This window comes from Equus asinus, chromosome 12, assembly GCF_041296235.1.
Source record: "Equus asinus isolate D_3611 breed Donkey chromosome 12, EquAss-T2T_v2, whole genome shotgun sequence".
Lineage (NCBI taxonomy): Eukaryota > Metazoa > Chordata > Mammalia > Perissodactyla > Equidae > Equus > Equus asinus.
In genome coordinates, this window is record NC_091801.1 from 30,816,157 (window position 1) to 30,949,174 (window position 133,018).

The 133,018-nt window shown below is 36.2% G+C and overlaps 1 protein-coding gene across 9 annotated transcripts; it reads left to right on the forward strand.

Moving 5' to 3' along the window:
• Window positions 1-15,103: 15,103 nt before the first annotated feature.
• RB1CC1 (RB1 inducible coiled-coil 1) lies at window positions 15,104-106,280 on the forward strand. 9 transcript variants are annotated; one of them, XM_070481291.1, is made up of 27 exons: window positions 15,131-15,496; window positions 33,978-34,022; window positions 35,437-35,504; window positions 36,072-36,277; window positions 39,725-39,839; window positions 40,794-40,915; window positions 42,176-42,302; window positions 42,472-42,642; window positions 48,052-48,254; window positions 49,641-50,067; window positions 54,991-55,161; window positions 62,360-62,544; window positions 62,711-62,897; window positions 62,981-63,062; window positions 63,594-63,655; window positions 65,044-65,147; window positions 65,585-65,711; window positions 65,799-67,699; window positions 80,854-81,019; window positions 83,878-83,986; window positions 84,092-84,332; window positions 93,525-93,579; window positions 94,841-94,888; window positions 97,679-97,737; window positions 99,943-100,079; window positions 103,238-103,308; window positions 104,096-106,280. In XM_070481291.1, the coding sequence occupies exons 6-27, from the start codon at window positions 40,845-40,847 to the stop codon at window positions 104,171-104,173; spliced, it is 4,782 nt and encodes a 1,593-aa protein (XP_070337392.1). In that variant the 5' UTR covers window positions 15,131-15,496; window positions 33,978-34,022; window positions 35,437-35,504; window positions 36,072-36,277; window positions 39,725-39,839; window positions 40,794-40,844; the 3' UTR covers window positions 104,174-106,280. The 9 variants fall into 9 exon arrangements, with proteins under 9 accessions (XP_014699189.3, XP_070337397.1, XP_014699203.3 ...); XM_070481292.1 differs by having other exon boundaries at window positions 36,076-36,277; XM_070481293.1 differs by lacking the exon at window positions 33,978-34,022 and having other exon boundaries at window positions 15,121-15,496.
• The last annotated feature ends 26,738 nt before the right edge of the window (window positions 106,281-133,018 follow it).

A 133,018-nucleotide genomic window follows, 5' to 3' on the forward strand; every position in this document is an offset into this window, starting at 1 on the left:
AATTAAATAAATGCACAGAACAAGGCTATGCATCTACTAGAGAAGCAAGTACTTTTGTCTAAAAAGGGTCCTTTTAAAATATATGTATATACTAATTGTTCCATAATTTGAGGCAGTAGTCTTGCCATGAAGTATACTATTGTCCTGGAAAGGAATTCTTATTAAATTAAGAACTAACAAGAGTGCACAAGTTTAAGTTACTAATTGTATTATACGATAGTATGTCATTATGTTGTTTGGTTTTGAGAGAGCAATAATCAGCCCAAGACTAAGATACCAAAAAATCTGCCAGTACAAATTATTCATGCTATTTAGACTTTTAAATAGAATTCAAGGAAAAACACCCATTGATTAAGCTTAAGCTTTAGTTTCCTCATATGTAAAAACGGTAGTTTGTTGTGTTAGATTAAATAAGGCATATAAAGCACCTACTATGATACCTTGCACACGCTCATTCAATTTTGTTAGCGCCTTCTCTTTCTCTGAAATCAGTGGTGTACCTAGCACATTTGACACCTGGTATAGATCATTCTTAATACCTTCCTTTAAACGAGAAAATTACTTTTACTGATAATCATGAAATGAAAAACAACATAAACCAGACAGAAATGTAGACATTGAAAAATATTTTATTGGGTCTTCAAATATGTGATTATGTCATTAAAATTTTTTAAATAAAAGTTTAAATAAAATAATCACATTTCAAAAAAGGAAAAATAACAGATTAATACTTTTTCATTACATGATTTTAAAAAAAGTGGAAAATATGAAGAAATGCTTGAAAAAAGAGAACTATGTAAGGTGCAGAGAATGATTTGCACATGGAATGATAGAACTGTACATACCACTGAAACTATTCGGCTTCTGTTTAGGCATCTTTACAATCATGGTACTATCGTTGTATATATATACACATATATATATACACATTGTACAAAGATAGCATATATATATATATATATACACACACAAGGTACATACTATATATATAAATGTTTGTGAAGATAGCATATATATATATATATACACACAAGGTACATACTATATACATAAATGTTTGTAAGGAGCATATATATATATACACACACAAGGTACATACTATATACATAAATGTTTGTGAAGATAGCATATATATATATATACACACACAAGGTACATACTATATACATAAATGTTTGTGAAGATAGCATATATATATATATACACACACAAGGTACATACTATATATATAAATGTTTGTGAAGATAGCATATATATATATATACACACACAAGGTACATACTATATACATAAATGTTTGTGAAGATAGCATATATATATATATACACACACAAGGTACATACTATATATATAAATGTTTGTGAAGATAGCATATATATATATATATACACACACAAGGTACATACTATATACATAAATGTTTGTGAAGATAGCATATATATATATATATACACACACAAGGTACATACTATATATATAAATGTTTGTGGTTTTTTTGGTGAGGAAGATTCACTCTGAGCTATCATCTGTTGCTAATCTTCTTTTTTTGCTTAAGGAAGATCAGCCCTGAGCTAACAATTATGCCAGTACATGGATCACCGCCATGGCATGGTTTGACAGTAATGTAGGTCCACACCCAGGAACCGAAACCACGAACCTGAAGCGGAGCATGCAGGACTTAACTGCTACGCCCAAGGGCTGGCCCTATCATTGTATATTTTGAGTCTACAGTTTAAAGGTAGGATTTATATAGTACCACTGGAGTTGGAGACATGAATCAATTTCCTCATAGAATATAATGTTGATTAAAAGATAAATAATAAAAATGTACTTATTTTTACTCTGAGGCTTACACATATGTTATTAAAATTTAATAGAAACCACCGAACTTATTCAAAATTTACATCAGTGGTTCTCTGCCTTGGTGATTTTGCCTCTCAGGACATTTGGCAGTGTCTGGAGACATTTTTGTTTGTTATAACTGGGGGAGCGGTGGGGAGGGTGGACAGAATGCTAATGAAATCAAGTGGGTAGAGGCCAGGGATGGAGCTAAACATCCTAAGATGCACAGAACAGCTTCCCACAACAGAGAGTTATCTGGCTTGAAATGACAACAGATTGAGAAACCGACTTGGACTAACAAGTGTTTTTCCATTGGTATTGTTTAAAATTGATGGCAGACTATAGTTATATTTGTTATTGTTAAATAATACTTAACACTATCTTATTGCCTGCACCCAGGGCTAATCATTTGATTTCCATTAGATTTCTCCTTCTAATGGACTGCCACTTTAAGTGAGGGTTAAATCAGATTTCTACTTTTAAAGTACTTTTAAATCACTTTAGTGATGGTTAAACAAACCAGAGCTTAGTAAAAGGTGATTTACGTGGCTATTTTCTGTTTACTACTTATCTCATTTGATTTTTTAAAATATAATTTAAAAATATTAAGAGTTTTATTGAAATGTAATTCACATACCAAAAACTCACCACTTTAAAGTGTACAATTCAGTAGTTTTTAACATAGTCATAAGGTTGTGTAATCAATACCAGTATCTAAGTTCAGAACGTGTTCATCATTCCCAAAAGAAATCTCAAGCCTACTAGCGGTCATATCCCATTCTTCCCTTTCCCCAACCCCTGATAACCACTAATCTACTTTCTGTCTAGGAATTTGCCTATTCTGGATATTTCATATAAGCAGAATCAGAGTACTTGGCTTTTTAAGACTAGCTTCTTTCACTTGGTATGTTTTCATGGTTCATCCATGTTGTAGCATGTATTAGTATTTCTTTCCTTTTTATTGCCATATAATATTTCATTGTATGGACAGGTCATATTTGGTTTGTCCATTCATCAGTCGATATTTACTTCCATTTTTTTAGCTCCTAAGAATGCTGCTATGAACAATTGTGACCTCATTTTTGTGTGGACACAGGTTTTTAATTCTCTTGGGTATATACCTAGGAGTGGAATTGCTGGATCATATAGTAATTCTGTGTTCTATGTGAAGAATTGAAATTCTTGCATCACGTATAATATTCTATTTTATGGGTAGGTCACATTTTGGTTATCCAATGATCAGTTGATGGGCATTAGGATGTTTTAATTTTTCAGCTATTATGAATAATGCAATATAAACATTTGTGTACAAGTTTTTGTGGCGACATGTTTTTATTTCTCTAGGACTGGAATTGTAACCACAAGTCCAGTAGAGCCAGCTGGAACAGATCCCCATCTCTTATCAACAGAGTGAGTAAGAATTGTCTTTCAGAAAATGTGCAAAGTCAGCTAGCTGGAGCATGTGCGGAAGAAATCTTGACCTGCAATGACGGTGGAACCAAAGATTCTCCTCCTCATAGAACCAAAGGACCAGGACATGACTAGAACTTAAAAATTGGACTTTTATCGGAAGGAAGGGATCTGTTACCCAGGAAGATGTGGTGTTAAAATTCCTTCCCCACCTCACCATGTTTAGAACCTTACTATAAATGCTTAAAGCCCACCAATCAAACCTTGTGCTGCAAGCATTTCCATGTGCCAGCCTGTTTTCCCTAACCTCTTAAATTTCGTCCCAAATCCTGAATCAGGGAGACAGATCTGAGGATACATGCCCCGTCTCCTTGCAGAATGATATTGCAAAATAAAGCTACATTTCTTTTCCCAAAAGTTGATGCTGTAATAATAGGCTTTTGTTATGTGCAGCAGGCAAGAGAACCCCAATCTGATGTGGTAAGAGAATTGCTGGGGTATGTGATAAATCTATGTTTAACATTTTGAGGAACTGCCAATCTGTGTTCCAAAGTGGCCGTACCATTTTAAAATCCCACCAGCAATATACTAGAGTTCCAGTTTTCCTTGTTGTTGTGTGTCTTTGGTTTTAGCTATCCTAGTGGATGCGAAGTGGTATCTCATTGTGATTTTGATGTACATTTCCCTAACGACTAATGAGATTGAGCATCTTTTTATGTGCTTCTTGGCTATTTGTGTATCTTCTTAGAAATGTCTATTCAAATCTTCAGCCATTTTAAAAATTGGGTTGTCTTTTTAAAATTTGTTATATATTCTGGATACTTGTTCTTTATGTGACATGTAATTTACAAATATTTCCTCATTCTGCGAATTGTCTTTTTACTTTCTTGATGGTGTCCTTCGAAGCAGTAAAGTTTTTAATTTTGATGAGGTCCAATTTATCTAATTTGTGTGCGTGCGTGTGTGTATTGCTTGTGTTTTGGGTGTCATATCTAAGACACCATTGCCTAATCCAAGGTCACAAAGATTTACTCCTATGCTTTCTGCTAAGGGTTTTATAGTTTTAGCTACTACACTTAAGCCTTTGATCAGTTTGAGTTAATTTTTGTATATGGTATGAAGTAGGAGTCTCACTTCATTCTTTTGCATGTGATTATCCAATTGTCCCAACACCATTTGTTGAGAAGGCTATCCTACTCTACTGAAAAGTCTTGGTACCCTTTTTGAAAATCAATTTACTTTAAATTTAACAGTTCATTTCTGGACTCTAAATTCTTTTCCTTTAATCTGTTTAATCTTAGTCTGTCCCACACTGTCTTGATTAATATAGCTTTGTAGTAAGCTTTAAAATTGGGAAGTGTGAATTCTCTACATTTGTTCTTTTTCAAGATTGTTTTGGCTATTCTTGTCTCTTGATTTCCATATGAATTTTATGATGAGCTCACTAGTTTCTGCAAAAAGTCTACTTGAGACTTTAGTAGGACCTGTGTTGAATTTGGAAAGTATTGCCATCTAATAAGTCTTCTGATTCATGCAGATGGAACATCTTTTTTAATTTCTTTCAAGAATGTTTTGTAATTTTCAGTGTAATAGTCTTGTATTCTTTTGGTTAAATTTATTCCTATTAGGTTCTTTTTCTTTTTCTTTTTCATTTGTGTGTGTGTGTGAGGCAGATTGGCCCTGAGCTAACCTCTGTTGCTAATCTTCCTCTTTTTGCTTGAGGAAGATTGTCCCTGAGCTAACATCTATGCCAATCTTCCTCTATTTTGTATGTGGGATGCCTTCACAGCATGGCTTAATGAGCAGTGCATAGGTTCACACTGGGGATCCGAACCTGTGAACCGTGGGTCACTGAAGCTGAATGTGAGAACTTAACCACTATGCCATCGGGTCAACCCCTCATTACACTATTTTTAAATGGATGCTATTTAAATGAAATTATTGGGCTGGCCCGGTGGCACAGCGGTTAAGTGCCCACATTCTGTTTCGGTAGCCCCTGGTTCACTGGTTCAGATCCCGGGTGCAGACATGGCACCACTTGGCAAGCCATGCTGTGGTAGGCATCCCACATGTAAAGTAGAGGAAGCTGCGCATGGATCTTAGCTCAGGGCCAGTCTTCCTCAGCAAAAAGAGGAGGATTGGCAGCAGTTAGCTCAGGGCTAATCTTCCTCAAAAAAAAAAAAGAAAAAAAGAAGAAATGAAATTATTTTCTCAATTTCATTTATTGAAATGTTTATTGCTAGTGTTCAGAAACATACTAAAAGTGTTTTTAAGTAAAATCTTAATACTACTGAAACAGTTTCATGAAATAGGAAAAGGATATTTTCTTTAATCACTTAATGTGGACTTCTGCTTCTTTGGAATCTGCACTATCCACTGTATTGAAGACATACATACTGTAATCTCTTTACAAAGGCTGGATGAACTTCCTTTCAGGAAACCTATGATTTTCAGCTTATTTCTTGGTGATGTTGGATATTTTCAGAGATAATCTTCATGAAGTGGGAGTGTGTAAAATTGTCCTTGGGTGCCTTAAAAATGGAAAGGAAAAGACAAGCATTTCACACAAGCATCTCTCTTTGGTCAGTTTCCAGAACTTCAGGGGTATAAAGAAATGGAGGGAAAAAGGGGGAGAGGCAAAAAGCCTATTGTATAAATATAAATGACAAGAAAGATGTAAAATTGAGAAATATTTTGAAGGAATTCTTTTGTTTTAAATGTAACTAGATGTTTGTACTAAAATACAACCAAATACTTCATTAATTTCAAAAACTGATGGAGTTGCATTTTTCCAGAAGTATTGAGTTGCCACTGTATAATTATTCTGGGACCATACAAAATGTTTGAGCTGTAGTATCATTTACACACAATTTTTCATTCTAATCTATAGAGTATGTGAAGTAGCTAAAACAGGTATTGCCAACACCATTTTAAAAGGAGGAAATTGAAATCATAGATATTAAGTGATTTTCCAAATCCGAATGAGATCTCAGGTTTTCCACCTCCTAAATGCAAACAACCTTATGATCTACTTGTGTAGAAACAATATAGACATACGGAAAAAAATTAAGGCACATCTGAGAATGACAAATGAGTTCATATTAATTCCTTGATAACACTAAAAAGATACAGAAGAAAGTGTTAGTAGATTAGAGTTTATCTGCTGAATTCATTTTGAGAGAGAGGGTGGTACCTATGGATTAAAAGAAGGAAGACTTAGTAGGACTGTAAGGATCTTCAGAGATTTAGTCCTTTGTTTCTCAAGGCCATTTTCTGCATTAGAATTCCCCCTAAAGCTTGTTAAAAAAGTGAAGAGTCCCAGGCCCTGTCACTGGTATATACCTAGTGTATTTGACAATCCATGGATAACTTTTTAACACTGCATTCTTCTACACAACAAAATTAGTTTTAATAACAATCAAAAGCAGTAACAATAATGGCCAGAAAAGAGACAGTGAAAATTTTTATTGAAACTTCATATAATCAAGGTAGTTAAAACATATTACAGAAACAAGAAAACAATTTTTCAAGTTTTACCTGTCTTTTGCCAATAGATCAATATATTTTATGTAAATAATTGTCTAGCAGCTAAGTGAATTTTAATAAAACAAACATCAAAAGTTATCTTAGATAACTACTAAATCATGCTGCTGATGTAATGTTTTATTTCTTTATTTTCAATTTTCAATTGAACAATAAGCAATTAAGGATAAATTCCAAAGATATTACTTAAATTCTGTAAAATATTTCACATACAAACTAAATTTTGCACGTACTCAGTGGTCCCACAAAATGACTGAATGAGATTATGGGATGGAGTCAAAAGCCCACAACTACCTTCAATAAAAGGGACAGGACAGTGACTGGAGGGGAGACAAGAAACAGGGGCAGATAGGTTTGCAGAATTTATGGCAGAAGGGTGACGAAGTTCTTTCTCATAGCTTCTGTGTCCTCAGTGATGTAGGAGGTGAGATTTACCAAGAATAAGAGAATTGGAAAGGGGTAGGGATTAGGGATTGAAGATCAGCGTGGACAATTTGATGGAGAGTAGAAACAACTGACTACTAGCGAAACACAACACAGAAGGCTGAGGCAGGATTGGAGACCAGGTTGCCAGACATCTAGTTCAGCGCTCCTTTTAATAAACCACACTGAAAAAGAATGCATTTCGGGAAAAGTGTTTTTGCATGCATGGACAGCAGGCAGGGTTAACTAAAACAGAGGGATGATTTGATAAAGTAACAGCAAAAAACAAATGATGTTTTTAAAATAAATGGACTTGAGCAAATTGGAAAAAATTATGAATTTCATGTGAAACGATATAGAAACCATTTTAAGTTGCAAATGACTAATGATATATCTTAAAAGATGTGCAGTTTGGAAAGTGCAGAAAAATGTACATAAAGGAAAGATCACCTGTAATGTATACTTTATACTTAGTTAAAAAGCTTTGTCAGTCTTCACTAGATACCCTTTTTTTTCTTTTAGGAAGATTAGCCCTGAGGGAACATCTGCTGCCAATCCTCCTCTCTTTGCTGAGGAAGTCTGGCCCTGAGCTAAGATCCGTGCCTATCCTCCTCTACTTTATATGTGGGACGCCTACCACAGCATGGCTTGCCAAGCGGTGCCATGTCTGCACCCGGGATCCGAACTGGCGAACCCTGGGCTGCCAAAGCAGAATGTGTGCACATAACCGGTGCGCCACTGGGCCAGCCCCCAGATACCTTTTTATCATTGCTTTTGTGCACACATAAAAAATATATAAGCAAAATACATTGGTAAAGGTATTTCTAAAATTGCATCACTTTCAAAATCTAACTCTTCTAACTACATTTTGAGTCAGAAGTTGTCTGGGTTTTTCCAAACAATTTAACCTTTCACCACTGAAAGTATTGGCAGGAATTCCTGAGAATCCATAACAGAATAAAAGCCATGGTGCTAGTCTTCTAACCCAGCTTTCCAATTCTTTAGATAGCATGATTGGATTGTCTTTGGTTATGTTGCCCAACATCTCTGATACATCATCTCTCCCAAACTTTTGGTAACTTGGCTTTAAAAGAATGCTTCACCATTGTTTTTAGGATATTTTTCCAAGCTGATATTTGAAGTCTTGCATGAACAGGGAATGAATGGCAATTGATTGACAAGATTGTAGGACTGTATCCACTGTTAAATGCACTCAGATTTCAGATATTAAAATATGAAAAAAATGCATCTTAAAAAACAGTTCAATTCTGTACTATAATTTAGAATATTTTCCTTTGTCATTAAATATTTTTCTGAAATATAGTTTTAGTGGCTGCATAGTATTTCATTAACTAGATGTACCATAGTTTAGCCTGTAGTTCTGGGAAGGGGGGTGATTTTGTCCCTCTGGGAACATTACAAAATGTCCAGATATCTTTGATTGTCAAAACTGGAGGTGCCATTGGTATTTAGTGGGTAAAGGCCAGGGATGCTGTTAAACATCCTAAAATGCAGAGGACAGCTTACAACAAAGAACTACCTGGCCCAAAATGCTAATAGTGCTGAGATTCAGAAACTGTAGCCTACTGCTAGACTTTAAAGTTTTCTCCTCTCCCACATTCAGGAGTCCACTAAATTAAGGGGCAGCATACTGGGCAGCATACTGTAGCATTTAAGGATACAGCCTCTAGAATTGGATTATCTGGGTTCAAATCTTCTCCCTAACTATCAGCTGAAGAACATTAACTAGAAGGAGTTAGTAATTTAACCTCTCGTTTTCCCACCTGTATGGAGAAAATTAATAGAATCCTGATAGAGCTATTAAGACAACCAGATAGGTTTATAAATGTAAAGCCCACATTTGTCATCTAAGACACACTCACAAATGTTTTGTGGTTTCAGTTAGGTTATACATTTTTTTGTAAAGATTGGCACTTGAGCTAACAACTGTTGCCAACCTTTTTTTTTTTTTTTTAATTCTTCTCCCCAAAGCCCCCTAGTACACAGCTGTAGATTATAGTTGTGAATCTGGTTGTGGCATGGGGGACGCTGCCTCAGCATGGCCTGAGGCGTGGTGCCATGTCCCCGCCCAGGATCCGAACTGGTAAAACCCTGGGCCGCCTAAGCAGAGTGCGCAAACACAACCATTCGGCCATGGGGCTGGCCCAGGTTATGCATTTCTTAAATACAATCACAAACTTCATAATTGAGGGATGCAATCAAAATAGGAAGCCACTGATGGAAAAATCAGGAGCAAAGAATCTCAAGGCTTAGGGCCTACATCATTGAGTCTAATGTCTTTCAAGTCATTAGAGGGTGGTAAAATCAATTTAGTCGGTCAACACTAGTATTGGAAAAAATATAGTAAATATGACAGCACATCACAAGCAGTATTTTTTCATGAAACATGGTTTCATTGGTACAGAGGCCTGTATGTGTTACCAGGTCACAACGTTAAAACGTATTTCTTAATGTGGGTCACAGTCAAAGAAGTTTGAAAGGCACCACCTGAAGTCCAACTAACACTTGATGTTTGAGTCCAATCTACATCTGTATCTGTAGGACTGGTAGGTTTCTGCTTTAAGACATTCTAGCTCTACTTTTAGACATTTTGCTAAGAAGCTCTTTTTCAAAATAACGAAAGGCAAGAATTTAATGTGAAAATGACAAGAACGGTTTTGTCTCAATCTATTGGTTTAAATCTGCTGGAAAATTAAGAATGCTAGAATTATTTTCCTGTATGTGTTGCAGCATTAGAAACAGTATGGCTCACTAGCTCATTACTAGCTTTGAAGACAGTCACTCCTAAGTTAACTATCATCATCATTAATAATATGTTTGAGTACCAAGAGACCAACTGAGTAGGGCAGCTTTAAGGTCTGTAAATAGTACTGAAAACATTAACTTAATAGTCATACAGCCAGAAGCCTCTAAGTAGTGCATGACCATATTTTACACACCAAATTAGCTATCATCTTAAAAACAAAGTCCAAAACTTTTAAAAAGGGGTTAACCTTTAAAAATGGAAAATTGTGATTGATACTTTGAATCAAGTCAAATTATGTCATTGTGGTTACTGGCTACTTGAACATAACCTAAAAGAAAACTAGGATAATGACACTAAGATGTTTGAGAAATATCTCATGTATATGTAGAATGAAATCTTAAATCAGGTAGCGTTAACAAAATTAAGCTGCGTATCGTGATCTTCCCAACATCCTGATGTATTTTGGTTAAAGGATTAATGTCATATAACCTTGTCACTAAAATGATTTTTTCTTTTTTTGAGGAAGATTAGCCCTGAGCTAACTGCTGCCAATCCTCCTCTTTTTGCTGAGGAAGACTGGCCCTGAGCTAAGATCCATGCCCAGCTTCCTCTACTTTACATGTGGGAAGCCTACCACAGCATGGCTTGCCGAGCGGTGCCACATCTGTACCCGGGATCTGAACCCAGGCTGCCAAAGCAGAATGTGTGCACTTAACCGCTACGCTACCACCAGGCCAGCCCCACTACAAAGATTTTTGAATGGTCCCCTGTACAGGCTTTTAAGATATTTGAGGGTGGGAATTCCCACAGTAACTTACCTAGTCAACCTTCAATATAAATATTTGCAGAGTTTATTATATCCAACAAATATTTTATTAATTGCTAACTATGTGCCAAGCTCTCTATAAAGTTCCAGAAACTTAAAAATGAATAATCCATAGTTCCTAATCTCAAGAGTTTCACAGACTTAAACAGAAGACAAAATTTATAGTTGTGTAATATAAAGCAGAAGTAGTAGAAGGGTGAGTGGTCACTATATTGTCTACAAGTTAGAAGCTGGCTGACATCCAAGCTCTGTTTTTTTTTAGTTTTATTTATTTTTTTTGAGGAAGATTAACCCTGAGCTAACATCTGCTGCCAATCCTTTTTCTTGAGGAAGACTGGCCCTGAGCTAACATCCGTGCCCATCTTCCTCTATATGTGGGATGCTGCCACAGCATGGCTTGACAAGCAGTGCGTAGGTCCACACCTGGGATCCAAACTTGTGAACCCCAGGCTGCCCAAGCAGAACATGCTAACTTCACAGCTGCGCCACCAGGCTGGCCCCAAACTCTGTTTTAAAAGATGACGATGAAAGGTGAATATGAGAGGGAGAACACTCCTGGATGAAGAAACTCATATAAGGCAGGTGTAAAGGAGAAAAATCCCAGGAGATATGACTAGAGAGATGGGTTTGTAACTGATGAAGAGATTCCTATGCTATGCTAAGAAGTTTAAATTGTAGCCAACATACAAAACAAAACCAGTGAAGGTTATTAGGCAGGGAAGAGACAGGATCAGATTGGCTTTGGATGGAGTAAATACTGGAGACTGGCTGTAGTTGGGAGGTGACTGGAGATATATATTGAGGGCGTGAAAAAGGTGTAGAGCACTGTCAAAAAATGTCTGAAAGCACACCATTGTACACTAGGTATTGGGGAAACAGTTCTGCTATTTAACAAAGACCTACCTTTCAGCAGGTTAGAAAGATAGTGAAAGATACAACATAAGAATCCAGGGGAACTATGGGCATGTTAGGGAAGAACTCCCTCAGAAAGTAACGATGGGGGCCGGCCCCACGGCTGAGTGGTTAAGTTCACATGCTCTGCTTCAATGGCCCAGGGTTTCGCAGGTTCGGATACTGGGCACAGACATGGCGCCTCTCATCAGGCCATGTTGAGGCAGCTTCCCACATGCCACAACTAGGAGGACCCACAACTAAAAATACACAACTATGTGCTGGGAGGATTTGGGGAGAAAAAAAGCAGGGGAAAAAAAAAAAGAAAGTAACACTGAAGTTGAGACCAGAAGGAAAAACAGGATTTTAAAGATTGGAACTGATTTGAAGTACCTATGATGTTTAGCAGTAGACCCCATACAATCCCCACGTACTCAATCTAAAAAGAATAACTTCTTTTGCCCTCACTGTAAATCAAATGACCTAAATGTTTATTAAATTAAAAAAATCATCATGTGATGAGGACAAGAGTAAGCCTCTTTCATCTCTTCTCCCATAGCAATATATATTTGCCTCATTTACATTGTCTTATAATTACTCAAGAATTTGGAAGAGGACCAAATGAAAGGATAGATTTAAGAGCTAAGAGGGAGACATTACAAAAGGGAAGGGGGAGATAAAAAGAATAAATAATGTAAAATGGCAAAAGCTTTAGAAAATTCAAATAAAGTCTCAGCATTGTCCATTTAACACAATAATTTGGAGGTCTCTATTAATCTGTTTGTAATTTCATGAGAAAAGCACAGCAGACCAGTAGACGGCAATGAGACTGTGGATTGAGGACTTCCTGTCAAGAAGCTTGGTTGAGAAGTAATGATGCATGAGGATTTTTTTTTGTTCTTGTTTGAATTTATTAAGGAAGGGAGAGAACAGAGGGTTTTCAACATCCTTGGTTTGAAGGAAAATGTAACTTATTGAGACTTATAATAGATACATGTAGTCTTAGTAATTTGCAAGTATATCCCCTGGATACCTGCATATTTAATAGAACTAATGTTAATACATTTTCACTTATCACTAGGAAAGAACATTAGATGCATATAAACTCCTAACAGTTACACTGTGGAGAAGGTGTATAACTTTAAGTTATGAACCAATCACTTCTGATCATTTCTTCCAGTCTATGACTAAGAGAGAAGATGAAGATTGAATTAATTATTTTTCCCAAGAAAGAAGTCTGAGAGATAAGTAACATTTAAGACATTTTATTATTTAATAGATTATCACTGACATATTCCAGTGATGTTTTTACATGCTAAGTTGTATTGTATTTGTAATCATGAATATCATTGATAACTAAGAGGAAGTTCAAGCACCAATATATTCTTTACAGGCCTGATACTGTTGTGTTTTGCATACGTATTTTCTGGCCAAATCCCTTCTCACCACTTATTTTCTGTGTACTGATTACTATGCTGTGTCTAATAAAATCAGCTCCTTTCTTCAGTCTTGCCAGTTCACAACTTCCCCCAAGGGATAATAACAATTTAGTCTCTTAATTTTCACTTCTCTGCTTTACTTGCTGGGTTAGTGTAATAAAACCCCAGCTTGAAAAAAACTAAGTAAAATGACTTGCCAAAGACAAGATCTCTCTGGGATATGCAGGAGCGTAGTAAAATTAAAGACAAAGTGGTAAAGAGGCCAGCCTATAGGCATAGTGGTGAAGTGCCTACACTCTACTTCCTGCTCCTGGGTTTGCAGGTTCCGATCCTGGGTCAGACCTACACACAGCTCATGGAGCCATGCTTGGGCAGTGACCCGCATACAAAATAGGGGCAGACTGCCACAGATGTTAGCTCAGGGCCAATCTTCCTCAAGGAAAAAGAGGACGACTGGCAACAGAGGTTAGCTCAGGGTAATCTTCCTCACCAAAAAAACCCGCCAAAAAACAAAAAAGAAAAAAAAAACCCCAAAGTGGTAAAGACAAGAAGTCCTTCTCAAACATAAGTTTCTGATACCAGAACTGTATGGTGCAAACTGAAAATCCCTAATGCTAACCGTTCAATGTTTTCCTTTTTTAAAAAAAAAATCAGTTTCCACCATGACAAACGAAGGACTGCAAACTTTGCTTCCTAATAGTCTTTGCTCTGTTTTAGTGCCACTGAAAAGGGTGATAAATGCTTATTTTTATGCAAACACAGTTCAAAAGCCCTCTGATGACTTAGCCATAGCCCCTCTAAGCTTTCACTCATATCAGATATTCCTGCACATAACAAAAAATTTAAAATAAAATGTCTGGGGCCAGCCCCATGGCCAAGTGGTTAAGCGCCTGCACTCCGCCTTTGGCGGCCCAGGGTTCGATTCTGGGCGCGGACATGGCACCGCTGATCAGGCCACTTGAGGCCCATCCCACATGCCACAACTAGAAGGACCCACAACTAAAATATGCAACTATGTATTGGTGGGACTGGGGGAGAAAAAGCAGGAAAAAAAAAAAAAGAAGAGTGGCAACAGTTGTTAGCTCAGGTGCCAATCTTTAAAAAAAAATTTTAAAAATAAAATAAAATTTGTAATTTTCTTTTAAAAAAAGGAAAATAACAGAAAGCTTAAAAATATTATGTAATTATTCTACGTGTAACTTCTGCTCATCAGATTTTAACACTCAAGCCTTGCGGCTACAAGTCATTGCCTGTGAGGACTATCTTCACAAAATCAGGATTCCCCTGATTGTTTCCCATCCATTAGAGTACTCGTGCTAACCCATGAGACAACTCAGTACCTATTTATAAAGCTGAAAACTGGTGGTCGTGGCGCTCACAGCTTCATTTCAATCGATCTGGCCTTGGCTCTCTTCTCTCTCGGCGTTTTCTTTGCCTTACCTGGTCTGAGTAACAGTGCCGCCCCACACCTGCAGTTACCAGAGACACTCGCCAGCGGCAGGCAACTCCGGCGGTGGGGGGACGGCGAGGGGGTGGCGGTGGCCGGCCACGGCCCTTCCGCTACCCCACCCTCTCACAGATCTGAGCCCGGTCTGCGGGCTGGCCCGGGGGCAGGCTACGGCGGCCCCGGACACTCGGCTGGCCCGCTCCTCCACGACAGGCTGAGGCAAACCAGCTCTTTCACCTGGAGTTAATCCAAAATTCGGCGGGGTCGGCCCAGCTCAGGTCAACTCGACGTAGCAAAGAAGGTCAAGCTCCCCTTGGGGCAGCCCGCGCCCGCACGGAGGCTAGCACCACAACGGGCCGCGCCGGCGTTCTCCCGGGGTCAGGAGAGGACAGCCAAGTCACTGACCAGCCGGCAGCCACCGGAGGCGGAGCCACCCCCTTCCCGGCAGCCAGCCGACTTCCGGACCTGCGCGACGCCTCTCTGCGCAGCCGGGCGGCCCGGCACTCCCCTCCCCCGCCCGTCGTTTCCCGGCATGCCCTGCGGAGGAAGGGACAGAGTCGACAATAACAAACCCAGTTGTGGCCGTGTCCGCGGCCCTGCCGAGCCCTCGGCGCTGCCTCGGGGTCCCTCTGCCGCCCGGCCCCTCGGCTCTGACAGGCCGCGGCCCCCTGTCCCCCGGCCCTTGACCCAGAGCCGAGGGGCCTGACCGCGTCCCCTCTCCGCCCCGACCGCTCCCTCCCTCCCGGAGTTCGGGGCCGCGGCAGGCACCGGGACGCCGGCGGTTGTGTCGGTTGGCGGTGCCTGATGGGCGGTTGGTAGCCGCCGCCGACGACGAGGCGGCGGCGGAAGATGGTGCCAGGGGCTGCCGGCTCTGCTGTTGCTGCCGGCGGAGGAAGAGGTGCTGTCAGGTAAGTGCCGTCGCCTCCCGTGTCCCTTCCCCCACCTGGCTTGGCGGCGGCGCGGCCAGCCCGCACAGTGGGCCAGGGGCGTGGGGTCCCGGCTGGCCCCGAGACCGCCCGCGCGCAGGTGTGTGCGCCCGGGGGCCCCTGGCATCCGGCCCCGCCAACACCTGCCGTGGCCGCCTCCCTGGCGCAACAGCCCTGTGGAGACACGCGTTTCGAGTCGAAGCCCCGCCGAGCTGTGAGAGGTGTAAAAGTGGGCTTGCTGGTGCGGGCCTACCTGCGGCTTCCTGGGCCCGGCCCCGGCCCCCAGGGCCCCTCCCTGTACGCGCCCCCGGCCGAGATGCGGGAGTGGCCGAGGGTGAGAGACGCCCGAACCTACCGGGATGCATCCTCACCTGTCGTCGCCACTACTGGGCGCAGCCCTAATCGTGTCTTTGACTCGAGAAACCTGAGAGTGGAATTGGGCCGTGGCCGAACGAAGCGCACAGTGGGAGGAACGGAGAGCTGTCTTTGTCCCGACCCCGGAGTGCGAGGATCGGTATAAAGTTACTCCTAGGAATGACTCAGCCGCCTCCCGCCCCACTGATGGATTTGGGATGGGGTGTGTATGCGGATTTCACAACTTTCTTGGTAGAAATAGGAGCAAAGCAGGAGAAACGGCAGCTTCTGGGGGGAATATCTCTGTGGTTTCTTCCACCGCCTGGTGGATGTGCTATGTTTATTGTTTATGGTTTCGTAATCTAGTCTTTTCCATCATGACTCTTTAAAGTGTGGTCATACCACGAAGTCGTGTTGGCCTGGGTGCCAAGGAAGGCTAACGTGTTCTATGTTGATAAAGAGTCACGTTACTGTACAAGACGTTAAGCTAGGTAGGAATGCTCCCTTCAAGTCTACTATAGAGCGATGATTTGGGTCATATGAAAATGTGCTTATCTTGCTAACCATTTCATTGTATGGTTCCTAGGTTTTTCTCCGTTTATGGTGCTTGTACGGTTTATCTGAAGGATGGGAAAGTTAGCAACTTAGGAGACTTCTTTTAATCTAAATAGATATGTGTTTCATCAAGCGTCTCATTGTATTTCGTATTTGATAGAGAGAGGATCCTTCCAATTCTCTTATTACTATGAGAAGCAAGGGACCACTAAGGAAGGTGGCTGATTCGATCTTTTGGATTATTTGATTTATAAACACACCATTGCTAGAGGTGTGAAGATATTTTTGCTTTCTTTATGTAATGTTGTAACAGAATATGGCCTGGATGAACATATTTTCTCAGTAACATTTTTGTCATGTTTTTATTTTAGTGTTTACATTGCATTTAAAACCTAGACAGAGTTTTATAAAAGAGAATCTTTATGTTGGTGAATATCTGTTGATGAAAATTGGATATGGACTCAGATCACTTTTTAAAAGTAATTTTGTTGTCTATTTTGAATCTTTTATGTTAGTTAAAGTTAAGATTTATTATTGGCCTAATTCTTATTTGGTCTTACTGAATGACAGGGAAGACAATGAAGCAGTACTTGTGTCTCTGAGAACATTTTTCTGGCCCTTGCTAACAGACACAAGGTCAGAATGCATGGCAGATTGACTTTTAGCAAATCACATTCATTGGAAAGGGCAGAAGACACAAGACGTTTGTTTTTGAAAAGCAACACTTTAGAACCTAAATTTTTATTATATAAGCTTGAGAGGAGCTCTTATTTGGCTTCTAATTTTGAGATTGCCTTTAAATTTTCACGCATTCAGCAAATGTTTGAGCACCTGCTATGTGCTTTACTTTGCAAGTGTATATAATTTATGGTTGTTTTTTGAAAAAGGAATGGCTAGTAAAATTTTCTCATTTGGGTAATGCTATTCTCTAACCCCAATTGAGCTTTTCTTTCATAGTACAAAAAATACTGACTCAAGAAACTCAAGTGAAAATCCAGCAGTCACTTTCTCCACAGATTCATTCATACAGTTATTAGTTATTTATTTACCACAGACAGGCCACTGAACCAGTTACTACAAGCAATATAAGAAATTGTTCTTGCATTATAAAAGAAAGAAAATTGGAGTCGTGTGTAAAAATAATTATAATATGAGCGTTATTGGAAATTTGAAGGAAATTTATTGAAGGGATCTGGGCTTTTAAATATAGGAGGATATTTCTGGGAGAAGAAAAAGCATGATACCACATACAAATCACTTCACTTCTCTTTAATAAAAAGTCCTAGCCAACTCAACAAGTTTTGACAATTAATACAATAAATATTGTATACCTACCATGTACCAGGCATTGCTCTAGAAATGCTGGGGATTTGGCAGTGAACAAACGAAACCAAAATCCCTATACTCATTCAAGAAAAATATAGAGTAAGAGATACATGCTGGGGAGAAAAAATAAAGCAAAGAAGCGAGGAGATGAAGTATCCAGATTGGAGGGTTGAAACTTTAGATAAAGTGGCCGGGAAAGGCCTCACCGATGGGTAACTTGAGTAAAGACCTAAGAGAAGTGAGGAAGCTAGCTGTGTGACTATCTGGGGAAGGAACATTCTTGGCAGAAGGAGTAGTAAGTGCAAAGACTCTGAGATACTTGGCATATAAAAGTGAAAAGGTTCCTGAGAGTGGACTGGCATGAATGAGGAGGAGAATAGTAGGAGAGTGTGGTGATAGTGACACCTCTACAGATATTCAGGCTTTTTGGGTCATAGTAAAGAAACTGTAATGTACTTTACCCTACATGTGCAAAGGCACAGAGGTTTGTTCCAGTAAACCCAGCAAAGCTGGAAATCAGCTTGGAGCTAGATTCATTTGTTTTTTTGTGAAATGTTAATTAAACACCTGCAACATGCAGTTTTAGCTCTGGCAACATGAACAATGAACAAGAGGAACTTTATATGTAAGATTTGTATATAAAGTTGTAGGAAATGGTGAACTGGTAGAAATTTTAAAGAAGATAAATTGCAAATGCAGACTGCTTTGAGATGCTGCAATAGATATAATGCTGGAGAAGCAGATTGTGGAGTGCTAGGCTGAAGATTTTGTACTTGCTGTCATAGATAAAAGTATGTAAATCTTAATTATCACATTTCTATGATTTTTTTTCCTTATTATGGACATAATAAACCTAGTTTCCCTGTAAACTGGACCTCTTGTCCAGGGTCCTGAGAGGATGGCATTTCTTTCCATCCCTCAGTGAAGTTGAGGTCCTGTTAAATTACTATTTGTAAGTATAGTATTTGAGTGCGTCTGGCACCCTTTCTTTCCCTGGTTAGTTTCTGCTTTCATACCTGCTTAGTGAGTGCCCTGAGGATTATGGAATGAAACTGCTCTCCCCCCCATGATTTTACTCTCTTTTGATTTCTTGTATTTTATTGGTTTGTAATTATGCTAAGAGAGGAAAATAATTGTGACCTTTTATTTTGTTGTTGGTTCAGCGCTATCCACGTCATTTTTCCTTCATATTTCACACATAATAATTGGTTAGTAACTATCCAGAATATATGTTCAACTAATAGTCAAGTCAGTACCATACTGTTAATGTTTTCCTTTTTTTTTTTTTTTGAGGAAGATTAGCTGTGAGCTAACATCTGCCGCCAATCTTCCTTTTTTTGCTGAGGAAGACCGGCCCTGAGCTAACATCCGTGCCCATCTTCCTTTACTTTGTATGTGGGATGCCTGCTGCAGCATGGCTTGCCAAGCAGTGCCATGTCCGCACCCGGGATCCGAGCTGGCAAACCCCGGGCTGCCGAAGCGGAACGTGTGAGCTTATCCGCTGTGCCACTGGGCCAGCCCCTGTTAATGTTTTCATGGCTTTTTTAGCCATTACTCTGCAGTTTCCAGATATGCGCATCCTTTTTTGATATTGCTGTATGTTTATATATGGTCTTGTTTTAATAGATGAAGCTAATTCAACATTTGCTATGTAGATAAATTTGGTTTCATTTTTTTAACTCTTAATATGTATTATAAAATGAAATGTAGAAATAGAAAATTTTTGTTGTAATTGTGTGAGTTTTAAGAATTAGAAAAAACAATTCGCATTTAGAGGAAGTGTCACAACTTGATATTGCTATCCCTTAAAAATTATACCATGCACACCCCTGGGTGTTGTATCTCGACTGGTGATAATACAGGAAAAATGGATGTGGCTTCCGTATTTGGTGTACTTTGGAGGCAGGAGAGTTATTTTTTAGTAGACTTGATTAAAATTCATTTTAATGGTTCTTTTGAGTTTCTGTTCAGCAGGAGCTCTCAAATGACATATATGAAAAAAAAATTTAAATGCTGTTATACTTATGAAGTGAATTTTGTTTTAATGAATGAGACTAATTAGAAATGATAAAGTCTAATGATATACTCAATTGGAACAACTTTTTTTTAGACTGTTTATTTACTAATATTTCCAAATCCAAGTTATCTTTAAGTCATGCATTCTACATAAATTTTATGAATGGCAGGACACCAAAATAAGTAGTACATTTATATATACTGATATGGAAGGATTGCCATGTTATATTATTCAGCTCAAACAAGTTGCATAGCAGTATGAATGATATCTCGTTTTTATAAAACCAAACCATCTGTATATACACATGTACTTCCTGTATACATGGGGAAAAACCTGAAAGACATAGTCTAAACTTAAAAGTATTCCTGTTATCCCCATTCTTTTGGTGCTGTGCTTACATGAAGTTGCTTGTCTGGTTGTAGACAAGACATTCATTTAGGAGACCCAGAACCTTTATGGAAAGGTTCTCTTTGGCGGCAAATGAGGAAGATGGCTGACCTATTCTTCTTTCCTTCTTTTTTCTTTTGGCAGAGAAGGGTAGGATCAGATGCGAATAAATCTAATATGGAGATATTGAAGCCCAGCTTTTGGTCCCCAGGTAATCTAGACAGTCCATTTGTGGTGAACGTTATTTTCATTGATGCAGCACTCAGTGATCCCTCAATGAGGTTGAATTGCTATGAACTGCAATTTGCAGAATTACAAATAAGACAAAATTATTCCCAGTCCTTGTTATTTCTCTGCAAAGCTGTTGGTCCACCTTATCTAGTGTCTTCCAGATTTCATGTATTCTGCTAGATTTGAAAGCAACTTGAGGATATTTGTATTCCCAGCACCTAACACAGTGTCTGGCTTATTTTGGGTGTTCAACAAATGTAACATGAGTAATGACTGAATGTGTTCAGTTTTGGAGATCAGAAATTGTCATTGGGGTTTTCCCCTTTGTTCTTTCTGTATAAGGACACTAATTCTAAGTTTTGTGTAGATGAGACTAGGTGACAGTGAGCTGGAATGACTGACCTAATCATTAGGGTGGTAATCTCTCAAACAGGAAATTATAAATTAATCTCCAGTTGATAAATTGGATAGACAGTGTTTTCTGTGAGTATAGGAGATTGTTTCTCGTTCTTAGGAGCATGAAAGTTCAGTTGTAACACCCATCATGTCTGGGAATAAATGCAGTGGAATCAGTATTTAAAAAAAAAACTCTCTCCCTTTCCCCCTCATTTGTAGCTGACTATATCCCAGAAGGATCCTGGAGGAACAAGTGTCCTTTCATGATGTGAGATTTTTCCCCCCATGTAATTCATACTATCTTATATAGCTAGTTAAGAGTTCTATAAGTTCAGAGGTGAGGGAAAGAATACCGTGGGCCACCTGTGGTTAGGGAAGACGTCCCAGAGTGCTAATAGAACCATACTTTTGGACCATACTTGGATGAGTAAAATTCAGATATGCAGAAATAGGAGGCGATTTTATCTGGCAAGACTATGTAAAGTGATAATGTAGGTTTCATGTAGGGCAGTAGTTGGAGATACTTTTAGAAAGATAAACTGGGGTTAATTATAAAGTTCTTGAATATTGCAGTTTAAAGTTATACTTGCCATCATTTTTAAAGCTTTTGTTATGTTCCTTGCACTGTAAAGGAATCTGAACACATTATTGCTATCCCTCTCATCCACTCTGCGAAGGTATCATTTCAGTTTATAGATGGTAAACCGATGTGTAGAGGTTGTTTGAGTCCCAGTGGGAGAGATGGGATTCAAATGCAGGTAAATTCTTGCCCCAGAGTCTGCCATCTTAATGCTATTCTAGCTTTATGCCACAGTTGGCAAATTCACATGCTTAAAGGGGCAGGCACATAATGAAATTAAGTGAAACCATATGAGTACTGAACCAGATACTGCACTGAGGTCATAGGAGAGGTAGCTGCGAAGAAACAAACAACAAAGCATAGTGGGCCATTGGTTTGTGAACTGCTATAGGCAACAGTGAGGCTCTAGGGAAGATACTTCAGGAGGGAAGCAGCCTAACTACAGTGGTTGTAACTGGTAGGAGTGTTCAGGAAGAGTTGGAACAGGATGGAGACTTAAAGGCAGCGAGAAGAGTTTCCAGGCTCTAAAATAAGGGTTATGTCATTGGAAAATGAGGGGTTGGATTATACAGGAAAAAATGGTTAGAATTTAGCTAGAAATAACTGAAGTCTTGAGTAACAAGAGAATGATAGTTTTGTTTACAGAAGAAGTTAGGGAATAGTTTTAACGGAAAAGCACTGAATTGAAATTTAGGCATGTTGAGTTTGAGGTAACTGATTTCTGATTGGAGATATTTAGCATCAAAGTGCTAGTCCTGAGTTGAGGACAGATAGGGATTAGTTAATAACAGTAACTGATGTTGGTATTGCACTTTAGTTTGCATAACTCTTCTGTGTGTGTGTAGATTCCTCTTTACATCCTCACAACAACCCTGTGAGATAGGTAGTTTCTTTCCTTTTTGTGATCTAAATAATTTAAGTTATATGAGGTCAATCAGGGTCACACAGTCAGTAGTGGAGACAGGAATTGAATATAGGTCTTCGATTCCAAATCTCATGTTCTATTCAGAGTTCTATTCTCCCCCTTGTGTGTACATAAAGAGCACAATTGGAGAACTAAATATGAATGACCATTTAGGGAAGAATGTAGAGTGGGGAGGCAGATCTTCATTGGGACCTCATATTGGAGGCTAGAATACGGACAGTAGATGGAGATCATTGTTTTGCTTTTTTAGTTGAACCAGCTCTTCTAGGGCAGCATATTCAGGGTCTTTTTCTGCAATGCATACAATGTTGTCTTTTTTCTTTTTCAAAATGGAAACAAGTATTTTTTTCCCCCTGATTCTACATGTGATTTTAAGGAGACCAGAGAAAGTAAAAGTCTCGCATGCAGAGATAGCCATTGTTAAAAAGATTGATGTTAAATTTTCACTTGTTAATGCTTGTATATACATCCCTCTGCATTAGTTAATAAAATCCACAAACAGAATCATATGATACATTCTGTAACTTGCTTTTCTTAGTGAATAATAAATATATCATTAATCAATATGTATAGATCTGGCAAATATTTGTAAAAGTCTGTCACATTGTATAGTTGTACCATAATTTATTTGACCAACACCTATTGACAGTCAGTTTTCTAATTTTTCATTTTTAAAAATAATGGTGTAATGGAAATCATTGGATATATACTTTTGTGCGCTTGTCTGTTATTTGTTTTGAGTACATTTCCAGAGGTAGAATTGCTAGTTTGCACATTTTAAATTTTGGCACATATAGCCAGAATAAATCTCCTTAAAAGTTGTACCAATTTATATTCTTGTTAAAATGGTGCCAGTGTGCTCAGTTATCTTGTCAACATTTTGTATTCATTTTAATCATTAGTAATAATAATCTGAAAGGTAAAAATGGTATTTCAGGTAGACTTTATTTTTCTGCATGCTATGGATAGCCATTTGTCATAATACTATTGCTTGAACAATTATCTTTTCCTCCGATTTGAAATTCTGCTATTATTGTGTATCTGTGTATATACATATAAAGATATGTGTGGATTTGTTCTGTTCCATATGTTAACTGTCTATTAATGGGCCAGAATCCCGGTTTCAATTACTTTTATAGTATGCTTGACATGTTCTGATAAATGTTCTTTTCCTACAGTGTCTCCCTGTATGTATAATAGGCATTTCATAATTATTATCTCAATGGACAGAAACTAAAGAGTGTTTAAGCAAAGGGCCAGGTAATAGTTTTAAGTAAATCTTGTGTCACTTGTTGTAAATCATTGGTTTCTAGCTGGAACTCAATTTCACATATCCTTTTTTGTGTTTTTTTGGAATGACATCTTATTTATGTGAATTCTTGTTCATTCCTTCCCAATATGACTTTGCACATTATGCATACCTCTTTATAATATATTACATTATATTGTCGTATTCATTTTATGTGATTAAGCTCTTTGATGGCAGATAGCATGTACTTTTTATTGTTTTAATCTTTGGTGACTGGCACATGAAATAAAGTAGAACTGGGCTTAATGTATAATTTGACTATATAGCATTTTATAGAAGTTTGGAGGAATCAGCCAGTGTACCCCTTTCAATTTTTAGATGAAGAAACTGAGAGTTGGAGAGATTAGGTAACTTGCTCTCAAGGTCACAGAAGTAAAAATGTGAAGCTAGAACTGAAGACCGCATCTCTTTTACTTCTGTTCAGTTATTTTTTTTCTTCTTAAAGACTGGCACCTGAGCTAACATCGCATCTGGAAACATCTGTTTTCAATCTTTTTTTTTTTCCTTCTTCTTCTCCCCAAAGCCCTCCAGTACATAGTTGTATATTCTAGTTGTGAGTGCCTCTGGTTGTTGTTCAAGTATTTTTTATTTCAGGGTGACCAAATAGGTGCTTGGTTACTAATGTCCCTTTTTGCTGAATTTTTTTTTTTTTAAAGATTTTTTATTTTTTTCCTTTTTCTCCCCAAAGCCCCCCAGTACCTAGTTGTATATTCTTCGCTGTGGGTCCTTCTAGTTGTGGCATGTGGGACGCTGCCTCAGCTTGGTTTGATGAGCAGTGCCATGTCCGCGCCCAGGATTCGAAACAACGAACCACTGGGCTGCCTGCAGCGGAGCGCGCGAACTTAACCACTCGGCCACGGGGCCAGCCCCTTACTGAATGTTTTTAACAGTTGCCTACAAAGGAGAGAATTCAGCTTTGTTGAATCATCTTTTGATAGCGAGCTTATAGGAATATGTAAATAAATTATACATTCTTATAAATAGAGACAATATTCCTGTGGATTCTCTTTGAGCCTTTTTTTCCCCCCTGATTTCAGTTTTGGTTCTTGTTCTAGTCCTTATCTACGGCCTTGACCTCAATTATTGACTGTCCAATGTTTACATGGTATGTCAGGTACTGTGGTGTTTGGAAGAAAGGTGTAAGATGCGACCAAATTTTCTCTAGCCGTTTACAATACAGTTTGAGCAATGTAAGGCATTTAGCACATGGGGAAAAAAGTATGGCAGGATATTTATTTAGTGTTCTGGATAGAAACACTATTATTTAATTAGTTAAAGTTTAATGTATGGGTTTTAAATGCTTAAGGAAGATCCTTGACAGACAGTAGATTGGTGAATACTTTTTTTTTTTGAGGAAGAGTGGCCCTGAGCTAACTACCGCCAATCCACCTCTTTTTGCTGAGGAAGACTGGCCCTGAGCTAACACCCATGCCCATCTTCCTCTACTTTTTATACGTGGGATGCCTACCACAACGTGGCTTTTGCCAAGCAGTGTCATGTTCGCACCTGGGATCCGAACCGGTGAACCCCAGCGGGAGAAGCGGAACGTGCGAACTTAACTGCTGCGCCACGGAGCCGGCCCCATGTGAATACTTTTTGACGGATATTTGTGACTTCTTGGTTACAAAATGGAAGCAATGAAATGACATAAGTAAAGCCTTGGTCTTTAGGCTTATTCGTCTCTCATCATGAGATCAGTTTAAATGGTGTAGAGCCTCATGTAATGAAGTGTAGAAGGGCACTGCTGGAGTGTTAGTCTGAGGAATTTAAATGATTGAGTAAATGTTATGAAGCATTTTTAGTTTTGGGAGAAGTAAAGTGACATTAAAATAAGACCTAGGATTATTTAGTTGGTGGTGTCCTCCAAGATGATTTGAGATGAAATCTGTAGGTAGGACCAGCTCAGTTAGGTTATTGTCAGAATTCAGGTATGCAGTAGTAAACACTGAATTAGATAGCTTAATGGGAATAAAGTGGAAGAGAGGGGTACTTAGTGACTGGGTAGATCTGGGACCAGGGAGTACTTACTTACGTATGATGTGTGAAACCAAGTTGATTACATTGGTGAAACCAAAGAGGCCAGCAAGAGAAATAGTTTGGGAAGGAAGAAATGTTTAAGGTACAGAGGATTATTACTATTTGTTTGTTTTAATTAAAAAGCTTTGGAATACGTTGCTAATAAAGAAACTACCAAAAATTAGCTCCTTGGATGTGATCTCTCTCTCAGTTACCGTTTTGAACTCTGGTTTGTCATTTTCTTACTGCTAGTAGTATCCTAAGAGTACTTCTCCTTGTGAAAGGCTATTATTCACTCAGTAGATGCTGTTGAGTACTTTGTGTTATATCACAGAGTTACTTCCCGTCCCTAGGTAACATTTTGGAGTTATTTACTGTTAAGTTGGCATTGTGCTGAATAAGTTCTTGTGCATGGATTATTTTACTTGTTTTCCACGAAGCCATATGAGGCAAGTATTATTAACATCCTAATTTTACAGATTAGGAAATAGAAATTTAGGCAGATGTGCACTAATGAAGAAGGTTTTTTGTGTGTGTGTTTTTGTGAGGAAGATTTGCCCTGAGCTAACATCTGTGCCAATCTTCCCCTACTTTGTATGTGGGATGCCTCCACAGCCTGGCTGATGAGTAGAGTAGGTCTGCACCCGGGATCTGAACCTGCAAACCCTGGGCTGCCAAAGTGGAGCACATGGAACTTTAACCACTCGGCCACAGGCCTGGCCCCAAGAAGTTTTTTTTTAACTCTACTTTTTTTTTTTTTAACTTGATAATAAAGCCATGTGGCTCATGCATTGGCTGCAGAAGATGTAATTCAATAAAATTTTATAACTGAGACTACACAAAATTGCTCTTAATGTAGGCCTTATGACATTTTTTTTAAATAAGAGAATTTAAAATAGTAGCATGAATAAATATATTTTGTTCTTTCTGTTACCCACTTAGAGCATTTAATTAATTTAATAAACCATACTTTTCAGTTAGAATCTGCCCAGAACTCTTACTTTGCTTACACAAAAATTTCTAATTTCCATTCCTTATTGTGTCCAATGTGCAAAATATTAAAAAAAAAAATGTTAAAGGTAGCAATAAAATCTTTCTGGTACCAAACAAACCTATCTTTCTGTGAGAGTAAAGGAACTCCTTTCTCAGTTACTGTTTATTTCACATCTGGCTCTTTGAATTGTTATTTACATTTTGTTACTCCCTTAAGACTGTACAGCTCTTCAAGACAGAGACTCAGTTTTGTCTCTTTCCCTAAATAGATGGCTTGAGTGCCTTATACATAAAATTTATCTTATAGAATCTTGAATGGGTGGATACTTTGGGTGTCCTCCAGATCAGCTTTCCTCTCAGTGCAATTACAAGTCCAGGGGAACTCTTAACTCAGAAGTAAATTTCATTTTTCATGTCTATGGTGATTTTTGCTGAAAAATTAAGCCTGTAGTTTGAGAAGAAGAAAGCCTTGAATATCCTTTACACTTTATATTGATTAGGTATTGGTGCAAAATGGAAGTTTGATTTGTATGTTTCTATGTATACACTCTTACTTGTAGGAAGTTGTGATTTTCATTGTATTTACAAGTTATTAATTACTGTTCCTTTATTTAGTAAAGCATAATGTTTATGCCTTGCCATGGATACAAGGTGGTCATAGAGTCTGTATGTATTAGACATTATTTGTATATTCTGCTCATTTTCATGGATTGGCTGCAAGTATGGTAGGCTGAGAGCTGATATGATATGCTGGATCCAGACTTATTTAACAACACTTTGATGATTGGCTTTGACAAACTAAGGAGAAAAATATTCTTAGCTCTTTCTTACCGCAATGAAAGACTGCTTTCAGAAACTGTTTCAATAACTTCTTTCCATCAACATGAGAAAAGATGACCAATATGTGAGAAGAAAAATTAAACTTTTGTCCACCGTGACTGGCAGGAGGTGAGGCACCTAATTTCTAATATGCATGTGGCTCTTGTATAGGCATTACCAGTAGTTAGGTTTCAGAGTAGACATGTTCTTTACAGCAGCTCTTTAAAGAAAATAGCTCCTAACATTGATCAAAAAAATAAGATAAAAAACTCCAAAATCAGGTTATTGACAGAACTTCTAGCTATATCATTATATGGTTTTGAGCAGAGAAATGCCATGCTGTGACTTATGTTTTAAAATTATGCAGTCCAAATATAGCCTGGTGTTGTAATAGGAAGTAGTTGAACATGAGTGGATGAATTCGTAAATAAAATGCCTAGGGAAAATTGCCTTCTGATAATTTTTCTCCTGGTTGTATGTGCTCAGTTAGTTCATAGCTTAGCTAAATCACAGGGAGAAGCACTTTTAGAGACTGTCTGGAAAAAAAATACATACACACATACAGAGTACATACACAAAAACTAGGCATAGAATAATGAGCCTCTGTAACAGTTCTTTTGTTTCACTAGTTATCATCTCATGGCCAGTCTTGTTTCAATAATACCTCCCTCCGCTTCCCCTTTTCTCACTACTTTGGTCCTGTAAATTTTGAAGAACAGATATGCCCACAATAACGCTGCAAGGAAGATGTTATCTCTGCTTTTGAAATGAGAAAATTGAATCTTACAGAGTGTAAGTTACTTCTCTCAAATCACCCAGGTTGTAAATGGCATAATAGGAATTTAAACAAGATCTGTTAAACTCTTCGTTTATAAAAGTCAATTATTTTTCCTTTACTTTAGATGAGATTATAGCCGGGAAAGTGGTGTATTCTGGCAGCAGCTAGTTGTTTTACTAGATTGTTACTAATTCTAGTACCCAGAGGTACTTATTTTTGCTGTTTTGGCATATTTTTTCCTCTAATCTTTTTTTCCTCTGCTTTCTTTTTACATATATTTGATCATATTGCATGTACATACTGTTTTTACTCAACATTGTAAGCCTTATTAAAAATTATTCCCTATCCTACCTTACCATGTGAATAGATGAATGAGTAGCCAGGTATTATTATAAGTAGTGAAATATCCTGTATCTACTTCAACTATATTTCAAATTACTTCCTTAAGATGATTTTTATGGTAGAATTACTGGGTTAAGAGAGATGTGTGTTTATAAAACTTTTGCTTACCTACCCCGTGAACACCAATTCCTTTCCAGAAAGGTCATAATTATTTACAGTATATTCCCACCCATAATATATGAATGTTGAATATGATTATTAAAATGTCTTATAGAAATTTGCAAACATATACAAAAGTAGAAAATTGTAGTGAACCTAGTCTTTCTATCCCATGTGCTATAATAGTTACCAGTTTTTGCTGAGCTTATCTATCTCCCTGCCCAACTAACCTTTTCCTCCCTCTCCTTCGTTTGTTTTTGCTGTACTATTTTAAAACATCTCAAATATGATTTTCCACATTAATTTTTCAGAATTCATTATTTCATAACTAAATGCCATTATCTTCCCACCCCCAAAAGGAATAGTAATTCTCCAGTATAATCTAATACCCAGTTCATATTTAGGTTTCCACCTTTATTTCAAAAATGTCTTTGTACAGTAGTTTGATTCAGGATCCAAACAGGTTCACACATTACATTTGGTTATTATGCCTCTTACATCTCCTTTAATAGAATTCTTCCTCCCTTTTCTTTTTAAAGCTTTTTGTTAAAGAAACTAGGTCAGTGTTCTATAGAATGCTCATTTCTGAATTTAGCTGATTGTTTTCTTATAATATTGTTTGTTTTTTCTTTATACCCTATATTACCTATAAACTGGGGACTGCAGGTAGATGTAGACACTTGATTAAATTTAGATACGGGGTTTTTTTGGTGGGAATAGGAGCAAGAGTACTTTATAGATGGGCTGTGTACTTCCTCTTGAAATGTATAAAGAGACACATACCAGTAGCAGAGTGACAAGTGATCAGTGTGTTCATGTTTGTAAGCCTAATGTATCTGTCAGATTTCTCGTAATTATTTTAATGTCTATTGATGTCTAGATCTGCTATTTCATTGCAAAATGGTCATCTTCTATATTCCGTTTGTAGTGTTAGCTGGAGTTTTTCTATAAAAAAGGACATTTCTTCATCAAATATCAGTTATCTGGAAGTGTCGTTCATTTAGGTGAGAGACAATAAGTGCTTAATTTTTTTCCTTTTTGTTGATGCTCAAACTGTCCTATCTTAGTCAGTGCAAGCCCCTTCAAATTGATTTCTTTGCCCTTTTTGATGTACTCTCATTAGTCTTTGACAGCTTCTGAGCTTTATGGCACATTAACATGTTCCAGGCTTATGTGATTGGTACATTTTGTACTTTAGACCTTTGGAATCAACCACTTCTCTAAAAATTCCTTTTAGAAACCACAATGTGGGTGTGCAGTGATTTTAGTCAACTTTATAGTTAGATAAGTCCCCACAAGACTACTCTCACTTCTGATACCAGCCACAAGTTTGGTGATGCCCAGTACCACACTTACTTCAGACTTGCTGCTTACAAATTCCCCAAACCACCTTCAGGTTCAAGAATTCACTAGAAAAGCTCACAGAACTCAGGAAAGTGCTATACTTTACTATTATAATTTTATTATAGCAAATGGATACAAATTAAAATTAAAAGGAGGCAAAGGAAGATATGCATAGAGCAGGGTCTGGAAGGGTTCTAAATGCAGCGCTCCTGGTCATACTCTCCCATGGAGTCACAGACAGCATTACCTCCTCTTCACCAGCATGTGTGGTGATTCAGAGTATTGCTAAGGGGAGCTTGCTTGAGTCTTTGGTGTCCAGAGTCTTTAATTGGGGCTCCATCAGCTAATGTCCCTGTAGCTGACCTGTAGTCTCTAGCTCTTCCTGGAGGTCAAACTAATGTCTTTAGTCTCCATTTCCTCTGGAGATCGGAATTGATCCTGGGTGTCCCAAATCCCCCAACATAGATCACATTGTTAGACTGTCCTAAAGCCCCCAAACAAGCAAAGACGCCTGTCAGGCAGGACATTCCAGGACCCTAAAGTTCACCTCCCAGTAGTCAAAAGCAAAGGCCAGACCTCTCTTTGGATAAGGTTAATTCTTTACTGCACAGGGTGCTGTGGGTGCTTACTGCTGTAGGATTGTGACTGCAGTTTTTCCAATGGGGCTATGGAATATGTATTTTATGGAAAGACAAAAATTCCTCATTTACAATAACATCTCTAAAGTAGTTTTTTACTTTAGATATTGTATCTCTTTTTCTCTTAGGCTGAAAAGGTTGGAATCTCAGATTGGAAATCTTGCTTGTTTGATAGGTAAAAAATAATGTCTTTTGGGGCCAGCCTGGTGGTGCAGCGGTTCATCACACATTCTGCTTTGGCGGCCCAGGGTTCACCAGTTCGGATCCTGGGTGGAGACTCACACACCACTTATCAAGCTATGCTTTGGCAGGCGTTCCACATATAAAGTAGAGGAAGATGGGCATGGATGCTAGCTCAGGGCCAGTCTTCCTCAGCAAAAGAGGAGATTGATGGCAGATGTTAGCTCAGGGCTGATCTTCCTTAAAAAAAAAAATAAGTAAATAAAAACATCTTTTTTAGATTTGTATTTCTTTGATTACTGAAGAGGTTTCATATGTTTTCCATGTTTAACTGTTTGAATTACTTCTCATGCACTTTGCCTGTTTATCTATTGTGGATCTTTGTGATTTTCTTACTAATTCATAGGAACTCTTATTTAAAGACTATTAACCCTTAATCATTTGTTGTAGCACTGTCCCATTTAACAGTTTTGAGGAGAAAGTAAAGTCACAACTTTTGATCCTCAAATTAAGTGATGGGGCAGGTAATGGAAAGATTCATCTTTTTTTTTTTTTTTTTCGTTTTCTGCCCTTTCCCCTCTTCTGTAAGTCAGAAAACCAGTCATTTCTGTGATCCATCCTGAGTCCTATCGTCTGTTAGAAAGGAAGGTCAGAAATTGGGCCTGTCTCTTGCAGGGCTTCCTGTCTGCTGCTGTTGCTCTCATTTCCATGCATGTTACTGTTGCAAACAACATGTGTTCACCATGGGACTTCAGTCCTTGAGTGTAAGATGCATGGTAGTAACTGAGGTATGTGCAGCTCTTACTGAATTGGCTACAGTTGCTCAAACATGAGAGCAGAAGCTGGCAGACATTCTCTGTGAAGGACCAGATAGTTAAGTATTTAGACTTTGCTGGTTAAGAGGCAAAATTGAGGCTATGTAGGTGCTTATGGAACAAGAGAAAAGAACTCCTGCCCTGCCCTGTGCCATTTTTTCAGAATGGGCCACCCAGGGTGGTGAGCGTGAGACTTTCTTTGGATCCGTCAGGACCACCTGAGGGGTATGGACCCAGCAAGCTGAGGGTGGAGGCCAAGGCAGTAAGTTTTACTTTCCTCCCAGAAACTCCCAGATCCTGAGTTGCCTTCTCTTCTCTGAAAGACTGGCAGGAAGTCAAGTGACCTGCTGGGTCTCACACTCCAGGTTTGTGATTCTACTCCTTGCTGCCAACAGTAGGAGCAGAGTCCCCAGTGTGTAGCTGTCCTCCATTGTGTACCCTGGGTAGCAAAAGGCAGCACTGGGAGGGAAGTGGGTCTCTTTGACTCCAACACCTGTCCCTTGGAACAGTGCCCACACAGCCTGCAGGCTGCAGAACAAAGGAGGCCCCTGTCATTGTTTCACACTCAGCCATGTTCTTCTTGGCTACCATAGGTAAATTCTCCTCTATACATTTCTTTAGCTACGAAGTTTTCAGAGAATTCCACAGTGCAAACATGACCAGGGTATGGAGGAATTTTCAGTCTTTGCTACATGCCAAGAATCATCTTATCTATGGACCCAAGGAAATCTTGTTCTCCCAGAACCTAGGTCCATGCCAATTCTTGGATGGTGACTTTCTTCTCCTTTGAAAACCTTACCATATCACATTTCCAAGTGTTCTGCCATGCCACACCCCCCTTACTTAATCTTGAAAGTTTTTCTGTATTGTATTTAGAAAAATGGTAAAATTGGTGGGGGGAAAGTAGTATTGGGATTTCTAAAGGAACAGTAAAATGAGCAAGTCATAGAATGTATTTACTACATGTGTTTTAGTAGTACATTCATGTTCTTCTTTCCTCTTTATCCAGCCGTGGACTTTAACTCTGGTTGTACTACTTTCTTGCTACATGGCTTTGGGGAATAATTGAACTTTTCTGAGCCACAGTTTTGTCATTTGATTGATAGGGATAATACTAACTTTTCTCACAGTAGGAATTGTGGGGTTATCATGTACCTGGTACAGTCTAGTTTATGTTTCCAATTAATGGTAGCTGTTATTAAGCTAACAATATCCATATTTCTAAAAATAAAACATAGAAAAATGCAAGCATATATTTTGGAATTGTTTTTAAAAATAAATGCATTTTTGTAGCTATTTCTGGAAGTAGATATGGAGTTTGTGTATAATATAAAATTTTCACGTTGCTCACTAGGGTGTAAGCTCCATGAGAGAAGGCAATTTTATCATATTGTTTTCTCTTATTCCCGAAGCTGAGAAAATGCCTAGGACGTACTAGAATCTCAGGTGATATTTTTATTGAATGGGTGTTGTAAACTGACCTGGGTTCAAACCCCTGGATCTTTTATTTACTAGGTTTTTGCCTTTAGGCAAGTCGAGTAGCCTCTGCATCTTTTTCCTCATCTGCAAAGGGTAACATAATAATATGGGTATCTTACATGGTATGAAAAATAAGTGGAGTAATGCATATAAACCTACTGAGCATAATGACTGTCATGTAATGAATCATCAATAAGTGTTAGCAATGATTATTTTATGTGCCATATACTTAGGACACGTGGAATAAATAAAAGCATTTTATGGTCATGGAAGCCATAACCTGACGTTTACTCACAGACCACCAACACTAATAGACCCATGGGGAAATCCTGACTGATCCTACTGGTTAGATTTTCCTCTGTGCTATTCTAGGGTAGGCCCTTGGTGGTAGCCAACAGTAAATGAGGATGTAGAGAGTGAAGATTCAGAAGGAGGCTTCTGGTTAAGGCTGCCAGTTTGATGGCTGTAAACAATTGATAATGGATAAAAACGTGGGATGTCATATCAGGGTAGGTCAGGAGTTGCTTCTCAAAGTGATATCATTAACATCACTTAGGCACTGTTAAAAATGAACTTAATGACAAATGGTAGTATCAGGTCTGCCTATACAGTGGAGTCAAATTTAACCTTCGTTCTAGAGCCACTGCAATCAAAACTATCCTTGCAATTGTTTTCACTGTTCATGAAGTATACAGACTAATTCTCAAGTAAATTTTATTCAGTCACCTTTTTTTCTCGACCTTGTTAATGATTGTGGTTTCTTAGGTTGAGTTGTTTCTTAGGGTGAAGACCAGATTAAGAGATTGGTGTTTGTTTACAGGCACATGGTAGCTGCTACAGCTTGTCAGAGTTTCCCTCATTCACTGTAAGTATTATGGAAGAGGAGAATGGCACTGAGGTCATCTTTACTCTTTAATAATTTCTAATGCCTCTGATAGAGTGAGAGTGATATTGCCCCCAGATCATGAAAAGAAAAAGACTGATGAAGTGTTCCACAGTGAAGGAAATTGATTCAGTTTTAACAACAAAATGCAATATATGATCCTGAATTGGATCCTGGGTTGGGAAAAAACTTTAAAGGATATTATTGAGGCAATAATTTGAGTATGGACTATGGATTAGATAATATTTTATCAGTTAATTTTCAAGATTTGATAAATGTACTTTGGTTATGTATGAGGAAATCCTTGCTGTTGGGAAATACACGTTCTGAAGTATTTATGGATAAGGAGACATTCTGTCTGCAAATTACTCCCAAATAGTTCAGAAAAAATTGTATCTAATATCTGTATCTATACCTATCTATTATTAAAAAACAAAATTCAGCTGAGTATATTGGAAGATCTAATAAGCCTTATTAAACAATTCATGAATTGGGCAGCATCTTATCTGGCAGGCAGAGAGACACTCAGGGGTTATACAAAATGGAATGCTTTTATAGAAAGGAGAGTGGGACAAGGAAGTCATCAGCAGGAGAAAAATGAAAGTTCATTGAAGGAAAGTTAGTTCAGATGACGATGCCTTTGCTTGGCTGAGCTGCGGCATTTCTATTTGCGGCATTTCTATTGACTGGGCTTGTTGCTGTGAAGGAAGAAAATCTTCCTCCTGCTGGGGTAGTAAAGTAGTTGCTTTTCCTGATTGGGAGTGCAAGTTATGTCTCTTCCTGTTGGGTCTGTAATTGACACTTCTTCCTGTTTGGGGTAATTGACTGATGAGTGGTAGAGTGTGAGAGCTCCCTCTACAGGCCTTCCCAATTCCAATTTTACTTCAGGTTTCCTTTATTAATTTTCATGCTACCTATATATTTATCTAAAGAGAGTGAGAGAAGAGCATGCATGGAGCATGAACTGGCCCAAGTGATAAAGCAAATGGAGTAGAATGTACACAGTTGGTGAATCTGGGTAAAAGGTATGAGGGAGTTCTTTGTACGATTTTTGTAACTTTTCTCTAAGTGTGAAATTATATCAAAACAGAAAGTAAACAATATTTAAAAGGAAACAAAAGAAAAAACTTAGAATAATATAGTGATGATTATTATAAAGTTTTTATGTTTAGTCTCACAAAAATGTTGTCTCCCTATACTGCTTTAGCCTACCTTGGCAGGACAGACCTTTTCTCATGCCTATGACCCCATTTATATGTAACCCACATAGAGGCCTACTTTGATCATGCACATCTAAAGTACGTCCTTCGTCCTACTCACTCTTCTTTCGTTGCCATTTATCCCAACTTATATCATGTTTGCTTTCTTTTTGTTTAATATCTTTTTTTCCTTCAAGACTGTAAATTCCATCAGGGCAAAGATCTGTTTTGTTCACAGAAGACCCAGTCCTGGCACATACACTCAGTAAGTTTTTCTTGGGTTTGGCTGAATGAATGAATTAACGAATCATCTCTACCACAAATATTCTTTCCATTTTAGTCACCATACTTTAGCTACCTAAACTTTCAGAAAACAAGATGGCTCCTTTTAATCTGTAAGATAAAGTCTGTACTTTTGGATTTGGCATTCAGTGACTTTTATGAATTCACTCCTTCATTCATCAAACCTTTATTGAACACAGCCATATGATTCCCTGGTTGTTGCTCTAGCTTTCTCTCTTGCCAACATCTTTCATATCTGCATACCTTTCCTAGGGCTGCACCCTTTGGCTACTCTTCTCTTGTCAGTCTAAGTGTGCCTTTCATAATTTGCCTCTCATTCTCTGTGCACTTCTTAGAAAGTATCACATTTATGATAATTCTGCCTACTTTTTCTGGCCATAGATATTACCTTTTTTCCATCACTTTCGTATCTTCAATACCTAGCACCTGAGTGTACAAAGTCTATGTTTATTGAGTGCTTGTCTTAGGCATTATATTGGGGGTGTTATATGTATATTGTCTTGCTTAATCTTTTTTTTTTTTTTTTGAGGAAGATTAGCCCTGAGCTAACTACTGCCAGTCCTCCTTTTTTTTGCTGAGGAAGCCTGGTCCTGAGCTAACGTCCGTGCCCATCTTCCTCTACTTTATATGTGGGACGCCTACGACAGCATGGTATGCCAAGTGGTGCCATGTCTGCACCCGGGATCTGAACCAGCGAACCGTGGGCCGCCAAAGCGGAACGTGCAAACTTAACCGGTGCGCCACCGGGCCAGCCCATCTTGCTTAATCTTTAAGCTTACCTTATAAGTTAAGGGTTTCATTTTTTCTGCTAATTAAGTTTCATAGTAGTCCTGGAACTATGTTGATCTTGTTTACTGTTACATTCCATGTCTAACATAGTGTATGGTACATAGTAGGCAATCAATGAATGAAGTTCAAATTCACTAATAATCAAAGACAATATTTAAATATAAAATAATGAAATAATATTACCATTTAAAAATATGATATTGGCAAGGATATAGTGACCTTGTTGACTGTGTGCATTGCCTAAGAAGTTTAAATTGGTAAAAGAATCAACTCTGATAGCTGTAAAATATTTGAGTGCTTTGGTCCAGCAATTTACTTCTAGGAATCTACTTTATGGAAATAATCCTAAATGTAAGAGAAAAATGTGTGCCTGTGAGGTTAAAAAACAAAAACCTGAGAGATAGTAAGTAAATAAATTATAATGAATTCACAAGTTGGAGTGCTTTTTGCCCATCAATATTGATATTTATGAAGCATTTGTAATAATGTGGAAAGATGATTATTAAGTGAAGGATAAGTAAATATGTAAGTTAAGGTATGCTGGATACTGCCCTAGTATGAAATTCTCAAACTTTTAGTGACTTTTTACGTGGGTTTTTCTGTGTTACACTATAAGCCCTACAGAGGTTGGCAGGGGACTTTGCTTATTGTACCCCCCCAGGAACCCAGCTTTGTCACTTGGAGGCTCTGATAATCAGCTCTTTATTTATCACCTTAATCTGTTGACTTTTTAGACACTTTCCCTCACCTATGAAAAGATTTGGTACTAATCTGTACTGTAACAGGAACATATATCTTAGTATATGGTAATTAGATGGGACTTCAGTATCTGTTTAGTTGGTCCAAGCCATTGGGGCTGCATTTGTAGAGTGTCTCCATCACCCGTAAATGGTAGTGATGGGGTAGATGTGTTGGTGATGGTTGAAATAGAACCTTGCTTATTGTTGCGGAGATAATGACCTTCTAAAATCTAGGGATTTTCCTTTGAGAACAAGCTGAAGAAATCCTGTGGTAAACGTCAATCATGTGACTTCTTAGCAGTCTTCACAAGGGTATAGGATAATCCTTTACTGGTGTAGGATTATTCATTCATATTATTTAGAAAATATTTTAGAGGTATTTCCCAAGAACGCGTAGTTCTTGCTTTAAAGAAGCTTGCTATTCAATAGAGGTGAGATATATGAAAAGAAATATCACAATATACGCAAGCATAGAAACACACGTAGAGTACACAGCTAATGATGTGATTGTGTGATTAAATCTGTGGAAGAAAATTTGTGTGGGGGGAGTAGGGCAGGGGGAAGGAGTGATAATAGCAGGCAGAGGAAGGAGCAGTCTAAGCAGGGAGAACAGCCCTGATGAAGGCTGAGAGACTTTTAAATGGTTTGTTTGGGTCAGTTTAAGCAATGTGGTATTTGGGAGTGGAAACTCGGAGAGAGGTGGGGAGGATGAGGGTGGGAAGTTGTGGTGGAGAGGAAGAAGCCATATAATGTTTGCTGTCTTATTGGATGTTATCGTAGTGGTAAAAGGCATGAGAAGATGAAATGGGACTGCCTGGGTTTGAATCCACACTCATTAACCTATGACATTACTTAAGTCCATAATTCTTAGTTGCCTTATCTATAAAATGAAGATGATAATATTATCTATCTTAAAGGATTCTTGTGAGGATCAAATGAAAGCATTTCATTTAATAAAGCATTTACAACAGTTGCCTGGAATATAGTAATACTCATAAATGGTAGCTGCTGCTGTAAAAATCATCATGATCATGATTAGTTTTAAGCAGCAGAAAAACTTGATCAGCCTGACGTTTAGAATGGGCTCTTTGAAGGCAGTGTGGATGGTGGTAGACTAGAGATAGAGGAGTTATGGAGCAGGTTGGGAAGCTTTCGTAAAAATCTAGAGAGAATGAGGGCCTGATTTAAGATAGTAGCAATAAGAATAGGGGTAGCTAGTCAATAGGTATTTGTTAGAATTGACCGGACATAAATAATTACTCATGTTTATGTATGTGAAGAAGACAAAAGAGCCAGGATTGCACTTGAGAGACTGGGTGAATGTAGAGTCCATCAGCAAAGAGAAACAAAAATGAAAAGGGAATAGGTTTAGCAGGGCAGAGAAGATAAGGAGCTCAGCTTTAGAAACAGTAATAATGAAATGCATAAAGGAAATCAGTTTGGGTTTGTTAGTTTGAGAGGGATTGGATAGATAACTCAGATCTACAGAGAGATTTAGGCTAGGTTTGGGAGTCAGCAGTCAACAGTGGTGGTAGCTGCAGCCATGCGAGTAGGTGAGCTACTATACAAGGGTGAATTGGGAAGGTTGAGCTCCCACCCAAACACTGGAGAGTTGGCAGAGGAGGAAGAGCCCAAGAAGGGGGGTGCTGGGGTTGTTTATTGAATGCTTATTATCTGCTGTGCACCATGTTAGTACATTAACATTTTTTCTCACTTAATTCTCATAATACCCCTGTGATGTGGAGTACTATATTATCTATTGCTGAGTAAGAAATTACCACAATCTTAGCTGTTTAAAATAGCATGAATGTGTTATTTCACAGTTTCTGGGCATGGTTTGGCTGGGGCCTCTGCTTCAACGTCTGTCACAAGACTGTAGTGAAGGTGTAGGCCAGGGCTGGGGTCTTGTCTGAGGCTCAACAAGAATGATCTTCCAAGCTTACCGGTGGTTGTCAAGATTCACTTCCTTGCAGGTTGTCATACTGAGGTCCTCAGATTCTTGCCACCTGTTGCCCAGAGGCCAACTTCAGTTTCTTGCCATGTGAGCCTCTCCATATGTCAGCTTCATCAAAGCTGGCAAGGGAGGGAGTCAGCTGGCAAGATGAAAGTTGTAATCTTGAGTAGCAGTCTTGTAAGTGACATTCCATCACCTTTGCTGTATTTCATTGGTTAAAAACATATCACAGGCCTTATCCACACCCAAGAGAGGTTGGGATTTCACTAGAATGTGGGTACCTGGAGGTAGAGGGGCTGTCTGCTTTGGTGCCATTTTTATTCCTGTTTTACAAGAGAAGAAACTGAAATACTTAAGTAACTTGCCCAAGATCATATATAAGTAATGGGGCCAGAATTAAACCCAGGCAGTCTGACTCCACAGCCTGGGCTCTTTTGTACCATTACATTTTAAGGACTGAAAATGTCTAAGGGGTTTGGCAGTGTTAGAGTTCTTTGGGGACTTTTGTTTGATGTCTTTTTAATGGAGCGGTGTAGGTCGAAGTCATATGCTTGTGGTTTCAGTGAATGTGCAGGTAGGAAAAGACACTGGGTAGAGATTATTCTTTCAGAAGATAATTTTAAAAGGAAGAGAACATTGACCATATCTTCTCACATATTGAATTATTTCTCTCTATAATCACAAATTTTTCTTTTCTAGCTCACTGAGTTTAACCAGTAATGCCATTCAGTTGCCAATGTCAAGCAAAGAAAACATAAGCCAGTTTTAGTCTACTTTTTAAGAAAAGTGGTAGTCCTTTTCACAGTGCCTGACGGTAAGTCCCAGTTCCTACCGTGATAAGAGTTTTTGATCTAACGCATTTAAAATAATGCTTTTGGAAACATTAATTTTAACACTTTATTTACTTTTTTCTTCTTAAGCTGATGCTTAAGAGCATGAAGAGCTTAAAGAAAGGTGTCTACTAGTTTCTGGGAATTTATTTATTATGTCTTTCGTCACTTTCATTAATCTTTGAGATTTTACCTCCAGTTGTTAAAAGTAAAATGCTAGATCTTGAAATCTGTCCCTTTCTTTTATAGATGGGAAAGCTTTATTTTATGTGTTAGATTTTGACTTGGACAACTAGTTAATGGCAGAGCTGTTTTAAGTTTTCTGATTTCCAGACCTCTGCGCTTTCTACTGTTGCATAAGGTGATATAGCTATTAGGGCCAGGGTTTCTGATATGGAGCATTTCTAACTCAGTATGGAGGAAGAACTCAGATTAAGAGACAGCTGGTGGAAGGAATTGGGACTCTTTTCCCCTGACTTGGAAGTAGTGGCTACTCTTAGTCACTGTTAGTAAATTAAACCTTAAGACTTTACTGTTTTGTTTTGTTTTTTTTTTTTACTGTTTTAAGGAAGAGGTTGGGGAAGAACTTTTGGCGTTAGGAAGCTGTTTGAACAAATTTTTTATTTTTCTTTTTCTTCTTAATGTTGAGGGTTACATTGGACAGTGTGAAATGTAGACATAACTTTTGTTCTAACTCCTGGCCTCTTTCTTCCTTAAATCAAATTATTTTTTCATAGTAGAATAGTTACACTTTTTACTAATCTCATTACTATTTATTTTTTTAAGCCCAAATTTACCGGTTTGTCCAGTTAACCATCAAAACCTATTTTGATTTTTTGTTCTTTGTATAGTCTAACATTGCTGTGTCTTATATGAGGGTATTTGTATTTGTAGTTGTATTTGTAAAATTGACCACTTTTCTTGTCTGTTTCTTTTAGTAACTGTATCAGAGTGTGAGGTATAAGCTCACAGAATCCAGAGAAATCATCATGAAGTTATATGTATTTCTGGTTAACACGGGAACTACCCTGACATTTGACACTGAACTTACAGTGCAAACGTGAGCAGTATTTCATTTATTCTCATCAGTTTTGCATTTTGTACATGCATAAAGTTAACAAACTACTTGATTTTGAGAAAGTGATTCCTTTGTTAAATAGGAGTAGCAATATGGCAAGTCTTTTTTCCTAGCATATTATATATACAATTGTCATCTTTCTCTAAAATGCTAAAGTTAAATTCATTAAGTTGTGCTTTGTTCTGTTTGCTTGAATATATTGTTCACAATCAACAAACTTACCCACAAATAGATAAACTTATTTCAAACTAAAGCTATCAAATAACAGTAAGTTTTTGTAGCTGATTCCTATTCCAAGTTTCATAGGACATTGCTAAGGAAATTATTGCTAGCTAGATAAAGCAGCGTGTTTATCAGTCTCATGTTTTTTGGTCATTTGTTTTTATCCTCTTGTATGAATAAAGTTAATAGCGTTTGTTTTGTTTGTTAAGGAAAGAATAAAATCAGTTTAATATTTATAGTCAAATCAGTGAGATTCATGTCTGATAATTCTCCAGCTTTGCACGGGTTTCAAATATTTGACCAGTGAATACCCTCTTATATTTGTGAAAAGTGTGGAGAGGTCTCAGGGGAAAGAGGATATATTTTGAGAACAAACAGAAAGGAACAAGAAGTAGCACATATTTCCAAACCTGCTTATATTTTTATAATGACCATAATAGCAAAGACTTGATAACAATACAGAACAAATGAATCTGACGCTGAAGAGGTTATAAACAATTTGTAGAATATATAATCTAAGTTTTAAAAATAGAATTATGAAATTGTTTTCTTTTTTAAAGTTCTAGCTTTTATAAAATACAATTTATCTGTTAAAGGAATAATGTTTTAGGAAAAGAAAGCAATTTTCATATAGTTTAGACTGAACGTATTTTGTGTAATGTGATGTGGAGATTTTAACACACATCCCATGTTCTGAGGATTTTAACAGACCTGATGCTAATTTCAGCATATTCCTTTGCTGTGTTATATAAAGAGGACAAAAATAAATGTGTCTACTGCCTGTATTTCATAGACTCACTTTTAGCTGTGGCACATGGGTGATTTATTCACCTAAGATCCACCAGTTGATTATGGAATCGAATTCCAAAAACAGGAAGCTTACGTTTTTTACTGCTTTTGGGGGGAATATTTTAGAATGAAATTCATTTATCTATCATATTTTTATATAGTGCTACTTTGATAATAAAGTTTGTCATTGGGCAAATGTAAATAACTGATGTTTTTGCCTTTTTAAAAAAGTGTGGCAGACCTGAAGCATGCCATTCATACCAAATACAAGATTGCTATTCAGCACCAGGTGCTGGTGGTCAATGGAGGAGAATGTATGGCGGCAGATCGGAGAGTGTGCACCTACAGTGCTGGGACGGTAGGTGTCCAAGGGCCCTTTCATGTAAATGTGCTCCAACCTCACATCAGAGAGGGAATTGGGAACTCAACATTTGAAAGTAATATTTATCTGTTTTATATATTGAGGGCAGTGTACATGTTCAGTATTTGTAACATTTTCAGTTTTTTTTGCATTTTTGCTTCTGTAGGACACAAATCCAATTTTTCTTTTTAACAAAGAAATGATCTTATGTGATCGTCCACCTGCTATTCCTAAAACTACCTTTTCAACAGAAAATGAAATGGAAATAAAAGTCGAAGAGTCTCTTATGATGCCTGCAGTTTTTCACACTGTTGCTTCAAGGACACAACTTGCAGTGGTAAGATATAAACAATTATTTTTTGAGATTATAACACTTACATCTAGTACAATTTAAAATTAAAAATTGGTGTATTTAACAAAATGATGTCTTATTCATACACTCGTTAATATTTTCATGAAGCTTTAGCCTATTAGGTGTCAGTGAACAATCCAAAAAATAGATTACTCCTAAAAACATTCAGATCTAAATAGCAAAATAGTATAAATTACAGAGGAAGCACACCAAAAACATGAAAAATAACAAACTTTTTTGAAAATTTATTTTACAGTTATGTCTAGTTTTTACATTTCAGGCCCATATATTTTTAGTCATTCTACAATTGCTAACAATTACAAGATCCTACAGTGGTGGAACAGCTGTCTTAACCATGATTCGTTCAACTTTTCTACATGATGGTATGCAGATAATGACTTTTGAACATTTCTTTTATCGATAAAGTACCTGTGTTAGAATAGACATAGACAAAGAGAGCTTAAATAACTCTAAAAGTTTGATTCTTTTTCACATATCCATATTTAGATCCTGGAGGAGAACCAAGTTTCTTTCCAATACATACCTCTTGTATTGCTCTTGCAATCCCTATGGATTGTTTCCTAGTCATTTGGTTTTACTTTTTGACTTGCTAATACTTTACTGTAATACCGGCTCTAAGATACCAGTAGTAGGACGCATTTTGCTTTTAGACATGAGAAAATGTTACCCTGTAGAATCAACCAAATAACAGTATTTACCTTTTATAAAAATAAACAAATTAATAAAAATAAATTATTTAGTGTTAACATTTACTTTTCTTAGTAAATCTCTTAGCAGTTTGTTTTAATGTAGTATATACATTTGTGAATCTACCCCATTTTCCACATATGATACAACAAAGAAAGAGAATAACCTTGTCTTTCTGGAACATATTTAATAAGCATTAAAGAGTCCAGAAATGTTTTGAGAAACAAAATTATTTTTTAAAAAAACACAAATTCTGTAAACTGAATTTGTATAGTAGAGCTCTTTAAGATTTGTTTTCTGGTTATTAACAAAACAAGAATATTAGTGTACAAATAAACTAATAAAAGTTTAGGTTACACAATTGCATGCCATGCAGAACACATGAACTTTTGATTTGGTTGAAAAATATGGATACTACATGCTAATCGAAAAATATAATATTAGGTGCAAAATTAAAGGAGAACCAAGTAGGATATATATAGTTTTTAAGTGATTAGAGAAAAATCAAAAAAACAAATAAAACTTAATTGAACAAAGACCTCATATTAAAATGCATTATATTAAAGAGATTAAAAAATTAGATGAGGGGGCTGGCCCCGTGGCCGAGTGGTTAAGTTCGCGTGCTCCGCTGCAGGCAGCCCAGTGTTTCGTTGGTTCGAATCCTGGGCGCGGACATGGCACTGCTCATCAGACCACGCTGAGGCAGCGTCCCACATGCCACAACTAGAAGGACCCACAACGAAGAATATACAACTATGTACTGGGGGGCTTTGGGAAGAAAAAGGAAAAAAATAAAAAATCTTAAAAAAAAAAAAAAAATTAGATGAGGGGCCGGCTCCGTGGCCGAGTGGTTAAGTTCACGCACTCCGCTGCTGCGGCCCAGGGTTTGGATCCTGGGCGCCGACATGGCACCGCTCGTCAGGCCACGTTGAGGCAGCGTCCCACATCCCACAACTAGAAGGACCTGCAACTAAGATATACAGCTGTGTACAGGGGGAGTTTGGGGAGATAAAGCAGAAAAAAAAAAAGATTGGTATCAGTTGTTAGCCCAGGTGCCAATCCTTAAAAAAAAAAGATTGGCAACAGTTGTTAGCCCAGGTGCCAATCTTAAAAGAAAAAAAAAAAATTAGATGAGAAGGAGGTTTAATCTAGAAATAAACACTTCTGGCAATATTAGTGATCCAAGGTGAGAAGTTTTAACCATTCTAAAGGTTTCGTCCAGGCAAGGATCAAGACAGAAGTAAGAAAGAGAGGGCATAAAGAGTCGCAGGAAAAACTAGGAATGAATAATAACTTCGTTAATCTAGCAAAACCCTAGAAAGGATATAATAGAAACAGCAAGTTAAAGTAAATACTAAACATACAATAATGAGATGAATACAGTCCAATATATCTGTTTTTAATTAATTTAGCCAGCTTTTTCCTTACTAAAAGATAAATTTTATGATATAATTAAAAATACACAACTATGTTATCATAAGAAATAGTCAAGGGGCCGGCACTGTGGCCAAGTGGTTAAGTTTGCATGCTCCGGTTTCAGCGGCCCAGGATTTCACTGGTTTGGATCCTGGGTGCGGACGTGGCACTGCTCATCAGGCCATGCTGAGGTGGCGTCCTACATGCCACAACTAGAAGGACCCACAACTAAAATATACAACTGTGTATTGGGGGGATTTGGGGAGAAAAAGCAGAAAAAAAAAGAAGATGGACAACAGTTGTTAGCTCAGGAGCTAATCTTTAAAAAAAAAAAAAATAGTTAAAACAGGTTGCTAAAGTATGAATAGAAAGTTATGCAGAAAACTAGTAAATAAATGTAGAAAAAAATAAAAATGGCAATATTAATATTTTACAGAGTAGACAGGGCATTAAACAGAACAAAGTGAAATTAATAATAAAAGATTTAATTTGTGAAAAAGATAAGTCAAATATGTATTTGTCTATCAACACAGAGTAAATGATAATAATTTAATAAAACATAATGATGTACACCAGTGTTCATAGCAGCATTATTTTACTATAGCCAAATGGTGGAAACAACCTAAATGTCCAACAGCAGATGAATGGATAGAGAAAATATAGTATATACACACAATGGAATATTATTCACCCTTAAACAGGAGGGAAATTCTGATGTGAGCTACAACATGGCTGAACCTTGAGGGGGTAGTATGCTAAATGAAATAAGCCAAATACAAAAAGACAAATATTGTATGATCCTAATTATGTGAGTTACTAGAATAGTCAAATTCATAGAGACAGTAGAGTTTTGTTTACCAGGGGCTACTGGTTGAAGGGAATGTTGAGTTAATTGTTTAATGGATAAAAAAATTTAGTTTGGGATGATGAAAAAGTTCTGGAGGTGGATCATGGTAATGGTTGCACAGCAATGTGAATGACTTAATACTATTGAACTGTACGCTTAAAAATGGGTTAAAATGGTAAGTTTTATGTGTTTTACCACAATTTTTAAAAAGGAAAATTTTATTATATCTTTCATAGTCAGAAAACTCTTGTGAACAAGATTTAATACTCTGTATCCTGAAAATACAGAATATTCTCTTTTTTTCTTATAGATAAAACCCAGAAGAGTATCAAAAGAATAATATATTAATAGCAAAGAGTATATATTATGAGAATGCAAAGATGGTTCAATATTGAGAAATGTGTTAATATAATTAGTTACCCCAATCATTAATACTTTACAGGAGAAAACATATAGGGTTTATGTCCCTATATGACCAAGTATTGTCCAGGAGAGGCATTTGTTAAAATTGAGCACCTAGGTGTTCCTAATAAATAAAATAGCCCTAGAAGAAAATAAAATAAATATACTATAGACTTAATCAAATATAAAAAGATAATCAACTTTCAAATCAGTGAATTACTAGAGCCATTTTGCATAAATCAGGAACAATCTATTTAGTATTTTGGAGCTTCTGGGAAATGTACTAAAATAAGAAAATGAAATAAGTGATGAAATTAATGGAAAAGAAGTGAAAAACATCCATTTTGAGTGATGATATGATTGCCTATTTGTTGAGATATATACATATTGGAAAGTGCACAAATCATAATTGTACATTAATTTTTAGTGCATTTTCACAAAATGAACACAAATTTTAAAATATGGTGTCACCCCAGAAGCCCTGCTTCATGCTTTCTCCCTTTCAATAACTATCATCTGTCTTCCTTGAAGTTAATGAATATGCTGACTTCTAAACTATAGATTACTTTGCTTCTTTTAGAACTCTACATAAGTGGAATCATATGGTTTATTTACTTTTGTGTCCAGCCTCTTTTACTCAACATTATGTTCTGAGATTCATTCATGTAATTGCATGTATTACTGCTTTGTGTTCATTGCCCATAGTATTCTACTGTAGAAGTATGCCACAGTTGTTTCCACTATTGATGGATACTGAGAGTTATTTCAGTTTTAGACTATTATGACCAAAACTACTGTGAATATTCTTATACATTGTTTGGTGCACCTTTTGCATTTCTCTTGGGTATGCCTCTTTTCAACTTTACATACTACTATTATTATTTGAAGTGGGTGTATCCATTTATACTCCCACCAGCAGTGTGTGATTGTTCTACTTGCTCAGCAAACTCACTGAGACGTGTTTTTCTTCGTACTTCTAATTTTGGTCATTCTGATGGGTGTGTAGTGGTAGGCCATTATGATTTAATTTGTATTTCTTTGATAATTAACAAGAATGAGCAGGTTTCCATGTGTTTATGAGACATTTGTATATCCTTTTTGTGAAGTTACTCTTCTAGTTTCTTGATTATTCTGTATTGGGTTGTTAATACATTTCTAATTGATTTATAAGTGCTTTTATATAGTCTTCATATAATCTTTTGCAAACTTTATATGCTTAAAGTATCTTGTGTCATTCTATGGCTTGCCTTTTCATTCAACTAATGGTGTCTTGTGATGAATAGAAATTCTTAGTTTGATATCCAATTTATCAATAGACTTGCTGTTGGATCTTATTTAAGAAACATTTACTTATCCCAAAGACATGAAGGGAACAACCAATGTAGAGAGGCCCTGGAATATATATGGTATGCTATATTCCAGAAGCATCCCCTCCCACCTTTTTTTAAAATCTCTCACCTTTAGATCCGTAGGTCACCTGTAGTTGATTTTTTTATATTTATGAATTCAGCACCCTGCCTTTTAAATTTAATACTGGATATTGATCTTTCCATATCCTTGTATATAAAGGTATTTCATCTTATGTAATGCTATGTACATTGTTATATAGATAAAAATAATTTCTTGATAGACATTGAGGTTGTTTCTATTTCATTTAATATTATTGAAATAAATAACCTTTTAGTATTCTTTATTTATTTAAGCTTCTATAGGATAAATTCCTAAAAGAGGAATCACTGTGCCAAATGATAAATACTATTTTACTTTTGGTAGTTATTGCTGTATTGCCCTCTGTGGATCTTCTGCCAATATATGCTCCCAGCAGCAATGAGTTAGGAATTTCTCTTTCTCCTCATTATCACAACAAACAGGAACAATAAGATAAACTAAAACATTCCTTTAATGGTGCTTTCTTTGAAATGTATTTAGAATGCACTCATGCATACATGTAAGTACACATATGCAAATATGCACATAAACATTACCTTCTTTTATCATTTGTTTCTTCTTTTTCAATATAGGAAATGTATGAAGTTGCCAAGAAACTTTGCTCTTTCTGTGAAGGTCTGGTCCATGATGAACATCTTCAACACCAAGGCTGGGCTGCAATCATGGCCAATCTGGAGGACTGTTCAAATTCCTACCAAAAGCTACTTTTCAAGTTTGAAAGTATTTATTCAAATTATCTGCAATCCATAGAAGACATCAAGTTAAAACTTACTCAGTATGTTTGCCATTAAAATGGGTAATAAGATGTTTGTTTAAAATGCCTTTAATAGGCTGTATATTTATTATAATTTAGGTTCATTTTTTGAGACTTTTTTGGACTCTAAAATTTAAAAATTATGGTCAGTTTTATCCGCCACATATTTTACAGATCTCCCACATTTCTTTTTCTTGTGTTGTTTATGTTAAAGGCTCAAAATACTTTTGAAATCACGTATAAACACAAGAATCTTTGCCTCCTTCTTGCCCTGCTACCACCTTTCTAATAAAATAAAGGCAAATGTAAAAATAATATATCTAATGGAAATGGAAGTGGTTTCAAACATTAGGCAATCAAGGAAAATTTTATTTTTAAATATTACCACATGATAGAAGCTTACTATGATAGAAAAAAGCCATTGTGTTCTAGCTCTTGTTTAGATGTTTTTCTGGTTCTTTGCATGTAAGCGCATCTGATACCCACTGGTTATTTTTACAAAGGACTATAATGAATGTAAAAATATACCAGTAATTCAGCATGAATGTAGCTTTTTGTGTGTATGCTTTCAATTTTTTGTCTTCATTTTTTTAGTTTGTTTTTGTATATTTTTTTTATTAACTTGAATTGGAGGGAAGTAGCATATTCTTTCTTTTTTCTTTCTTTCTCTTTTTTAAATTCAAGTGAACCTTACTAATGCAAGTTTCTCTATTTTGTGGTATGAGTAGTTATAAGATTTTAACCTTAAGTTGACAATGGGACTAATCTTGGGTAGGAAAGGAATGATTAATTAAAATTAGAAAAAGCTTTTAAAAGTTTTTATAATAACCTCTTCAAGAAACTGGTTTTTTTGGGGAGTTCTCTCAGATATGTTAATTTAATGTAGGAGCCTAAACCATTTTACATATGTTTTTACAGAAGTGAAATTATCACAATTTCATCTTGCCTTTTGACAACATACATCTATCTGTCTGTTTATTTCAGGGTGTAATGAATGCAAGTTATATTAATCTTTAATAGCATTGTTAATTTTATCCTGTGCTTTCAGTATATCAAAAATACTTGATTGACTTAAAGAGAAAAAGTTGAACTTTAAGGGACTGCTATAGTAAATCTTTTTTTTAAATTTGAATTTTTATACCTTAAGGTTTGATAAAAACAAGTGTTCACTTGTTTGGTATAAACTTGCTACCTTTACTTTAGAGTGGTGTTTTAATGTGTTTATGATATCCATCTCTGTCCATCTGTGTTTCTTTTAAAGAACACTTCATAGACTACTTTATACATATATAATGTAATAGGTGGTAAGATTTGTGTGTGTAATAAAATGTTATTTCTTTCAAAATGCTAATCTGTAATTAGAGCAGAACCATTATTTTTTTACTGACAGATCTTTTGTTTTTTAAGTTTAGGAACTGCGGTTTCAGTAATGGCCAAGATTCCACTGTTGGAGTGCCTAACCAGACATAGTTACAGAGAATGTTTGGGAAGACTGGATTCTTTACCTGAACATGAAGGCTCAGAAAAGGCCGAGATAAAAACCTCCTCTGAACTGGTGCTCTCTCCTGATATGCCTAGAACAACTAGCAAATCCTTGTTAACCTCATTTCACAAGTCAGTGGAACATGTAGCCCCAGATACCACAGATGCTGAAAGTGGAAAAGAAATTAGAGAATCTTGTCAAAGTACTGTCCAGCAGGATGAAACTTCAGTAGATGCTAAAGACGGTGATCTGCCTTTTTTTAATGTTTCTTTGTTAGACTGGATAAATGTTCAAGATAGACCAAATGATGTGGAATCGTTGGTCAGGAAGTGCTTTGATTCCATGAGCAGGGTAAGTAATAATAATTTGATATTTCTTATGTCATTTTAACTACTTGAAATTATGTTATTTATACTAAATATTTTATTAATGGGCATTATGTTGTAGTAGAAATAATGAGCTGTGGAGTGAAACTTCGTAACCAAGTTTATAACCTTGGGCAAATCAAATCATTTAACTTATAACCTTATTTGTGAAGATTTAAAATATAGGTAAAATTTCTACTTCAATGCTAAACCTTAAAGTGTCCATTCAAATGGCAATGGTTTGGGTGGTGGTAATACTTTGAAATTTTTTTTTTTCCTGACCCTGTAATATTACTTGGAAGTTGGAATATCTCCTGTTCTTTAATTTGTTCCTACAGTTAGGCTCTTTTTTCTGCTAGGTAAAACTTGAACAGTCTTATTATTTATCATTCCTGTGCCTTGCATTGTGAGTGCTCTCTCTATATAAGTAAATAGGCAAAATGATAATATTTGGCCACTTCTGGCCTGCCCTAATTCTTACATCAGTTTAATAATGGGTCAGATGTTCACATTTAAAATGCTATAGAATTTTCAAGGTTTTTTTGAAAAATATTAAAGATAAAATTTGTTTTTACTTACACTGAGATGATGTACATTCAGTGAAATATATAAGTCTTGAGTGGTTAGTTCCTGGAGTAACTACCATCCAAAAGAAGATATTGAACATTTTCATCTCCCAGAAAATTCCCATGTACCTCTTTCTAATCACCATTCCCCTAGAGGGAACTTCTTTTTGACATTTAAAAGAAGAAATTTTAAATACTGCATCTGCCTGAGATATTTTAAAATTCAAAACTAAGACATGTTTTTAGTTGTATTTTGTAATTATAGTGAACTCGTGTTTTGGATTAAGTTCTCCCCCAAATACACTTAGGAAAACTTCTAAACCTGGGGAATAAATTCCTCTGCAAATCTGATCTATAATATGATAGAAAATCTTTGAAGCCAGGAAGGAAGTTGGTGGGGCACATATGTCAGTGATGTCAGCAGAGAGATGAAACAATATTTTGAAGGCTGCTCTTGTCTAAAGATAATGGGCAGAATAGTTATTAAACTTTTCTAAAAGAGCACATGATTGGAAAAGAGACTTGATCTTTAATTGATTATTGAAAGAAAGGCAGCACATTGTCTGGGATGCGTGGAAAATAACACATACTTTTCTTAAGTAGTACGATAATAAAATGGAAAACTTTTAAGAATAAATTCTGGGTTTCTTTGTAATTCTTTCAATATCCATTTTCTTGATGACATCCTTTAGAGAAGGCATTTCATTTTGCCTGTTCATTATTTGTTGTCAGAGAAAGACATTTGCCAGGGCAGGGAAGTATGTAGTATATTATGCAATGATTACTGCCAAAAATAAATGAAAAGTAATGTTCCTGTTTAAACTGTTGACATTTTAGTAGCCTAAAAATTCCCTCTATGATTGTGGAAAATCAGCCGCATGATTGTGATTAGGGTGATTGTCATTTTTTATAATTTCTCATGAGCCAGAATGGGGCTATTGACTATAAGAACCACTTTTTTAAAGGACTGGAAATTGGCTTTGTGTTTGCATGTTTAAATGAAATCTCACAGAACCATAAGTTTTATTCACTTTATATGGCAAATGGGAAGAAACAATGACCCTTCTCTAGCTTAATGAAATTCACAAGAATTTACACCTAGAGAAAATAGAAATTAGCTATAGTATTATTATCACGGGATCACATTATTGACTTCTCAGAGGTTGATGGTTATTTTCATAGGACATATCTGAAGTGTTTGTGATATTTTACATGGCCATTATATTGTGAAAGCAAAATCCAAACTCTTATTTTTATACAATTAGTTAACATGACTTAAAATACTGCCTATAATACAGCACTCTCATCAGTTGCACATGCCCATTAGGTTAAAAAAATATTATTAAAAGCAGTGCAAACTCATTTTAAAGAATTTGTTTATGTATTTCTGCTTGTATTTTACACAATAACAGGATGTTCTCTTAATGGGATGTACCACATAATAAATAGCACTTTGCTGTGATGTTTTTATTAATTTAGTATTTTTCTATTTTTGGTAGTTTTGATGTTCTATAAAAGCAAATTCTGTTTAAAGCCATCATTTTTACAGACTAATCCCAATTTTATCAGTATTTGTTTAACATGTAGTTCCAACTGCCAAAATCGAGTATCTTTTTTAAGAAATTAGTCAAGACAGGTATCATGGAACTTACATAAGATTTGGAATCATAAGCGCTCAAATCCTAGCACTGCCATTCATTTATTACCTCTGTCATCCATGATAAGTCATTCAAATCCCTTGTTTTATAATATTTGTGTGGATTGATAGATGCTAATTTCATGAACTATGTAGTTCCTCCCTTCATATATGAAGAAAAGTTTGGGCTTGATGCTGCATTTTTGTGTACTTACATATTTTCTTAGATTGCAGTATGTTCATGTTAGAACAACTCTTGGATATTCTATTTCAAATTATACTACAGATGGCAAACTGCTTTGTATATCTGATGATTAATAATTGGAAATGTGCATTTAGCTCATTTCTAAGCTGTCCAGAATAATGCTGGCATAATTTATTGAATCTCTTCCTTGTATTTCATCCAGGAGACTTGTGATGTTATTGGAATATTATTGTTTGTGTTCTATGCCTTGTGGGTGGGTTTAGAGGTGGAACGGGAAGAATAGAGAGGGTAAGAAAGTTTTTATAGTTTCTTATCCTCTAAGACAACAATAATGTTTATTTGTAGATGTCAAGGAAAGAGCCCAAGAGTAAAAAATAAGTGTAGCACTGTGTTTAATTATTGAAAATTTGCTAAATAATTATTATTATAATTCTGTGGTTTAAAATACATAATTTAAAAAATTTCTTCAAAGACTTTATTTGGAAATTTTTATTTTCATTACCTGTGGACAAATGGAATAAAATATTAAAGTAGAATAAGATTTTAGAAAGTCAAGTTATGTAACCTGTATTCAGTGAGTCACAAAATGTTCTTCCATGCTGAGAGTAGTTGTATTATTCCTTCAGTGAATTATGAAGTACAGTAACATGATAATAAGGAGCCCTGGTTTGGGGTTTGTTTTATCTTCTTTAAATTATGGCTATGTTAAGTTTATGTATAGTTACAATTTTGCTCAAGTTGAAAATTGGAATATATTTTAGTCATCTTGTTTAGCCTTTTATCACCTTAATGATTTGTAGCTAGTCTTTGGTTTGTATAATACTTTGGATTGGAAATGTGTGCACACACTGGACTCAGTCACCACAAAATTGAGCAAAGCGAGGAAATAGTCACATATGCACAAGTTATAGTTAATATTGTGCAAAGCAAGTGTTTCCTATATTTAAGTAATGGCACCGTTAACTCTTTTCATGGTGTTAGAAATGCAGCTTCTTATTCACTGTACTGGATTCTTGATAATAACAATAGAATAGTTCAGTTTTAACTGCTTTTGTATGTTCTCTGTGCACCAGAAACTGTACATAAATAATTTACGATTTGTAGAGATTGTAGAGATCAGGGAAGGCATCATGAAAGAGGTAGTTTTTGACTAGAACCATTACATGGAGACAAATGAGCTTAAATAGCTAGCCAGAGCAATCAGTGTGAATGAAGATCAGAGCTAGAAAAACACAGTGTTTGCTTGGATGTCATAGGGAATTCATTCAGTTTGAAAAGAAGATAGGACTGGAAGGATTTATTGGTCAGATCACTGAAGCCATTACTGTGTTTTTTGGATGATGATGTGGGCAGAAGGAAGCCATTTAGAGGTTTCACAAGGAAATAACTATTTGTTGTTAGTGCCGTCAAGTCGATTCTGACTCCTAGCAGTCCAGTGTACAGCAGAGTGGAATTTTTCTCAGTCTTTTTCACTCACTTAGTCACTGCTATTCAAAGGATTTTCAACTATATTGAGTTAGTAATGGAAGATATCATGGTTGATGTCCTCATACAGATATTAGCAAGCAGTCAGAAACACAGACTGAAAATTTGTGAGAAGGATCAGGAATTGAAAAGGGTTGGGAGTTACCTCCGTAGAAGTTATGCTTAATGCTGAAATTATATAAGGAATAGCAAAAATGGGCTAAGCACAAAGTCCTTCTGAATCATCTATATTTATTGATTAGACAGGAAAAGGACCCAGAGAAGATACTATGAAGAAACAGCAGAGGTAGTGCCCCAAAGCTTATAGAGTTTGGAAAAGGTTGTCTTTAATGCTAAACATATAAGAACCTCAAGTGAAACGAGGTCATCAGTGGTCTTTCGCCAAATGGTGTTTCTGGAGAGTGCATATAAAAAGACTGCCAGTATAAAGTATTCTTTCAAGGAAAAAGGGAGCAATGTTGAGAGAATTTTTTAGTTTCCATGAATTCCAGAAAATTTGGAGAATTAAAGCCAGGAACAGGAGAGATTGAACAGTAAGAAAGTGTAGTTGATCAAACAAATTCTTTGAGGAGCTACAGACAGAATAAATATATTTCCAGAAGGGAGGTAAGTTTGAAGATGTTGATACACTTTAGAGGGAAGTTAGATTCATAAGACAATTACTGACCAAAGAATCTGTTTTAGTTATTAACTCTGTTTCATTTCATAAGATCTTGAAAATAATATTTTCTGTGGGATATTGAGAATTGGATAAATTGTGGCATTGATTAAAAGGTGTAATTCCCGGCACTATATTCTTAATTATGTATTCTAATGTAATCAATAATAATTGTGTTTTATTAACATAATAATTATCCTATTATTGACCTTCTTATGGAAATATAACTTAGATTTCCCATGCTTTTCTGTGTTTTTCTCTGTTACTTTTTTCTCTGAAGCACTATGTCCAAATAGTGTGAAATATATTTTAAACTACTTAATGAAAATTTTATTTGTATGTATTTCCTTGTCATTTAGCTTGATCCAAGGATTATTCGACCATTTATAGCAGAATGCCGTCAGACTATTGCCAAACTTGATAATCAGAATATGAAAGCCATTAAAGGGCTTGAAGATAGGCTCTATGCCCTGGACCAGATGATCGCTAGCTGTGGCCGACTGGTGAATGAACAGAAAGAACTTGCTCAGGTGCTTATTTCAAATTTCTCTCAGGGAAAGGAATTTGTAGTTTTTCTGTACAAGTACTTTATGTGCATGTTTTCACTTGATCATTGAATATTCTTAAGGCAGTATTATTGTTTTCATGTGATAAAGAAGGCATGTTCTTAGTGTTCAGGTTTGTTAAGATAAAGTGAACTGAGGCTACTTTAGATGCCAACTGGAAGGATAAACCAGGAAACTGCTATGAGCAACGGGGAAAAACATGTTGAAAGAATATGGTATAACAGTCTTTGTATTAAACACTTGAGTACCTCCTACTCCCCCCTCAAAAAACTACAAAGAATTAAAAAAAAATAAATGAAATTTATGAAAGAAGGAAAATATGAAATCTTAAAGACTTTACTAATACGTATTTTTTAGGTCTAATTTAATACATTGTGCAAAGAACTCTGTTATCAAATTACATTTATAACCAAAAGAAGGTGATGGAATTGATAAGAGTGGTTAACCTAGATGTTTTCCTCCACACTAGTGATTCTCTTTAATTCAGGACTGCTTGTCCTCCACCCACCCTAGTAAGTACTCTGGTAAAACATCTTGTAGCAAAAGAGTTGACTTATCTTGACTGACACACGGTTTTCTAGTTTAACTTTCTATTGCCAGCATTTTCCCTCTAAATGTTTTCTTTCTTTAGAACACATGAGTAATCATTTTAATAGGTACAAATGTTTTTATTTCACTTGCATGGTAGAATATATATAGTATAGTGTAGGCAGACAAAATGTGTATAGCCTTGCTTTATCCTTTATAAAAAAGTTTAAAATATTTAGTGCGTTTTTATAGTTTCCTAATTGTATTCATCTTTTAATTCCCAGACTCACTCCTTTTCTGTCTTGATTTTGGATCCAGTTACCTTACTGTGAACTGAATTTTTTTATCTTGTGTTTTTGCACTGAATGGAACCCCAGTACAATGCTGAATAGATCTGGTAGTGGATGTCCTTGTTTAATTCCTGATCTATAGAAAGTGGTTAACATTCCAACATTATATTGTTTGTAGTACTATTTTTATTCTCTTTGTTTTAATAGAAACCCTTTCTCACATTAAGAAAGTTATATTCTACTTCTAATCTTGAACCATCCTTGGATTCTTGGGATAAACTCAACATTGTCATACTGTGTGTATTTTTTTTTAATGTATTTCTGGATTTAGTTTAACATATTAGCAAACTGAATTATGTTGACTTGTGCATCTGTATATTTCATTTGTTACATATTTGTCAAGTTTTGGCATCAAGGATATGATGGCCTCAAAATAAGTGGAGAAATCTTTTAATTGGAACATTTAGTCCACTTATTTAATGTAATTACTGAATATTTGTCTTTAAATCTATGAATTCTGATTTTCCTTCTATTTTTTTTTCAATTCTGTGTCCTTTTTTTCCCTCTGCTTTTGCCTTTTGGATTATTTTTATTTTAAAAATTATGTTATTTTTATTTATTGTTCTGTCCTTGATGTTGGCTTTTTTCCTTTTAAGTAATATGTGCATCCTTGATGTCTTAAAGTCTAATAAACATTAAAATCTCCTTTAGTATTTTCTTTTAGTGGCAAATTCAGTTTTTGTCATTTGGAAATCTCTTTAAATCACCTTTATTTCTGAAGGATGTTTTCTCTTGATGTAGAATTCTAGGCTCTGCAGTTTACTTTTAGCAATTTGACTTTGGTTTAGTTTTTAGTAGTTTTACTATGATATGACAAGGTGTGGCTTTCTTTGTGTTTGTCCTGTATTAGGCTTGTAGTACTGCTTGAACCTGTGATTTAATGACTTAATATCATTTGGGAAAATTCCCAATCAACTTCTCTTCAGATCTTGTCTTTGTCTTACTCTCCAACTTCTCCTTCTTTGATTCCAGTTACACATATATTAGACCTTTTACTTTGTCTTTTCCTTTTACCCTTGTTTCCTATATTTTCTGTCATTATATCTTTCTGTGCTTCATTCTAGATGTTTTCTTTTGATCCAACAGTTCAGGCTAATTCCTTTTTCAGCTGTGAATAGCTTTTGTTGAACCGATTTATTGATGTGTTATTTTTGTTCTTTATTTTTTAGCTCTACAATTTCAATTTCGTTCTTTTGTTTATATAGTTTCAAGTTATCTACCGAGATATTCATCTTATTCATCATCTCTTTAATCACATTAAGCATATAGTAATAAGTCTATGTCTGTTAACTCCATTATCTATGTCTGTGTGTCTGTGTATATTTTGTTTCTTATAGTTTTAATTCACATGATCTTGCCTTTTCATGTGTCTGATTATTTTTGATAAGAAAAATCAGAGAAATATGAATCCTAGGATACATTTTCTTCTAGAGAAAATTTGTTTGCTTTTGTTATATGGTAGGGGCATTTACAATCTTAGATCACCTTAGTCGAGTTTCAGGGGCTTAGGTGATTGGAAGTTGGTCATCCAGTCCCTGTGACAGCCAGTCTACTTTTGTAGATTCTTATATCCTAGGCTGTAGCTTTTTGGCACACTAGTGCGAAGTGTGTTCCATTGTTATTTACCTTGCCTGGCACTCATCTCCAATTTTTTATTTCCTGGCTTCATGGGAATATCAGAAGGATTGCTCATCTTATTCTTAGTTTTGGGATCCTCTTCAGAAATCAGCAGTTGTCTCTAGGTCAAAGCATTGCCAGTCATCTCAGTTCCCTTTCTAGGTTTCCTCCTATATCCTGGCTCCTTCCCTGCTTCCTTAGATCTCCAATAACTAATGCCACAGGAAGCTTGGTCTGTGTTACCATTACATTACAGTCTACTGTTACTAGGGGCAGAACTCTGAATTCCTGATCTTTTGCTTCTTCTTCTATGTCATTCTTTCTTAACCCTCCATAGAATGAATCAAACATAATTTATTTAACCATACTTCTTTTGATGGTCATTTAGGTTGTTTCCATTTTTCGTTATTACAAACCTTATTTTAATATCCCAATACATCTATCGTTACATGCATTATTCTACTATTTTCTTTAGGTACAATCTCCAATAATGGAATTGCTGGACTAGCTGTTTGTGCATTTTAAATATTAATTAATAGTGTTATACTACCCTCCATAAAGGAAAAATCAATCAACACTCCCAGTAATTAATGAGAAGAGCAATTTTCTTTTTATCATTGTTTGCCACGTATTTCCTCTGAATTGTCATTTGCCAAATTTTCTTTCTCCTAATGTTTTTGTAGGAATTTATTATATATAATCTGGATAATCCTTTATTATAAATAACACATATGCTGTCTCTTTGTTGACAGTTTATATATATTGTTGTACAGAAACTTTTAATTTTGATTTAGTCAAATATATTAGTTATTTTTTCATATTTAATTTTGTGAACCCATTATTTCCTTTAAAATCTCCAGATTTCTTTATAACTGTTTTTCAGATTGAATAAACCAGGACTTCCCATTCTCTTATCTTAGAAAAATCTATTTTCTCTCTTTGCTACTGCAAGTCCCTTGGTTTTTAAAACATATTGCTTATATTTCTACTACACTCAGGCTACATCGAATGGCTTTACATTTGATTGTAGTTTTTAAAAAGTCTCTTGCGGATGTTATCCTCAAAATCCACATTGGATTCAGCGCGTGGAGTTTTGTCATACAAGGAGAAGTCATTTTTCTGGGAGTGTAGTTGCTGTGATGAAGGGGGTAATAGTATTATTTTTTTATTTTATCAGAATAATAGAAGAATGATTTCTTTCCAAGTTGAGCCTTCCTTGTTTGCTTTCCAGAACTGACCCTTAAACCTTCTTGAACCCAAACTGAAGTAAAATTCAATGGAAATCTCCTATACTATTCCTGTGGAAATTAAAAAACTAATTTTTGATGTCTTGTGATCATAAAAGTACTCTGTCTAAACATGTTCTTTCTCCCTAATATATTTGTAGCTTTTGCTAATGTTTTAAACTGTAGTAGTAGCTCATAAAATTTAGCTTTTAGAACACGTCATCCTAACCAGAGATAATATTCTTACTTATTAGAAATATTTTTCTTTCTTTGATTTTGATACCTGAAGTAGTATAGTCCTTTTAGACCTTGAAAGGCAGTTAAATACTCATTTAATTATTCTTCAGTGAATATTTCTTGATACACCTGTGTACTTCTTAATATGAGTGTATGTAGAAATCATCTTAATTACCTCATTACATATTGGGAGTTGGCCCTAAGGTAAATGGATTTCAGCTGGGCTTGCCCGAATGGCTCTGGCTGTGAGAGAAATTGGATATAATAAGATAGTTCTCCATGTGTTCATGAGAGATGGGGGGGGTGGGGGGAGGGATAACCTGTTGAAGTTAGGTAGTAGCTAGTGAAAACTTAGTACCTTTTCACTCCTATATCTTTGTGTTTGGCTGCCAGGAGATTTTAAGAAACACCATTTCTGCAGACCAGCTTTTTCTGATCTTGCAGTCTTGATCAAAGCAGGTTTATTTTCTCTTAGTGTACTGTACTTAACCCTGTGTCATAATTATACTTGAACAATTACATGTTTTTTATACAGTTTCCTCTCTTAGAATATAAGCTCCAGGAAGGCAGGCCTCTAGTCTGTCTTCCTCACTGCTCTGTCCAAAATGCCTTACTACAGTTCCTGACACTTCGTAAGTATAAAATCAATCCTTATGGAACGAGAGTTTGGGTTCCTGTTGCCTTGAGTTTGAGAAATGTTGGACTTCTCTTTGGTCTGCGTCTGTCACATTTTATTATTTACAGATGTCTAATCTGTTAGGTTTGTTACTGCTAAGTTTTTTTCTCCATTGCAGATATTTTCTTTGCTTATCAATATTTCCTTCAGAATGTGCTTAGTGAAAGTAGATAAATTCAGATAATCAGTTTTGGGAGTTGATTTTAAATCTTGCATAAACACTTAAAATTTTATGTAGTTCATTCTAGCTACATAGTGATGAAATCTTCTAAGTAGTCCTAATTAAAGAGCAGGGAAAAGAAATAATGGTAAGAGATTTATTACCTGAACATCTTATATGATAAAGACCAGTTGAGACAGCTTTAGAAAATTAATTTTTTTAAACCACAACATTTGTGAGGATGTTTGTAGATGGGTCTACCTGGTCTGGCAGAGAAACTTCACCAAACCTATGAAGGTTTGTAACATTGGAGCCCTGAAAATTTATTCAGTGTGTTGTTTCTCTAGTCATCTTCTTATCCTTAAGGATTATCAGCAAAGTAAAATAATGGGGAATCTTCTTCCTAAACCAGAAGTTTATGGAATGCATCTTGAGGGGAGTTTTGAGTACTGTAGTAACTAGCAAGTAGTTAAACATTTCCTTAGAATATTGCCATGATTATTTAATTCTTATTAGATAATATAGCAAAATTTAGAATTAGGATATGGTATAGTTTACGCTTTGCTCTCAATCTCTTTGCTCATTCTGCTATGTAATTTTTCTTTTAAACTTGTAAATCATGTAGCTATCAAACCTTATTTACATGTTAGAAATATTAGTACTTGGGCTGGACCTGTGGCCTAGTGGTTAAGTTCAGCACGCTCTGCTTCAGCGGCCTGGGTTTGGTTCCTGGGAGTGGACCTACACCACTTGTCGGCGGCCATGCTGAGGCAGCAACCCACATACAAAATAAGGGAAGATTGGCATAGATGTTAGCTCAGGGTGAATCTTCCTCAGCAAAAGAAAAAAAAATAGTGTTAAATGACATTTATATATTATATATATTTTCATGATATTTAGAAAAGCATGAAACATGAAATAGAAAAGAGAGCAAGCTACCACAAAGTAGGAAGATGGACTTGTTGTCCTTTGCTTGTCATATGCTAGCCAGAGTCCCAGAAGGATAATTATTCACACTAGCAAGTATGGCAGTCAGATGGATGTGCAAATCTTAAAACTTCTATAACATATTAACTAATTTAGTAAATAGAGTAGGAAAAAAAGCCTATAAATAAAAACTTAGTAATAATCTCATCAAGATGTCTTTGGACTTTTAAGTTTTTGCTGTTGAGTTCTTGTTTGGCTGGTTGTGTGAACTAAAGACGACTATTTTGAATATGGTACATATGTCTAAATTAATTTATAGACTAAACACAATCCCTATTTAACAAAAAGATGCGAAGTTCACCTATGAAAATAAATGAGTAAAGATAGCTAAGGAAAAAGTCTAACAATAAGAACAATCACATAGAGACAGAGATTGGAGTGGTGGTTACCAGAGGGCAAGTGGGGAGGGAAGAGGGCGAAAAGAGGGGTGATTAAGCACATGTGTGTGGTGATAGATTATAATTAGTCTTTGAGTGGTGAACATGATGTAATCTACACAGAAATTGAAATATATATCAATGTACACCTGAAATTTATAGAATATTATAAATCAGTGTTACCACAATAAAAAAAGTAGAAAAAATTTTAAAAGGAAACCAAAACAATAAACAAAGAAAAACAAAATTTCAAAAATTCTGACATACTACGCAGTCTTAGAAGTTAATGAAATGTAAATGAAGCAACTACCTTCTGTCTGCTTTTTCTATTAATAAGTTCCTATTAAAAAGAATCCTTTATTCCCTCATTAAATTGATTTTCTTCTTTCAAAAAAAAGTCTAATAATTTTTTCTATGAAATAATAAAATGTACTGTAAAGTTACACAATTCAGTCATTGTGCTAAAGATAAAGCCCAGATCAGTGGAAAAAATATAGTCCAGAAATGCTAGAGAGAAGAATGACTTTTCAAAACATAGTGCAAAGTCAGTTGATTGTTTTTTTGACAGGGAGGACATATACAATATACTATTGAATATCATCGGTTAGATTGAATCACTTATTAATTTTCAAGGCTTAAAATCGTTGACCATGTTTAATTTAATGTCATGCTCTGACTAACCCATCATATAGTAAGAAGGTAGATACATAGGTTCTAGTTCTAGTTTGGCCATGAAATGTGTTCTTTGATAAGTTACTTTATCTTCCTAGCTTTCATTTTTTTTCTAGCCTGAAAATGGAACAGAATTAGATGAGCACAGATTTCTTAAAAACTCTGAATCTTTTGTTATGAACACATCTACTACATTCAGAAAAGTGGGAAATTTTAAAATTTAGTTTCAGAGTAGAACGGTTCATGTTTAACATGAAGATTTTCCTCTTAAATGAATGTTCATGTCTTTCATGAAACAAAGTTAATATCCTTTAAAATGTTTTCTCTCAAAGGGATTTTTAGCTAATCAGATGAGAGCTGAAAACTTGAAGGATGCATCTGTGTTACCTGATTTGTGCCTGAGTCATGCAAATCAGTTGATGATTATGTTGCAAAATCATAGAAAGCTGTTGGATATTAAACAGAAGTGTACCACTGCCAAACAAGAACTAGCAAATAACCTACATGTCAGACTAAAGTAAGTGATTCTATTATATCTAATTTAGGGTGTTTAGAGTTGACTGTTTTTATTTCTTCCAAGTGACAGAGTAATTTTCTCTAATCACTATATTGAAATACTTGATTGGTTGATTAACTTGGCATTAGATTATTTTTATACAGTTTGTCTTGATTTCATTCTATAGGTGGTGTTGCTTTGTAATGCTTCATGCTGATCAAGATGGAGAGAAATTACAAGCTTTGCTGCGCCTCGTAATAGAGCTCTTAGAAAGAGTCAAAATTGTTGAAGCTCTTAGTACAGTTCCTCAGATGTACTGCTTAGCTGTTGTTGAGGTTGTAAGGAGAAAAATGTTCATAAAACACTACAGGGAGGTATGCAAGTTGAATTCTATTTTAATTATGTATGAGCCTTAATGATTGGTATGTGATATTAACAGAAGCTTTCCTCCTTTTAGTGGGCTGGTGCTTTAGTCAAAGATGGAAAGCGATTATATGAAGCTGAAAAGTCAAAAAGGGAATCCTTTGGGAAATTATTTAGTAAGTGTTCTTCATTAATAAATTTATTTTTTTTAATGTATTTTATTTTATTTATTTATTTTTTGAGGAAGATTAGCCCTGAGCTAACATCTGGTGCAAATCCTCCTCTTTCTGCTGGGGAAGACTGGCCCTGAGCTAACATCTGTGCCCGTCTTCCTCTAGTTTATATGTGGGATGCCTGCCACAACATGGCTTGCCAAGCGGTGCCATGGCTGCACCAGGGATCTGAATCGGCGAACCCTGGGCCGTCGAAGAGGAACATGCGAACTTAACTGCTGCGCCACCGGGCCAGCCCCTAAATTTATTTTTTAAGGAAAATATTCTGTTTTTATTTTGTAGATACAAATGTAGCATCATATAACATGTATGTGCTATTAATTAGCAAGAGAAGCATTCCTTTTAAGGTCTATAGTATTGAATCCATTGTTAAATTTTAAATATGAAGAATTATCAAATTAAAAAGAAAAATGGGTTTTTGTTTTATCTTAAATAAAATTGTAAAATAACCATATTGTTACTTTCTTTACACAGGGAAGTCTTTTTTAAGAAATCGTCTGTTTAGGGGACTGGACTCCTGGCCCCCATCCTTTTGTGTATGTATTTATTTTCTAACCATGACTAAATTCTGTACATATTCAAACCTTTATTTCAGACATAGAGATAGTTATTAGAAACAGAAATATTTTTTTAGTAGATAAAAGTGTTTTAGGCTTTAAAAGCCAGTTGTCGTAAAGTTTTAAAATATGTCATAGTTTTTGATTAAGAATCTTCATAACACAGGAGGATAAGTCATACTACACTTTTAAGATTGGTGGGAATAGATTCTCTTACTCATATTTTGTCTTTCTCCTTCCCCTCCTCCTCTTCCTCTTTCTTTACCTTTCCCCTTCCTCTTTCCCTCCCTCTCCCTGCTCCTCCTTTTCTTCCTGTTTTCTCCCCTCCCCTCCCTGCCCCTTCCCTTTTTCATTCTGTTAACTCTCCCCACTCCCCTCTACCACGCTTGCTTTCATTCATGTTGTGACAAATCAGAATAGAGTGACTCTTCAGGTGGTCTCCATTGAAACAGTGAAAAATAAGTTTAGTATATTTCTAAGCCAAGATTATCTGGGGACCATTAATTTTATTACATGAGAAAATCTGTTCCAGGGTCAAAGAAGTTTGGGAAATGCTATAGTTTTTTTTTCTTCTCCTCAGACATATTGCTTAGCTGCTAAACATGTTTCTGTACTGCAGGATTTCTTAGGGCTTTAAATATATGTATTTTTGAATATCTAAGAATCAGTGATGTATTAGACAGTTTCCCACACTCATTTATTTGGGAACCCTGTTTAATGAAGAGCATCTTGACATCTCTATATCGGCTTAAGTAATGATTGAAACAGTTGGAGTTATTTTAAAAGGTAATATTTCTTGATAATATTATAAAGAAATGGTAGAACTCACCAGATAATTTTTTTTTAGGGAAGCTTGAAATTGACTAATAGTTTGTAATTCAGAAAATATGTAATGGAAAGGTCAAGTAAAGGATAAGGAAATAAATGTTACATAGGACAAAACGATTTTTACTCTGTTAAAACAAGGCATGCTAATAGGTGATAGAAATAGATACAGGGTTAAGGCTGGAGAGATCTTCATGATCATGCTATAAATCAAGGAAAAATTGCGGAATAGCCGTATGTACTAGTGAAACAAATGGGTTCCTTTAATGTTGATAGGAATATTAGAATTCTGATGAACAGAGGGGAGGAACAAGCACATCAGTTGATCACCAACAGCTTATGTGTCCCCATTATTTTAAGACTCAAGAAAATAGTATACCATGTTGTCGTTGAATAATCCTTTGTTTTATTTTATTCTTTTTCGTATACATGAGTAGATCATTTGAAACACTTTTCTTATTTGCTCTATTGAATTTGACTATAGTAAGAAACCTTTTATAAATTTATCCAGTATATTTTTTGGTAAATTACTTTTTTTGTAGACACAAAAGCCTCGAAAGTTTGACTGTGAACTTCCAGATATTTCATTAAAAGATTTACAGTTTCTGCAATCATTTTGTCCTTCAGAAGTTCAGCCATTCCTCAGGTAAATATCTTTAGTATTTTTAACTTTAGTTATAGCCTTAAGGTTTTCCTTATTCTGGAGTTATGGAAAATAGCACCAGTATTCTTAGGAGATGCCAAAATAGAGAAATATTTTATGATAGACTGGCTCTCCTATGGCTGTTTTAGAAAATTTCTGGGGAATGTAAGAATAATCAGAAAATGAAGACAAAGTAGAAGGAAGTTAGTGCTCTACATGCAGTTAATTTTTTTCTAATAGTTACTCTGACTTTGCATACTGTGGGAGATTTCTTATTTATCACTTGAATGATTATGTCTTAGGCTTCTTAAACTATTCCTGGTATTGATTGAAAGTATGATAATGCCATAGTTATTTTTGACTTAGACTAAAATATTTGCTTGTAGTTACCTATCATCATTAAGAAATCAGAAATCTAACTTGATTGCATTCCATTTCAGGGTTCCCTTACTTTGTGACTTTGAACCTCTACACCAGCATGTACTTGCTCTACATAATTTGGTAAAAGCAGCACAAAGTTTGGATGAAATGTCACAGACTATTACAGATCTACTGAGTGAACAAAAGGCAAATTAAGTTTTTAGATGGTTTGCTTCATTAGTGTAAAACGTTTATGTTGTCACAGCTCTGTAAGCCTGTCTCTCTCTTTTTCAGGCATCCATGAGTCAGACATCCCCACAGTCAGCTTCCTCACCAAGAATAGAAAGTGCAACAGGAATTACAACTACTACCTCACCGAGAACTCCTCCTCCACTCACTGTTCAGGATCCCTTATGTCCTGCAGTGTGTCCCTTAGAAGAGTTATCTCCAGATAGCATTGATGCACATACGTTTGATTTTGAAACTATCCCCCATCCAAATGTAGAACAGACTATTCACCAAGTTTCCTTAGATTTGGATTCATTGGCAGAAAGTCCTGAATCAGATTTTATGTCTGCTGTGAATGAGTTTGTAATAGAAGAAAATTTATCATCTCCTAATCCTATAAGTGATCCTCAAAGTCCAGAAATGATGGTAGAATCACTTTATTCCTCAGTTATCAATGCAATAGACAGTAGACGTATGCAGGATACAAATATTTGTGGTAAAGAGGACTCAGGAGATCATGCGTCTCTAAATGTCCAATTGGAAAAATGTAGAGCTGTTGCCCAAGACTCGCACTTCAGTATACAAACCATCAAGGAAGACCTTTGCCACTTCAGAACATTTGTACAAAAAGAACAGTGTGACTTCTCAAACTCTTTAAAATGTACAGCAGTAGAAATAAGAAACATTATTGAAAAAGTAAAATATTCTTTGGAAATAACACTAAATGAAAAACATCAAAAAGAACTACAGTCTTTAAAAAGTGAATATGAAGGGAAACTCGATGCACTAACAAAGGAGAGTGAAGAAAATGAAAACAAAATCAAAAAGCTGAAAGGAGACTTAGTATGCCTTGAGGAGGTTTTACAAAATAAAGATAATGAATTTGCTTTGGTTAAACATGAAAAAGAAGCTGTCATCTGCCTGCAGAATGAAAAGGATCAGAAGTTGTTAGAGATGGAAAATATTATGCACAGTCAAAATTGTGAAATTAAAGAACTGAAACAATCACGAGAGGTAGTGTTAGAAGACTTGAGAAAGCTCCATGTTGAAAATGATGAGAGGATCCAGTTATTGAGGGCAGAACTTCATTGCTTAGAGCAAAGTCATCTAAAGGAATTAGAGGACACTCTTCATGTCAGGCACACACAGGAGTTTGAGAAAGTTATGACAGACCACAGAATTTCTTTGGAGAAATTAAAAAAGGAAAATCAACAAAGAATTGATCAGATACAAGAGTCTCATGCCACAGTTATCCAGGAAAAAGAACAACAGCTACAGGAATTAAAACTCAAGGTTTCTGATTTGTCAGACATGAGATGTAAGTTAGAGGTTGAACTTGCACTGAAGGAAGCAGAAACTGATGAAATAAAAATTTTGCTTGAAGAAAGCAGAGCCCAACAGAAGGAAACCTTAAAATCTCTCCTTGAACAAGAGACAGAAAATTTGAGAACAGAGATAAGTAATCTAAACCAAAAGATTCAGGATAATAATGAAAATTATCAGGTGGGTTTGGCAGAGCTAAGAACTTTAATGACAATTGAAAAAGATCAGTGCATTTCAGAGTTAATTAGTAGACATGAAGAAGAATCTAATATGCTTAAAGCTGAATTAAACAAAGTAACATCATTGCATCACCAAGCATTTGAAATAGAAAAAAAACTGAAAAGAGAAATAGTTGAACTGCAGAGTAAATTAGACTCAGAATTGAGTGCTCTTGAAAAACAAAAAGATGAAAAAATCACTCAACAAGAAGAGAAGTACGAAGCTATTATCCAGAAACTTGAGAAAGATAAAGAGAAATGTGTCTTGAGCTGGGAACAGGACAGAGAACAGTTAATTCAGAAGCTTAATTGTGAAAAAGAAGAAGCTATTCAGGCTGCCCTAAAAGAATTTAAATTGGAGAGAGAAGCTGTTGAGAAAGAGTTATTAGAAAAGGTTAAACATCTTGAGAATCAAATAGCAAAAAGGTAAGAATTAACTTTAGACTAATTATAAAGTTAAAATATTGGTGATTCAAATTTTAATTGTATAATCATAGTACCTTGATTTACTCATTTATCTTAGGTGAATTGAGATATTTCTATGAAGTGAAAACTTTTACTTTTAAAATAATGAAAGTTTCTTAGAAACAATGTAAAAATAATAGACTACATAAATCCATTAGTGGCTTTTAAAAATGGATCAGTATTTTAGATTTTGAGAGAATTGATTTTCTTTTAAATTTCAAATGTTTTTAGGAACTTCTTTTGCCTTTTTTATTTCATAAATTTCTTTCTTTTGGTTTATTTGAAGTTTTTTTTCCCCTTAATTCTTCAGTTGAAAATTACTGATTTTCATTTTTTTAAATTGTGTATGTATGTGTAAAAGGTAACAGTTTTCTTTGAGAAGAGCAAGGCTAATCCTAGATTGGGGCTATCTAGTTTTCATTGTTATTTTCTGATGTGACAATTTTAGGTATTTCCTCTGTAGTTCAAAAGATGTTTTTAAGTTCCAAGTTTTTTACATTGGTGGATTTTTTTTCATTTTTATTCTTACTGTCTGATGTTACTGCCTTTTGATCAGAAAAAATGACCTTCAATACTTTTACTGTTAAAATATTAAAGGGTTTTGTGACCTAATAAACAATTTCTAGAACATTATCAGTTCTATCATTAATTCTTCCAAGTGAATATTTTTATAGGTATGTATACATTATATATTTTAACCTCCATTTTTTGCCTTATGACTTTTACAGTCTCTTGTGATTGATTCTGTTATGTAATATTCATATATTGGTGTACAGTTCAACCTCCCCCTCTGTTTTGAAAACAAAAACTCTTTATGTATTCTGGGGGCGTTAGGGGGTTTAATATAGGAATTAGGGCCTGCACCAATGTTGACAGAGCTAAGGGCAGCTAAGGTCAAGGGAGTCACTGCTGAAGGCCAGGAAAGCTCTAAGTGAAATTTCAGGAAAACAGACACCAAAGCACCCACCAAAGCTGTTGTTTTTCCATGGCTCACTGGGAAGCTGCTGCAACACTCAAGAGTTTCTTCAAAGCCCCAGTGATGTGCTCAGTCTGCATGAAATGGTTAATTGACAGGAAGCTACTGTGAAACCTCATCTGGCCTCTGGAGAGTAAGCCAGGGCTGCTTTTCTATCCAAATTTTGCATGTTGTTTTCATTGGCAAACTTGAATTTATAAAGGGGATTCGGGGAAATATAGAATCTCTGCATTACAGTGCTAATGAGATTCTAGAAGAGGGGTGAGAACAATGGCAAGATGACAGCAGACAGTCCAACCCTGTGTACCCCGTTTTAAACTCAGCAGTCCTACATAATGTCTTTTACCCCTATTGAACTTCCAAATAAAGAACCTTCTGATGCCATATTTCTGTCTAACATGATTCAGCTTATATTCCTCACATCACCTCAGATAGCCTCACCCTCTCTTCAAAAGGGGAGACTCAAACTTATGTCATTCTAGCCATTCTAGAGTGAACGTATTGATGTTCATTCATCTTTCTGTGCAGACACAGTCTTTCTTTGATATTCTGTAGGTTAAATGCTGAAATATAGGGTTAACTACCATTATCACAACACATAGTACACAGTAGAAGAATGGGAGAAGGGTTATAAAGATAAAAATTAATTAATATGTACAGGCTTAATTATCATAGTCTATTTCTATAACTATCCTTGCAGCCCCAGTGAGTATTTACAGCTTCCTTATATTGCCCACTCCATTTTTCACCTTAGACGTTACCTCAGCCGATTTTACTTCTTCACCTGAAGAGACTGCCATTAATGATCCTTCTTGTAATGCAGTTGCTGTAGTTTTTCATTTGACTCTTTATCACTGGACGTGACAATGCCAAGAGAAACCCTAGAAAAGCCGCTAACTTCCAGTAATATTCCTCCATGCTCTCATTATATAGGAACAACTTTCCCATTAGTAATTACGTTCAGTCTTATCAATACATACAGCAGCCCTCCTTCTTTGTATATTGGTTCAGTGGCATGAGGAACCCTAAGTAGCCAGGTGGTATTAAGCTTCCAGTTCAGTAAGACCTTGGTTGTGTCTCCTAGTAAAGGGAATTCCTTTTTCGGGAACTAAGTCAGCTCCCTACATCACATGGCCCAAAATTGTAGGGACAGGAAGGAAAACTTTTGTTAATGGCTCATTGAGGTAATAGAGTAGTTATTCCAATTTCTGTCCTTCGTTCTCCAACCTGTGTATTTTAATTATGGGAGAATTTGTCTTACAAAGTGGTGTCTGGTTTAGAGCATCTGTTGCATTTACTCTAGCCATGCAGAATATCAGCCATCTGGTACCATAACTGAGTTTTCAGGAGATTGGTCCATGGTTGTATCTGACCAGCTGCTTTGGAGATTGGCATATTTGGTAAGATCAGTGACTTCCATGGGGTATGAGGCTGTGGCTACTTATCTTTCACTGTAAAATGAAATCCCTTATTCAGAGGCAATTCTAGTGGAATACCATAGTAGTGAATAAGGCATTTTGTAAGTTCAGGAATTGTGGTTTTTGCGGAAATATTGTGGACATGGAAGGTAAATATATATGGAGAATAATGGACAGTTCTTGTGAGGACACGTTATTGTCCTTTCATGATATTAGTGGTTCAGTATAATCAATCTGCCACCAAGTGGCTGGCTGGTCACCCAAAGAAGCACAGCAATATGAGGGGCTCAGTGTTAGTTACTGGATGTATAGAAATCTATACACCTGAGCCTGCACTCCCTGCCTCTATGAACAGTTCGTTAGCCTTTTGAACAGGACTGGTGTGGCTGGGGGAAGAAGTTGACTGATATTCACAGAATGTTCAACTTGCCCATCTGATGATTAAGAGGTTCCTCACAGTGGGACATGTATACTCAGAGAACTTATATATCCTCATACTTTGTGCCCATTTTTGAGAGACTCGCCTTTATTTCTCTTCCACAAATTTCCTTGTCACTGGATTTTAATCTAGTTTCTTCCAAGTCCCTCAGTGGGGCTCTAATACTTCAACTGTGCTTCTGAATAGTGTCAGCATATTGTGCAGAATCATCAGGAAACCAGGCCTGCAAGCTTTTTCCCCTCTTAGTGAATGCCAAAGTTGTGATGGAGAAAAAGGAAGCAATCTAGCAGGAGTAAGTACCTTGGGAACCTGAACCTCTTGTAACTGACTTCCTGGCTTGATGGATTAGGACAATTTCCACTTTATGATGGGCAGCCTCGGGTCACATGGTAACTTGTGAGACCATTCACTCTTTCATTCTCTTTATAGGCCTAATAGCAAGCCACAGCTATTTTACAAAAGGAAAAGTTATCTGCTTCAAAATCCTAAGGGTCTCAACTGTGATTCTCCTTTAGGACTTGCCAAAGCTTCATACAGTATCCATTTCTGCTACATACACTTCAGGCATCTGCTGGGAACTATGACCCAAATAGCAGAGCAACTTGCACGTTTGTGTTCCCCTCTTGCAAGAGAGCCTCTGGCTCTGGGCCTTAAGAACAAGCAACCTTAAAAAGTTATTTGGTAAATGAGTCAGCAGCATACCCAAATGTACTGTATATTGCCTCCATTATTCAGCGATGCTCCCCTAGCATTAGCTTGTCCCTTCACCTTAGAGGGGACATCTCACATGCCCAGACCACTGGATACTTAGAAATTTTACTGTGCTGACATGCTCCTGACTTTTCTTGGGCTTTATTGCTCACCTTCTTGCACTCATGTTTCTTGCCCTGGTAGCTCAGGTTGTTGTTACTTCCTATTTACTACGTCTAAGAGGCATATTGCCATAAATGTACTGGATTAGTGTGCTGTCTTGAGGAATAGCAAGAACACCAATATTCCTGCCAACTAGATTTTAACATAGGACTAGAGATATAATCCAGAGGTAAGACAGTGAAAGTATATTGCTGTCCCTGTAGGTGAAGTCAAACTGCTTACTGTAGTCTGTACCAGGAGTTGACAAACTGGCCCATGGGAATCCAGCCCACCACTTGTTTTTGTAAATACAGCTACATGGGAATACAGCGATGCCATTCCTTTACCTATTACCTGTGGCTGCTTTTGGCAGAGTTGAGTAGTTGTGACAGAGATCATCTGGCTAACATTTTTACTCTTTGTTCCTTTGCAAAAAAAAAAAAAATGTTGACCCCTGCTCTATACAGTATTAACAGGAATAGAGGAGGAAGAAATCATCAAATCAGCTACTTGTCAGGTAGTAATGACCTTGTTGGTTTGCTCCAGCAAAGAGGTTGTAGATGAAATAGTTTTATTGGAGTCACTACCTGATTAAATTTATGGTAATTCATTGATTGTTTTTATGTGTTTTCTACCAGACGCATATTTAAGTTGATTAAGAATGTGATAGAAATCTCCTCCCCTGTGTCATTTGGAGTGAGAGATAGTTTGAGGGATTTCACTTGGCTCTTTCTACCATAAGTATTCATTCCATGGTAAAAGGACCAACAGGGATTCCTCACAGTTGCTTTTATGTCTGTTCCACTGAGATTCTGGATGTAAGGATATATTTCTTACCTATGGTGATGGACCTACTGGGCCCAAAGTCAGTTTATCAGTTGACTATCAGTAATCTCCTGGTGGACCACAGTGGCATTAGAATCCCCTCAGAGTCAGTGTTCAGTAATCCGCAAAAAGTTGGTTAGTTACCTTCCCTGAATACACACACAGTCTGCAAAATGGCCACAGGTCCCTTTGGTGAAGGCTAGAAAGTATACTGACTCAGGTCTTGGAATTGGGTGAGGGATGGTGATTCTCTTGATTTAAGTTAGATCTCTCAACACTGGATATTGAGTTTTTTAAAAAGTTTTAATAAGCCTTTATCAGGGACAGCCACTGCCAAAATTTTTTCTGGGTCAAACCTTCTGTTTGCTCTGGCTCTGTTGCCTGTAATGGCACCATGTCATGTCTCTGGTTAAGTGCTATTACCACTCTAGATTCCTGTTCCTATTATTTCCATTAAATTCATTGAATTTTACTGGTTCTATCTCCTTCTGCATCCCTTGTCCTATAGAGCACTACTACAGAGCGTTTGAGATTGTATTTCTCAAAGCCTTGGTAAAGGGAGTATTCTCTGGACCCTCCCAGGGTATACATTATAAATCCCTTCCAGTATGCCTATAATCACCATCATTTTTTGGTGATTCAAAGGTCAGCAAGTTCAAAGTCATTAAAAGGTCAGTAAATTTGTTCTTTAAAGGGCCAGATAGTAAATATTTTAGGATTTGCTGGTCACACACAGTACTTGTAACGTTTTTCTGTGTGTGTGTGTTACCACTCTTTAAACATGTAAAAACCAAGAGCAAGTGGTTCTCTAACTTTGGTCTGAGTACCCTTTCACACACTCAGAAGGTATTGAGGACCCCAAAGTGATCTTGTTTATATGGGTTATATCTATCAGTGTATTCTGTATTAGAAATTAAAGCAAATTTTAAAATATTTAGTCATTTTAAAATAATAAACCTACTACATGTTAGCATATAAAAAAATATGGGTTTTTTATTGAAAACTATTTTCTAAAATGGAAATTAGTGAGAAGAGTGGCATTGTTTTATGTTTTGCAAATCTATTTAATGTTTGGCTTAATGGATTCTCATATCTGCTTCTACATCTAATCTGTTACAGTATCTTTTGATCAAAGTATATGATGAAAATCCAGCCTTTCACTCATATGTAACTGTAAAAGAGAGGAATATTTAAATAGACTTTTCAGATAATTTTGGATATTTCTCCTTGATACTAAATCAGAAGTCAACAAATGATAATTTCTTAAACATTAGTTTCATTGTAGAATATGAAACTATGTCAGTGGAGTTTTTTTCATACTCTTTATGTTCATAGCCATTGAATTGGTCATTTGAAAAACACTGGTTCACTGAGTTATGCAGATCTTGCGAATGTTGACACATTTTATTAGCATAGAAAAATCACATTTGTTAATATACCTACCAATATTATTAGAAAGATCCTAGGTACTGGGAAGCTCACAAGCTCATAGTGGCAGATAGAAGTTTTCTAAAGTTTTAATTTCTTTTTAAAGAGTTACATTTTATCATTGGTAACAAATTCTGTCAGTTGTTCATTGACGTAACAGGCTCACATTGTTCATTTTTGAGAAAATGTCAAAAACCCGAGTCTAAGCAACCAAAGATTCTCATTTTTCAAAGAGAGAGAGTGCACCATGGAAAGAATAGCTAGTTCAACACACAGCCAAAACAATTGTACAGGTACTTTTCCATGAGACAAACATACTTTGTAAGTGGCAGAAGTGCTTTATATGTACTCCTCATTTTGTCGCAGAGAATATTAAAAAGACGTGTACTCAGTGGTCAGGCTTTAATTATGATACATCAAGGATGTTCCAAAATAAATCTGCCTTTTTCTTTTTCACTTTGAGTGCCTTGAAGTAAAGGATACAATGACTAAAAGTACAGTTTGGTGGTAGTGTCTTTAATTTATGTTAAGGTGTCAACAGTTTTATCGTCTGTGCAAATGTCAACAAGGTATAAAAGACAAATATCATCTTAGTATTATGAAAATAGTTTTGACCTTACCGATCTGCTGAAAGTGTTCTAGTCACCCCCAGGGTACTGGGGATGATACTTTGAGGATCATTAGTATAGAGAATGGTTGGCAAACTTTCTGTGAAGGGCCACCTTGTAAATATTTCAGGTTCTGTGAACCAAGAGGTCTCTCTCCAAGCTACTCAACTTTACTATCCTAGCAAGAGATTAATGAGACAATATAAATGAATGAATGTGGCTATGTTCCAATAAAACTTTAATTACACAAACAGGTAACAGGCTACATCTGGCCTGCAGGCCATTGTTTGCCTACCTGTGGTCCAGAGTATCTCACCTTGGCCTCTTATTTTCATTTAACGTTGGCCTTTAGGTCCAAGTTTCAGGCAATCAACCTAGCAGACTATTAATAGCTAATAGTGAGTCTAGAATGTCTGGTCAGTACATCCATACAGAAAGTTTTGGCCTGATTCAGCATTATGTTTGTCCTTTCTGTTCTTAACTCCCGTTGGATCTATTCCCATACATATTTCCTATGTTTCTGCCAAAATAACTGAAATCTTCCAAGTGCAGTTTCTCCTTGGTTAGATTTTTAACTCCCCTGGGATCTGGGGATTTGAAAGTAGCAGTGGGTCTGTAAGTAATGCAGTGGTGAGAGAAGTTGTTAAGAAGGATCAACTTGTTGAGAAGGGAACTTCAGGCAAGGTGACACTAATCTCTTCAGATATGGGAGAAGAAGCCACTGCTGCTGGCAAGGGAGGCTTGATGGGATTTGGAGGGACAGCTGGGACATTTCCAAAACCTTGCCATCTCTTAGTCACTGGATTACAATTGTCAGCTCTTCTGCTGTGGAATGCCCTGTTCTACCAGAGTTTCATCTTGCACTGACGGTGAGGTCATTATTGCCTTCAGATCGATCAGATCAGAGAATCAATTCCAGATTCCCATCTTTATGGTTTTTACCCCTAGGATTATATTTCTATCTGTCTGGATCCAGTTTAGAAAACAGAACCTCTTTTAAATATTCCAGGATTAAAGGGTTTAGTATTAGAATTAGAACTTACGTGAATTTGGGGAGAGCTGGGGCAGTGAAGGGTAAGGGAGTCACTGCCAAAGATCTAGAAATCTGTAGGTTCAAAATCATCTGAAGTACCAAAGCTGGTAGGCTAATTAGTAAACTGCTGTGTTTCTTTGGAGATTTCTACCAATTGTCTACCAAGACACCAATGCAGGTAGTTCACTTGGAAACCCCTTGTGAATCTTACATTACCCACATGTTTGGTTACAGCCACCTCTGGAGAATGATAGACTTCTCTTCTCTTTAGCATTCCAGATCTTGTGTGGGTATCTTTCGTTGACAAACTTGATCCCGGAACTTACTGGGAAGGGGATTCTGGATAATGTAGTTCTCAGCTTCTCTGTCACACAAAGGAAATACTTGAAAAGGAATGAGGAAGCCTTTGAAAAGAAATGATGCTGATCTGATGACACATGATCCACTACATCTCCTTGCCTTCCACAGTTTGGGTGGTTGTACGTATGCCAGAAGCAACATTGAGAGACCAACTGCCTGGGAGAAACATTTGTAAGATATGAATAAGAGTGTTAATTGTATCTGTAATGTCAAAGAGCTCCCACAAGTCAATGAGGAAAAGGCAAACAATCCATTAACAAATGGGCAGAGGATCTGAACAGGCAGATCACAGAAGAAATACAAATAGCCAATGTGTGAATGGCTGTTCAGTCTACTTGGGATAAAGGAAGTGCAAAATTAAGATACCTTTTTCCCTATGTAATTGGGAAAAGTTAAATCAATAGTGTACATTATTTTTGAGAATTTAGGGGAAAGAACTTTCTCATACACTTGTGTACAAAGAAAATGAGTGCAAAATATGTTTGTGTAATTTACACATATTTGGAAATCTGCCTACTACAGTATTCATAGTTGTGCTTCCAGTGAGTAATTGATGTGGATCTGAGTGAGAATGGGAGCACTTGAATTTTGTAATTTTAATCTCTTATTTTTTAAATCTCTACTCGTGGTAAACAGTAATTGTTTACTAGGCCCCCATCTAATATAGTCAGTGGTAAGACAGAGTTCAAGCATCAAGACAGTCTAGTTTGTATTCAGTGCAGGTTTTCTAGTTACTAGAAATATTGCATATAATAGAACCTTTTGCTAGTACATACTAATTTACTAACAGTGGGGGGAGCTATCATTTAGAGATACTTTATTTGAAGTTCCATGTAATGGTGTGAAAATTCCCAACTGATAACAAATATATCTGCTTCCTTGAGTTTTAATTTCCAGGCCTTGTTAGAGTATTAATATATGCAAAGACAGGATTGTGTAAGTTTCTCTTTTGGGGCGGGGCATTTATTGATAAATTACTAGATCAAATATATTTTTAACTATATCGTGAGATACTGAAAGCTTTTCTTCATGCCTTCCCTCCCACCCAACACACACACAGCTGTTTACTCCCCAGAGAAAGCCAGGCAGTAGTGCTATAAAAAACAAAACTTTAGCTGTTACTGTTTCGTTGCTAAAGTTCATTCCCCCTGATGTCAGAGCCATTTTGGGTCTTAGAGTAATGGAAAATGAAACAGTGATGTGGCTGATGATCACCTGGAGCATTTTCTAATGGGAGCCTCACAAAATGTGATACAGTATTTACTTCTGGTCAGACTATTAATACAGCCGCAAGAAACCCCTTTTCCCAGCAAAGCATGAGTATTAGTTGTTCTTCGTGTCATAAACTCTTCATTCTTTGCTTTTACCACCATAAGTCTTTTACCTTACAATTCAACATATACCCTGTGCCAATCATCTAATGTGGTCATTCTGAGTATTGGGGATGATTGTGTATTTTCTAACAGACAGTGGTATCTGTACCTTCTTACATGCCTGGGACTATCTCCTTCCCTACCTGCCTCATCGTGGCATAGCATTGATCCTGAAATAAAGATAACACTCCCCCAGAGTGCACCAGGCAATCCAAAGATGCAAGACATCTAGGAATTACAAGTACTACCTACCTGTGCATGCACAGGGGCACACACATGCAATTTGACCACACTGTTTCGTTCTCTCTTATGGGATTCTTAGCATCCTTTGTCATGCTGAAACCTCTCTCCTTCAGACTTTGTTACTGTGCTCCAGTGATCTGACCAGTATCCTCAAATGGTCTTTTAAAAACCTAAATTCACACTGTATCACCCTCTAGACAAAATTCTTTATGACTTTCCATTGTACTGTCATGTGTTGCTTAATGATATGCATACTTTATCATTAGGCAATTTCATCTTTGTGCAAACAAACCTATTTGATATGGCCTGCCACACACCTAGGGTGTATGGTATAGCCTTTTGCTCCCAGGCTACAAACTTATATAACATGTTACTCTACTTAATGCTCTAGGCAGTTGTAACACAATGACAAGTATTTGTGTATCTAAACATAGAAAAAGTACAGTAAAAATATAGTATAAACAGTAAAAAATGGTACACCTGTATAGGACACTTACCGTGAACGAAGCTTGCAGGACTGGAAGTTGCTCTTGGTGAGTCAGTGAGTGAGTGGTGACTGAATGCGAAGCCCTAGGACATTACTGTACACTACTGTAGACTTTAGAAACACTGTAGGCGTAGGCTACACTAAGTCTATTTAAAAACATTTTTCTTTCTTAAAAAACTAACCTTAGCTTACTGTAATTTTTTTACTTTATAAACTTCAATTTTTTTAACCTTTTGACCCTTGTAATAATACTTAGCTTAAAACACAAACCCATTGTATAGCTGCACAAAAATATTTTCTTTATATTCTTATTCTATAAGCTTTTTTCTATTTTTAAAATTTTAAAATTTTTCTACTTTGTCAACTTTTTTGTTAAAAACTAAGACACAGGGGCTGGCCCCGTGGCCGAGCGGTTAAGTTCGCGCACTCTGCTGCAGGCGGCCCAGTGTTTCGTTAGTTCGAATCCTGGGCGCGGACATGGCACTGCTCATCAAACCACGCTGAGGCAGCGTCCCACATGCCACAACTAGAAGGACCCACAACGAAGAATATACAACTATGTACCAGGGGGCTTTGGGGAGAAAAAGGAAAAAATAAAATCTTAAAAAAAAGAAAAAACTAAGACACAAACACACACTTTAGCCTAGGCCTGCACAGGGTCAGAATCATCAATAGCACTCTTCCCACCTCCACATCTTGTCCCACTGGAAGGTCTTCAGGGGCAATAACACGCATGTTGCTGTCATCTCCTAAGATAACAATGCCTTCTTCTGGAATTCTCCTGAAGGACCTGCCTGGGGCTCTTCTTGGGAGGTGTCACTCTTTAGAAATATGTCCATGGTGGTTTTCTCGATTTGTTTCTTTTGTTTATCATAGCTTTGCTTGTAAACAGATAATGCACTATGAATTTTCCTCTCGCTCAATGAAAACTTTTCAGTGCTGGGGTCCATGTTCAAATTTTTTAGGGAGCTTGTTGAAGTCTGCAAAAGTTTCTGCTAAACCCTTCCCTCTGAATTTGTGGGGGGCGAGGGGCTTGTCTTTTTCTTCTGCAGTTTCCTTTTCTCTTGACTTTTTTCAGCTATGCAATGTTCTGATGGCTAGGACATCACTAGGCGATAGGAATTTTTCAGCTCCATTATAATCTTATGGGACCACCCTCATATATGCAGTCCCTCATTGACCAAAACATGGGGCGCATGACTGTATTTCAAATAAAATCCAAAACGTTTACTGTTCATGATCTGACTTCCCCCTACTTCTCTAACTTCATTCCATACCATGCTCTGCCTTGCTTACGTGCCTTCAACCTGGCTTTTTCTTTTCCCCATACCAGTTCTCTTACCTTGTAACTATAGGGATAATTCAAGGTGCGTCTCTTACTTGCAAAAGGTAGACATTAGCCACGCAGTATTGAAGAGAAACTCATCTGTAAGCCCTGCCTATACAGTCATGTGTAACTTAAGGACAGGGTTACGTTCTGAGAAATGTGTCGTTAGACCATTTCATCATTGTTTGAACATTGTAGATGTCCTTACACAAACCTAGATGATTTTGCCTACTACACACCTAGGCTACATGGTACTAATCTCATAGGACCACCGTCTTGTATGTGCTCCATTCTTGGCCAAAACGTCATTATGCGGTACGTTACCGTGCCTGATTTTCTCTGAAGCTTTTTATTCTTATTATACTGAATCTCTATATTCTCGTTCCTCAGTAACACTTTGATCTATGCAGCCTGTTGGGTTTCCATCTGTGCTATTTACCTCGCATAGCCCTCTTGCATCTAGCCCTAAAGGTGGACCTCTGAAAACAAATTCTTTAGCTTGTCCTTTTAATTAATTATATTATGGGGTAGGGGTTTCCCCATTCAAGCCTTTCTGGAAACTAAGCAAGAAGTCACAGACTTTGATAGAAGCATTATGTTTCAAACTGTGTATTCCCTGTTTGGCCATTTAAAGCCATCCCTTAGAAGAAAACGGGCGGCAAGTGTTTCTGAATCATTAGATTTTATCAGTAAATTTGGAAGTATGAATAAAAGAGTCACAGTTAACAATTCTCTGATTATCAATTGCTATAATATTAATAGTGTGGTCATTTTATAATTAGATTAGGAAATTACATAGGAAATAAACAAACAATTTTAAATATCCATGTTGATTGTAAAATGCATCCTGATTCCAAAAACTAATATTAAAGTGTCATTTAAAGTTGAATAAATGTACATTTAAAACAGTCCATTGACTTTGTTGCTAAAATAGTGTAGGAATGTTTACTAACAACGCAGTCTCTTTCCTGTGGTTTTAGTATATTTTAACACCTTTGATGGGATTAATTATCTATGTCTTGGACAAACTTTTTTGATGTAAAGGATTATTATGTTGAAAGTAGATAAGATGAATTTCTATACCAGAAGTTAAAATAATTATTAACTTGTATTTGTGTTTTTCTCCTTGCCTGGTCCTCTTCTCTTCTCTGGTGCTTTGTTTTGTCAGCAACCCCTTAAGGGTTAGCAAGGTTTGAGGGAAATGAATATGCATTCAGGAACATGTAGATTTGCTGTGTTTGAACATTTAAGTTCAGCTTTAGTTTTTTATTTATTCATTAGCTAACAAAATGAACCAAAACTTATTTTAAAAATTAAAAACTTGTTAACATCTGTAATCAGGTATTTGTTTCTTTTTTCACCTCTCAATCATGTATGTTGCATTTGTAGGAATAATAAAACTGAAATTTGAAGCTGAATTCTTGACAAGTATATTGATTTTTATATTGAAAACATTACCATTTGCTGGTAGAAGCAGATCCTGAATTTATCAGATAAAATCATTCACCCCTCTTGGTGTCAGAGTTTATTATCTATAGTGAACTTTTCCCTTTTACTTGTTTCCTTTTCCTTGGTAGATAAAAGAGAGAGGATTCACATAGAAGTATCTTTAACATCATTTAACTAGTGTTAGGTTTAAGGAAGATATATGCCCTTTCTGATGTCAACTAATTATGGTATTTGGCATATTTGTGATTGCATCTGTAATTTTGAAAAGAAATTTTGATACTATATTTAATTTTCAAGTCCTGCCGTTGAATCTACCAGAGAAGATTCTTCAAGCCTAGTTGCTGAACTTCAAGAAAAGCTTCAGGAAGAAAAAGCTAAGTTTCTAGAACAACTTGAAGAGCAAGAGAAGAGAAAGAATGAAGAAATGCAAAATGTTCGAACATCTTTGATTGCTGAACAACAGGTATGTTCCCCTGTCCTCATTTTATCTATTTCAGGTCTAAAGAAGGCAAACATAAATTAACAAATAAAATTTCTTTGTGTAGTTGATGGTTTCTTACATCTTAAATGTGATTTTCCTACATTGACCCTGTTAATATTTATTAAATATCTCTTCTTCATGATAAAAAGCGTTTTCTTTTTAATGGTCATTATATCACATAGACAGGTGACTCAAACTGAAGTAGTCCTAGATTAGAAATTAGGAAATGTGAGTTCTGTTTCTGGCTTCTTAATTACCTGAGTGATCTTGGATATATCATTTAACTTCTTTATAATTCAAATTAGTTTTTTGTAAAATGAAAGTGTTTATACTACTACATAAATGATACTTGAAATTTTTTCCCTAAGCTCTAAAAACTTATTCCAAATTACATGCTGATCAGTACAAATTTCTTGTATTTTGTTTAATTATTATCCCTATGATAGGCTGGTGGTAGATTAAGGTAGAATAATGTTGAAGTTTGCTGATTCACTTATTAATATTGATCAATGGCGAGATGTAAGGTGAGGTAAGCAGGAACCAGGCCTCTAAGGACTGGGATGCCTTGTTAGGGAGCTTCTGCTTTACCTTAGGTACTGGACAACAGTTGAAGAGGAAATAAGGGATTGGATTTATCCTTAACCAAGATTGCCCACTGACAACATGGAGGAAGAGTAGAGGATACAGGCAGGCGTAGGAGCAGTTGTGTGTCTGCTGTTGTCATTCAAGCCAGGGATACTATTGACATACATTTTTTATCTCAAGGAATGTATTTCTGAAACTGGTACACTTTAAAGTTGATGTACACAGCATTTTCTCTTGTTTTCCTTTTCCTAAAATGGTGTGATTAAATTAGTGTCTTTTTAAAGTTTAAAAAAATGTCAGTCAGGGAAGGGAAAGAAAATATAGAAGTATGGTGGCTGGCCTGGTGGTGCAGCGGTTAAGTGCACATGTTCCACTTCGGCGGCCCGAGTTCACCAGTTTGGATCCCAGGTGTGGACATGGCACTGCTTGGCAAGCCATGCTGTGGCAGGCGTCCCACATTTAAAGTAGAGGAAGATGGGCAAGGATGTTAGCTCAGAGCTAGTCTACTCAGCAAAAAGAGGAGGATTGGGAGCAGATGTTAGCTCAGGGCTAATCTTCCTCAAAAAAAAAAAAGAAAAAGAAAATACGGAAGTATGGTTCAAAACCCTTAGGAACTTTAAAGCTTAAGACCTGGGCAAAGAAAGAAGAGCCTGAAAAGGGGGAATGAGAAAGAGTAACCAGAAAAAAGAAGAGTGTGGCTGTATAGAAGCCAAGTTTAGAGAGGGGGAATAGCCACCAGTTTTAAGAAGTATCAATGACAGGGTCAGTAATGTTTTTAGAAATCTGAATTTGTACGCTCTTTTTCATGATTCATTTTACTTAAAATAGACCTTTCTCACTCTCTGCCTTCTTTTTCTCCGTGTGCTCCTTTGTGAACACATATGCACTCTCAGATTTCCAGAATTAAGTAGGGGATGAATTAACTGACTGAAACTGAAAATATGAAATTGACAGCTATCTAATTTAAATTAGTTCTTATTTTAAGGCCTCTTTTAAAAAATATTTGTAAAATGAGATTAGGGGAGGCAACTTCTAAGGTACCTTCTAATTTTAAATAGTTTGGATGTTAAGTGATAGTTATTTAACTTGATTTGCAACTGGTTTTATATGGGTGACTTGGGTGTAGTTCCTTCTTAACTAGCCCTTGTTTCTAATATGCTTATTATAAATTGTGTTAACTTTTCTAAAAACCATTTCATGTTACAGAAACAGCAGAGATCATGAAAATAAACAAAATGACTAATATGCTATTATAAATATTTATGAATTTTCTATGCATAAATAATATATATAGCATTGGTTTAATACAAAGACATGTCATAAATGTTGCTTTTGAGGGATCTTCCTGTATGCTTTCTGGTTAGAAATGATATTTAACTCAATATTTAATGAATTCACTAATTTGGATTTAAAAATGCCATATTCATGTTGAATCTCCCTGTTTCCAGCATTATTGGGATAATGCATTGATTGAAGGATCATAGACTCCAATTTCGGAAGTGGAAATGCTGGGCAGATGGGAAGAGTCAATGTAGATCATGTCATCATTCAACTATTGCTCTTAAGTTTCAAGATCTTAATGGAGAGCTTATAAATGAAATTTGATAGTTCAGTCATCTTTATGAAAGAAACTCTGTGCAGTTAGAGTTGTCAGATTGACTCATGAGACCTGTGCAGGCAATTGGATATATGAGCTTTACAGTAAGACAGCTTTTATAAAAGTTGAGGAGTAACAAGTCTAGCCATTATAAACCAGAGTTTGCAGTGGCAATGACAAATATCCAAATAAGAGGAGGAAATGGGATAAAGTCATCTCTAAAATGTTGTTGTGGCATTTATGATTTAGCTAAGGACAAAAGGAAAATTCCAGAGACAGGAAGATTCCTGAAAGAAAAGTGTGTAACACCACTTGTTAAGTTGTTGATCATTTATTTCTTTCTTTCCCCAAAATTTTAAAATCATTTGCTAATGCTTTTCCTCTGCCAATAAATAAATACGTGGGCAATAATGAAAGATAGAATTCATTTTCAAGATATTTAATGGGAACATATCTTAATATGGAAACAGGAAAATACAGTTGCATTGTGTTTACCGCAGTATAGCGTTTTTATTTAAAAATAAACGTCATTTGTGAATTACTTTATCTTTTCCATATTCAAATGCACCATGCAAAAATATTTGCAAGTGTATTTTCTTTAACCCTCACTGCTGTGTGTTTGCAGATAATTTAAGCAGTTGTCATTCTGTTGTTCCAGACCAATTTTAACACTGTTTTAACGAGAGAGAAAATGAGAAAAGAAAACATAATCAATGATCTTAGTGATAAGTTGAAAAGTACAATGCAGCAGCAAGAGCGAGATAAAGGTTAGTAATGTTTTGTAATATGATATTTTTAATTCCTTTTTAAAATTAAAAAAAACCATATGAAATGTTTTGTAATGCTTATTTCAATTGGGGGGGGGCCTTCAGATTTGATAGAGTCACTATCTGAAGATCGAGCTCGTTTGCTTGAGGAAAAGAAAAAACTTGAAGAGGAAGTCAGTAAGTTGCGTGGTAGCAGTTTTGTTCCCTCACCGTATGTGGCTACAGCCCCAGAACTTTATGGAGCTTGTGCCCCTGAACTCCTAGGTGAAACAGAGAGATCAGCCATGGAAACACAAGATGAAGGAAGAATGGATTCAGCAATGGAAACAAGCATGATGTCTGTACAGTAAGTACATCTGTCTTCACCTGTCTTAAATAACACAGGTTTTAAACCACTTATGCACTTCTCTAAACCCGAAACTCTGAAAATATGTTTAGCAATATTGGTTGTATATCTGGAAGTCATGCCATTTTAACTCTTTAAGCTATAAATGTGAGAAATATTTTAATGTTACTGGTTGTGTGTCTATATGAATTGCTTTGGCATATTTTCATACTATACTTTGTATGTGCACCAGAATTTTTGTAGGCTGCCGGGGTAATGATCACTGCAGTGCTGTCGAGCTATTCTTATTTACAGGGAGTGTTTAAACTTTGACATTCAATACCTGGGAGGAAAAGGTGTTACTATAGTAACAAATATATTCATTTTGGTGAGGGTATATTGGGTGGGGGGGAAGGCAAAAGAATTTTTTGAAAAGTAAAAATGTAAGTAGGTTTCTGTTTAGTTCAAAGATAGGACTATAAATTGATTAACTTGAGTCTTGGAAAGATAAAAGGCTTAAGAATGTATGTGAGAAGTAGAACAAATGTAATTCAAAAAAGCAAGGCATAAACATTTAAAGAGACCATGGGAACTAGAAGACATAAATGACAGAATTAAGTCCAAACGTATGTGGAAAAGTAAACCGACCTATCACAACAAAACCTCTCAGGAAAAAAAAGAACATTCAACTGCATTCTGTGTCAAGAGAAGCACCTAAAGAAAAATTATACAGAACCTTTAATATAATGCGATTGAAAAAGATATATAGGGCAAATAATAAGGAAAAAATGCATAAACCGTTCAAAGCAAAAAGTTTTAGGGCCCGGCCCCGGGGCCAAGTGGTTAAGATCACGTGCTCCACTGCGGCGGCCCAGGGTTTCACTGGTTCAAATCCTGGGCGCGGACATGGCACCACTCATCAGGCCACGTTGAGGCGGCGTCCCACATGCCACAACTAGAAGGACCTGCAATTAAAATATACAACTATGTACCAGGGGGGTTTGGGGAGATAAAGCAGGAAAAAAAAAAAAAATTGGCCACAGTTGTTAGCTCAGGTGCCAATCTTTAAAAAAAAAATGCCTTGAGGGTTTGTTTAAAATAAAAAAAGTTTTAAAAAAATAAAGAGGAAATTTTATGAGAGAGGGCACACTTAATTATAAGCAGTTAGTTGTTAACTCGTAGGTGCTTAAAAATGTGATCAGTTGTGTATGAATCAAAAGTGGATTAAACTAGAATAAGAACTTTCCAGAGCCACTATTTGGCTAGGATACTTTTTCCTCTCAGGAAACAATGAAGTGAAAAATAAAGCAAGCAACAGAGAAACAGTTAAGAAAATTAACTACGTACCAAATCACAAAGGAACTTTCAAAAGTTCTGAATATTGATATAATTCAGGCCACAAAACATAAGCAACATTATTACAAAGTAGTAACAAAAATAGGAGTTTATACATCTGGATATTTGAATACCTGTATATTCATATCTATACATAGGCATGATTGGAAAATGGAAATTTAATTATTTAACACTAAACAATAGTATCAAAAATGAGGGATATAATCAAGGTGGTACACTTGGAGAACTGTATAACCTCAATTACATTTATTAGAGAAGTAAATAAAAGTAAATGAGCTATGATAAATAAATACAATCAAGTAAAAAGCAGGAGAAATAAATATGTGGAATGAATAGAATCATAATCACAGGTATGGCTTTAAAAATTTCAGAGAATAAGATATAAGTTAATCTCACTTGTGAATATAGATGTAAAAAATCCTAAAGACAATTTTAGCACGTCAAATACAGTGGAGTATTAAGATGATATAGTCATCATGATTCAGTGGAGTATTTTAGGAATGCAGTAATGATAGTTAAACATCAGAATGTCTCTCAATGTAACCATATTCAATGATCACATGAGAAGGATTATATGATCATCTCAGTAGATACAGAAAAAATGGCAGTTGATAAAATTTGGTGCCCATTCATTAAAAATAATAATAATAAAAAAATAAAAAATAAATAAAAATTTTTAAAAAGTGGCCAACTAGGAAGAGGGAACTTTCTTAATTTGAGAAGAGTATATGTGAGACACTTACAGCAAACATCAGATTCAAAGTTGAAACATTTAGAAGCATTTTCTTAAATTTAAGAAGAACACAAGAATGCCAGCTGTCACCATCACTATTCAAGCCAATAAATAAAAAAAATTGGCAAGTAAAGTCTGAACTGTCATCATTTCAGTAGAATATCCTTTGAAAGCACAAAGACTTAATAAACTATCAAAACTAATAAGACGGCATCTGAGTGTAGGTCATAGATATATCAAAAAAAGAGCAGTTTGCATATTTACTGGCAAAAGCTGATTTGAATATATATATAAAAGATCCGAATAAAAATTTAAGGAAATAATTTCATAGTAATGAATTTAACAAAAAATGTATAAGACCCTTGTGGAGAAAACTATACAACTTGATGAAATATGTGAAAAGGCCTGAAAGTAAAAGATGGATGGAAATACAGTAAAGTTAGGTAAAATTTGATGTTGGATGCTAAAATTTATATAGAAAAATAAATGTGCAAATATAGTTAACATTTTCAGAAATTAACAGTGAGTAAGAATTTATCCTGTTAGGTGTTAAGGTATAGTCTAAGCTATATAGATAGTAATTAATTCAGTATATTGATGGTAAAGTCACAGGCAGATAGATTACTGAAATTGGTGGTCTTGAAATAAATCCATGGATATGTGGAAATTTATTTATGGCATTTTAAATCAGTTTGGAAAAAGAAATAGGACATTGGAGTAATTGGTTGTCCATTGGTGGAGGATAATCCATATTTTACATTATATACCAAAAAATATTACAGATGTATTAAAGACTAAAAATTTTTTTTAACCTATAGAATTTCTTAAAATAGGAGACTACTCCGAATGTGGAGTAGGGAAGCACAAGGAAAAGAGTAATAGATGTTGTTACATCAAAATTTAAAACTTGAGTACAACAGAAGATACAAAAGACTAGTGGTTAATATTTTAAACAAATAAAAGATAAAAGCATTAAACATGTTAATAATCAATGCCAATTCTTCACAATCTTTTTCAAAAACTAGAAGAGAATTCTTCTCAACTCAAACAAATAAATCACAAGAGAAAATCTCTCTCTTTTTTTTTAAAGAACACAAGGAAATGTTTTAATTTGACGGGTATGTTTAGTTCCTTGCTTGTGGTGATGGTATCATGGGTGTATGCATATATTTAAACTCATCAAGATGTATGTATTATAGGTGTACGAATTTTTATATATCAGTTTTACCTCAGTAGAGCTAAGAAAGAAAAAAAAGCTAGGGCTAGTAATGCGAACTTGGTCCTTTTCTGATTGTTTGTTGCATGTGCTGAGTTTCTACCTGTTTCAGCCTACTTTAGAAATCCTCCTTAATTTTCTATTTGTGCTTCTAAAGTTACAGAACAGAACTATTCATTTTTAAAAAGTTAGAGGCAATAGATTAGCACAGTCATTCTTCAGATTCATTCTCTATACAAGCAACATCAAAATTGCCATTAAACTTCTTAGGAATTAAAATCTTGGGACCCATCGCAGTCCTACTGAATCAGAAACTCCACATCAATAAGTTTGACTATATTAAGAAAATATCTCTAATAATTAGAGATGGAAATATTTTCAGCAAAATACTAATAAACCAAATCCAGCAACATGTAAAAGAGATTTTTATTGGATTTATCCCAGGAATGCAAGGTTTGTTTAATATCTGAAAATCAGTTTCTGTAATACACCATATCAATATCAATGGATGAAAAGAGAACATTTAACAAAATACAACAGCCATTCATTATAAAAACACTCAGCAAACTAGAGATTGAAGAGAATTTCCTCAACCTAATAAAAGGCATCTGTGAAAACCCACAACTAAGATCATATACTCAATAGTGAAAGACTGAATGCTTTTTCTCTAAAATCAAGAACACTTGCATAAATTTTCTCTAAATGCTTTTCTCTAAAATCAAGAAGGACACTTTCTCTAAAATCAAGAAGTACTGCTTACTGCTGGTACTCAACATTGCACTTAAGGTTCTGTGAGGGACACTTAGGCAAGAAAAAGAAATTACAGGCATCCAGATTGGAAAAGAAAGAAAACTATCTCTTTGCATATATAACGTGATCTTATATATAGACAGTCTTAAGGATTCCACTAAAAACCAATTAGAACTAGTAAACTAGTTCAGTAAGGTTGTACAATACAAGACCAGTATACAAAAATCATTTGTCTAAGGGCTGGCCCTGTGGCTGAGTGGTTAAGTTCGCGTGCTCTGCTGTGGTGGCCCAGGGTTTCGCTGGTTTGGATTCTGGGCACGGACATGGCACCGCTCATCAGGCCACGTCGAGGCAGCGTCCCATATGCCACAACTAGAAGGACCCACAACTAAAATATACAACTATGTATTGAGGGGATTTGGAGAGAAAAAGCAGAGGGAAAAAATGAAGATTGGCAACGGTTGGTAGCTCTGGTGCCAATCTTTAGGGGAAAAAAAATCATTTGTCTAGCAGTGGGCCATCCAAAAATAAAACTAAGAAAATGAATTCCATTATGATAGCATCAAAAAGACGAAAATACTTAGGACTAAATTTAACAAAAGGAGTTCAAGACTTGTACACTAATGATTACAAAACATTGTTAAAAGAAATTAAAGACGACCTAGAAGGACATCCCATGTTCATTGATTGGAAAACAATCTTGTTAAGATGGTAGTACTCCTCAATTTGATCTGTGATTCAAGACAATTCTTGTTTAAACATGGCTTTTTTGCAGAAATGGACAAGCTGATCCCAAAATTTGTAATGAAATGTGTGGCATCCAAAATAGCCAGAACAATCTTGAAAGAGAAGAATGAAGTTGGAAACACACGTGTCTTTATTTCAAAAATTAATACAAAGCTAAGATAATCAAGACAATGTGGTGTTAGCCCGACGTGTATATAGATCAACGAAATAGAATTGAGATTCCAGAAATAAACCGTTACATTTATAGTCATTGAAACCCTTGCATTAGGGGCCAGGGTGCCAAAACAATTCAATGGGGGAAAGAATAGCCTTTTCAACAAATGGTGCTGAGACAGCTGGATATCCATATGCAAAAGAATGAAATTGGATCTTCACCGTACAACATAGATTAACTTAAAATGGATCATGGACCTAAATGTAAAGCTAAAATTATAAAACTCTTATAGGAGTAAGTCTTCATGACCTTAGATTAGGCAAAGCCTCTTTCTACAAGAATTAACATTTAGAAGAAGACACAATTTCTCCCTTCAGTCCAGTTTCTTAAAATATACTTGGGGAATTATACTTGCAGAAGAATTTAAAAGCCTACATTACAGCTAATGCCACAGAAATACAAAGAATCATAAGAGACTAGTATGAACAGTTATACACCAACAAATTGGACAACCTAGAGGGAATGGATAAATTCCCAGAAACATACCACCTTCCAAGACTGAATCATGAAGAAATAGAAAATCTGAACAGACCAATTACTAGTAAGGAGATTGAACTGGTAATCAAAAACCTCCCAGCAAAGAAATGTCCAGGACCAGATGGCTGTACTGGTGAATTCTACAAAACATTTTTTAAAGAACAAAACCAAACCTTCTGAAACTCTTCTAAAACATAAAAGGATAAGGAACAATCTCAAATTCATTTTACGAAGCCAGGTTTACCCTGATATTAAAGCCCGACAAGGACACTACAAGAAAAGAAAATTACAGGCCGTTATCCCTGATGAACGTAGATGTAGAAATCCTCAACAAAGTATTAGCAAATTGAACTATTAGCAAATTCGACAATACATTAAAGGGATCATGTACCATGATCAAGTGGTATTTATTCCAGGGATGCAAGGATGGTTCAGCATCCACAAATCTATCAGTGTGATGTACCACCTTAACTAAATGAATAAAAATCATATGGTCATAAATGCAGAAAAAGTATTTGACAAAATTCAGCATCCTTCCATGATAAAAATTCTCAACAAAACGGGTATAGAAGGAATATATCTGAACGTAATAAAGCCCATATGTGACAAACCCACAGCTAACATCACACTCAACAGTGAAAAGCTGAAAACTTTTCCTTTAAGATCAGGAACACGACAAGGATGCCCACTCTTGCCACTTTTATTCAGCATAGTGTACTGGAAGTTCCAGCCAGAGCAGTTAGGCAACAAAAGGAAAGAAAAGGCACCCAAATTGGAAAAGAAGTAAATTACCTCTTTGCAGATGACATAGTATTATATATAGAAAACCCTAAAGACTCCACCAAAAAACTGTAAGAACTAATAATTGCATTCAGTAAATTCATAGGATTCAAAATCAATGTACAGAAATTAGTTGTATTTCTATACACTAACAATGAAATATCAGAGAATTTAAGAAAAAAAATCACATTTACAATTACATCAAAAAGAATAAAATACTTAGGAATATATTTAACCAGGGAGGTGAAGATGTATCCATTGAAAACTGTAAGACATTAATGAAAGAAATTGAAGAAGACACGAAGGGAAGGATATCTTATGTTCGTGGATTGGAAGAATTAATATTGTTAAAATGTCCATACTAACCATACAGATTTAATATAATCCCTTTCAAAATTCCAATGGAATTTTTCACAGAAATAAAAAAAAAAAATCCTAAACTTCATATAGAATTACAAAAGTGCATGGGTAGCCAAAGCAATCTTGAGCAAGAAAAACAAAGCTGGAGGCATCATACTTCTTGATTTCAAACTATATGTTATGACGCTATAGTAATCAAAATATGGTCTTGACATCAAAACAGGCACATGACTCAGTGGAACGGAATGGAAATCCCAGAGATAAACCCCCACATATATGGTCAACTAATAAATAACAAGGGAGCCAAGAATAGTCAAGAAAGGATGGTCTTTTCCAAAAACGGCATTGGGAAACCTGGATAGCCACATGTAAGAGAATGAAACTGGAACCCTGTCTTACACCGCACACAAAAATCAATTCATAATGGATTAAAGACTTAAACATAAGACCTGATACCATAAAACTCATAGAAGAAAATGTAAAGGGTGAACTCCTTGACATTGGTCTTGGCAATGATTTTTTTTGGGGCGGGGGGGCGTGGTTTACACCAAAAGTAAAGGCAACAAAACAAATATAAACAAGTAGGACTATGTCAAACTAAAAATGTTTTGCACAGCAAAGGAAACCATCAACAAAATGAAAAGGCAACCTATGGAATGGGAGAAAATATTTGTAAATCATGTATCTGATAAATTGTTAATGTCCAAAATATATGAGAACTCACAGAACTCAATAGCAAAAAAAAATAAATAATCCAATTAAAAAGTGGACAAAGGACCTGAGTAGACATTTCTTGAAAGAGAAGATACAGACAGACAATAGGTACACAAAAAGGTGCTCAACATCACTAATCATCAGAGAACTACAAATCAAAACCATGATGAGATATCAGTTGGGGTCTGTATTATCAAAAAGATGAGATCTAACAAATGCTGGGGAGGATGTAGAGAAAGGGGCACCCTTGTACACTGTTGGTGGAAATGTAAATTGATACAGCCACTATGGAAAACAGTATGAGGGTTCCTCAAGAAATTAAAAATAGACCTACCATATGATCCAGCAGCCCATCTCTGGAAATATCTCAAAAGGAAACGAAGCCTTTATCTCAAAGAGATTTCTGTATTCCCATGTTCATTGCAGCATTATTCCTAATAGCCAAGATATGGAAACATCCTAAGTGTTTATTGACAGACGAATTTAGAAAGAAAATGGATAAGAAAATGATGAATATATATATGTAATGGATTATTATTCAGCCATGAGAAAAGAAATCCTGTCATTTGCAACAACATGGATGAACCTGGAGGGTATTATGCCAAGTGAAGTAAGCCAGACCTAGAAAGACACATACTGCACAGTATCCCTTATATGTGGAATCTATAAAAAAATAAAGTCAAACTCATAGAAACAGAGTGTAGGAAGGTGGTTGCCAGAGGCTAGGGGGTGGGGGAAATAGAGAGAGGTTGGTAAAAGGATGCAAAGTTTCCATTATAAGATGAATAAGGTCCGAGGATCTAATATATAACCTGGTAACTATAGGTGATAACACTATTATATAATTGAAATTTGGTAAAGGAGTAGAACTTCAATGTTTTCTCTCCCCCAACCCCCAGAAAGGTAAGTGATAGATGTGTTAATTAACTTGATGGAGGGACTTCTTTCAAAATGTATACGTACATCAAACCATCCCGTTGTACGCTTTATTTATTTATTTTTTTGAATGGTTTGTTTCTTTTTTCTTTTTATTTTTATTGAGGTAACATTGGTTTATAACCTTATTTATTGGTTTGTAACATTATTTCAGGTGTATATCATTATATTTCAGTTTCTGTGTAGACTACATCATGTTCACCACCCAAGGACTAATTACCATCTGTCATCATACACATGTACCCTATTACCCCTTTTGCTGCCTTCTCTTCCCAGGCTGTTGTACACTTTAAATATCTTATAAATTTATTTGTCAATAATGCCTCAATAAAAAATAATAATAATAATATAAACCAAAAGCCTACACACTATTTCTTTTTTTCTTTCTAATTAATTTTTTAATATTTTAGTGTGATGACAAATTCATACATGGCACAGTAACTAGCACATTGTAGCCACTTAGTAATATATTTGAAGTCTTCATTGAGATTTGGTAAACTGAAGCTTTGAGTTCTGTAGCTTGCTCAAGGACGTGTGACGTTTTGTTTTATTTTTAGTTTTAATGGTGAAGCTACCCAAGAACTACCATTTTATTGGTAATGTAGATTCACCCATGCATAGAAAGAAGAGTGGCTCTTAATCCCTGAAAAAAAAAACTTGAAATTTAAAAGATGTTATCCCTAGAAAAATGCATGCACACTTTTGCTTATAATTTCAAAAGGTTTATAGATCTACATTCAGGACTCTGGTACAAAGAATATACACCATTGAAATATATCCTAACTTAAACAGGTTGCTTTTGAAAATTTAGTACAAACCCTTCAATTTTTTGAGTGCCCTGTATTAATAGTTAAGTTTCCAAAATTTTGTGAAGAATGTAAAGTCCAAAATTTTAAAAGACTTAAACTAAAATAAATCATTCTCTCTTAGAGAAAATATCCATATGCTATCTGAAGAAAAACAGAGGATAATGCTATTAGAACGAGTAAGTAAATTGTTTTCTTGAAATACAATATTTAATATGTTCACTCTGGGGATACTGTTAAACCTTATGCTGAAGACATACTGTGTTTGTGTTTATAAATTAGATCTTTGTTTAATGGTTATTTTTGTAGTTGGTGTTTTGAGAAATCCTGTCATTTTTGATCCAAGCAGCTAAACAATTGACTATAGTATTTCAAGCCTCCTATTTGTCCTGTCTTCCCAGTAAATGAAGTCTGTATTAGAGAAAAAGGTTGATGGTCTTTATGAAGTAAATATATGGAATAATGGTTTTATTCAATAAAGTTCAGAATTCAGCAAAACATTATAAATATGAATTTTACATATTTATTTCAAAGAAAGTTTTAAATATTTTCTAGAATTGGACAAAAAATAAAATACGTGAAAATGAAGAAGAAAAGTTCTGTTTTTTTGCTTTTCTTTTTTTGCTGAAGAAGATTCACCATGAACTAACATCTATACCAGTCTTCCTCTGTTTCTTAGTATGTGGGCCACCAGCACAGCATGGCTCTTAACAGTGGTGTAGGTCCGCTCCCGGGAACTGAACCTGGGCCACCAAAGTGGAGTGTGCTGAACTTAACCACTAGGCCACTGGGGCTAGCCGAAAGTTATGTTTTTTTATAGAGGTTAATTGAAATGAACAGGGAAAAACTTGGCAGTCAGAGGTCTCCTCCCAGTCGTACTATCAGATAAAATGTAGTTTTGATTCAAATTTAACATTTTTTTCTTCATAGACTACTTTTCATTCTGTAGGCTTTTAAGATTGTCAATGGTTTCTTTTGTTCTTTACAAGCTTAATTGTCCAAAGTCAGAAGTGTACAAGTTTGTGTTCTAGCATGCGTTCTTTTGTTATTAAAGGGTTGTGTGATCATCTACGTCAGAATCAACTGGCGTGTGTAATAACTGCAGCTTCCTTCTCTTAGGTCAGACCTAATAACAGAGTGTTTGGAGGTAGATCTCAGATATTTACTGCATATTTACAATTTTCACAAGTGATTTCAATGTATATTAAACTTTGAGAACCCTTGGTTTAAGTAAATGTACCTAAAATTATTCTAATTCTCTCTTAAGCCCATAAATAATTAAAACAGTCAGAAAAGATCCATAAAGAAGAATACCCCCACTAACCTGTCATACTAGAACCGAACATTCATCTGAAGATTAAGAAAATTTTGACAATCATTGTGTTTAGATTTGAGTAGGTATAAGGATAAACCACAGGTCTCTTTTTTTCTCCCCTGTAGACATTACAATTGAAAGAAGAAGAAAATAAGCGGTTAAATCAAAGACTGGTAAGTTTTTTCTTGCCCAATTGATCTTTACATTTAAAATTTTTTTGCATTATATTTCATTATTAAGATCTACCATCAGAAGGATGTATGGTTTGATTGACTGATTAATTTTTTTGGTGAGGAAGATTTACCCTGAGCTAACATGCCTTGCCAATCCTCCTCTTTTGTTGCTTGAGGAAGATCAGCTGTGAGCTAACATCTGTGCCGGTCTTCCTCTGTTTTTCATATGTGGGATGCCTCCACAGCATGGCTAATGAGTGGAGTAGGTCTGCACCTGGGATCCAAACCTGTGAACCCTGGTCGATCAAAGTGGAGCACATGGAACTATAAACACTCAGCCACAGGCCAGCCCCTGATTAATTTATTTCTAGTAGTTTTCATTGAGCAATTTTGGTCATTGATTGACTGTTGATTCTCACAGTGATGACATCAGGTCTGACTAACCATCTGTGACTGTAGACCTGACCAAATGAATGACCTTACTAATACAATTTTTAAAGCAATCAACAAAATCAAGACAGTCTTTTCTGGTTATTAATAAGCTATAATCTCTTAGGATTCCATAATTATATGTGTTTGTACCATCAAGTTAGGATTCTTAAGTCAGTAAATAAGTTAGAGCCACTCTTTAAAAGCCTTTTGAAGATTCACACAGTTAATATATGTGTGCATAATTAATTTATCCTTTTTTGAATTTTTTTTTAACTGAAAGTATTTGAACCTGACACCTTGCGTGAGACCCTCTGTGGTCTTTTGAATTACCTTGGCTTTACTCTAACCTGTGAATTTAACCAGTTTCTTGAACAGTTAGTTTTATAATCAATCTTATATGCTTTAATAAAGCAATTCATTTTTCAAATTCTAATCATTATAATTTACAAGGAAATAGGAACAGTTTAAGGCCTGTGTTCAATACTTTTGAAAAGTTTTAAGATATTAGAATTGAGCTTTTCAAAAATAAAGCATCTTGTAGGGAAACATCTGCTTTCTTTAGGATGCCTTTCTTGAACAGCAAAAAATCACGTATCCTATAGTCATTAGACTGTCAATAATTAATTTATCACCAAAGTAATCATAAGGCCATTTGCTATTGCTGTTAGTAGAGTAAACCATTTTTCAAGAAGACTTAGAAGAATTGCCTATCCCAGACTCACTCAATATTGTGTTTTATGCGGTATCCCCAATAGAATATAAGCTCTATTCAGCAAGAATTTTAGTCAGTTTTGTTCACTGCTGTATTCCTCGCACCTAGAATAGTAACTGGTACACAGTAGAAGCCTGGGAAATGCTAATGAATGAAAGAATTTTGCCCTTCCGATCCAAAGAGTATCCCACTCCCACCCAGAGAGATGGCTCAATGTAAATCATATTTATATATCGGTTTACAACTGTATTTACATACTGTTTCCTCACATCTAAGCCCTCGTTTATAACAAATATATGGAAAACTTAACCTTTTTAAAAAAATCTAAATAAAGTTGAATATAGTCTGAAAAATGGATGGTCAGACATCTTCACTTGTACCATATAGACCGTTTGGGTGATTTTTTTTCCGAGGAACATTAGCACTGAGCTAACTGCTGCCAATCCTCCTCTTTTTGCTGAGGAAGACTGGCCCTGAGCTAACATCCGTGCCCATCCTCCTCCACTTTATACGTGGGATGCCTACCACAGCATGGAGTGCCAAGCGGTGCCGTGTCCGCACCGGGATCCGAACTGGCGAACCCCGGGCCGCCAAAGCGGAATGTGCACACTTAATCGCTGCACCACTGGGCCGGCCCCGTTTGGATGATTTTGATAACAAGTTGCTCTATACTTTGAGGCCTTCCTGTTCGGTATTTGTTGTTGTTGTTGTTCTTTTCTTTTCCTTTTGTTTTGAACGCTAATTGAGACCCTACATTGTTCCAGATAGTGTTCAGAGGGAAATAGAAGAAATTCTGAGCATCAAAATTAGACTTAATAAACAAACAGAATTCCGTTTATCTGAACTTGATTTGTCTGACTATGCATTGGGCCCACTCTGCTTGGGAAGAATAGGTATCTGTGCCATCCTTTCTGGCCCCAAGACCTTGGGACACTTGGATTGAAGCCTGTTTGAAGAGCAAGCAGTCCTAGCTGAGCTAAGGCAACAACAAAGCAGTTAGCATGTCCCATTCCACTGTGCTTGTTATCAGGAGAGGAAATGGGTGGCAATCACACCCTTCTGTTATTTAGTGCTTGCTCAGAATAACCGGTTTTTAAACTAGGCATCTCAGGAGTTAGCTTGGAAGGGAGAGAGGAGGAACTTTACCAACTCTCAGAACTTTACCCTCCCAACCCTATTTCAACCAGAGTGGTGTTGTATTTTTGTTTGTTTTTCCTAGTTTGATATTGGGCTTTTGAATAAGATTTTTCTGAAGAGTTTTTTGGTTTGTTCTTTTGCCAAAAGGAAAGATTTGAAACTGATGTGTTAAAATTTTCAAACTCTTCTTGAGAAATGTCAGTCTCCTTCCATGTGATATCTTTAACATTAAATATGTAATCATAAATAAAGTACAATATTTAGTTTTTAATCCAGCCGTATTTGATTAAGAAAATAACACAAGTAAAAACATAGGTAAATTTGTCCACTAAAAGTAATTGTTGAAGGAGAGGAGTTGTATTAATGATCCATGTAAGTTTGGTCTTTCCAAAAGCTGGGACACAGATGTGAATGTGTATAACACTGAAAGAAATTTTTGTACTAAGGACCTAATAAATACAGGTAGTGCTTTAATTGTATCAGCTTTATGAACTGTTCATTTTTTTTAGATGTCTCAGAGCATGTCTTCGGTATCCTCAAGGCATTCTGAAAAGATAGCTATTAGAGAGTAAGTATTATATTTTTTGTTTTTTCTGTGAAAAAAGTTTACTGAATTGAATGGTATTGAATTGTTAATGAAAATTTATTTCAAAGGCTATAATCCTTCAAATCCAGGTTCATTGAGCTGAGTGTTGTGTATTTATTAGTAGCAAAATTTTTTATTGAAAAGCAAGGTTTTTCTAAATTATTTGGGGAACGTTAGGATTGCATTCCAAGTCCTTCTTACTACAGCTTTAATTATCACTTACACATAAATATTACTGAAGCTTTTTTGACTCTAATTCACTTTTCATCTAGTGCCACCTCTTTTTTTTATTTTTTATTATTTATTTATTATTCTGTCGAGGAAGATTTGCCCTACACTGACATCCAATCTTCCTCTTTTTTTGTATGTGAGCTGCCACCATGGCATGGCCAGTGACAGACAAGTGGTGGTAGGTCTGCACCTGGGAACTGAACCCAGGCTGCCAAAGCCAGGACCGTGCCAAACTTAACTCCTAGGCCATCAGGGCTGGCCCTCCACCTCTTTTTAATCCCATTTTAGACTGGAGTGTCTTTATTTTTTTAAGTTGCAGTGTTTCCTTGTTTTTATTGTCCACTGACAATAATTATTGAAGGAAAAGAGTTCCTTTCCTTCACACTTCATTTTATTAATATGCTACAAATTCATAATGCACTATTAAATTTATTAGTTGAGTAATAGTCAGTCTTCCTAGACCAAATTACTCCATAGTAATTTATTGGTTTTGGGCATGGGTTATTTGAAAGGAAGGTCTCTGGAATAATAAAGAAAACATTGTTAGCAGCTCATGAGTACTGTCAGTTGTCTGTACCTGTCAGGACTGACAAAAATTAGTAAACAAAATATTTTTTTAAGAGACCCTTTACTTTGTCTGTAATAGATTTGTCGACCAAATTGGTTGTCTGATATCTGTGGTTACTGACGTTTACCTTTATCTTTACTCAGTGATTTGAAAGGGCTGGGTTATATTTATCTTTACCTACCAGCAGTATGTAAAATCAAATCGAATCAAATCAACTCACGTCTTTCAAAGATTAGGGAGAGGTGAGCTAAAAAAACACTGCCTGAGGGAGGCCACATCTACCTTTTTTAATGTATTATCGTCTGGTGTTTACCCAAAACAGTGCCTGCTGCTTCTTGTTAGGTAGGCAACAAGTATTTTTGGAGCTTCTCCAGTCATTTTGATGATTTAACAGACGTAGGACCTACTAAACTAAATTACCTTGACAGCTGAGAAATCCGAGATTAATTTTCAGGGCCTGTTGATATTTTAAACAGCATTTCTAAAAAAGACTCTCAACTCTCAAGAGGGCCAGCCACAGTGGCCTAGTGGTTTAAGTTCTGTGTGCTCTGCTTCAGCGTCCTGGCCTGGTTCCCAGGCATGGACCTACACCACTTGTCAGTGGCCATGCTGTGGTGTCTGCTCACATAGAAAAAGAAAAAAGAGGATGATTGGCAGCAGATGTTAGCTCAAGGTGAATCTTCCTCAGAAAAAAGAGGAGGATTGACAACAGATGTTAGCTCAGGGTGATTGTACCTCAGGAAAAAAAAAAAGACTGAAGAGTCAGCACTCAAAGCAGGTAGGCAAGTTGTACCCAGTTTTCTTTTCTTACTCCCTTCTTTCAGGCCTTCACCCTAAACTGGTAATTTCCATTTATTTGTTTGAAACTAATTAGAAGTACATGAAGCTAGCTCAGTTCGTTTTTCTTTCAAATTGAAGAATACTATCCTTGGAGACTGGGGAAATAGTGTATAGTTCTTTCTTTGCCACTGTGACTATAAATAAATTCTCTCCTTCTGAATATATGTTTCTTGTTATAAAATGAAAGATTAAGAGGAATACCTTCTTTCTATGACTAGATGAAACTATAATGGGTCTTTTTTCTACCCCTCATCCAAGCGTTTTTTTGTTTTGTTTTTCTAAATGGCAGATAGTATTGGAAATTTTATTTTAAAAAGCTTGTGGTCTTTGACAGTCACTGGCTTCATCCTTTGAACATTTACTGTATATGAACATCACTCCCATTAGGAGCTGGGTAGAGTAAAAATAAATATGTCATGCAAATGTGCAATTTAATGTTGCATTGATATTTGAATATATGGTTGAGCATTGCAGAATATATACTTAAAGTTTGCAGAGTAGGGTGATAGTAACTCTTAGGGCAATAAAGTTACACATCTTTTATTCAGTTTTCAGGTGGGAGATTTGGTACTCATCATCCTAGATGAACGCCACGACAATTATGTATTATTTACTGTTAGTCCAACCTTATATTTTCTGCATTCAGAGTCTCTGCCTGCCCTGGATCTCAAACCAGGTGAGGGTGGTAAGTGTCACATCCATAACTAAAATAATAAACCTGGAATGGAGAGACTAGATTAAAGATTTTTCTCCCCTGTTGTCCAATTATATCAGAATTAACTCACTTAGAGGGAACTCTGCTTAATCTGGGGGGTTTTTTGCTTGTTTTTTATAAGTCTGCATTATCTAGATTATTTTCCTGGATTCTATTGACAATTCAAAACTAGAATGTAGCTAATGCAATTGGGTCCACATATCTCATACCCTAGCAATAGCAGAATTGTATTGTTAAAATTCTCATATAAATACAACCTATTTAAGCTTAATACATGTTTGTTTATAAAAGCATTGTCTTTTTTGGCAAAACAAAAATTTCTCTTAAATTATACAATGTCTTTTCTATCCTATTTATCATCCCACCTTGTTTTTCATTAAACTTATCACTAATTTCATTTTTTAAAAAAACGCCCATAAGCTTTGTTAAAATATACTAAATTATAATGTCTGTCTTCTATTACTTTGATCTTTAAAGAATTCCAAAAGAACAGAATAGATTCCCTGGAATACGTAACCTAAATAGAATTATTACAAAACAAGAATATATCTCCATTTAGATTGATGTCCCTATTGGGAATGAGTTGCCAACATAGTCAATACCAATTCCTGAACTAGGCCAATGTCACATGATTACTCCATGGCTGTTGGCGGTGGGTTATATAGAATGTCCATGGAGATGTACAGTTTCTATGTAACTGTGAAAAATGAAAAGAGACTTATAGCTTACTGGTTTTGTACCTTGAAAACAATGAACTTGATTTTTTTTCTTTGATTTTTTTGTTTTTTCATTGTTTAAAATTTTTATTTTAAAATGATTTTTAAATTCACCAAAAGGTTAAATAGTAAGTACAGTACGAAAAAAACCCATATGCCTTTACCCAGATTTACCTATTGTTAACATTTTGCCCCACGTTCGTTATCTCTACATGTGTATGTCTAGATGTACAAATACATAAATAAAGTCATGTGTCACTTAATGACAGGGATACGTTCTGAAAAATGCATCATTAGGCAATTTGGCTGTTGTTTGAACATCATAGAGTATACAGAAGGGGAACAAAATTTGCCACCCCAAATTGTCTCTCTTTAACATGAGTCTTATTTTGGATTGATTATTTTAAGAAACAAAAGACTCGGAAAGTTTTTCTGCTTACCTCCCCCTTAACCACCTAATAGAATTCAGATTAAAAAACCTGTCTCAGGAAGGGAGCTATCACCTTAGCCTAACATGAACTGAGTAGCAGACACGGAGGAACCTAGAAAAGCCTGTTTGTTGGGCTCCCCTCTGTGTTCTTCTGTTTCTGTATGGACAAATAATCATTTGTTTTCCAAATGTTTACTACTTTTCACCTATCTGTGAATTGCCTTCCTTCCCTTTGAAGTCTCTGACTCTTCCCACCCCCAACAGCTTCTTATGTCTTGAGCTGAGGAGGGTGTTTTAAGGTGAGAGTTTCAGCCATTTTGTCAAGTTACTCGGTTTTCTTGGATTTCTCCCATGTATACATGTTATTAAACTTTTGTTTGTTTTTCTCCTGTTTCATGCCAATTCAATTCTTAGACCAGCCAGGAGAACCTAGAAGAGTAGAGGAAAATGTCTTCCCTCCCTACCGTGCTTACACAAACCTAGATGGTATAGCCTACTACACAGCTAGGCCATATGGTACTAATCTTATGTGACCACTGTCATGTATGCAGTCTATTGTTGAAGAAAATGTTATTAGGCAGCACATGACTATATACACAAATGTGTGCACATTTTTGTTTCCAGAACCATACGAGGCTAAGTTATATTATGGCCCTTAATCTTTAAATATTTCAGTGTACATTTTCTAAGAATAGGAGGAGTTCAGTGTTTAAATCTAGGAAACACTCACTGCGTACTCTTAGAGATTTACAATGCACATTACCATTTTAAAGGCTCTCAAAAGTCCTGCAGAAAAGACTTTATTTAACCATTTTACTTTCCCCTGGAATCCCATGGTCCCTCTTTTTTTTTTTTTTTTTGAGAAATACAGAACAGAGGAGAGCAATTGGAATAATGCTACCTTACCCCTATGTTGTTTTTATGTGTTTGACAGTGGTTGTCATTACTCCTTGCACATAAAACATAAGCATTTAGTTTTAGATGATTCTTTTCTGAAATTATGAATTGTCTGTGAAGTACTATGTTGCTCTTCAGCATATATTCCATATCTTGGAGCTTTTATCTTTCTATCATGTGATAGTATCTATATGTGTTCAATTCTGATGATTTATTCAGAATATCTTTCATTTATATCTTGTCAAATTGTGTTTATGGAATAAAAAGTCAGTTTTGGCTTCTCTTAGGAATCTCGAAGTCTTTAGCCTGAACAGATAATTTATTGGCCAAATACTTTTGAAGTCAACTTTTTTTTGACGCCTTCTCTTCTGATGAATTTAAAAAGAAAATGAGTATTTACCTCTTCTTAGCTTGTCACACTTTAACTCTATAAGGACTAGCTTTTTGATCCTGTGTCCTCCACATTTTCCATTTTCTCTTCACACAAGTACTACCCTTCTAGAATTTCTTTGATTCTTAACCCTTAAAAGGGTTATTATGCACCAATTATTAGTTATTGTGCACCAACTACGTTCACACTGCCGTGCCAGGCACTGTGGGGTACAGATGTGAGAAAGATACAGTTCCTGCCCCTTGAGCATTAGTGATAAAAGCACTGCCCTTTATTTTGAACCTAGAAAGTAAATTTTGCCTGCATTACTTTGCTTTCAGAAATGGAAAAGGTCATCTGTGTTAGCACTTTCGGTAGAGGGCACTGTTGAGCTAATTTGGAATTCCTAGATTTATTTGTTGGATTTGTACATAGATTACTTATATTTCTTGAACTTTGTTGGTTCTATGATTTAGCTTACCATCTGAATTTAATGAGTAAATAAAGCTAAAATTACTGATTGAAAAAGTAAAATGAATTTAGTTTTTTTTAATAAATTGTTACGCACTTCAGTGATTTCAGCAGTTTTAAAAGTCTTACACATTCTTTCACTCCTGAGAACTTTATTAGTCTGTTTTGATTCTGACATTTAGCTATGTTTTCGTAAGTAATTGTGTGTCCTTTCAAAAAGAAATTAATGAGTTTGATTCAATAGCTTCAGGTGCATCTAGAAGACCCTGGGTACTTGGAAAAGTAATGGAAAAAGAATACTGTCAAGCCAAAAAGGTAACAACTACATCATATGATATAAACCTGGGAATTATAAAGAAGAGTCTCATACTACTTTGTATAAAAATCATTAGTAGTGCTGTCCTTGGTCTTTAGCTCACTTGAGTTAGACCTTGAATTCAATGAGTGTAAGTTTGAATCAGCAATTTTATAAGTATTTATGTTATTTATCTTTAAATAATAGAAGTAGACTACCAACAATCCATCAGCCTATACAGGAAAACTACTACAAGTTTCTGTACTGTTATTGTTAAGTTATTGGTGTTTTCATGTGCAAAAAACAGAACATAGCATAACTGGTGATTAAAAGGAAATCTGTTTGTAGATAGAATTGATGTTTTCTTATTCTCATATGCTACCTCCATTAAAGAAAGATAATGTAAAATATTTGATGGCTAAAAGTACACCTGACTGTAATGTCAGAAATATCAGTGCTATAGAATCAGTGAAATCTAGTAAGAATTCTTTCTAACTCACTGTAATTTGGGGCCCCTCTGCTCCAAAATAATAGAACTTAAACTGTAGTATTGAGATTCTTTGACACTTACAATAATGACATATGGCTCACTTTGTACTATATTCTTTAGCAATGATTACCAACTCCTTCTTCCATCAGTATTAGTGCTCAATATATTCTCCCCTGGTGAGGAGTGGATCTTGTATATTGTGATAAAAACTTCTACCTCCCTCCCCCAGGACTCTAGCATTGAGTAGTACGGTAGGACAGTACCTATGTAATTTGGTTTACTCATTTAAGTGATTCTCTTTTTTCTTTTCTGCTTAGGCACAAAACAGATTTAAAGTTCCTTTGGGGACGAAGTTTTACAGAGTGAAAGCTGTGTCATGGAATAAGAAAGTATAACGTATGGAAGACATTAATACATTCTGTGATTTTTTCTGATTTGTCCTACAGTGCTCATTCATCACTCTAAAAACAGCAGGCCACCTTTTTATACAAAGTCAACGTGACAATATACTTCATTGATGTACATCATTTACTTTTTAACTGGCCACATTGTAGGAACAATAAATTCATCAAAACCCTTGGCTGAATTGAAATGGTTTTGTTTTTGTTTTTTTTTATCCAAATAACTCTAGAAATGTGGACCAAACTAGTTTATTTTCTCAAAGGGCATACCCTGTGCATTGTGGCTGATGATTGGCCATATTAATTGCCTGTTACATATACATAAGCTCGAACCTAGATATTAAATGTTAGTTATTATTACCAGCATTTGTCCTATTGTGAAATCAATATCAGAAAACTTGCACTCTTTAACACATTCTTTATAAAATGTATAAATTCTTCAAAACTATTTAAAGAGGAGTGTATTGCATGCAGATAATCATAAATTTGAGTTTGCCTCTGTAGACTACTAAAGCAAATTGTTTCATTTATTTTTTTAAATGCCCTTTGATGTTTCAAAACAAAAAGGAACTCTAATTTGATTGACTGATTTTTAAGGTCAGCCATAATCAGCAATCTTCAAAAGCACTTTCAACAGATTGGTCACTTAGGTTCTAAAGGGAAAAGTCTGTGTTATTGACAATTTCAAATGCAGCTCTTAAACTTTCCCAGCATCTTTATTATTCTGTTTAGAATAATTATATTGATGAAATCGTAATTCATGGTTCAGTTTCAGAAAAGAAGATATTCATTGTACATTAACCATTTAAAGGTCGTTTAAATAACAATATTGTATTGTAAAAGACATGTAGAATTTTGAAACAATAAAGATTTGAACCTGTAAATGTGTGTGCCTTTTAAAGAAGGATACATTTTTAATATATTTGAGTGATTACTGGGAAGTGTGAAAAACTTGTTCTGTATCATATCAAAAGAGAAACATGTTTATTACAAAAATGTTCTTTAACTATATATTATGTAACAAAGTAAAACAGTGTTATGTAGAATAGAATTGTGTAAACTAGATCTTTAGACAAATTGCCATGGAGCAAAGGTATTTAAATGAGTTAGTTGAGTTGGATGAGACTTGTTTCAGATTTGTTGCTAGAGAACAATAGTAAAACGATTCTTTTTCAGAAAATATTTAATTTCTTCATAAAAATAAGTTAAATATTTTTTTAAGTATGTATATCTAATAGTACAGAAAATGGAATAAACACCATAGTGTATAGAAAAGTGAATTTGACAACATATTAATGAATAAATGAACAAATGATTTCACATGTTTCTATTCAATCCTTCCATGACACCGTAATGCAAAGAATACCAAAGCAATAAATTATATAAAGAGTGGTTTTGTTAAGCAGATTTGGTTGGGTCTAAGTGAATCTGCCAGGTGGGCCATTTTGACTTAGTTGATAGTCTTCAAATTTAATATGCGGTCATTGTGCTGTGGAATTGTTGTGGGCTGACACATGACATCAAATCCACGATCTCGTTAGTATTGCTCTCTAATGTTTGATTTTGTTGCTTATAGTTTTTCTTATATCCTATTTTATATCCATCCTGTCAGTGTTCACATATAATTTTATAAAGCAAACAAAAAGAAAATGCAATTCTTTTAGTTAAGAAGAAGAAAAATGAAACTTGGAAATGAAAACTCATCAATGGAGTTCTTACCTTGGTGGTTAAAGTCAGCGTACTGTGAGCTTTGACATCAGAATGCCCAAGTTCCAGTTCCAGATCTAACTTTAACTTTGGTCAAGTTGTGTAAACTCTGAATCTGTTTTCTCATGTGTAAAATGCTGTAGTAATAAGACCTACCTCAGAGTTACTTTGAAGATTAAGTGGTGAAAATTATAAACGTAAAGTGCTTTGAACATTTTCAAAAAAACAAATTAAGTACTAAGTAAACGTTAGCTATTGTAAAGTTTTCTTTGTATAATCAAAACCTGTAAGTTCACTGTTCAAACTCTTAACAGAAATGTCGCTTTTCTTTATTACAAGAATGAATAGTTAGATCACGTTTTACTTCAAGTAAACTTTAAGCATACGTGAATTATGTGGGTAGTTTTATTTGTTTTGGCAAAGGTACCTGGATATACTAAGAACAGAATGAGCAAAATTTATATAAACTTTTATTTTTATTTATTTAAAAAAATTATCTTGGTGTAAAACATGTGCATGCTTTCAAAAAAGTTAATATGCGCCTAAGCTCTTGCCCTGTTTCCCAGTTTTGCCACCAAGAGGTAATTTTACTTGTTTTAGCCATTTTTATCTTAGGTGTCAAATTATGTGACTGTACTGCCATTTCTTGATAAATCAATCTATACTATTGACTTACTTTCTTGTGTGATATGAAATTTAGTTACTGCCTAAGAACTTTCTTTGCTTCTGTTTTTCCTATGTTTTGCTTTCTAGTTGGTTCATTAACATTTAGATTATCATGACTAAATATTGTCTGCGGAGTCAAGTCCTAAATTATCATTACATTTGTTTTCTTGCCCACAGTCTATTTGAAGCTTTTCGGGTTTTTCTCTTCTTGTGCTGTTATCGTGTAATTAGCATAGCTTAATCTTTTCAAATGCTGCTTCATATTTTATTCTATCAAGTTACATTTTCTCAGAGACCTCCATTTTGGAACCGTTAGCTCCTCTGCTTCAAACTGATCTGGTTGCTCTCTAAGCCTACTATGTCATATTCTAAGAATATGAAATAACATATTAACATTTTTGTTAGAAAGCCATTGTTTCTTGGGCCCCTTCTATTGCTTATGGTCAAGTAACTTCCTAAGAAAGAATCAGTGGGAGATAAATTTTCTTTTTCTTTTTCTTTTTTTTTTTGAGGAAGATTAGGCCTGAGCTAACATCTGCTGCCAATCATCCTCATTTTTCTGAGGAAGACTGGCCCTGAGTGAACATCCGTGCCCATCTTCCTCTACTTTATATGTGGGATGCCTGCCACAGCATGGCTTGCGAAGCTGTGCCATGTCCGTACCCGGGATCCGAACCAGCAAACCCCCGGGCCACCGAAGCGGAACGTGTGCACTTAACCACTGCACCACTGGGCCAGCCCTGACATAAATTTTCTGAATCTGCAAATATAATAGGCGTACACTTGATAGATTAACTGAATATAGAATTTTTCAGAAATTACTTGATTGTCTTCTGGCATCCAGGTTATTGTTGAGAAAACTAATGCTGTTCCATTTGTGTTCTGTTATGGATTATCTGTTTCCTATCCCACCTCTATCCTCCCCAGAAATCTGTAGGAGCTTTAGTCCTAGTATTATAAAATGGCATGATAATGTCTTGCAGTTTCCAATCTTCTTTCTTGCTGCTAGGCAGTCTGAACATTTTCAGCCTAAGCATGCATGTCCTATATCACTAGAGGAAATGTAAAGATTTTTTTTTCTCCTGAAACTCTTACTGTATGTTAAACCTTTTAGATCTGTTTCCCTTGTGTTCTTATTTCCTTTTTTCTATCTGATTGATATTTTAGTCTTTTCTGAGAATTTCCTCAATGTTTCCTTTTAACCATTTTGTTGAATTTTTATGTTGGCAATTGTAATTTAACTTCCAAGAATTCTGATTACCTTTTATTTAATTAATTTTCATGTTTTTAGTTCATGTTGAAAGCATTCCTCAGCTGTCTACTGTTCCTTGCTTGTCCCCTGATATTCAAGGGTAGAGCATTAAAAAGCTGATTGTGAACTCTATTTTTAACTTCTCCCTGCACCCCATCCAGAAAACAGAGAAAAGTTTTAAGCTTTTGTGAAATCTTGGAAATCATCTGGTGTAGCCATTTTTGTTCTTTCATTTTAAAGTGAACAATTCAATGGCAGTACTTGATCCCTTTTTATGGAGGATGTATATATATATATGCCACAATTTGTTTATCCATTCATCTCTTGTTGAGCTTTGGCTTTATTTTCACCTTTTGGCTCTTGTTAAAATAGTGCTACTATGAACATGCAACTTCTTGTATTTGGGTACCTGTTTTCAATTCTTTGTGGTATATACCTAGAAATGTAATTGCTGGGACATAAGGTAATTCTCTATTTACTGATCTGAGAACTACCAATTTGTTTTCCACAGTGGGCCGTTTTAAATGGTCACCAGCAATATATGAAGGTTCCAATTTCTCCATATCTTTGTCAATGCTTGTTAATTTTCTTTTTTAAAAATAGCCATCCTTGGTATTTTATGTGCTTGTGGGCCGTTTGCATATCTTTGTTGGAGAAATACCTATTCAAGGCACTTTGCCTACTTGTTTCAGTTGTCTTTTTATTGTTGAGTTGTAAAATTTCTTTATATATTCTGGATACTAAACTCATAATGTGACTTACTGATTCTGTAGATTGTCCTATGACTTTCTTGGTAATCTCCTTTGATGCACAGAAGTTTATAGTCTTGATGAAGTTCAATTTATCTTTTTCCTTTTTTTGACTATGCCTTTTGATATCATGTCTAAGAATCCATTGCCAAATCTGAAGTCATGAAGATTTATCTCTGTGTTTTCTTCTAAGAGTTTTGTAGTATTAGCTCGTAACATTTAGATTGTTCATCTGTTTTTAATTGTTTTTTGTATATAGTGTGAAGTAGGGGTCCAACTTTGTTCTTTTGTATGTAGATGTCCAATAATATCAGCCCCACTTGAATATTTTTTTCCATTGAATAGTTTTGATACCCTTGTTGAAAATCATTTTGCCATAGGTGAATGAGCTTATTGCTGTTCTCAGTTCTGTTCCATTGGTGTTTGTGTGTGTGTGTCCCATTATGACAGTCCCACAGTGTTTATTGTTTTATAATAAGCTTTGTAATAAGTTTTGAAATCTAGAAGTGTGATTCCTCCAACTTTGGTCTTCTTTTTAAGATTGTTTGGCTATTTAGGATCCATTGAGTTTCCATACGAATTTTAGGATTGACTTTCATTTCAGAAAAATTGCCATTAGGAATTTCATAAGGATTGCATTGACTGTGTAGATTGCTTTGGAGTAGTATTGTCATTCTTAATATTAAGTCTTCCAATTCATAAATACACTATTTGTATCCTCTTTAATTTCTTTCAGAAGTGTTTTGCAGCCTTCAGTGTACAGTCCTTCACCACCTTGGTTAAACTTATTGCTAGGTATATTCTTTTGGATGTTGTCAGTGGAATTGCGTTCTTAATTATCAGATTATCTGCAAGTAGAAATAGTTCTACTTTTTTCTTTCCAATTTGGATGCCTTTGATTTCCTTTCCTTGCCTGATGGTTCTGGCTAGAATTTCCAATACTGTTTGGAATAGAAGCAGTGAAAATGAGCATCCTTGTGTTGTTCCTGATCTTAGAGAAAAAAGCTTTTAGACTTTCACTATTGGCTTATGTTGAGGAAGTTCCCTTCAGTTTTTAATTTGTTGATTGTTTTTATCACAAGAGTATTGAATTATATCAAATGCTTTTTCTATATCAATTGAGATTATCATGTGATTTTTAACTGTCATTCTATTAATATGTATTACATTGATTTTCATATATTGGACCATCCTTCCGTTCTGGGAATAGATCTCCCTTGGTCATAGTGTATAGTCCTTTTAATATGCTGCTGTTTCAGTTTGCTAGTATTTTGTTGAGGAGTTTTGCATCATTGATTGCATAAGTGAAGGGATCTACTCTCAGAGAATCCACCATTTTTGTGACATTGCTATTAACCTGATTCTTTTAAAGACAAGAAAACAGCTTCAAAATGATTAGTGATTTCGCCAATGTCTCAGAATTAGGAGCTGAGCTGCGAATCAAATTGATCACTCCTGACTTGTAGCACAATACTCTTCCAGCTAAAGGAGGTGGGAGGTGAGGTAGAGTGGACACCCTGGGTTTATGGCTTAATTTCTTCCATTGGTTAGAATAGTTTATGTGAATTTCATTACTTTCAGGCATGGGCCTAAGAGAACAAAAACAGACTGAAAGATATGTGTTTGCTGGAAATTAAGACTACAGTATTTATCTTAAGTGTTCTGAAGTAGACACATGCAATAGATTGATTATATCCTCTTTCCTGCTTGCTCAGAGTTGAGGGCCTAGAGGCCTTTTTCATTTGATAATGTCTATGTATATATGTGTTCAGAAAAGTATAATGCCCTTCAAAATTATGTGATTTTCCTATGTAACTGTTTGGAATTCTCTACATGCTCTTTAGAAGCTAAATCATAATTTACTCAGAGCTATCTCTGGAATGGTAGTGTGCTGTGGAACAACACTTAAGATTCATAAGAACTGCTTTGTCTAGGTAAGAGGATTTACTAGGCACTGACTTAAATCTGTAGTCTTAACAAAGGGCTTGGCAGTCAAAACTTTGATTTGATCATGACCTTGAAACTGTTTCTTACTTTACAAATTTTCAACATGCTAGAGAGAATGGACACAACCATATAGGTCCTGAGTGTCCTATATTTTTGCTAAATTCTTGCACACTGAACCATTTCTTCTTCTCTATTTCATCTCTTTCTTCCTATACCTTATTATAGACAGCTGAAATTAACCAACTGACACCTGGAACATTTCCTGGAAACTTAGCCAGTAGCACATGTTTGTTATTTTTGCCAGCTATTTTGCTACTATGAAACATAAGTCACCATCTTTTCGTCTTCCAATAGCAGCATCTTTACTTTTCCACCTTTCACAGGCAGTTCACTATTTTTCCAGCCGTGGTCAGGCAGTGCCAAATGTCCTAGGTTTTTGTTATGGCAGCACCTCACTCTTGGTACCAATTTCTGTATCAAGTATATGTTGTGTAATCACTCATTCCAAAAACAGTAGCTTAAAATAACGTTATTTGCTCACATGGCTGCAGTCATCTGTTGACTCAACTTAGGCTGGATATCCCATTATGCCCTCAAGTGTCTGGACATTAGTAGGGCTGTTATCAGGGATACCTTAGTTCCTAGTGTGGCCTCTGTCAAAATACCCTGGGTTTCTAAACAGTGCCAGCAGCATTCCTAAAAGAATGGCAGCAGAAATCAGAGCCTTGGAAGTCAAATTATGTCACTTCTACCACAATCTATTGGTCTAAGTAAGCCATAGAGCCAACTCAGATTGAAAGTGTAGGAATAGCTACAGAAAAACAGTTCTTTTTTTAAACAACCACACTTCTTTTTGAAGTAGGTCTAAAATAGCTATTGCCCTTTAATATTTTGATATGGATATCCTTGAAGATTAAGAAAAAACTGTAATGATGCCTAAAGTCACAAAACAGTAAAGTTTACTTTAAAATCTAATTTTCTTAAATTTACCTATTTTACTTAGTAGCGATAACTGGGAAGTAGTTAAAAATCTTATGTCCATTAATTGATAGCTTTTACCTTAGTCATACTCTTAGAATATAAACAAGTCGTCTTTGGCCAATTTTTAAAAATACTTTGTATAATCTTTATGGGTAAGATGGAAATTCTTTCAAACAATTCTTAACATAGTGGTAATGAGACTATACGGTCAGCTGTAAGCTATTTGGTTTACATACTTCTTAGTTGTCTCAGATTCGGTGACCATTTAGATTGAGCTCCACTTGTTTGTTTCATTCCCACCTTAAAATAGATAAAGCTTAGTAGCAATGTCCGTTCTAATGTTGAAAACCGGTGGCAAGCCTCAATATAACAAAATTCAAGATTAGTCCTCCATGTTCTCTTCTAATCAAAGCAATAATAGTATATCTGTGTCACGTGAGAGTATACCTAGGGATGCCTCTGTCTAGTGTCCGTGACCCATTAAAATACTGTGCTGTTAAAATCTTAACAGATGCCACCCTTTTCTTTTCCTTCAGAGCCGGGTGCTAGGCCTGCCAGAAGCAGGAATCCCTCCATCCTACATGAACTATCACTATAGTTTAACGTTGGCCATTTAGGAATTTCCTACACTTCAGTGGCTTTCAGGAGCGGTTTTTGCAAGTGTTAATGTGTTGCTTCAAAAAAAATCTCTCGAGTTTTGTGGAACACCATGGCAAAGATGCTTCTGACAGTCTAATTCCAAATTGATGTTGTAATACTCCTTAGACTGATTTAGAAATGCCACCAATTAATTCCTCTGCTAGTCATAGGAATAATATTACTCAGTGAATAGTTAATATAGGTGTCACTTGTAATCTCTTTGGAATTCTGTTCTACCAGTGGATGTCTGCTTAACAAGCTAGCCTTCTAAGATGAACTGCTTAGCTTCCTAAAGAACAAGTTCTCAAACTTGACTCCTAAGAAAGTGAAAAGCCTAACCTTACAAGCATGTACAACGCCTGGATTCTCTCAGCAATTTCAGTCATATAGTACGAGCTTCTCTCTTCAACCTGTTTGAGAAGTATGATTACTGGAGACGTCACCGTGTACATAGGTATTACTTTTTTTTTTTTTAAGATTTTATTTTTTCCTTTTTCTCCCCAAAGCCCCCTGGTACATAGTTGTATATTCTTCGTTGTGGGTCCTTCTAGTTGTGGCATGTGGGATGCTGCCTCAGCATGGCTTGATGAGCAGTGCCCTGTCCGCGCCCAGGATTCGAACCAACGAAACACTGGGCTGCCTGCAGCAGAGTGCGCGAACTTAACCACTCGGCCACGGGGCCAGCCCCATAGGTATTACTTTTAAAACAAGTTACACTTGGTCTACTAGAAATGTATACTTTTCCCTTCTGTTTTTATGGCACCATATACTGACTTAGATCCTTTTTAAAACAACACATTTTCATGAATATTCCTCAGATTCAGCCTGTGGCATTGAAGAATACAAGGGAGCATGAGTGAGCAACTTTTTCAACTTTGACAATGGCCATTTATACCCTGGAAATCTCACCAGAGGGCTCATCTTGGTAACAATTAGAACTAAAAACAACTGTGCGTGGGGCCCGCCCAGTGGCATAGTGGTTAAGTTTGCATGTTCCACTTCACCGGCCTGGGGTTTGCCAGTTTGGATCCCGGGCGTGGACTTACAAACCAGTTATTAAGCCAACCTGTGGCATCCCACATATAAAATAGAGGAAGATGGGCACGGATGTTAGCTCAGGGCCAGTCTTCCTTATCAAAAAGAGGAGGATTGGCAGCAGAAGTTAGCTCAAGGCTAATCTTCCTCAAAAAAAAAAAAATGCATAATTTAAAATGTTTTGAGATGCCTTACAAATAATAGTATCATTATATAACAAGAGCATTCAAAAATTCTACTCCGTGCAAGAATTTTTTCATCACTCGGATCCTGGTATTTCCATGGGGATCTGGAGTGCCAGACAGGTAACCTTCCAGCTTTGGTACCTGATATCTCTCACAGCACCCCCACATTAACTGGTGATAACTGAACAATTGTGCACTCCTTAAAACATCGGAGAGGCTTCCCAAACAGTGAAATTTTTATTTTATTGAAAAAACTAACTGGCCATCTACTGTTATCAATAAGAGTATTCTCAGTTGAGAGAGTTGAAATCTCACACCATGAACTAAGTGATAATTCCTAGTTCAGAACATTAAAAGGTGGGTAAGTCTTGTGGACAGAACTGGAATGTCAAAAAGCAATTTGGTCACTTTCAAAGCATGTATAAATTGTCGGTACTTGCGTTACCATTTTCCTTTAACAAGCATGTGAGTGTGGCTCTCTTCTAAATATCTTCACTCAAACTGTTTCCTAAAAAAAATATTCGTAGTCAGTAGTACTAATTTTTCCATGTTCTTGTATAAAGGCAAGCCATATCAGTGGTTTGGTTCTGGTTTAAACCAAAACCGTGCTCATTTGTGGTGAGTAATACAGTTGCCATGGGAATATAGTATACTAATAGATGAATTATTTTTCTTGTTGGAAAGCAGAATTATCAAAATGTTGCCTGGTGAGCTGGAAATTGAAGCAAGGTTGAGTTGTCAGCTGTAGTGGTCCGCCTGTGGTAGTCTAATGCAGGGACATGCCTTCTCAACGCTACTCACACTGACACCCCGCCACCCAGCTCCCATTCCTAGCTTTCTCCTCTCATCCACATTCGGTTAATGTTGTCTTTTTCAATTGTTCAGGTGTTAGCTTTTTAAAAATATAGTTATGTTTTAGTCATGTCTCTCAGACTATAGCCAAATCCGTATTGTCTTGGTTGGACTACTCACTGTTTAAAATCCCAACCACACACATCCATAGCCTCCAGGACTATTTCTCCAGACAACTATTAAATTATTTCTTTAAATTTTTCTGATTTTACTCAAGTCCTAGAGAGTGCCTGATTCCCCTCCTGCATATATTCTCTGTAGTGCTTATTAGAATAAGCCAACCTGGAATTGGAAATACCCAGATTGTTTACATAAATCTTGAATATTCCAACACTTCTGACATACTAAAATACCTTCTCAGTGCTCACTACCATATTACTTCTAATTCTTTTAATTACAGAGTTTACCAGTAAAAGTTTATGATTAGAATGAAGTTCAGAAAGTCTCCATTAAATAATGCCTGATATTAAAATGATTCTGTGTATTGACATCACGGTGAAATCCAAAAGTTTTATTTTGGTTAGAAGGGCCAAAGCAAAATGCCTCCTATTGCACTCACAGTGTAACTTAAAAGGCTGTAATTGGAAAATGGAAAATGACTAAATTGTAGAATATCAATTCATTAAAATCATATTGCACATTATTTTCTCACAAATTCTTTTCAGGGTTTTTGGGGAGCCCATACATTGAAGCTTACTGTAATCACAAGGTTGGATGTTACTGATGTTATTACTGGTCACCCTTTCCTGGAGCAAGTTGTGCACATTCATGTGAGACAGCACAAGCACGCCTGGAAAGGGTATGGGTTGTTAGACCAGGAGTGTGTTGACTCTTCTGCAGTAGGCCTCTTATAGTATCAACTGCTCTGCTACAGGAAGTAGTCCACATTTTCAAAGATAAGGCCCAAGAAACTAAGAATTTGCAAGGTTCACCTTTGTCATTCTATCTGAATCAAGCTTTGTACTTGAAAGAAATATACCTTTTGCTCTAAGGAAAAATTCTGAACCTTATCAAATCAGGTGAATCAATTACACTTACCCGGTAGGCCCCAGGATGCTGAGGCCTGATGCTAAGATAATTCATCAGTGAGTGTGCACTCTGAGGGCAACACAGCTGCCTGTGTCCCGTGCTTAACTACTTTCTGTTCATGTTAGGATTTCAACACTGCAACTCACCCAAGCTTATCAGTGGCCTCACATCATCCATATCCATAGTAAAACTTACAAAGTACATGACTTGAACATAGCCATCCTTATTTATTTGATAAGTCTTTTGAATTTAAGCGTCTTTAGAACTTGTTTCCTTTCGGAGATTCCAATGTTTTGTGCAGATCCTGCAGCTTAGAATTGTAGGTATGATACAATGTAACATTCTGACAAGAGGCAGAGCATTTTTAGTTTATAAAATTGGGTTCAAATACAACTCCAAAGTAAATTACTGGCTAACCTATGTAACTCTTTTTAGCCTCAACTTCCCTATCTGTGAGAAATAAACCACACCATTTGTTGTGATGTTCGCAGTGAGAGAAAGTAAGTGAAAGTGTTTTGCATATTGAAAAGTGCTGTACAAATATTGATACATGCCTAGAAATATTTCAAAAAGATGCTACATGCTTTCCAAACACTAATTAGGAGCTGCATGGTGGTCTCCCTAGGCGTCTACATCAATGCTGCTGCTGTTCTATTTCTTTTCCAAACAAGGCATCCCCAGCCTACTGCCAGAATCCCACAAAGATTAAATCATGGCACCCTCACGCATGCAGAGCAGACGACGTTCGTGTATTTAGGGACACAAAGAGGCACGAAAACATCTCTCTATTCTTTTCCCTATGTTTTCCTTAGGATAAAGATTTTAAGACAAGAAGATACAAATAAAATATTTAAACTTACGTTCCAAAATTAATGGCGTAGCAGCACTTAAGGATTATTTAATATCCATATTTTGTATTTTAAAATAATTTTAGCAAATATATTAAATATTTCGATCCCTGTTTCAGTTTACATCCTTCACGAGATACAACCTATTTTATTTTTACAATTAAATTTTGTTTTTCTCTAAAATGAAGTATAATTTTCATGAAAAACATGACATATGAAAAATAGTTGTTTTGTCATAGAAATTAAAGATTTTAGAGAACTAAGCATAATACAGAGTAAAAGGATTAAAGTATAGGTGCAAGTTTATTTTTTCATTTCTAAATAACAGAAGTTTATTAACCATCTTGAAATTTAAATATGCTCTTTTGGGAGTGATACAAAAATGTCTCTTAAATGTTTCTTTTATTTTTCTTTTTTTTGAGGAAGATTAGCCCTGAGCTAGCATCTGTTGCCAATCTTCCTCTTTTTGCTGAGGAAGACTGTTCCTGAGCTAACATCCATGCCCATCTTCCTCTACTTTATATGTGGGATGCCTACCACAGCATGGCTTGCCAAGCTGTGCCATGTCTGCACCCGGGATCCGAACCAGCGGACCCCAGGCCGCTGAAGTGGAACATGTGCACTTAACCCCTGCACCACTGGGCCGGCCCCTCTTAAGTGTTTCTTATGTCAGTTTACGTGCTTCGAAAATAACTGGGAAAGTGATCAGCTTCTTCGCCTCTTTCACGTATCTATCTATCCTGTAGCTCTATTTGGCTTATCTTCACAGACTAAGGTCTTCATAGAAAGATCTCAGGTAAAAATGTGATCCCTTTTTGGTCTTCACTTTATATTGTGAATGCAAACAAACTCGATTTTCCACAGTGATAACTAGCCAAAATTGGCTTCTGTGCCCATTTATTCTCTTAACAGAAAACTTCCTTCCCTGAATGATTCAAGTAACTGGTATTTATAAACAAACTGTTGTGTTAGATGGGACCTCAGAGGGGTTCACCTAACATTTTGAGGAAGCATGAGTGAATCTAGGGAGAGAAAAAAATCCTTAATTCCACAATTAAAGCTGCACATATTGCTGAGCCTATTTTTGTGGGAGCGAAGTGCACTCTGAGATGGACTGTAGAAATTTTCACAAGGCATTAAATGTTCAGTGACCAAGTACTCGTAGAGAATTGAATTAGGTATAATTATTGCACTGGATGCATCAGAGAAACTGTGATCAATCCTTACATCAGGAGATTTTTTTTTTTTAGCTGTCAGTTTATGAAGAATATATGGAATTTCATTTTATAAAGAAATCACAGCTTGGAGTCAGTCCCGTAGCCAAGTGCTTAAAACCTCCGTGTGCTCCACTTCAGCAGCCCAGCGTTCGCTGGTTTGGATCCCAGGTGCAGACCTCCTCCACTGTGGAGTGCCATGCTGTGGAGGCATCCCACATACAAAGTAGAGGAAGACTGGTACAGATATTAGCTCAGGGCTAATCTTCCTCAAGCAAAAAAGGGAGGATTGGCAACAGATGTTAGCTCAGGGCAAATCTTCCTCACACACACAAAAATATATGTATAGATCTCACAGCCCAAGTGTACATAAGTATTTCTTCTTGTAGCTAATGTTTCCATTCACAAGCAAGAGCTAAAAGTAAAAGAGCTACTTTTCTAATTAAAAGATCATGTAAAATATTATACATTGCAAATACTGAGATTGCATGAATATCTATAATTAAATGCCAAGAGTAAAGATAAACTGATGTAATATTTTTCTTTATGCATAAAAAATAGGAAAAGGAAAAGTTAAAATCCCAGATTATAACACTGTCTGTTATTTCTCTGAGCTCTCAAAATATTTGTAGAACATTTCTAGTAGGTGTATATGTATATTCAATCAGGAATATAGAAAATGAATTACGAATAATGCAAAATAAAGGCTCCTTAGATCTTCATGTAATTTTACTTTCTTTTCTGAATATTGCATTAAAGGACATATTAAATTTTTTATTGTTAAACTTTTTCTATTAGAAAAACTGGTCATAATAGAATTAATAGTGAAAAGTTTCCCGGGTCACCAATGCCAGTGTGTGTCCTGGAGCTCACTGCCATCTTTGTCCTTATAAAGGAATGGAAAGTAAGTCAGAGGAAAGAATCAAAAGAACTCTACCAAGGCAGAAGCATTCATGTCTCAACCTAAAAATAGTATCTTGGGAAATTACTATCTCTGGCCTTACAAATCCAGTCCTGATTTGTGCTCACAGGATAAAATGGAAAAGAAACAGAGCCCAGAAGTAGACCCACATATATACAGTCACCTGATTTACTGCAAAGGCACCAGTGCAATTTAGTAGGGAAAAGATATCTTCTTAATGAAAGGTACCAGATGGAAAATAAATGAACCTTGGCCTTAACTGCATACTATGCACAAAATGTAATTGAAACACAGAAAAGTGAATTTGAAATGGATCATAGAACTAAATGTGAAAAGTAAAACAAGAAAACTGAGAAGCATACATAGAAAAAATTTTTTTTCCCCCCCTGGGGAAGACAAAAAATTCTTAAACAGGACCAAAACAGTTAAAAGATTGAAATATTGGATTTTATTGAAACTAAGAATTACTGTTAATCAAAAGACCCCATTAATAAAGTAAAAAATTCAAATCACAGACTTGGAGAAGATATTTACAATACATGCATCCAATAAAGGACTAGTATCTAGAATACATAAAGAACTCCTACAAATCAATAAGAAAAAGACAAGCCAATCTTTAAAATGAGCAAAGGACTTGAATAGGTTCTTCATAAAAGAGGATAACTAACTAGCTGATAAACAAAAGTGCTTAACATCACTAATCATCAGGAAAATGCAAATCAAAACTACAATGTAGTACCACTACACACCCACGAGAGTGGCTTAAATTCAAATGACAACAACACTAAGTATTGGCAAAGAAGTAGGACAATGGGAACTCTCATATACTGCAGGTAGGAAGTAATTTGAAAACACAGCAGTATCTTTTGAAATTAAACATACTCCTACACTGACACGGCAATCACACTCTAAGGTATTTACCCAAGAGTAAGGAGTGCATATGTTCACTAAAAGATGTATACAATAATGTTCATAGGTAAAAACTGGAAACAACCAAATGCTTTCCAATAAAAGAATGGATAAATAAATTCTGGTATATTCACACAGTGGTACATTATGTAGCAATTTAAAAGAATGAACTATTGGTGCACACAACAAGATGAAGAAATATCACAGGCATAAAAATTATTTCAAAAGGGCAAATATAAAAGATTGCATACTGAATGATTCCATTTATATGAAGTTCAAGAATAGACAAATGTTGGGGCCGGCCTGGTGGTGCAGCAGTTAAGTCCACACATTCTGCTTTGGCAGCCCAGGGTTCACCCGTTCAGATCCCAGGTGTGGACATGGCACCACTTGGCAAGCCATGCTGTGGCAGGTGTCCCACATATAAAGTGGAGGAAGATGGGCACGGATGTTTGCTCAGGGCCAGTCTTCCTCAGCAAAACAAGGAGGATTGATGGCAGATGTTAGCTTATGGCTAATCTTCCTTGAGAAAAAAAAAAGAATAGACAAATGAACCATGATGACAGAAGTTAATTTTGTAGAAGGGGGTGTGAGGGAGACTTCTTAGGTGCTAGAAATAGTCTATATTTTCATCAGAGTGGAGTTAAGTGGGTCTATTATAGACTTTACTATACATGTGTATTACCTCATTAATTTCTTATGTAACTACAATGGTTGATTTATATATATATTTTTTCTCACTATTTTGTCTTATGCTGCTCTATGTATTTTTAGACTATATTGTTAAGTGGATCTATGTTCATAATTGTTATTGATCTTTTTGATGTACTTCCCCTTTAACTTTTATACAACATTCTTCTTTGTTTTGTAAGATGCTTTTAGCTTTAAAAATATATTTTGTCTTAGGGGCCAGCCTGGTGACTTAGTGGTTAAATTTGCATGCTCCGCTTTGGCAGCCCAGGGTTTGCAGGTTCGAATCCCAAGCACAGACCCAGCACCACTCGTCAAGTCATGCTGTGGTGGCATCCCACATAAAATAGAGGAAGATTGGCACAGATGTTAGTTCAGTGACAATCTTATACAAACACACAAATGTATATACATATATTTTGTCTTGTATTTAATTCTTACCACTTCTTTCTTTCAGCCCACATTTGCCTGACATATCTTTTTTCCATCTCTTTTTTTCTTTTGGTGAGGAAGATTGGCCCTGAGTGAACATCTGTACCAGTCTTCCTCTATTTTGTATGAGGGACGCTGCCACAGCATGGCTTGATGAGCTGTGTGTAGGTCTGCGCCCAGGATCCAAACCCATGAACCCTGGCATCCCAAAGCAGGCATTTGAACTCAACCACTAAGCCACTGGACTGGCCCCTCCATCTCTTCATTTTTACCCTTTCTTGCATTTTAAGTGCCTCTTGTAGAAAATACATTGATAGGTTTTTTAAACATTTACTTTTAAATATTGTTAGACTTAAGACTTAATTCTCTTTCCTGATATTGGCAGTATTTTACCCTGCTTCCTTTTTATTTCTACTTATGTAAAAGTTACATACTTAAAAAAAATCTTTCTGGTGATTATTTCTAATTTATTGAGACCATATATCTGCTTCATTTTCCCATAGGTGTCTATAGCTTTATTTATTTATATTTACTTCTATCCGTGCTTTTCCCTAAATAAAACCTTTCCCCTAAATAAAGTCTTCGCAAGCTCATAAGTTCCTTTTGTTTCTGTTGACACTATGCATATTAGTATTGTTTAGAGGTTTAGTTCCATTTTTTTTTTTTTTGTTTTAAAGGTTGGCACCTGGGCTAACAACTGTTGCCAATCTTCCTTTTTTTTTTTCAAAGATTGGCACCTGGGCCAATCTTTTTTTTTTTTCTGCTTTATCTCCCCAACCCCCCCCCACCCCCCCCCCACCCCGCCGTACACGGTTGTGTATCTTAGTTGCACATCCTTCTAGTTGTGGGATGTGGGACGCTGCCTCAACGTGCCCTGACGAGTGGTGCCATGTCCGCGCCCAGGATCCAAACCCTGGGCCGCTGCAGCGGAGTACGTGAACTTAACCATTTGGCCACGGAGCCGGCCCCTAGTTCCAAATTATTCTGACAACCTATTTCTTTCCTAGAATTTCAAAGATTAAGAGAGCCAGGTTCTCCATTTTTTCCAACCTTGAAATAAATCTGTCTCTCTGTTTTTACATATAAGGACACTGATGCTTAGAGGTTAATGGACTAACCCAGGGTCAGAACCATGAACTCTATTCATTAGTCACCAATTCGACCATTAGAAACAAATGGAAATACCCTTGTCTCAAACTAACTCACTCCTATTCCTAGCTTCTCATTTTCTACCACAGGCAGCAAGCATTACTCTCCCATCTCCCTCTCAGTTCGACTGGAAAATTCATGTTCCATTCATGCCTTTAATCATTATCTACTATATTCAAGTCACTGTGAGGGCGAAGAGATAAATAGTGAAGAGGATGTGGTGCCAGTCGTCTATCCTTCTGGTCAAGTCTGACTTCGTTCTCATTCAAAGTGGCCAGCTACCTTCCTTTTGGTACCCAAATTCAAACATTTTAAGCATCATAAGAGACCACTACTCTAAGATATCCAATACACATGGAAGATGTTGTAGACTTTTAAATTTACTCTCTGCCCCTGCCTGTCTTTATCTGGCATTTATAATCCTAACTTTCTGCCTGTCACTCTAGGCCATGAGTTGCAGAAAGGCAAGAATGGTGCCTGGCAGAGGTGCTCAAAACAAGTTTATTCCCTTCTCATCATTTTTAAGTTCTCTATGTCTAGCCTAAATCTATCCTGACTCAATTTTAAACAACATAACCCTTTGTCCATGTCTGCTCACAGGATAAATATGGTAGAAAAGGGGAATTTAGAGAAAGAAAATGGGGAAATCTGTGCTTTTATTATCACTGACACTTTAAAAGAGGGTACATTGCTGTGATGGTTAACAACATCCCTAGAAAAGATTCCGTGCTCAGAACAAATGACCTGCCCGTTTTTGAAATTCAAGTTAAGGGATGTAACTTATAGCCTAGGAGGTATATGCATGAAAAAGAGAAGTGTGCTTTCATATTTTTGATGATGGTGAAAGGATAGTAAGAGTAGAATGATTTATTTTTAGTCCTTAAAACAGCCCCCCATCCTTCTCCACATTGCATGGAGGCTCCCTGGGTCACTGTCAAGGTGCCTGGTGGTGCCGGATGAAACCCCACAAAGTGCACCTCTGCCTGCCTCTTGTGCCTCTATCCCTGGACAAGACCACCAGCAGCAATCTCTGCCCTCAGCTAAACCCATCGCTGAAGCCTGCAGCCCATCAGAGTGAAGAACCTGAGTCAGTGGAATCCCTTTTATAAAGCAGTAGAGGAAAGAGGCCAGTTGAGCCAAATCAAGACTCTTTATAAAATTTAGGGGGCCGGCCCAGAAGCTCAGCAGTTAAGTTCGCACGTTCTGCTTTGGCGGGCCAGGGTTCGCCAGTTCGGATCCCGGGTGCAGACATGGCACCGCTTGGCATGCCATGCTGTGGTAGGCGTCCCACATATAAAGTAGAGGAAGATGGCACAGATGTTAACTCAGGGCCAGTCTTCCTCAGCAATAAAAGGAAGATTGGTGGCAGATGTTAGCTCAGGGCTAATCTTCCTCAAAAAAAAGAAAAAATAAAAAATAAATTAAATTTAGACAGAGGAGACATCTGCCTTGCTTTAAAAAAAAAAAAATCAGCTTAGTTCCTTGACCAAAATAACATCCAAATGACTTGAAGACAGAAACTGTAGACACCATTTAAAAACAAGAACAATGGTTCAGTTAAATACTTATCACCACCCTGAGAGGGGAAAGATTTTCAAATCCTACAGAGAGAATAAATTACAAAGAAAAGAAAAAAAGGTAGATTTGTCCACATGCTACAGACAAAATATCTTGAGTGAATGTAATAACCAAAATAAATGGTCAACAGATCACAAAGAAATATTATTTCTACAAATATAATAAAGGCTTACTATTTTATACAGTTAAAAACAAATATAAATTGGGGCCAGTCCTGTGGCCGAGTGGTTAAGTTCACGCACTCTGCTTCAGCGGCCCAGGGTTTTGCTGGTTCGGATCCTGAGTACATGGCACCACTCATCAGGCCACACTGAGGCAGCATCCCACATGCCACAACTAGAAGGACCCACAACTACAATATACAACTATGTGCTGGGGGGGCTTTGGGGAGAAGAAGAAGAAGAAGAAAAGGAAGATTGGCAACAAATGTTAGCTCAGGTGCCAATCTTTAAAAAAAGAAGGATAATACCAAGCGATTGAAGTATACTACTAAAACAAAAGAAAAAGAAAGAAAAAAAGAAATACCAATGAACAAGAAAGTGATTAAGATCAACAGATGAATGAGTCAAATTACTTCAAAAAATGCCAAGAATTCTCTAAACAAATTGGAACCTGTTTTATTTTTTAATTTTTGAAAAGGATGCATCAAAAGAGAAAGTTGAAACTATAAAAAGATTGGTTCCCCATGGCCTAAATCACAGACTATTAACTCTAACGGTTGCCTTAATAGTTTTATCTCACCTACTTCTAGGTAGATTTTAATTTCTCTCCCAGGAGAAATTCAACTTTTCAGTAGCATCAAAATTGTTATATTTGGGGCTGGCCCAGTGGCGCAGTGGTTAAGTTCGCACATACCGCTTCGGTGGCCTGGGGTTCGCCAGTTTAGATCCCTGATGCGGACATGGCACTGCTTAGTGAGCCATGCTGTGGCAGGCGTCCCACATATAAAGAAGAGCAGGATGGGCACGGATGTTAGCTCAGGGCCAGTCTTCCTCAGCAAAAAAGAGGAGGATTGACAGTGGATGTTAGCTCAGGGTTAATCTTCCTCAAAAAAAAAAAAGGAAGAAAATTATTATATCAAAATGTTTGGTTTTACTTCTGTTTATGACTTACACATCTTTAATAATCATTATTTATTATGTACAGATTCAAGCCTGCCCTTCACCTATCATTATTTTGCTTCTTTTCTTCTCCTTCTAGTCTATTCATTTCTGCTTTGTACTTACAGTGTTTTTGAGCTACCTGGTTAACGAATGCTACAGTCATAGCATGTGTGACTACTTGTGGGAAATCTCAGAGCTCTGAACCTTAATTTGGAGAATGAAAAGTATAATTAGGTGTCTTAATAAACTCAACAATATTTTGGCAATCTTGTCAACTTGGATTAATCTGTGCTGTGCAAGTTGTTAAGTCATAGTTCTTGAAGAGTTTCTGGAAACTGCCTTTTATCAAGCATCAAGTTCTTTAAAACTTAAAGTACCAGCACTTACAGGCCTTTCTACTGAACTTAAGTGATTTACATTCTTGTGTATCAGGCAGTGCATTAAGCCTGCTGGGTGAGAGATGGCCAGGCTGCCTCATTAGCTTTCTATCTTTGGAAATTTAGTCCCAGATCTCTCCTTCCAGACTCAGTTTGTCTCATTGAATTCACATTTTAAACTGACTGCCACCTCCCAGGGGGAAAGATCTAGAAAAGAAAGGTGATCTGCTGCCCATCACTACTAAGCCCAACTTGCAATGACTATCAGCTGTGACCCAGAAAGGGTCTCAGCAGGTTCCAGTTAGTCCTCACATTAAACGTCAGTAAAGCCTATGCTTGTTCCTCCCACGTTGCTGGAGAGGCCTGCATGTGCAAACGCTGAGTGAGAATATTGAAGGAATGTCTCTTTGCTACATGTCCGGTATTGCTTATGAACAATTGTTAACAGATATTTAAGGCTGAAATTTTTAAAAATTGCCTTAAATTAGGAAATCATGCCATAAATAAACGTTACCTCGTAAGCATCTTCAGGACAGGAACAAATATAATCAAAGCTACTCATGTAAACACTTTAGCATCCACTGATTGCCAAACAGCCTACCACGTATGCTGGCTTCCAAGAGAAGGGGCTCAGTGTGCCCTGGTGGTACAGGGGGCCGTGGGCAAAGACCACCGAGTGCCTGCTTGATTTGGAGGAGTGCTATTGCAAGCAAATACTGATTCTTAGATGATCACTGTCCGTTTAAACTTTTGGCCCTTTTGTGGCTGTTGCATTCTAATAGATAACTGCTGATGGAAAAGTAGGAGTTGTTTATTATCTTAGCAGTTATGTGAAAATGCTTGCAGCCAAGCCAAAGAACTGATTGCTGATTTTGCAGCAATGCAAATTTACTGTCTGCAGATGAGGAAAGCCAAATTAATAACAATCTCTCAAGTACCATCCTAAAACAAGTCAGAAAAAGAAGCCTCTTGACATGAAACACTGGTGAAATTTGATTTGGTTTAGATGATTGCGTTCAGTGAATAAATTAATGTAGAAGGAAGAAACTACCACGGTATCAGATGAGAGTTGAGAACGTGAAGTCTGGAGTGGACTGCCCAGTTCAAAGCCTGATTCTGCCATTTATAAGCTCTGACCTTGGATCAGTGACCTTCTCCGTGACTGTTTCTCCAGCTATGCAATGAAAATGGGGATAGTCATAATATTAACAACTCAAAAATGAAGAAAAAAATGAATAAATAAATAAAAGAAAATAATGTTAACAACTCAAAGGGTGCTTGTGAGGATTAAAGTTGTCATCACATGTAAAGTGCCTAAACTGATGCTGGCACAGTCAACACGGTGGATGGTTCACTATTGTCATTGTATAGCGCTACGTGCTCCTCCTTCATGTAAGCACAGGGTATGTATTTTAGCATGTCTTTATCTTTCCTGTAATCAGCACATTACCCTCAAATTCATATGTATTAACTTTAGAAGGAATAAATTATGATACATTTCAGTAAAATTACTGTGTATTCATACATAGTATTATGTATGAATCTTCTTAGATTAACACTTAGTGATTTATTAATCCTCAGTGATTTATGAGTAATTTCTTATTGGTGAGTATTGATTATTTTAAGACTATGATCTATTAGAAATTGCAACTCAGAACGAATGGAAAATAGCCTTAGATGCTCAGTTTTGTTTCATCAGACTTAGTATTATTGACAATGGTTTGTATTAAACATGATCTAAGCAATAGCTATTTATTCATTAAAATTATATACTTTATGATCCTAAAGGTGTTCTAAACATAAATTATAAGCCAATATTTCTCAAATTAGTGTTCACAGACATATTCTAATGGTTCTATTAAAGTTTTCTTTTAATTTAGAGATGACATTTAAATAAAATTATTTTACCAGTGATAATGACAAAACATCTTGTTTACAGGGATAAATCACAATTGAAAGATATTTTCATATAAGATTACATTTAGTGCTTCTAAGACCATTTTCTTTTCCTTCTAATTTCTTATAAAAGCCTGAGGACCAATTTATAAAAAGGCCTTAAATATATATTCCAAAGTATGTTAACCTAAAGATTCAACAAAGGCCTTCACACCAATTGCTGACAGTGTCAGAAAAAAATAGTTCACATATTAGCAACTGAAAAAATATCCTGTGAATGAGAGAGGCCTTAACTAAAGCTACTTTAGATGGCTGTCAGCCACACCCAAGTTGTCTAAGCCCGTCTAATAGGACGATAAGGAAATAAATAAGTGAAAGGGCATTTAGATTTTGAGTGATATACTCAGGAAACAAGTATTATTACTGCCCATCTGCTCATCTAAAACATGCCTGGACGTGTTTCCTAGTGGCAGAAGGTGAAACTAGGCAAAACCTCACAATTGTCAGAGTATGGTCCCACTGAGCACAGAAATAATTACCTTGCTAAAGTAAGTGTGGTGTTTGAATTGTTGGTAATCAAGTTTATGATAATCTATTTCCTCTCTTCTACTTGACATCTATGAGTACTGGTTATAAAAGTGGCAATTGCTTTAGTAATTAGGGCACCAAAAGAGCAGATGACAGTAAACTTGTTTCCTTAAAATTGGCTAATATTCACATGCAGAGGGCAGCAATCCTCTTTATTATACATCTAGCTCAAATCTCTCTTTAACCTGAGAAATAATAGACGAAAAACCTAACATAAACATGTAACTTCTGCATGTTTAATTATCCAGATTTTATTCATACAATAGATATTTGATAGAGTCTTCTTTCAATCAATGACTTAAAATCTATTCTCGGGGCCGGCTCCGTGGCCGAGTGGTTAAGTTCGCGCGCTCCGCTGCGGCGGCCCAGGGTTCCGATCCTGGGAGCGGACATGGCACCGCTCGTCAGGCCACGTTGAGACGGCATCCCACATCCCACAACTAGAAGGACATGCAACTAAGATATACAAGTGTGTGTTGGGGGGACGGGGTGGGGGGGTCGGGGAGATAAAGCAAAAAAAAAAAAAAGATTGGCAACAGTTGTTAGCCCAGGTGCCAATCCTTAAAAAAAAAAAAATCTATTCTCTTAACTAGTAGGCAACTTCTCGGGAAAATAAAAATTTAATAGATGATTTCTTTGAATGGCATACAGTCTTTTCCATTGTGGTTTAGATATGAAGCATGAACTTAGACACTTGTCTTGGCTCTGGGATTCTATAATTTAAACCTATTATAAATCATCAATAGAGTTGCATAAAACCAGGGGTCGGCAGGTGGCGCAGCAAAGTGTGCATGTTCCGCTTCAGTGGCCCGGGGTTCACTGGGTCGGATCCCGGGTGCGGACACAGCACTGCTTGGCAAGCCATGCTGTGGTAGGCATCCCACATATCAAGTAGAGGAAGATGGGCATGGATCTTAGCTCAGGGCCAGTCTTCCTCAGCGAAAAGAGGAGGATTGGTAGCAGATGTTAGCTCAGGGGTAATCGTCCTCAAAAAAATAAATAAATAAAATGAAATCATAAAATATCAGAGACCATAAAGGCCATGATCACCAAAAACCTAAACAACGCTTAAATCTTGTCTACTATAAATATGAATTCCGTAGGGATATCCAACTGATGTTTGGATTACTCCAGAGAAGGAAAAAGTTACTACCAGCCAACATAGCTCATTTCATCTTTGCATAATCTCTGACTCCTAAAATATTCTCTTTATTATTCCAACTTACTGGGCTTCTTGAAGGCACACAGAACAAGTCTGATCCATCTTCCATAAAGAAAAGCTTCAAATATGGACAATAACTATCCCATGAATCACAGCTCCACCATTAATTTGGATAAACAATTTAACTTCTTTGAAGCTTAATTTCCTAGACTGAAGAAAAATGGAGAAAGTGCATATTAGGTGTTTTGAAAACTGTAAAGTGCACCTCAGAAGTTAGTTATAATATTAGAGTGTTTTGGAAGCAGGTAATTTAGAAACTAATTACTGGAGAACTTTATTAAATTTAAGAAATGCAGGGCCAGTCTGGTGTTGCAGTGGTTAAGAGCACATGTTCCACTTCGGAGGCCTGGCATTCGCTGGTTCGGATCCCAGGTGCAGACATGGCACCGCTTGGCAAGCCATGCTGTGGTAGGCATTCCACATATAGAGTAGAGGAAGATGGGCACAGATGTTAGCTCAGGGCCAGCCTTCCTCAGCAAAAAGAGGAGGATTGGCAGCAGATGTTAGCTCGGGGCTAATCTTCCTAAAATAAAAAATAAATAAGTAAATAAATAAATTTAAGAAATGCCTGCATAAAACATGAGTTCATAGGACAACTGGGCTCTGAATTAACCTAATATGAATTATATCTGATGATGATGAAACAATGACTAACTTTCAATTGTTGGTGACAATTAGAATCAAATTTGGAGCAACTTTCATACCAAATGCAAAAGAGTTTTGTTTATTTGTTTTGTTTTGCCTTATTTGGTATCAAATTATAAAATCTTTAATCCAGGAGAAGGTTATGCGGTCATACCATTATAAGCCTTCTTGATGATTTACCTTAAGAAAAAATAATTGAGGGGCTGCCCGCTGGTGCAGCAGTTAAGTTCACAGGTTCTGCTTCGGCGGCCCCGGGGTTCACTGGTTGGGATCCTGGGTGCTGACATGGCGCCACTTGACAAGCCATGCTGTGGCAGGCATCCCACATATAAAGTAGAGGAATATGGGCATGGATCTTAGCTCAGGGCTAGTCTTCCTCAGCAAAAAGAGGATTAGCAGCAGATGTTAGCTCATGGCTAATCTTCCTCAAAAAAAAAAAAAAGAAAGAAAAAATAACTGAAACATGAGGATGATTAAAATTGAATCACATAGACTTCCAGTTCTAGCATAAGATGGAGTAGACACACTTCCTTCCTACCATAAAGCAGAGAACCCCCCAAACTGAAATTGCTCTTGATTTCAGAGCATTTTCTCTAATGTCTTCTAGATACAGATAGAATTTTATATTATAAATACACAAATTTATTTATATTAAATAAAATTCTGCCAAGGATCAAAAAATAATTCAGCAAGTAAATTAGAAATTAAAATGAAAAGATTATTCTATCATATTACAATGAATTTCTTCTCTAAGTGGCAATATTTTAAGCAAGAAAAAGTACAAATTAATGTGAAACAGCTAATCCTTTAATCAGTGGTTCACACCCTAGGAAGCCTCAGCAGCCTGTGTTGGACTTGTTAAAAGTCCAGATTGCTGGCCAAGCCTGGGTGGCCTAGTGGTTAAGTTTGGTGTGCTCTGCTTTGGTGGCCCAGGTTGGGTTCCTGGGCATAGACCCACACCACTTGTCCATCAGTGGCCATGCTGTGGCGGCAGCTCATGTACAAAAAGAGAAAGATTGGCAACAGATGTTAGCTCAGGGATTAGCTCAGGGGCAGTCTTCCTCAGTGAAAAACAAAACAAAACAAACTCCGGATTGCTGGCCCCAACCCCAGAGCTTGTGACTCAGCATGCTGGGAGGGTGGAAGATTTTCATTTCTAACAAGTTCTCAGGCGAGGCTTGGAGAAACACTGCTCTAGTCTTTGTGTCCTCTGAGAAATGACAGTCCAAGTACCTTTTTAAAGGAAGGCAATTGATATATAGGCACAGAATTGAATGAATTGAAAAATAAAAATGACTCCAAAAATCTGGAGACATAGAGGAAAGGCCAGAGTTGACAACAATATAAAGCTTTACAGTAAAAGTAATGTCTAAGCAGATCAGAGAATTGGATATCTCAAACTAAAATGCTGGGCTCTCAGCACTGAGATTCTGGGCAGAGAGGGTAGTATAGAAACACTTGCTCAATATGATGAAAGAAGGAAGTCTAGTTAATGGTAATATGACGAAAGAGAAAGAAAACAATATTTTGATCATTGTATATATTTTTAATCTCCCAAAAGAGAATTGCTGGTGAGAGTGGGAGCATAGAAAGAAAGTCTTCTTAGGTGAGATGTCCATGACGTGACCTTGGGATTTAATTGTGAATGAGGCAAGACTGAGGTGAAGGTGTCAAATGTGGAGGAAATCCAGCTCAGGTCTGGCCTTGGGCTGGCTGTATGAGGACAGCCCAGAGACATCCCAAAATGATGCTCAACAGCTGAGAGGAAAAAAAGACCAGCCATAAAATAGAAAGTAACTAATTCCCTCATAAAACTGTCAGAAATCCCCTTCGGACAGTTGGGTTTAAATAATCATATTAATCACACCCAGGAGATTTACAAGGAGATTATCAGATAAATAAGGTAAGTTTTTTCCTTAAAGGGTTTGAATTTGTTTCATATTGAATTCCATTTAAGAAGATAGAAGATGGAAATTTAAACAAACTTTATGGTAAGCTTAACACGCTCAGCAATGCAGGAGGGCTGGTGACTTTCGCTCTCACCGTGTTCTCCGCTCAACCATTGGTCTCACTCAGAAAAAATTCATTAATTTAACTTGTGGCACTGGGTCCATTCATAAGAAATAAATCATCATGTGAATGGTTTATTTAAAGCAATAAATAATATTTATGTCTATATACTTCAAATTATATTTCACACAATTTATTACAAATGAACATTTTTTTGCTGCTGAATAGATACAAAACTAGAAACAGCAAGTAAATTGACGGTCCATTGAGGTGGAGAAAGCCATTCCCCCCACTATTCTAATCATATTTAAGCATTTCAACAATCTAAGTAGAATGTAGTACTTTCTTCAGAGAACCCTAAGTAATGACGGTTAATTCCCTTCATTTCTAAGGATGGCCATCTATTAATTTATTTATGGCTCATAATAACAAAGAGCATTTATATGAATTACTGTAGTTGAAACAAAACATGCTTTCCTCCATCATGACCTCACTGGAACCTCTTACCTTCTCTGTGCGATTGGCACAACAGGGAACAGAATTTTCCTGCTGCAGAAGCTGAGACTCAGGGCTCCTTAGTGACTTGCCCAAATTCACACTAGGAAGTGGAGAAGCTGCTTCTAAATCCCGGTTTTTCATTACCAAAACTTCAAACAGACTCTCCTGACTTACGGTACTTCAAGTCCTCCTTAAGAATGAAGTCAAAGTTACATAAACATACATAAAACTGCTATTGAGTCTACTTAAACATATTAACTTTTTACAACATTTTGAACTACAGCAACGTGTTTTATCGATTTTTCTGTGACGGTCTTCAGGAACCTTAATCAACAAGCCTCAGGATATCCAGAGCCCTCAAAAGACCAGGATTCAGCAAAACCACCCTTTGTCAATACTGCTAACAAGTACTGGTGATACAATTTTGAGTGAAAACCAGTGCTTTTTTTATCCTCCACAAATGTTTTCTCCCATTGGACAGAGAAGCTGATGGGTCCTGGGAGAGTGCAGGGTCTAAAAAATAATTCTTCAAATGCTTTAGAGAGAGAATCTTCTGAAGAAGTGAAAATACGTGTTGTAATGAAAAACATGTCAAAATGACTGAGAAGCCCTTGTGCCTGGAGCAGGTTTCTCAGGTGTGGGCCTTGACCACCTGTATCTCAGTCACTGAGGGGCCATGGCAACAAATGCAGATGACCAGGCCTCTTTCTGGCTCTACTGAGCCAGCTTCTCTGGAGAGTTCTGAATGGTTCACAAGTTTCTTAAGTGATTCTTAAGCTCACTGAAATTTGAGAGCACCTGGCGGATTCCAGAAGTTCCATTATCAACTCAGCCTGTTAAAACAGGCTTGGGAAAAATAAGTTATGCTAATCAAACTCACCTGGTTCTGATTAATAAACTAGAATGTTCTAAAGAGCAAAGACTATTTCTTACTTATGTTTCCCAGCTTAGAGTAAAGTTTAATTGATCATAGAAGCTGATTACATGTTGGTTGAATACATATTAGAACAGAGTTTCTCAAATACAAACAAGGAATTGAATAAATATAAATAAGTATGTAAATAAATAAATGGGAGAGAAGGGATGGTTCTGCCTTAAATAGACTTCCAATTAATAAATGTAAAATATTGATAAAAATGGAAAATATCATTTAGCAAACACACAGGAATAATTGTTGCAATCAAGAGTCTTCACTGGATGTTACAATTAGTGGGTTAAACTATGATGAGAAACAAGATATTTGGTCAAGAAGTGTCTCCCCACAGGATATCTATTAATTACAAAGGAGAAACTAGTAAATTTACTGTGGAGATGTCGGGCAGACAAGTGCTCAAAGATAACAGCACTAATGAGACTCAGTGATATCATGTGCCTCCTGAAAAGATGCCCTGAGAAGGACACACCATCACTTATGAGGTATTCTGACAAAAATGCATGAGCAGAATTTGGTCCTGTAGAGACATCAGAAAACTAAACCTGAGGTAGGTTATACAAAATAAGTGGTCTGTACTCTTGAAAAATGTCAAGGTCATGAAAAGAAACTGAGGAACTGTCCCAAATTGTTGCAAACCACAGAAACATGACTCCTAAATATATGCAGAATCCTGGATTATACCCTGGGCTGGAGGGATGTCAGTAGGACAATTGCTGAAGGGTGACTCCAGTCTGTAGATTAGTTAACAATATTGTATTAATGTTAACTTTCTGGGTTTGAGA

Coding starts and splice junctions, on each gene's coding strand:
- RB1CC1 (XM_014843703.3), top strand. CDS start 40,845: ATGAAGTTATATGTATTTCTGGTTAACACGGGAACTACCCTGACATTT. Junction 63,063..63,593: donor ATCCTTTGGGAAATTATTTA/GTAAGTGTTCTT, acceptor TTCTTTACACAG/GGAAGTCTTTTTTAAGAAAT. Junction 93,580..94,840: donor GGATAATGCTATTAGAACGA/GTAAGTAAATTG, acceptor TCTCCCCTGTAG/ACATTACAATTGAAAGAAGA.